This window comes from Staurois parvus, unplaced genomic scaffold, assembly GCF_062004578.1.
Source record: "Staurois parvus isolate SC_StPar_1 unplaced genomic scaffold, SC_StPar_1.0 ptg000362l, whole genome shotgun sequence".
In the NCBI taxonomy this organism is placed as follows: domain Eukaryota; kingdom Metazoa; phylum Chordata; class Amphibia; order Anura; family Ranidae; genus Staurois; species Staurois parvus.
In genome coordinates this window covers 9,517,748-9,661,926 of record NW_028318158.1, presented here as the reverse complement: position 1 = coordinate 9,661,926, position 144,179 = coordinate 9,517,748, and the positions used below count along the sequence as shown (strand labels likewise).

General features: G+C 42.6%; 2 protein-coding genes, 1 non-coding gene and 1 pseudogene across 5 annotated transcripts in view; 2 read left to right on the top strand and 2 right to left on the bottom strand.

Annotated features, from left to right (window-relative positions):
- Window positions 1–39,368: 39,368 nt before the first annotated feature.
- PARP1 (poly(ADP-ribose) polymerase 1) lies at window positions 39,369–117,457 on the top strand. Its single transcript, XM_089685098.1, has 23 exons — window positions 39,369–39,664; window positions 60,139–60,301; window positions 63,040–63,158; window positions 66,212–66,426; window positions 75,630–75,726; window positions 77,172–77,288; window positions 79,894–80,070; window positions 80,152–80,290; window positions 85,678–85,818; window positions 86,589–86,822; window positions 88,145–88,213; window positions 96,234–96,366; window positions 97,657–97,852; window positions 101,214–101,342; window positions 103,521–103,604; window positions 103,685–103,807; window positions 103,943–104,071; window positions 104,329–104,427; window positions 105,114–105,266; window positions 106,393–106,520; window positions 110,910–110,971; window positions 112,623–112,737; window positions 115,188–117,457. The coding sequence occupies exons 1-23, from the start codon at window positions 39,545–39,547 to the stop codon at window positions 115,270–115,272; spliced, it is 3,027 nt and encodes a 1,008-aa protein (XP_089541224.1). The 5' UTR covers window positions 39,369–39,544; the 3' UTR covers window positions 115,273–117,457.
- LOC149456428 (adenosine receptor A1 pseudogene) lies at window positions 66,546–68,330 on the bottom strand (annotated as a pseudogene).
- Window positions 117,458–119,721: 2,264 nt separating the features above from the next.
- LOC149456426 (U6 spliceosomal RNA) lies at window positions 119,722–119,826 on the bottom strand. The gene has a single exon (XR_016313894.1). It is a non-coding gene; the product is annotated as a U6 spliceosomal RNA (small nuclear RNA).
- Window positions 119,827–137,197: 17,371 nt separating this feature from the next.
- The window catches only part of LIN9 (lin-9 DREAM MuvB core complex component), a 68,516-nt gene continuing 61,534 nt past the window's right edge, over window positions 137,198–144,179 (top strand). For 2 of the 3 annotated variants that reach the window (XM_089685097.1, XM_089685096.1), the window contains exon 1: window positions 137,198–137,390. In XM_089685097.1, coding sequence (XP_089541223.1) covers window positions 137,303–137,390 — 88 coding nt within the window. In that variant the 5' untranslated portion in view covers window positions 137,198–137,302. The remainder of the gene's footprint in view (window positions 137,391–144,179) is intronic. The other variant, XM_089685095.1, reaches the window with a different exon arrangement.

Here is a 144,179-nt window from a genome sequence, read left to right as displayed (position 1 = left end):
TTTAAGATCTATAGAGCCTTTTGTATAAGTGGCTCAATCATAAGTAGCTGACAAATTTTTACATTTTAATTTCAGGAGTTCACTTTATGAAGACGATTGCTTTAATTCACTTCCATTGGGGAAGGGAGGCTTTTTTTTGACAAGTTCATCTTTTTTTTAGGTTTTTCTGTTTTAGATTTTTACACACAGAGCCTCTCTGCAATGATTTTATCCTCTTTATTATACCACCATCTACAGGAAAAACTAGCACATAACTTTCTAAAAATGTAAGAAAAAACAACGCATACTGGCATGCATATGCTTGCATAATCATTAAATCAGCAGGAAATAGCAATTATGATTGATTTAAAATAAAGTATAATTTGTAACCAAATAGGATTCCTCAGTACATCTTTGCAAACAGTTACTATAACATGAAATGTGCAGGAACACAAAGCAACCAGAAATGATCTCCTAGTTAACATGAACAAGACCAAATTTTGTTTCTATTCACTTTGGGGCCATCCGCCCGTAATGTACTGCAGACGGGCAGCAGGACCCATCGCTGTTTGCTTCCTGGTTTGGAGCGCACATGCGTGTGCCCCCCCCCGCTGTCATTCACTGTAGGAGATGCATGTCAACAGGTCTCAGCAGTGATTTTGGGACTCCTACAGCGCTTAGAGAAGCAGAGCTGTGCCTGTATTTGTAAATACAGGCACTGGATCTCGCTAGATCTTCTCTCCCTGGAACCATTTTGTTACAGGGAGAGAAGATAGTGACACCACATGTGAGTAAAAGCAGCACGCTGCACCCACACACCTAAGCTAGAGACATTTTAACCTTTTGATCACTGTCATTACTAGTATAGTGTTTGTACGGATCAATATATTGATCACGAACAAAACTATACCAGTGCCCCCTTAGTATTATGTCCCCAAAAACGCAGTGTTAGCAGAATCAGCCCCGCTCACTGACAGTACTTACATTTAGCCCCAACGCTTCCCCTCACCCCACCCCTAACAAGAAGTGCAGTGTCAGTGTAATTTCTGATCACTGTCACCTGTGATACATTGCACACAAAGCCACAGAATTAGGCCTGATCTCTGCTAGCATTAGCAAGTGAATTTTATTGGTAGCGGTTCAAGCAGTCCCTAACAGCCAGGTGCTCTTTTTCTTGTGAGTAACACTAGATACCTGTAAATTTAGAGCTCAAAATGTCCCAAAAAAGGTACACTAGTGAAGAGGCCTACAGGATTCTGAGCATGTCAGATGTGAGCAAAGGGGAAGCCTCTCTGACAGAATCCGCCTCAGAATATGAACCTGTAGAAAGCAGTGACACCTTGACAGGTAGCTCAGATGATGGAGAAGAGGTCCTTGTTAAGATCAGGCATATCCGACCCCAAGAAGCTGAAGTGCTAGGAATGCATGACAGGTCTCATATGCAGCAGAGCGCCAGTACTAGTGCCGCACTACCTTTTGGTGAACTGCTGTTAAGACATCTGTACAATCTTGGAATTGGCTCATGTGCCACCATGCGTCCTAATAGCTGGGGCTTCCCTCAACAGCTTGTAAAAACCCAACTTAGAAAGGGGGAGAAAGCCTGCTTGAGAAATGATGCATTGCTTGCAGTGAAGTGGAATTACAAATGGGATGTTTTCATCCTGTCTTCCATTCATGCAGACACGACCAACCAAATTTTCGTCAGCTGGCGTTGTTGAGAAACCCCTCTGTGTCCACGACTATAACCTTAACATGGGAGGGGTGGACGTCAATGACCAAATGATGAATCTGTACCTAGTTTCCTGCAAAGCTCAACACTGGTACAAAAAGATGTCTAATTGTTTCAATTGGCTATATATAACGCTTTTTTTACAAAGCAACTGGACGAATTGGATCCTTCCTAAAATTTCAGGAAGAGATCATCACGGCCCTTTTGTATACAGACGGTGCTGTGACCCAATCCCTAAATCCAGATGCAGTTATCCGACTGCATGAGAGGCATTTTCCGGATGTCCTCTCTGGTACCATATCCCAAAGGTCACCCCAAAGAAGATGTCGTGTCTGTAGCAGACACGGAATAAGATGCGACGCCCGCTTTTTTTTGTCCCTCCTGTTTTGGCCAACCTTGTCTCTGCCTCAAGGACTGCTTCTACCACACACTAGTGGAGTATTAGTATAAGGCACAGAATGGCACAGTCTAGGGCACATATTCACCATTTTCACACAGGGTATCGAAAGATGTTAGATAGTCCGGAAACTATCTATCACATTTTGAGAGACCCAAAAATCAGAGGCTGTTCCTAAAAGTTTACAAAAAAAGTTTAAAAAAAAAAAAACTCCAAAAAAAGTTGTAATTTTATTGAGTTACTTCTGTTATTACCTTGTTTTATTGTTAGCCATTGTTTGCTTTGCAGGAATACCAGTCAGTTATTGTTTAATTAAGTTAACGTTCTATTGTTATTGTGTTTTATCGTTAACCGTTGTTGTTTGCTTTGCAAGAACACCCTTCAGCTGCAGCACCGATCTGTTTATTCTAACAGCAACTGGGTCTTGCTCTCAGAATTTACTTCAGTGCATGCAGTGCTGTTGGATGAGATTTTTCATCCGCAGTTAAAAAATAACATATATGTGCAAGCATTGGGGCCTGGGGTTGTCAGTGGGTGGATGGTCTTTGGCATATATTTTTTTTCATTTTTATGGCAGACATTTCTTCATCCACATTGATTGATGTGAATGAAGTAATCTCTTAGGGTCTTTTTTTCATTCAGCCCTTGGGCTGAATGAAAAAAAGAACTTTACATATTATTATGTACCTGGTGCTGGAGGCCAATGGAGAGAGGGCTTCCCTTGTGGCTAAGTTCCAGACTCCCCTGAAGATGGGACAGAAGGAGCCAGGCCCAAAGCAGCACAGGTCACCTTCAGGAGTGCCTATAGAGATTATCTAACTGAGGATGCTTGTCAGAGGTACAGCCAGGAGCACAGCTGATTCACTGGAATGGTGTCTGCAGACAGGTGGTGCCCATGAGAGATAGCAGGCCTTCAGAGTAGCAGAGGACAGCAGAGTAGTCAGTTTGGAGCCAGAGTCAGATGCCAGGTGGGGATTAGAGCAAACTAGTCAGATGGATAGCCAGGGTCATACACATAAGAGCAAGTGAAAATATCCGTTCGTCAAGTCAGGGTCATACATAGGAGAACAAGTGAGAATATGCATTAGCCAAGCAGGGGTCCTACAGAGGAGAGCAAGTGAGAATATTCATTAGCCAGGCCGAGGTCAGATCAGGAGACAGGCAGGGAAGACAGGTCCAGGAACAAGCCGAGTCAGTAACAGCAAATCACAATAGCAAGGGAACAAGGGACATAGGTACTGGGGAGCCAGAGATTAACCAGCAATTTGAGAGAGTGATGGGCTTCCTTATAAAGGCCATCTGGCGCCAAACTGGGCTAATGCATGCATAACTGTGCGCCACTGCACATGCGTGTTCCGGCTCGAATGCGTATGCCAGTATGTATTTCTGCAGCCATGTAAGGTACTGGCAGGGATGCCAGGTCTCCGTGTACTTCTGCTGTGGACAGAGTCCTGACACATGTATGCCCAACATTAGATGTGGGTAGATGCAGGGTAGTATGTTCTAATGGTGGACATACCACACACTTTTTCTGGCATATTTTTCTTCATCCACATCAATCAGGCTTGATTAAAAAAAGAACATTACATATATGCCCAACAAGGACCAGTGATGTACTGGTATTTCGCTGGACTTTGGTTATACCGGGATGATTCCTGCAGCTACAGGTATCAGCCTGGTATCGTTTTTTCATGTAAGAGCAATCCTAGTGGCTAATTATTTGCTTTTACAAGCAGCGGGAGGGGATGCCCTTCCCCCCTGATGACTTTCACGGCTTGCTCTGGCTCTCCCATCCCACTGGGGAACTTCAGGAATACAGCCGGTGGAGACTGCTGACCAACCATAGAGCTGATCAGAGACCGAAATGGCTCCAATCATCTCTATGGTCTAAGAAACCGGAAGCTCCAAGCATTTCATCACTTCGGTTTTGCCAGATATAAACAGCACCATTTTTAAAATAGGAAAGAATCCGATTACACTAATCTTGGTGTGATCAGATGCTTTAAGGGCAGAGGAGAGATCTGCAGTCTAATAGACCCCAGATTTCTCAGAAAAGAATACCTGTCACTGCCTATTGCTTTCGTAGGGGATATTTACATTCCCTTTGGTAACAAAAAAAGTGATAAAAAAAGGTAAAAAAACAATGTAAAATTAAAAGAAGGCAAATAAATAATTAAAAAAAAATTAAAGCACCCTGTCCCCCCGCGCAAAGGCATACACAAGCATTGGCCCCGTGTCAATATGTAGCGATTGCATCATGCAGGTGAGGTATCGCTGCAAACATCAGATCGAGGGTAGTAATTCTAGCACTAGACTTCTGTAAATCTAAAGTGGTAGTATGTAAAGGCTTTTAAAGAGTTGTTTATGGAAATTAAAAATGTATGTAGTTTGTCGCCGATGTACGGGGCGTGCGCAGTTTTAAAGCATGTCTGCCAACCACAAAGCGGGGCTTTAAAGCAGGGCTGTCACCCATACAGTAAGATTTCCAAGTATGGATATTTTATATATAGTTACTTTGTTCCAGCTTGGACCAAGGACTTTGGAACCTGGAAACCACTGAGGTAGACTGATCTCCACTAAGTTCCGGGTCCTGTGCTGAGCGGCCCACCTGATGCTTTGACTATGGGGGTAGGTTTATTCTTAATTAGATTTTGACTGAACTTTCACTTTATACAAAACTAAAAAGGTTTTGCCTTTAGTTATACTTTAGAGTAGAGATGGATTAGAATACCTGTCAATTTTCTATTACCACCTGTGCTCCCGTTAGGGAGATTCACCCTCTCTATTTGTCCTGTTTACCACTATTATCAAAGATGTAGGTAAAAGAAAATTCCAAATTTTGGGTTGATGTCAGACCAGGAATATAGGGCAAATCTTCCAATGAGGACCCTAGTTCTGGTGACACACAATTATTCCCTCCCTTGGGGGGTATTTCCTCTCACTTCCTGTTTTGGCTGTGGGACAGGAAATGAAGGACCCCCCCCAATGGGACACAGATTAGAAAAATAAAACTGACAGGGGTTATAACCGTCCCTTATACTCTATCCAAAGTAAAAAAAAATTAGTCACACTTTAACCCCCAGCGCACTGGAAGATTATGGCGGCAGGAGTGGTTGGGGCATGGACGGAGAAGGATTTCTACTTACAGGTGGGGAATGGGCACAAAGGAGACATCCTACTGACTGTAAGTTATATTCTTTATGCTGATTTTTTTTTTTGTGTTTTGTTTTTGTTTTTTTAAGCTACATTTCAACTTCAAAGTAGAACTAAAGGCAAACTTTTTACCGTTTTTTAAAGTGTTACTAAACCCACAACAGTAAAATCAGTCTGTATATGCAGTAAAGCATTCTTGTTATATTCACTGTGGAACCTAAGGGGTTAATCGTCTGCATTGTGTAAAAAGGCAGTTTGATCCTGTTTTCTCTGCCCCTCCTCTTGTTCAAATGTCCACAGCTTATCTACTGATAAGACAGACTGAACCCGTAGTCACATGCACATGCTCAGTTTAGTGTGTATTGCTAGAGAGTTTTCTTTTTTTTCTTGGGAGAGTGCATGTGATCAGCACAGGGCCAATCAGCACTGCCCAGACAGAGGGTCAGGGGTTTTACATCCTCCTAGAGCAGAAAGAAAACTCCTCCTACAAGCTTTAACCAGTGCTCTGCTGAAGTCCCAAGACTGCTCTAACTGCTGAAGAGAAAAGGTATTTAGCAGTTTATATTTACTAAAAATATTTGCACGTGTACTGTGGGAGACCAGATATAGTGAATGCAGGGTCCTGGGTTTAGGAACACATTACATTTTCCTAAATTTCTGTTGGGAAATTTACCTTCACTTCCTATCCTATAGCAAAAAAAAAAAGGAAGTAAGAATAAATCCTTCTAAAGTGAAGGAATCCATGGTTGTCGGCAGGGTCACCTGAATTAATGTCTCCAATTGAACATTCCCCTTCTTCCTGTTCTGGGGACAATCCAAAATTTGGTATTTCCTTTTATTGTCACTATTGGTGATGAATGTAAACAGGACACGTAAGGTAAACCTAACTAATGGAGATAGATACAACAATATAATATGTGATAGGTATTGTAATCCCTCTTTGCTGTATCCAAAGCTAAAAAAAAGTTTTGCCTTTTGTTATATTTGAATTCACTTTGTATGAAAATGTTTTTGTTTTCTTTTTCAAAAAATGTTGCAAAATAATCTTGAAACCTGTCATTGCTGATTTCTCCTTATGTAAATGCTAGTCATCTGGCAGTTAAGCTGATTGCTCGCTGACTAGGATCAGCCTCCACATATCTGTCTTGACATTTATCGCCAGATAGTTGATTTCAACAACACTTTTCCTATAAGATTATATGTGCATTTATTGAATTTTTTGTATGTTATTTACTTGTAAAAGTTTTTTTTAGGTTGATATCCTATAGCCTCAAGACTGCTGCTGGGTTCCGCCATCTTGCATATGATGTCATTAGTCTCAGAAGACTCAGCTGTCACACTGTAGCTGTCCCTTGACATCTCCTCCGCCTTCTATATAAAACGTGAGGGCAGGAGCAAACAGGATGGGGAGATGGGTCAGCACAGACAGTGATTAGACACTCCCAGAAGAGGAGAGGGCTATGAGGTGCAAGGGGGGAGGAGCCTGGGCTAGTTAATTAGACTGCCTGGAGTAGTCAAACTTTTCACCAAGTTTAGAGTCTAGTGAATAAAAAATAATTTATGAAAAGGAAAACACTGCAAGTAAACAAAGGCTTAAAATATCAGAATTTTCTGTGCTTTTACCTGCATTTTTAAGTTGGTGACAGGGTCTCTTTAAATATAGTTTACACTATAAACTATAAGACATACTGTATAGTTTATATATGATTATTGTAAACCAAAATCAGTTTTCAGTTACTTTACAAAGTTTGAGTTGGCAGTGGAGATAAACCATTGGACAAGGTCCTCCTATTGATAAAAAAGGCTAGCAATGTCCTGGGATGATCTAATCCCCTGTAGGATGTTTACCTGTTGTATTGTGTGGGATATTAGTAATATTATGTTTCTCTGTTATGCTATGTAAGATCGTAATAATTGCTTGGTTTTTTTTTAGGTGTATACAGCATGCTTCTGATAGAAGAAAAGTATAAGCCGGTTGCTGAAATCTTGTTCTCCTCAGGGACCTGTCCAAGATGTGTCCTTCACTTATGCTGTGTTGGCTTCCCACTTCTTAGGGCCTTCCATACAAGGTCTCCCTCTTTTACCAATCACAAATGAGAAATAGAAGTGAACACACAATAGTGGATGCTTTAAAAAATAAATAAGACAATGTAAAATATTAGTATGTTGTAAATGCGGAGAAAGCTGGGTTAGGGGCAGGAGCGGACTGACCATTTGGAAACTCGGGCACTGCCCAAGGGCCCGGGGTCAGTAGGGGGCCCCATGAGATGCCCCTGGTACCTTTTTCATAGGCTTTTTTGAGTTTGGGCAAGGATACAGGGGCCCCATGATCCCCTATTGCCCGGGGGCCCCATGAATTGTCAGTCTGCCCCTGGTTAGGGGACTAAGTGGGAGAGGCTCCATGCTTGAACCTCATTATGGGCTCTGGTGGACATTCTTGCCAAACACAGCCTCTTGTATTTCAACAGGGTGCTGCTCAGACACATGCATTTCAAAGCAATATGCATCATTTGACAAGAACAGGCTGTATTTGATTTGCATTAATTTACATAAATAATACACAGTGCTTAAAAATAACGTAATCTCATAAACCTTCAAATCCAGTGAACAATAAAACCAATAATCAATAAAAAAAATCATAAACAATTTCTGTGTTCAATAAAAAACAAATTTTATTGACCTTTACACCTCAGTCACATCGATCCTAACTTTGAAATTGTGCAACTTCACTGTAAATCACACGATTTCTAAGTCGGGATGTCATTGCGATATGAGGTGCGCTTTGCAAGACATCTGACACAGATGTCTATGTAAATTGCACCAAAAGTAGTGCATGCACTACTTTAGAAATCGGTGCGGCTCTGATCAAGTTAGAACCGCACCGATATGACCGCTGGAATTGCAGACAACCGGACAATAGTCGCATGGCATGCAAATCTCATGCCAAGTCACACCCAGTGCAACCGGGGTCTTAGATTACAAAAGGTCTTACAGTGGTTTTCCCCATTTAGGGCAATGTAAATCTTCAGCCACTCTGTCCTCCTCAGAAATGCCCAATCACCCATTCTCCATATTAATACAAAAAGAGAAAAAAAGAGAATCTCCATCGTGTAAACAATGTATCTATAATAAAAGTGGATAAAAACAAAGTATGGTTCTGTACCAGCTAATGTGCCCAGTCCTCCTCTTTTCCTGGTCTCTCTGAGAGCGAGGAGCATACCTGACACACATGCTGATGTCACTGACTCCTCTCAGTGCATGTAATCACTTCTTACTTCTGCAGATTAAAGTGATTGTAAATCCTCAGTTTATAAAACAACCCATTTACTTTAAAATAGTACTGAAAGGCAAAACATTTGTGTATAGATATAAAAATCATTATATACACCTTTTTTTTTTTTTTCCTCTCTTAATCATAAGTGATTACATACCCTTTGTTCTCAGCTCAGCTGGGGAGGAGAAAGAGCAATACACTGATCTTCCCAGTGAAAGGCTGTTTGGGGGGAGGGGGGTTTCAGGACATGTTTGATCAGTGGAGAGCAGGCTGAGTTCCCAGCACAGCTAGAGAACGGATCATGCTGTGCTCTCATGCCTAGTGTGGTCAGTTTTAGTAGGAAAGCAGAGGGACTGGCAGGAACACCAGGGTTTTCACATAAAGGAAGCAATACAAAGAGAATGGGATACTTTTTGAAACAAGTACATGGTACAGCAGGCACATATCAGGAATGTGAAATGTTCTGGTTACATATTTTTTCATTTGCATAGCTTTATCTGCAATCCAAATACACCTCAAAATGCAATGCAAAACAGGTCAAGCACAGCCTTCGAACTGCAGTATTCTTTTGAATAAATAGGAATTTGTGGACCTGCTTTTGACATGTATTTCAAACTCATGTCAACTATATATTTATAAACCCTAAATATGAAATACACAGAAATAGCCTTATGATCAAACGTTTCTGATGCAGAGCCAGGTATGCTTCCTGTCATCTTGGCCAGCCATTCTGTGCTGTTCCTCTCCTGCACCATTCAATTGGCTAGATTTATAATCCCTGAGGGCCAGCTCACATCATAGAAATGTGGTTCAGATGCATTCTGAATGCATTTTCACGTGTGCTTTTTTGACCTATTCTGGCGTGTTTTTGATGCTTTTTTGATGCGTTCTGTGCGGTTTTTTTATGCGTTCCTATTCATTTTCCCCCTTTCTTTTTCTTCAATTTAAATAGGAACAAGTGCATTTTTGGTGCGTTCCAGTGCGTTTATGATATTGACAACCATATAACCTACTTTCTGTGCATTTTGTATTTCAGTACACTGAAATGCATGTAGTGTGAACTGGCCCTGAAAAAAAATCAGATGTCATGACAAGAGACATGCAGAGGCTGGAGGTGGAGAGGCTGAAAGATGTTTTGCCCAGGCTGTGCCAGTTCGCTTAGAACTGATTTTTATAAAAGCAGAGCAGATGGTCTCCCTTCTTTGCTAGCTAAGACCCAGAGTAGATGAACTGTAATGGCACAGTTCACTATTCTACCAAAAAACACCTATTGTATACGGACCGCAACTATGAGGACCTGGTAGGCAAGTAACCTGGAACCTTTTATCATATACTGTAGAACGTTACACTCGGCCCAAAATGTGTAGGTAAATGTGCCGCCCGTGGCAGTCTTATATTCAGGGCTGCTGTTAGACACCACGGGGCCCCATACAGCCAACCTGACAGGGCCCCCTTAAAAAAAATCCCCTGTATGGCTCTCTCTGCAAGAGCTGAAAACAGTGGGAGGGAGAGAGGAATCCAGCTTTCAGATGCTGCAGAGAAAGCCATACAGAGCATCGGTTCCAGTAATTGCCCTCCTTGCCCACATCCGATTCACCTAGGGCCCCCCTGCTGGCCTGGGCCCCATACAGGAGGACTGTCAATACCCCCTTATCCATGGCCCTGCTTATGTTGCATGGAATTGAAAGGACACTGCATCATATATTGTTTATCATATATTGGTTAGTTCTTGCAGCATCTACTATGCACACATACATGACATTGGGGAGGAGTACAAATAAAGTACCAAACAGGGGAAACTGCATGAAGTAGTAGAATGGATAGAGTAAGAGAGGGTTATAACCCCATAATGCCTGTCAGTTTTTGTTGTTTTTTTTTGTTTTTTTGCTATCTATGTTTCTTTGGGGAGATTTTCCTTCACTTTCTGTCACATAACCAAAACAGGAAGTGATAGGAAATTCCTCCAAAGTGAGAGAATCCAGGGGCATCACCAGAACTAGTGTCCCCATTGGGGGATTTCCCCTTTATTTGTGTTCTGGTGACAACACAAAATGTAGGATTTTCTTTCACTTTTATTCTAGATGACAGTAACCATATAAGAAAGGGTGGATCTCCTTTACAGGGGCAAAGACAGCAATAAAAATCTGACAGGGGTTCTAATCCCTCTCCGCTCTCTCCAAAACTAACAAAAAAACGTATTGCCTATAGTCATACTTTATTATTGGTGAAAGGTTATAAAAATTAGATTTCAGAATAAAAAACTGTTTTTATGACAATGAAAGATCTTTACTACCTAATGAAATAAGCCTCATGAGGGACACAACCAATGTTTTGGGGTGAATAACTTTTTATTTCTATTGTCCTTACATGAGCACTGAACCTTTCAGATGCTGAACAGTGATGGCACAAATTGGAAAGGATGATCTAATTGTTATTGCGGTCCTTTCAGGCACTTGTATGGAGTAAGTAAAGTCAATGCACTTATTAAACCCAATAAAAGAGGTCAATTTGCTGTGTTGCAGGATCAGATGGAAGAGCTGCGGAAGTTCTTGACTCCCTGCGTAGGAAGCAGAGCTGACCGTGACAATACTCCTCCAAATAAGAAGTCTACATTCAAATAATATAATATGAGTGAAAAAATGCTGCACTGCATATACAAAAATACAAAATTCTTATAGAAAAACTAAAAACCAAAAACATAGACCAGTGAAATATACAGAAAAACAAAAAAGTAGAGATGTGACTCAAATGAATAATATAAAATAATTGAATAATTAAACAAAGTCCAATAAATTAAATGTTCTTCTGTGAATCCTCCTTAAGATAACGACCACCGTGTGCAGCTGTCACAGAACTCCAGTGCAAAACATTCTCTACCATAAATCTGCTCGCCTCCAGCAGTGTGACCTCACATTTTACAATGTTTTGGTCTAACTGCATTTTGGTCCCAAATATATGGACACTGTAGATCAACTTGCTGAATAATGGCTCCCAGGATGCCCCCTCCAGATAACCGCCTTAATGTTAGCCGTATTCCTTATTATTTATTTATGGTACTATGGTATATAGCGCCGTCAATTTACGCAGCGCTTTAAATATATATTGTACATTCACATTAGTCCCTAACCCTCAAGGGGTGTACAATCTAAGGTCCCTAACTCACATTCATACATACACATACTAGGGCCAATTTAGACAGGAGCCAATTAACCTACCAGCATGTCTTTGGAGGGTGGGAGGAAACGAGTACCCGGAGGAAACCCACGCAGGCACAGGGAGATGCAAACTCCAGGCAGGTGGCGCCGTGGTTGGGATTCAAACCAATGACCCTAGTACTGCCAGGCGGAAGTGCTAACCATTTAGCCACTGTGCTGCCCATAATCATAAACAAAAGCTCAACATAGTGCTTTATCCTTTAAAAACTTTTATTGCATAATAAAGATAAGTAACGCACTTACATTCAGTAGGAGCATGTTTTTTATATTATTTGTTTGAGTCACATCGCTTTTTTTTTCTATATATTTCACTGGTCTGCGTGTTTGGTTTTTACTTTTTCTATAGGAATTTTGTATTTTTGTATATGTAGCGCAGCATTTTTTCACTCATATTATTTTATTATTTAGCCCACCAAGACATGGGTTGCGTGCACCAGTGGCTACAGCATTTGCATTTCACTTATCAAACGTAGTTATTTATTTATATTTTTGTATTCACCATAGTAAGCGCTTGAGTTTTTATTTATAATTTTCATATCACAAGAAGTCTACCTTAAATAACTCGGACTGGTGTTATGCTGACGAAGTGCAGAGAGTAGATGCTTCTGGGGCTCCAGAAACCTGTAATATGTGTTTGGGGATTTTGCAACACCTCTGCGATGCTGAAGGTATTTTACATGGATGGTGGCAGTTAAAGAGATTGATACTTAGGTTTTATTACACAAATTCCACTTTCATTACCAACTGCAGAACTTTGCTTGTAGAATTGTTGGGTATTTATGAAACCGAAAAGTACTTACGAGTTAATATTTAGTTTTGTGCTAATAAAGGTTGCTGTAAACTTTTGAGTCATAGTGTGGCACATCTGTATATCTGTGGAGATCGCAGGTCTCTCATCCATTTATATAATCTTTATTGTCCTTATGGCATGATGACCATAGCATTATCAACAATAATATGACCAGCACTGCTTAATATTCACCATTAGGTGCCTAGTCTTACATCCCTGAAATCAGCCCCCCTCTCTTCCTACACAAATGTCACCATGGCCTTGCCATTTACTGAGTATGCTCTCTCACTTCCCCTGATGCATCACTTGGGGCCTGGGAGCCCTATTGCCAGACCAAATTACCAAAGCATAATCACATAGGGGGTAGATGGTGCCACTAAATCGATGCAAAACCCAAAAGGTATTGTCATAGGATATTTTGTGGAATGCAGCAGTGCAAGTTGGGGATTTTTAGTTACTAAAAGTATAAGATCAAACACCTTAAAGAGGAGCTCCAGTCCCAAGAATATATATTTTTTTTAAAGCAGATCCACGATTTCCTTTACATTAGCATTAACAATTGGATAGAGTAATTAGTAAAAGCATTGTAATTACTTTAAAATAAGTCCCACAGCCACCAGGATCTCGGAAGCAGGCAGGCGCCATGATGGCTGTGGGCATCTGAAGCCTGCAGGTCTTTACTTCCTGGAATTGGTACTGCTGGCTATCCCAGCATGCACCACTCGATCTCGCGCCTGCACAGTACTGATACATGACCGTAACTAAACCACAGAAAGTTAGCCCATCAAGAGTGACCACATCAGATTAAAAGTCGATTGCCCAGACAAAAGATAGTTACCAAAGTGCCCAAATTAACTAGACAGAGTGCGATGTACACATACTCTGCAATTCCAGCTTTAGAGAAACGCGCAGTCCGCAGAACACAGCATCCACGTCTTCCACACACAGGACTCCGGTAAAATGGCGGCAAACTCCACCCACTCTTGTCATTTCCAGTTTTGAAGTACCGCGATACTAGGAACCCAAAGGACTCCTGGTATACAGGACACGACATCCCAGGAGACCTTGCGATTCACCTTACAACGTCATCTGCTACGCGGCCGGGACTGGAACTACAGTCCTGAAAAGGATTTTAAAGGTATTTATAATACAAAAAAAAAATATATATATATATACAAATTGTGATTAGCCTGTCAGGTACAATGTACAGAGATGCACTTTAAAAAATGGGTGGAACTCCACTTTAAGTTGCCTATATATAGCTCTCACCATATTGTACTAGACTTATAATTGACTTCTAGGTCTTGCTTACACCAGAACCACTGCTATACACTTTGCTGTATTTAAAAAAAACTGTACAATGCTTGGACAGCAGTAAATATATGTTTTTAAAAAGGATGTTGATTTGCAATTTGCAATTAAAGTCAACTGAAATGAAAATGCAATTAGTCTAAAATGCATGCCAACATGTAAAGATCATCATGCATTTTGTAAAGGTTTACTAATGTATTGGAGATTACCGTTATTTGATGTGGTGGCTGCATCAGTTTTTGTTTTTCAGGCTAAAGAGAGAAAAGACCTGTTGATTTTACCTGAAAAGCAGTATCCTTGTCAGTTCTGTGACCTGAATTACTAATCTCCCCAACCCCAGTGGGATAAACAAAGGCAGAGATCTTTGAAGCCAACCTGGGTAGTAGACATGGCGTCCTCCATAGATACAGTGGAGGAGTGAGCCTGTCCACCCAGGGACAGGAAGTGTGCTACTGGCAGAATCACCAGGTGAAAATAATGGGAAAAAAACAAAGAAGCCATCACATCCAAGGAATGGTGATCTTCAATATATTGACTTTTTGAGTTTAGATATGCTTTAATTGTTGTATGCAGTTTATTGTAGTAGCTCTCTGCTGGCTGTATCAAAGGCTAACTTACATTGCATTATACACCATATTCAGAAGAAGAGCACAATTTTGCAGCTCTCTTTCCTCACAATACATGTCAACTTTCACTATAGCACAACTAGAAGATATCCAGTGTTGCATGTTTTCATTGTGTTGCCTTCTTCAAAATAATGACAGTTGATTTCTTTTTTTTTTTTATTTCATAAAGTCCAGTTTGCGGGATATGAGTTTAAAGACTTAATTTTCTCAGTGTCTTTGCCAGCACAGCTCTTGAGGAGAGAGGTAAAGTATATTTTGGTCTCTCGTTCTATCTTCCGTTAGGCAGTGCTTTAGGTGTCACGCACACTGGATGTTTGCCCAGCTCTCCTGAAAGCTTCTCTCTTGGCAGGAGGAAAGCAGCGACAAAAACTCGCCCGCAGGCGTCAAGCGTCAAGCTCCTTGGTGTTAATTCATTTCCTTAATCAGAATAATAATTTAAGTTTAGACATGTTTATAGGCATTTAGGTGAATCAAGCATTTTTGCTACCACAATACTACTTCTGCTGAACGTGCTGGCAGTGTCTTTTTTCTGCCTCTAAACACCCCTGCCGCTAAACACCAGTGAACGCCTATAAACTATTTGAAGGTCGATTAGAGGCAGAAAATTTTAAAAAAAAAATCAAATGGTGCTAAATGTGGCATTTTTAATGCCCAGTGTTCATGAGGCCTTACGCTTCCATGACCAAATTTTAGCCATAATGAGCTTGGCTTATGAGCCTGAGAATAAGAAAGTGAAGGCGTCACTAGTATTCTGGATGCTTAGGACAGAAAATGTATTTTTATATGATACATGTATAATATTCAGTAGACTTCATGTATGAACAGTCTAACTACAGAACATTCTATATTTCCTTCTTGCCAACCAATTGGCTTCAATCATTTTTTTTTCTATGGGTCAATTAAAAAAATGTAGTGTAGGGTTCACATATGTGCGGTGTGATATTCAGGTCCATTTCAGTGTGAATCTCCAAAGTAGTTGTGATTTAGATGCGGTTCTGATGTGAATTGTGAAGTCTTGGTTCCCAATTTTGTGTATGATTCTAATCTGATGGTTGTTTAAGGAACGGGCTGGCAATGTTTGTAAAATAATAAGCATGTCTATACTTACCTTCTGTGTGCAGTGGTTTTGCACAGAGCAGTCTGGATCCTCCTCTTCTCTGGTTCCCTGCAGGCTCTCCTGGCTCTTCCTGTCTGTCAGGTGCCCCACAGCAAGTAGCTTGCTGTGAAGCTGTGGCTTGGCCCTGCCCCTTCTCTCTCTCCTCATTGGCTGACTGGCTGTGATTTACAGCAGCAGGAGCCAATGGCTCCTGTTTGCTGTCTCAGCCAGTGAGGAGGCAGAGACTTGGGGCAGCCAAGGCTGTCATTCACATTGCTGGACTGAGATGAGGCTCAGATAAGTATTGAGGGGGCTGGGGGCACTGCTGCACACAGAAGTTTTTTTTACCTTCTTGCATAAAATGCATACAAAACGCAACACATTCTGCCCTTGATTTTTCTTCTCAGACTACATATAGGAATCTATTTGTCTTGGAGACAGACAAGTTTCTTGGAGCAAAACAATGGGACACCAAAAAATTGGCATTTAACCAGAGGAACCTCCCATACAACACACATTCAGCCAACAACCTGTTGTAGATGATAGAACTATTCCTTGACTTGGAGCTTTGCCACGAGGGCCAAAATATTTATGCTGGCAACTACACCAGACCTATGGCTGGCAACTCCTTCTTGCACTACCGCAGCTGCCATCACCCCAGATGGAAGGACAATATTCCCAAGAGTCAATTCCATCTCCTCAGACACAACTGTACTCAGGATGTAGATTATGTCACACAGGGCCAGCTTCTAAAACAAACATTTTTTTAAAAAAAGGTACCCGGGCCCATTGGTAGAGAAGGCCAACATCCTCTACCTAATGGGAACGACTAAAGCTAACATTCTTGATAAGGCAGTACCAGGTACACAAACATTAAGGTTCACTACTCAATTCCACTCTCGGTTTAAGATTTCATACAGACGAGCTAGAAACATAAAAAGTCAAATAGGGCCCAGCCGTCTCAAAAAAACTACCTTAACTAAAAACAGTACTCAACTTACCTTTCTTAACATAAAAGGCATGTACCGATGCAATAAAACCAGATGCCTCACATGCAAACATGTTCAGCATGGATGAAATACTTTTTTGACAAAGGGTAAAATCTATAACATTCCAGAATTTTTCACATGCTCATCTGAATTCGTCATATATGGTTTGTCCTGCCCATGCAACCTCCTCTACGTTGGGTGCACCATCCAAACCTTGAAGAAGAGATTCGGAGGACATTGACGCCTTGTAGAGGAGGACAAGTACAAATATAGCGTCCCCAGAAACTTAGCCAAATTTCACGGCAAATCTTCAGAACAGCTTAAGATTTGGGTCATCGAGACCATTCCACCCCACCTTCCTATGATCGAGGGATTCAGATGTCTCTGAGCTAGGAAGACATTTTGGAGCTATACATTAGATACCTTAGCTCTTGGATGCCTTAACGAAAAATTGGAGTTTCACTGTCTTATAACATCACTACATTATATCCTGGTTGCACACATCCCCCCATATAACACCATGTACCATATGTATTCCTACGTACATCTCCACGTACCCTTTATTGATTAAATGTATTTTCTCATTTCTTAAAATTTTGGATCATACATTACCTTCGACTACAGTACCATATACTTAACATAAGCTGGTCTCAATACTCGTAGGTTATTATTACTAGAGCCTGTATTCAGTCATCATTAGCTATTATTTATTTATAATTTATTATTTTTATTATTATTTGTTTCCATCACATATCTCCATCACTATTGTTACTATGTATATATGCTCATGATGTCGTTTACACACCATCTATATATGCTCATGATGTCATTTATGACACACCATCTATACATGTACCTACTGTATGTATTACCCTTATAATAATACTACTTTTATTTATTTGTTTTAGACAGGACCCTTATGGTCTTCTTTTATTTATGAAAAACAAACACCAGTTTGTAAATAGATTGTTTTTATAACCATTTTATAGCCTTTTAAAGAGTTTGTTTAGTTTTATTTATCTGCAAATGTTAGGCTCACCCAGAGTATATATTGCAGCATTAGGGTGACCTCCGGTGGTTTTATTTCAACATCGTGGCATGTACCTATCACAGCCCATATACCGGTAAACCTTTTCCAAGATGGTTCCCCCACGGCCTAATGAAGGAGCACGCATGCTCCAAACGCGTGTCACGTCCACCGTTATGTACCTGATGTGCTGACGTTACGCCCAACACCTGCAGAGCCTCTGGACCATCCAGGAAGTGCTGGAAGCCACCATCACCACCAAGGATTCTTCTACCAGTGGGACTCTTAGCGTGCAGTGGCCATTACCAACGGTACTAGCAGCGGACAGCGGCTTTTTCTCTGATGAGCACTTGCTTTACTCCTTATCTTCTGAGCACGCATTTTGATGCTTGTCTCAATAAATCCATTGTTGCTACACTCAGTTCGGTGCTGCTTCTCTCCTTGCTTGCAGAGCCTCTTCTAACTCTATACAGCAGCAGCTTCTGGATCACAGCCTTGGAATACCCATTTAGAGACTCCTACTATCCTATATTATTGTGGACTATCTTTTCTCTGTTGAGCTCCAGATTCCTTTCCAGTGTACATAGTTATGATTGCATGTGTTAAAGCGGTAGTAAACACCACTTACTTGTACCTACAGCTTATAATAAAGCTTACCTGTATGTACAAGGTATATATCCTTAACGTGCACCATTTAGGACATAGTCACTACTTCTGCAGCCAGGGACGTGCACAATATTATTTCTGATCACTGTATTAGTGCTGTCATTCCCATCCTCACTTCCTACCATTGACCTGGGATGAGCATGCAGCCAGCAAAGCATGAATCTTTGCCTACCTTGTATACTTGTTTCAGGTCAGAGATTCACTAGATATAAAAAAATAGAAAGAACAGGAACCTTTACAAAATAATCATCGATGACAGCTCACATATTTCCATTGCTATAGGCAGCGATTGCCTACTCTGATTAACATTTTAACTCTCTGACTGTCTTGATTTCCACAGTTTAGAATATGTACTTTTGCTTTTTACTTTATGCCAGGTGAGAAAGTCAACCAGCATTTTCAGAATGAGGTCAGCAATAACAATCTGAATCATATTCTGTTCAGTTTCCCTTTAATAGAACTGACACCTCCATGCTTTGAGGTCACCGTTAAGTCCAGATGCGTTCTGTATCAGGAAGGGGGTAAATCTTCCAAAGGGCAAGTGGTTAAAAAGCCTCCACTGGATCCCACAAGTCTCAATAACCTAAGACCCATGTCCTTGCCCACATTTGTCTCCAAATGTCTAGAACCTAGTCTACAACCATCTGAGTGATTACCTCATTAATAACAACCTTCTTTACCCCTTAGCTCTGGTTCACACTAGCGCTCTTCAGGCTGGGTATAGTTGGGGTCTTTTTTTTTGATCAGCCAGCGGGCTGATTGAAAAAAAAAACAGATTCCCCCATCCACACAATCAAGGTGGATGGAGAAATCCTCCCCGCTGTACCATTGTATTCTGACAGTAGGGACTCCTACGCTAATCAACAATGCAGACACTGGGCAAATGCAAATTTTACAAAATTCCCACTCCCAGCAGGAATCGCCATAGATCAATCGAAATTCAGAAATTTTGATCCATCTATGACTAACTTTACGATCTGAAAGTTTTCTGTTCACAGCACTCCATACTGCCTCTTTCAAAGCTGGCTATATACTAGTAGAATTTCATTCAAACGTTTTAATTGCAAGAACGTTTATTCAATCGTCTAATCAGTAGAGTCAAATCGACAATTGTTGTTGGCTATATTGATGAGAAAATTTGAAGGAGCGAGATTGAAATTTTTCCCAAACGAACAAATATCTAACAGTGTATGTGTTTTTTGCCCCGAAAATAACATTTGTTCCAAAATTGAATGCTAAAAGCAAACAAAATTTTAAAGTGTGAAGGAGATTAATTAATCAAATTCATAATTCGGCACTTACATTGATGGCAAGCTTGCAAAATATTTGGTTTTTATGATTAATCATAATTCATATTAAAATGTTTGAATGGTCACCTTAAGCCAATGATATTATTTAATTCTTCAGTAAAATAAGCTGAGATATAAGTTATAGCTGAGACAGAAAAATATGAGTTAGTTTATCTGAGACAGCTGAACCAGCTGAGGCTGAGTATTCTATATTAAGGCATAGCTGGTTAGAACACTCTGGTAGTAAATGTCAAGGATATTAGTAGTGACTCATTATTACATAATGAATTTTAATAGTATCTGTGTGTATTTAGTATGATTTATAAGTTGCTAATATTGATACATATATAGATTAGTGATTATACATTGATATGTTGTAAAGATTTGTTCTTAAGTTATATTATCATTTAAATATGATAGTTGAGGTTACATCATCAATATATGTACCTGTCCATCAAAAACATCATGTGTGTGGCGTCCCCTCCCTTCTATGAAATTGCTCTGCTAAGCAGTACTGACTTCCATACAAGGTCTTTAGAATCACAAGCTATGACGTGTACTTGCCTCATAAAAGACCATGAGACAACGGACACAAGGACATTCATACACAATCACACACACACACGTCTGAGAATATTCTGAGAATCTGGAACAGGTGCTACAAGACAAGAAGAGTCACTTCCGTCTACTTCCGGCTTCTTCCCAAAGACTCGAGAAGGACAAGGAGAACATTGAAGGTGCACATGGCCAGACATCCATGACAATAATGGTGACTTATCTTTAAACTTATCTTCTGCTTGATATTTCTGGTTTTATCTACATGGAACTGTTCATGATACGCTTTATCACATTTTATTTTTTATTTCAATGGCTCTTTCATTCATAATCACCTCAAGACACTAAAAGAAGTATTATATGTGTCTAGAATCCAACATTTTGGTGAGTCAGCCTCCGCCACAGTTTTTCTCCGGTTTTCCATTCCTTGATAAGGGGGAGAAATCACAGTTTTTTGGTCAAGTCTAAAAAAACACGGTGAAAAGAACCTAGCAGAAAAGGCGATTAACCAGAGGTGGACAAGAGGTCCAGTGACTGAGCCGGGTCAAACGAGAAAATCTTCTGATTACGGTGAGTAACAATTATGGAATTTATTGATGAGTTAGTTAGTGAAAGCAAGCTAGAGTTCAAAGATGTTCCTTTATATCCTGATGATGGTCGCTTATGGCAGTACATGTACAATGAATGTTTACAGGCCTATCTAAACATTCCTTCAGTGTCACCTACAACTCTATTCTCCTCTTCCTCCCTCCACAGGGGTCCCCCAAGGCTCTGCCCCCAGACCCTTTCTATTCTCTATCTACACCTCCTACCTTGGTCCGTTAACCTTGTGAATCACTAATTACTAACTGATATATCGATATGGATGTTATATCACTTCCTAAAAATCAATCTTTGAAAATTTCATAGAAGGAAATGTAGTAAAACTTTTCAAAGCTTAAAGTGGAACTCAATTTGACCTTTCAGCAATGTTACATCTTTGCCGACCACCAGCATCTTCTCCCTAGACTACTTCCAGATGTTGGGCTTTTGGTCTCTTGATTGGTCGGCAGAGGATGATGTGATCCTGCGCATGTGTATAGGAGTCAGTCATTCTGGCACAGCCACAGTGTATCGGGGAATGCATGCTGAGCTGAACATGCTCCGCTTGTAAGCAGGTTGGGATTGGTCCAAGCTAGGTTGGGAAGGGGTTAAAGTGTCTCACCCTGGTTTGTGGGCTTTTTGGGTTTCAGCCAGCCCACCTGGGTTATAAATTGGGTGAAAGTTGAGACCCAGGGACTTTTACCTGGTTGCTGCTGATTCCCGCTGAGATCAAGGAGAGGGACTGCTGTGTCCTGTAGCCCATCGCTGCCTTAGAGAACACCAGGGTACCACCAAGAATGGATTGTTCCAACATGGATTCTCACCTCTACAAGGTATGCCTGGGCTGAAAAACATGTTAGTTTAGGGACAGAGACATTGCTCATATTAGACTGTAACATTGGCTTGTTTACAATTTACCTTTTCATGGAGCCGGTCCGGTGTCACCCCATATAGGTTACATGCTGACGATCTCCGCAGGTTGGATGGGATCTGCAGATTGAGAATAATGGATCGGAGTCCGATCCATTATCCTCCCCAATCCGCAGATCCGATCCAGCTTGCGGGGATCATCAGCATGCAACCTATATGGGGTGACACCGGACCCGCTCTACGAAAAGTTAAGTTGAAAAGCAAGCCAATGATCCCCGCAGGATGGATTGGATCTGCGGATTGAGCATAATGGATCAGACTCTGATCCATTATGCTTAATCCGCAGATCTGATCCATCCAGCGGGGATCGTCGGCTTGCTTTACTACTTACCTTTTCATGGAGTGGGTCCGGTGTCACCCCGTGCAGTAGGTGTCACCCGGTGCAACGTGCACCCCCCGCACCTGCCTAGGGACGCCACTGGGGAGACTGCCTTAATATTAGACTGTTCACATGACCACATTTCCCACCTGGTCCTGGATGAGTGTGCCCTTGGGCAAAAGTACCCCTAGTGCATAAGCACAATAGACCCTGCCTGCAACTTCATTGTACATTCAATAGAAGACTATGAACAGGCACATACAGGTGAAACTCGAAAAATTAGAATATCGTGCAAAAGTTCATTTATTTCAGTAATGCAGCTTAAAAGGTGAAACTAATATATGAGATAGACTCATTACATGCAAAGCAAGATAGTTCAAGCCGTGATTTGTCATAATTGTGATGATTATGGCTTATAGCTCATGAAAACCCCAAATCCACAATCTCAGAAAATTAGAATATTACATGCAATCAATAAAACAAGGATTGTACATAGAACAATATCGGACCTCTGAAAAGTATAACCATGCATATGTACTCAGTACCTGGTTTGGACCCCTTTTGCAGCAATTACTGCCTCAATGCGGTGTGGCATGGAAGCTCTCAGCCTGTGGCACTGCTGAGGTGTTATGGAAGACCAGGATGCTTCAATAGCGGCCTTCAGCTCTTCTTCATTTTTCGGTCTCATGTCTCTCACCTTTCTCTTGGCAATGCCAGGCGAGTTTTTGGTGCTTTTGGCAGTGTGGGCAGGTGCCAAGTCCTGCTGGAAAATGAAGTCAGCATCCCCATAAAGCTTGTCTGCAGAAGGAAGCATGAAGTGCTCCAAAATCTCCTGGTATACGGCTGCATTTACCCTGGACTTAATGAAGCACAGTGGACCAACACCAGCAGATGACATGGCTCCCCAAATCAACACAGACTATAGAAACTTCACACTGGACTTCAAGCATCTTGCAGTTTGTGCCTCTCCATTCTTCCTCCATACTCTGAGCCCTTGGTTTCCAAATGAGATGCAAAAGTTGCTCTCATCAGAAAAGAGGACTTTGGACCACTGAGCAACAGACCAGGTCTGTTTTTCTGTAGCCCAGGTAAGACGCTTCTGACGTTGTTTGTTGTTCAGGAGCGGCTTGACAAGAGGAATACGACATTTGAAGCCCATGTCCAGGATCCGTCTGTGTGTGGTGGCTCTTGATGCACTGACTCCAGCCTCAGTCCACTCCTTGTGAAAGTCCCCAACACTTTTAAATGGCCTTTTCCTGACAATCCTCTCCAGGCTGCGGTCATCCCTGCTGATTGTGCACCTTTTTCCTCTACACTTTTCCCTTCCACATAACTTTTTATTAATGTGCTTTGATACAGCACTTTGGGAACATCCAACTTCTTTTGCAATTACCTTTTGAGGCTTTCCCTCCTTATGGAGGGTGTCAATGATGGTTTTCTGCACAACTGTCAGGTCAGCAGTCTTTCCCATGATTGTGATTCCTACTGAACCAAACTGAGAGACCATTTAAAGGCTTAGGAACCCTTTGCAGGTGTTATGGCTTAATTAGCTGGTTAGAGTGGGACACTTTGAGCCGAGAATATTGCACCTTTTCACAATATTCTAATTTTCTGAGATTGTGGATTTGGGGTTTTCATGAGCTGTAAGCCATAATCATCACAATTATGACAAATCATGGCTTGAACTATCTTGCTTTGCATGTAATGAGTCTATCTCATATATTAGTTTCACCTTTTAAGCTGCATTACTGAAATAAATTAACTTTTGCACAATATTCTAATTTTTTGAGTTTCACCTGTAAGTGTGTCTTATTGCAGAAGAGACAAAGCATGTTTCTTCTGCAATAAAAAGCTGCCTACTTTTTTTTTTACAAAAGTCAAGGTTACCTGTCACTTTAAATAGTGTGGGCCAAACTCTTTCCATTTTGAAGTGATTCAGCGCTGTATCATGCTGTAGTAGCATCAGCAGTTTGGTGACTTCTTGTCTGCAGGTGACTTCTCCTCAATGGGACACAAATTGCAAAAAAAAAAACTGGCTGGGGTTATAACCCTCCCTGACTCTATCCAAAATGGAAAAAAAAGTTTTGCCTATAGTTCTGCTTTAAAAGACAAATATGGCCAAAACTTTTTCAGCATCACAGAGCTGTTCCAAGCTCTGGAAGGATCCTGACAATACCTTCAGGATCTACCCAGATGTGTGATTGGCAGCTGTCTCAGCCTCTCAGCGTGCCACTGAGAGAGTGAGCCAGCTGCTCCCACCCCCTCCAGTCACCGCTCCCTGCTCAGAATGTGCCATAAACTGAGTGATCACCAGTCATGTGATTGTTCAGTTCTTGGGCTTAGAGTTAGCAGGGGACAGCTGCAGCATCACAGCAATGCTGCAATATAGAGTTGAGTATGTATCCAGGGCAGACTCAACATTCAGGCATTCTGGCATTGCCCAAGGGCCAGGGGTCAGTAGGGGGCCCCATGAGAGGCTTCATAGTTGTCATACAGGGGCAGCATATTTAGGTCTGTCTGAATAATTTGTAATTTGAAACCCAAACACATTAATCAGAAAGGAATGTGACTCTGAGTGGGACCTGGCAGGATGGGAACGGATGAGGAAGCGGGAGAAACGTGTATCCAGGGAGCAGGGGACTGCCAATGACAGTGTGGGGAACGGAGGAGGAGACAGCGGCAGCCTCATATCTGGGAAGTAGCTCACCTTTTACCTCATGTAGTGGCACAGCGAGTTGTGGTCCCAGGCAGTAGTAGTGCCTCACTACACGCTGATGATGGTGGAGCCAGAGGACAGCAGGAAGGTGAGAGGAGTCCATAATATTATTGGTACACTGACTCCTTTACTACGACTGATGATCAGGGAACCCTGCACCCTGATAATAGGAATTTACAGCTTACAGTATAAAATTGTGTGTGTAATTTTGGGGGGATCATGTAGTATGTTGGGGTAGGGGAGCCCCCCTCTCTCACCCTCACTCCACTCCCTCTCTCTCACCCCTCTCTCCCACTCACCCCCCTCTCTCTCTCACCCCCCACTCCCTCTCTCTCCTCTCCCCCCTCTCTCTAACCACCCTCACTCTATGGCACCCCCCTCATCTCTCTCACCCCCTCTCTCTCTAACCACCCTCCCTCTATCTCACCCCCTCTCTCACCTCCCTCTATCTCACCCCCTCTCTCACCTTCCTTCTCTCTCTCACCCACACCTCCTCTCTCTATTTTTCTTTCTCACACTCCTCTCTCTCACTACCCTCTTTCATTCCTTCTCTCTTATCCCCCTTCCCTATCTCTCCCCCTCTACCACCCACTCTCTCTCACCCCCACTCTCTCTCACCCCCACTCTCTCTTACCCCCACTCTCCCAGCCCCCATCTCTTTCACTCCCCCTTTCTCTCACCCCTCCTTATCTCTCCCCCCACCTCTTTCCCCCATCTCTCACCTACTTTTCCATCTCCCTCATCTTTCTCTCTTTCCTATCTCTCCCCTTTCACCTTTCTGTCTCTATCCCTCCAGCCCCTATTCCCCTTTTAGTTTCTAACAGGAGATTCAGTCATATTTCAGGTTCTCAGTAAACAAAATGTGCTCTGTCAGTAGAATTTCCATGTTTTGTCAGTAAAAAAAAAAAGGTTGTGGGGGGTTTGCAACCCTGTCAGGAAGGAGCAGAGTGGGAGCTGATCAGCAGCACAAGACAATTAACCTCTCAATCATTGGGCATCTTTACTGTACTATGTAAGCAGCAGGTGCTACTTAGAGCCCCTGAAAACCACATCCCCAAACTTTGCTGCGGCACGCTGTGCACGCTACATTTCTTTCTTTGCTATTAGGACCCATATTATGGTCTTGCACATAGGCCCATTGCTTTCATAAAACACCCCTGCTTGCATCATAAAGATAGCTGCCATGTAGCAGCCATCTTTAAACCTGAATGTGCCCAGCAGCTTCTAGGGAAAGAAACCGGGAATATTCAGGCTTTGCTGCAGTAGATATATAAAGGGCCTTTCTATGCAGCTGAGCTGCAATATGTAGATGAGGCGTTGTGTGGGTCTGGTTTGACTGTGTGTCTCCTATTGCCCAGGGCCCCATGAGCTGTCAGTCCAACCCTGGTATGTATGTGTGGTTTTTTATAACCCCATACGTCACCTTTAAGAAAGTAAGAACTTATGCAGACAAATCAGCCAAAGCAATGTTTATTACTTCAATTATTTAAAGCATGTTTCAGCACAGCATTTTAGCAGTTCTGATTCCATTACATAAAAACTCACTGAAGCAAAATGCTGCATTTCATCTGTAACTCTTACTGACGTAACAGAAAAAGAAAAAAAAAACTCCATGCTAGCTGCTATGTATCTTTTTACTTGAAATGTATACTGACACACCTGCAGAACACCTTGCAGCTTTGCTTAGTGAATCTTGTGATCAGCCTCATTGCATAGCCAGGCAGGTGACACCACTGTTCACCATTTCAGCTTCTTGTGTCAACAGTCTACTCATTGGAGAAAAAAATTAGCCATATGATTCTCGTATATGCTCCAACCAGTAGGCAGGAAACATAGTCAGTTGCAAAGTTTAAAAGTGGTGCCACCTGCAACAGCCATGAAGAGTTAAAAGAGAAGTTTGTTTGTTTTTTTTCCCTCAGATTATTCTTACCTAGGTGAATGCTGCACCTGTCCCCCGGTCACACTGGATGCGAACTGGCATGCAATTTGCATGCCATGCGACTTGCAAATTGCATGTCAAGTCACACCCTATTGTCCGCAATTAGAGTGGTCTAAAGTAGTACATGCACTACTTTTGGTGTGATTTGCATAGACATCTGTGTCAGATGTCTATGCAAATCGCACCTGAAATCGGTATGTCACCCGACTTTGAAACCATGCAACTTCACTGTAAGCCACACAATTTCAAAGTCCGGTTTGATGTTACCAGGGTGCTAAGGTGGGAATACATGATTAGAAAATCGACCGATCAGTCATCCAACAACCAAGAGGTGTTCGTTCCTTGGTTGAAATTGTGGCCCACATTAACCAAGCTAAAAAAATTGTTCGTCGGGCAATACGTAGTGTTGACGTCCTCCGTACAAGTGGAAGTGATGCAGTGTGCGTCTGACCTTGTAGCCACGCCCTTCCGGCCAGAATGAGCGATATACATAACAATTAACAGCAATGAGTATAATATAGTTTATACTCCCTTAATTACTTACCCTTGCTTTCTCTTATCCGAAAAGATTTGTCTTCATGGGGTGCTTCAGCTCTGCCCTGGTTCGGCCGCATCAACACCCTCAAGATGGATACCTTACCTAAGTTATTATATGTTTTTCAAACTGTACCGATTGCTGTCCCTAAGAGTTTCTTCCTTTCTCTACGTTCCCGTTCGATTAGATTTATTTGGCACCAAGGGTTCTCAAGGTTAAAATATAGGTTACTTACCTACCCAAAACTCGGAGGTGGAGTGAGTTTACCAGACTTTGAGCTATATTATAAAACCACAATACTAGCCTGGATGCTTAATTGGTTTCCCAGACCCTTCTGTAATGCCTCTTGTATGATTGAACAAGATTTGTCCCAGGTTGATCTTCGGGCTTTACCATGGGGTTATAGCCAGGACCATCTGCGTTTTCCCTGCCTGTAACCATTGACTGTGGCTGTACTGCAATTGTGGTATCAATGGGGCATCATTGCTCTCTTATATTCTGATCCCTCTCCCTTATCACTCCTATTTGACAACCCCGCTCTTCCTCAGGGGTTAGGCTGTTCTACCATTGGACCCTTTACGTGCCCCTCCTGGCCCGTAGCTCGAGACTTTATTTGCCCCCAATCGTGTCTTCCACTCCATTGGGATGGGCCTAAGGATTGATTGGCCACTTTACATTTATCCTCATTTTGCGAACACTTATACTCTTCCTCCTACGCTCATCGTCCACTCTCTGAGTTTGAACGGCTGTGCTCCCTCTCTGAACCACCAAGACATGTCCTAGCCTCCTTCTATAAAGTGCTACGCAACGTTCTTCATTCCAAACTCCCTCCCTACACCAAGGCGTGGGCTTGAGACCTAGGTAAAGACATATCGGCTGAAGACTGGTCCACGTCATTCCACTTCACCCACAAATCGTCTATTTCTTCTTATTCACAAGAAAAGAACGTTAAGCTCCTTTCTCGATGGTACAGGGACCCCCTCTCCCTACACAAAATATTTCCTTCTACAACTAATCTCTGCTGGCGCTGTACTAAAGCTGTTGGTACAGAGCTCCATATTTGGTTGGATTGTGACCTAATACAACCCTTCTGGCGACAGGCCTTTGCTGTATGTGAAAAAATACAAAAAAGAAAAAGTGCCAAAAAACGGGTGTATACACCCATTGATATGCCCAACTCACCACTAATAGGGTGTGGATTCTTAAACCAAATGACATATATATAGAAATTCGCAGCTGACAAGGGCAGACCTGTCACAAAAGCGGTATATAACGAATCCCATGCAGAGTAATAATTCACTATTATAGTGGATGCAATTATTTTTATTAAGATCACATGGATCATGAAAAGGTAGACATTTATATCATGGTGAACACATTATCAATCATGAAAGTAAAATCAGAAAAATAAAAACAAAAAAACGTTCTGCGTTTTCATTTAGCTGCATGTATGGCAAAAAGAGCCAGATTAGAATTGGCAAAGACTGCTTCTGTATTCATTATGGAAAGTCCAAATATGGAATCCAGATATGTATATATCTTCAGTATTCTTAATCTGTATCTTCTATTTTTAGAGGTATCAAAGTAATTTCTTCCAATTCATCAAAGTGTGGTGATGGAAGCATGAGTGGCAGAAATCCTGAAGAATAAATGTACAATGAATACAAAGATCCTTGAATAATTGCTAAATGCCTGTCATGAACTTGCAGTATCAAGATAAATCCTATTTGTAAATTGTATGGCCACTGATGGAGGAATAAAACATGATAAAATTATGTATTACCTTCTTAGAAAATCATCATCATCACTTGGATTGATTAAAGTAGAGTCACAGTGTGTGGCCAATTTCAATTGGCCGATATTTCTTATATAAGGTATTTTCAGTGGATAGCAGTAATAATGGTTCTAAAACAAATAAACAAATGTTATGGCATCAAATTCACACGAAAATCATGGGCACTTCCAAATGTATTTATTTATTTCAGGTACTTATATAGCGCCATCAATTTTACACAGCGCTTTACACATATATATTGTACATTCACATCAGTCCCTAACCCTCAAGGGGCATGCAATCTAAGGTCCCTAACTCACATCCATACATACACATACTAGGGCCAATTTAGACAGGATCCAATTAACCTACCAGCATGTCTTTGGACTGTGGGAGGAAACTGGAGTACCCAAAGGAAACCCACGCAGGCACAGGGAGAACATGCAAACTCCAGGCAGGTGGTGCCGTGGCTGGGATTCAAACCAACAACTCTAGTACTGCCAGGTGGAAGTGCTAACCATTTAGCCACTGTGCTGCCCCCAAATAAAGGGAATAATTACCCTAGTAGAGGCTGATGAGATATATATCTGTGTAAATCCTCTGTGGAGATAAGAGATATGTATCCTCCTTTATACCAAAAAAGTTTTGAACTATAGTAGAGATATCTTGATTATGCACTAAGGCACTAAACATTCAAGTAACTTGCCTATAAAGGGCTCCAAAAATTCCTCTTTTATGTAAGAGCAAGGCAGTTCCTTTAAAGGGTTCATAGGACTGGTCGTCCCGTTTTGCATATAATAATGCTTGTGAGATAAAAAATCTGCATTCACCTGGAAAAGGCCCAAACATTTCTCTATATATAAGAGTGCTGGAATTCCCAATTGAGGCTCAGAACATATAAGTCCCGTGTCACTTAAATAGCGAGGTATAACTTGGCTCTATTCAAGGGGCCGCGGGTGTCAATCACCGGGTCCCGGCTGGTCATTACCCGCCGGCAAACACTGACACAGAGCACAGCTGCATTGTTTACAATGCAGATCTGCTCCCTGTCAGTTACCAACACACTGTTCCTGAGAGGAGTTTAGCTCTTGAAATCAGTGTGTTCCTGTGAAGTACACCCCCCCCGCCCACTAGTAAAACACTCCCCTCGCACAGTTAACCCTTTGATTGCCTAAAAATGTTAACCCCTTCCTCCCTAGTGCCATTAGTACAGTGTCAGTGGCCCCAAGTCAGTTCCCCCCCAGTGTCAAAATGTCCGCCGCAGTCCCGCCATAAGTCACTGATCACTGTCATAAGTCGCTGATCACTGTCATAAGTCGCTGATCACCGCCATAAGTTGCTGACCGCCACCATTATTAATATAAAAAAAATCCCGGTATCTTTCCCGCCAAGTGTAGACGCTATAAATTTCACGTAAACCAATTAATTTACACGTATTGGGATTTTTTTTTAGCAAAGACATTTTGGCCGAAATTTATGACGAAATTTGATTTTTAAATTTTTTTACTGGACATGTTTTATAGCTAAAAGTCCAAAATATTGTTTTTTTTCTCAAAATTTACATTTTTTTTTTATAACGCAAAAAATAAACACCGCACAAATGATCAAATACCACCAAAAGAAAGCTCAATTAGTGGGAAAAAAGACGTAAATTTAATTTGGGTGCAGTGTTGCATGACCGTGCATTTGTCAGTTAAAGTAACGCAGTGACGTAACACAAACCGCCTCTGTAACCGCTTCCTGACCGCCCTATAGCAGAAATACTGCTACAGGGTGGCACAAGTGTGCAAAATCACATATTTATATATATATATATATATATATATATATATATATATATATATATATATACACACATGATTTGCGCTTCCGTGGTTTTCACGCCCCTCCCAGATAGCGTCAGATTGCCCTTCAGTACACCAGTCATCACATTTAACCCCTTGACTACCAGGAAGATGCTCATACACAATAAACCTCCATTGCTAGTATAGTGTCTGAATGGATCAATATCTTTGATCAGATCAGCACTATACCAGAGTTCACATTAGTATAGTGTCCCCAAAAACGCAGTGTTAGCGGGATCAGCCCCGGCACCTGGCAAGCCATGCATTTAGCCCATACGCTTACCTTCTCCCCCCAGCAAGTGCAGTGTCAGCAGGTCACTGTGACTTGATACATTGCACAGAAAACCGCAGTGTTGGCAGAATCAGGCCTGATCTCTGTTAGCACTTGCCGGTAAATTTTGAGGACTCTCATATGCAGCAGAGTGCCAGTACTAGTGCCGCGCTACCTTTTGGTGAACTGGCAAGCACCAGCGGTCTAGTACATTTTGGTCTTTCACATATGTCTTAGATTGTAAGCTCCCAGGATCAGGGCCCTCCTAACCCTCTTGTATTGAACTGTATTGTTGCTGTAATGTCTCCTGTTATATTGTAGTGCTGAGCAAACTGTTGGCGCCATATAAATCCTGTATAATCGTAATAATAATAATACCAGCACTGCAGTATCACTTGGTGACGTGGCGAGTCCCATAAGTTCAGTACAAGCCGGTGCGGTGGCGAGCACAAGTATTGTCCCACAGCCACCAAGAATTCGCACACAGGCCCATAGAGCTCCTAGTATCCTTCCGGATGACGGCCCACAAATTCTGCAGCACCCGTACTTCCCCCATTCACTGGACAACCCGGAATTCAGGTGGAAATAGCAAATTTAACTACTTGATTTTTGGAGCTGTTTTTCACGGAATATCTGTATGCGTTGATTGTGGATCAAAGCAATTTATATGCACAACAATTTATCGCCGCCAACCCAAATTCAACCCTTGCCAGACCAGTAGCATGGAAACTCATTAAAGTTTCCGAATTTACATTTTTTCGGGCCTAACCCTCAACATGGGCATTACTAAAAAAAATGAATTGCCGTTGTATTGGTCCACAGACTCGATTCATCATATACCCGTGTTTTCTGCTGACATGGCCAGGCATAGATATGAGAGTATAATGTTTTATGCATTTCAATGACAATACACTCTGTCATCCTCGGGGTGACCCTGAATTTGACCGGCTACACAAAATTCAGCTCCTCGCAAATCACCTTAACCAAAAATTTGCAGATGTCTATACTCCCCAGCAAAAAATCTGCGTTGATGAGTCCCTGATTAATTTTTCTTGCCGCCTTGCATTCAAACTATTTCTCCCCAGCAAGTGTGCCAGATATGAGGTCAAGATGTAGAAGACCTGTGAGAGGACAACAGGCTATACTTATAAGTTTCGGATTTATGAGGGAAAAGATAGTCATGTGGAGCCCCCCCCCGGATACCCAGACTACATGGAGAGTAGTGGCAAGATAGTTTGGGACTTGGTGTCATCCTTTTTCCATATGGGGTACCACTTATATGTTTGTTCAATCTTGGAACTGGTGCATGTGGCACAGTGTGACCTAATGTGTGCTCACCATTAGAAGTGGGTGGATGCAGGGCGGTATATTCTAATGGAGGGCATACCACACGCTTTTTCTGGCAGAGATTTCTTCTCTTTTATTCAAACAGTCCACAGGCTGCATACAAAAAAAAAGAACATAGCATATATACCCAACAAGGACCAGCGATGTACTGGTACATCACTGGACTTTGATTGGTTATACCAGGATGATGCCTACAGCTGCAGGCATCATCCTGGTATCATTTTTTTCAGCTGGCGATCGGCTTTCATGTAAAAGCAATCCTAGTGGCTAATTAGCTGCAGGATTGCTTTTACAAGCAGCGGGAGATGATGCCCCCCTCCCCCGCTGCCTTCCACGGCCTTCTCGGGCAGTCCCGTACCATCGGGGGAACCTGAAAACGCAGCCGGTGTTTCTGCCAGCTGACCATAGAGCTGATTGGAGACCAGAGTGGTGCAAACCATCTCTATAGTCTAAGAATTCGGAAGCTACGAGCATTTTATCACTTTAGTTTTGCAGGATATAAACGGCGCCATTTGTAAATTGGGAAAGCATCTGATCACAACGATTTTGGTTTGATTAGATAATGTAAGGGCAGCGGAGATATCTAGAGCCTGATAGATCCCAGATTTCTCAAAGAAGAATATATGACAATGCCCATTGAAGTTATAGGGGATATGTGCATTCCCTGTGATAGCATTAAAAGTGATAAAAAAAATGAAAAGTACAGTGTAAAAATAAGTAAAAAAATCAAAATAAATGGAAAAAAAAAACTCGGCCCTCCCATGCATGCACACCTGTGTGCACAAGCGTTGACCCTGGACCGGTATGTAAACAGCGGTTGCGCCATACATGTGAGGTATCGCCGTGAACATCAGATCAAAGGCAGTAATTCTAACACTAGACCTCCTCTGTAAATCTAAAATGGTAGCTTTTAAAGGCTTTTAAAGCGTTGCCTATGGATATTAAAAATGTATGCTGTTTGTCCGCATTGCACGGAGCATGCGCAGTTTTAAAGCATGTCATGTTTGGTATCTATTTACTCGGCATACCATCATCTTTTATATTTTACCAAATAATTGGCCAATATATTGTGTTTTTGTGCATTAAAAGTTTTTTTTTTTTAATTTGCTTTTGAAAAATCGCTGCACGAGTACTATGTGCCCTAAAAAATTGTAGTACCCACTAATTCACTAGGGTGTCTGCTTTAAAACAATATATAATGTTTGGGGTTTAAATTAATTTCCTAACAAAAAATACTTATTTTTTTCATGTGAACAAAAAGTGTCAGAAAAGGCTTGATCTTCAGGTGGTTAGAAGAGTGAATGATGTGTGGCATAAACTTCTAATTCTGGGCATAAAATGCCCCCACCCCCCAAAACGACCCCTTTTTGGAAAGTAGACACCCCAAACTATTTGCTGAGAGGCATGTTGAATGAATAGAAGAATTTATTTTTTACCACAAGTTTTTGGAAACTGACAATTTTATTTTTTACACAAAATTGTCATTTAAATGATTTACTGCTCACACATGCCATGGTTATATGTGGAATTACTCTCCAAAATACATTCTGCTACTTCTCCTGAGTACGGGGGTACCACATGTGAGAGACGTTTTGGCAGTCTAGCCAAGTACAGGACCCCAAAATCCAAAAAGCACCTTCACCTTTTAAAGGGCTTTATTTCCTCATTACACTTCCAGACTACCTATCACAGATTCGGAGGCCCTGAAATGCCAGGATAGCACCTAACCCCCACAAATGACCCCTTTTTGGGCAGTAGACTCCCCAAGGAATTTGATAAGAAGCATGGCAAGTATTATGCAGATTTAATTTGATGCCACAAGTTTTTGGAAAATGAAGAAAAAAAATCAAAAAAATATTTTTTCTATTTTTTTCTATTTCAAAACTTTGTGAGAAAAAATGAGATCTACAAAATACTCACCATGCCTCTTTTTAAATTCCTTGGGGTGTCTACTTTCCAGAAAGGGGTCATTTGGGGGGGGGGTTGGTGCTATCCTGGCATGTCAGGGCCTTCAAAACTGTGATAGGTACTGAGGAAGTGAAATGAAGTGGCGCACCATCATGCTTTTAAAGTGGTCATTGGATTTCAGGCTCCTGTATGTGGCTAGGCTTCCAGAAAGTCTCACAAATGTGGTATCCCCATACTCGGTAGAAGTAGCAGAATGTGTTTTGGGGTGTAATTCCACATATACCCATGGCTTGTGCGAGAAATAAATAATTTAAATGACAACTTTGTGTAAAAAAAAAAAATGTTTTTGTCATTTTCCAGAAACTTGTGGAAAAAAATAAATCTTCCATGGACTCAATATGCCTCTCAGCAGATAACTGATGGTGTCTACTTGACAAAACGGGGTCATTTGAGGGTGTTTGAACTATCCTGGCATTTTAGCACCTCAAGAAATGTGATGAGCAGTCAGAAAGTAAAAGCTGTGCAAATTCTATTATCTATACCACAGTTTGTAGACACTATACCTTTCACACAAAGCAATAAATATACACTTACTGGGATTTTTGTAACCAAAAACATGTAGCAGAATACATTTTGGCCTACATTTATGATGAAATTTTTGTTTTTTTGGATATTTTTTATGACTGAAATGAGAAAATATAGCGCCAAAAATAAAAAGTGCACAGGTGATCAAATACCACCAAAATAAAGCTCTATTTATGTGAAAAAAGGACATACATTTCATTTATGTACCATATTGCATGACTGCGCAATTGTCCGTTAAACTAGCACAGCGCTGAATAGCAAAAAAATGGCGTAAATTGCAGTATCTATACCATAGTTTGTAGATGCTATAACTTTCACACAAAACAATCACTATATACTTATTGGGATTTTTTTTTTACCAAAAACATGTAGCAGAATACATTTTGGCCTAAATTTAAAACTGACTTTGAGTTTACTATATATTTTTTATAGCTGAAAATAAAAAATATTGTTTTTCTTCAAAAACCCAAATGACCCCTTTTTGGAAAGTAGTCAACCCCAGGAATTTAAAAAGAGGCATGGTGAATATTTTGCAGATCTCATGTTTTCTCACAAGGTTTTGAAATATACAAAAAGAAAAGAAAAAATGTTTTTGTTTTTTTTCTTGATTTTCCAAAAGCTTGTGGCAACAAATGAGATCTGAAAAATACTCACCATATTTCTTATCAAATTCCTTGGAGTGTCTACTTTCCAAAAAGTGGTCATTTGGGGGGGTTTGGTTCTATCCTGGCATTTCAGAGCATCCGAAACTGTGATAGATAGTCAGGAAGTGTAATGAGGAAATAAAGCCCTTTAAAAGCCTGAAGGTTATTATTGGATTTTGGGGTCCTGTACTTGGCTAGACTGCCAAAACGTCTCTCAAATGTGGTACCCCCATACATGGGAGAAGTAGCAGAATGTATTTTGGGGAGTAATTCCACATATACCCATGGCATGTGTGAGCAATAAATAATTTAAATGACAATTTTGTGTAAAACAAAAAAATTATTTATTGTAATTTTCCAAAAACTTCTGGTAAAAAAATTAATTCTTCTATTGACTCAATATGCCTCTCAGCAAATAGTTTGAGGTGTCTACTTTCCAAAAAGTGGTCATTTTGGGGAGTGGGGGCATTTTATGCCCAGCATTAGAAGTTTATGCCACACATCACTCACTCTTCTAACTACCTGAAGACCAAGCCTTTTCTGACATTTTTTTGTTCACATGAAAAAAATCTGTATTTTTTGCTAGGAAATTACTTTGAACCCCCAAACATTATATATTTTTTAAAGCAGACACCCTAGTGAATAAAATGGTGGGTACTACAATTTTGTATGTCACATAGTACTCATGCAGCGATTTTTCGAACACAAATTTAAACAAAAATAAACTTTTTTTTACTTTTAATGCACAAAAACACAATATATTGGCCAATTATTTTGCTAAATATATAAGATGATGGTATGCCGGGTAAATAGATACCAAACATGAAATGATTTAAAACTGCGCATGCCCCATGCAATGTCGACAAACTGCATACATTTTTAATATCCATAGGCAACGCTTTAAATGCCTTTACAAGATACCATTTTAGATTTACAGAGGAGGTCTAGTGCTAGAATTACTGCCCTTGATCTGACGTTTGCGAAGATACCTCAAATGCATGGTGCACTGGTGGCACAGGGTCAACACTTGCGCACACAGATGTAGGGGGCAAGGGTGCTTTTTTTTTTAAGTTATTTTTATTTTTTTTATTTTTACACTGTCCCTTTGCATTTTTTAATCACTTTTAATGCTATCACAGGGAATGCAAATATCCCCTAGAACTTCAATGGGCATTGTCATATTCTTTTTTGAGAAATCTGGGGTCTATCAGACTCTGGATATCTCCTCTGCCCTTACATTATCTAATCTCACCAAGATCAGTCTGATCAGATACTTTCCCAATTTACAAATGGCGCTGTTAATATCCTGCAAAACTGAAATGATGAAATGCTCGTAGCTTCTGATTTCTTAGACAATAGAGATGGTTGGCACCATTCCGGTCTCCAATCAGCTCTATGGTCAGCTGGCAGAATCACCGGCTGCCTTCTCAGATTCCCCCGATGGCACGGGTCTGCCCGAGAAGGCTGTGGAAGGCAGCGGTGGAGTCATCTTTTTCCGCTGCTTGCTTTTGTACTAAAGCTGAAAAAAATGATACCAGGATGATGGCTGCAGCTGTAGGCATCATCCTGGTATAGCCATTCAAAGTCCAGTGATGTACCAGTACGTCGCTGGTCCTTGTTGGGTGTATATGCTATGTTCTTTTTTTTTTTTTTTTATGCAGCCTGTGGGAGAGTGTTGATGCATACCTCCCAACTTTCTGAGATGGGAACGAGAGACGCTTTTTACGCTCTATGCCCACTGGGCGCTTCAATAACGCTGGTAACATTAGCTGTGTAACGTCATATAAAAAACTTGAGTTTTTTGGCCTTATTGTATTAGTGTTTTTTCGCGTTTGCATTTTTTTAGAGATTCCTTTTTTAATTAAAAAAAAAGGCCAAAAACACTGGATTGCTGCGATTTACCGCGTTTTTCAGCATTAGAGTGTTTTTACAGCTAATAAACTCCTCTAGAAACTCACTAGTCCTGGGTTCTTTTTCCAGCCAAAAAATGTTGATTACAGTCTGTGTGTGTATGGACACACAGGATAACATGCTGGGGGGTTTACTGGCTGTAGAAAAAACATCAAAAGCAAAAAACAGCCGCTGTAAAAACGTCCCGTGTGCATGAGGACTTAGCACAAGTATGCAGGCATTGGACACACCCCCTGCCATGCCCCCTTAAAGGAGAATTATACAATGATCGGTTAAACCCAAAAAGCGGTTCTCTTAGGGATCGTTCACACAACTTTATTTCTAACTTTTGCCAAACTACCCTAAAGCGTTTGACAGGCGTTTGGGAATCGTTTTTAACGCTCTTCAAATGCTCCCCAAACGCCCTATGTGCGGTTTTGAGGCATCTGATGGGCAATTGCCAAGCTTTAAAACTGCACCACAAACGCCTATAATGAAGTTAAATGGTATTAACGCTCCACAACCACGTCGCAAATGCCTGTCAGGCGTTTGAGGAGCAGCACCATAGACTTGAATGAGAGGCTTCAACCCTTCCTGATTGGACATGAGGCGCCAGTTTTGCCGCGACGCAACGCTTCAGTGTGAACAGCACTGCGTGCTGCCATGTGCAGAATTTTCATAGGCGTTTGTGAAGCATTAAAAATGCGTCCCAAACGCCTGACGCCTGTTGACAAAGCTAGTGTGAATGCAGCCTTATGCAGGCTATAGACGGGGAGAAAACCGGCCGTTTTTTTAACAAAAAAATGAAAAATCGGTCGTTCAATAGGCCAACGTTACCACCAACAGTAAAAAAAATCGGCCGATTTTCTTCCCGTCTACGGCCGGCATTTAATTACTTCTGTCCCTGCAGAGAGCCCCACTATTATATTTGACATTAAAAAGTATTGCGGTTGCAACATTGTATCTATTTGTATCCATTTCGGATACAGGGGTTTTTTTTTTTTGGATACAAATAGATACATTGTTGCAACTGCAATACTTTTTAATGTCAAATATAATAGCGGACTGGAATTCTTCTTCTTTCTCTTCTTCTTTCTCTTCTTCTTATTTTTTTTCTTCTTGTTCTTGCAGTCACGGCTCATGCGCAGATTTTTTATCGGTAAAAAGATCGGCCGATTTGCCCACCATTGCCACAAAAATTGGCCAATTTTTTCCCAACTTTACCGATCAAAAAAATCTAACAAAATCCAGAAAAATGGCCGACCAATTAACCCATTAATGGTGCGAAAATCAGCCGATTTTTTTTTTGGCTGAAAAATCGGCCGATTTTCGACCCATCTATGGCCTGCATTACACTACTATTCCTTTATATGGGCTTTTGGAAGTTACAGCTGCAGACATGTAGACATTGGATGAACGGTTTAGCACTTTTTGATAGGTAAATGGTGCATTTTATGTGCAACTCTATGGATCAGACCAGAATGAGGGACTTTGTTCCATCTGAGGGACAGTCCCTGAAATCAGGGACACTTGGGAGCAGGGGTGGACTGACCATTTGGAAACTCGGGCACTGCCCGAGGGCCCGGGGTCAGTAGGGGGCCCCATGAGATGCCCCTGGTACCTTTTTCATAGACTTTTTTGAGTTTAGGCAAGGTCACAGGGGCCCCATGATCCCCTATTGCGCGGGGGCCCCATGAGTTGTCAGTCCGCTCCTGCTTGGGATGTATGTTGATGGCAGTATTAGCAGATTGAATGACAGGGTAAAGGCGCGGGGAGAAGCAGCAGTGGGGCCACCACACCGATGGACCGGTAATCTGCAATATTAGTCGTTTTTGGGTTTAGCTGCGTGAAAGGTGTACTAACTTTATTGTCTAGCCCCTCCCCCATAACAAACCCCCGACAACATCCTCTCCCCCCATGTGCCCGCTCTCCCTCTAGGCAGCCCACACCACGTGAGCACAGCTAGCCCACTCCGCCCATCTATCTCCCTGGGACAGGCCAGTGTAGTAGATCACCGAGCAGCCTCGCCGTGTGTCCTGAGGGGGCTGGTCGCTCGACCGGCGGCTAATGCGGCCTGCTTTGTTGTGTGGCGGGCTCCTGGCTGCACGCTGCTGACTCGCCGTGTGTTGTGTGAGGGAGACGCAGACCGACATCCGCCTCAGACATGGCCGAGTCCGCCGATAAGCTCTACCGGGCCGAGTATGCCAAGAGTGGCCGAGCCGGCTGCAAGAAATGCGGCGACAACATCGCCAAGCAGTCACTGCGGCTGGCCATCATGGTGCAGGTAGGTGTGGGGGGCCCTGCAGGGGCCCATCACATAGACACCTTTTCTGTCACATGGGGCTGCCACTTGTAGTCCTAGAATAGCCTTTGGTTAAAGCGAACCTGTCTGCACCCCAAAACAAACCTGGACCCACCCCAACCTATCTACCTGCCTTGGCACAATCCCACCATGTGACTGCTGTGAGTCTGGTGACTGGACGTTCAGGCATTCTGCCCTGGAAGAGTGTCATGTGTTGCCCCATTATCCCCCCACCCTGAGGCCCCCGGTTACTGACCCTGGTGGGCTGCACTGCTAGTGCTCATTTTATGAAATCTCAATTCCAAAGTAAAAATCCATCCATTTCACTAAATCCCTGGTGATGCCATAAAGATCCTTGTTCAGGCACTTCCTGTTATAGGGTGACAACGCTTTGTCCCTACTTCCCATTTGTGCCCCTGGGTTGTCACCCTGTCACACAGGCTTTTGATGGAGTCAGTGATTTTATCACGTTATGCATGCACCATCCACTGTTGTCACCAGCAGGAAGCATGTCCTGAGGGAACAAAAAAAACATGCAGCCATTGCTGGTGTGTATGGAGACATACAGCGATCAGCCTGATCTTTGACCACCCATCTAATAGTGGGAAGGGTCCCCTTTTGCTGCCAAAACAGCCCTGACCTTTCCAGGCTCGGAAGCCACTAGACCTCTGAAGGTTCGTTCACACCAAATGCACTGCGATGTATGTCTAAACACATTTCCCACACGTGGAAACCAAAAAAATGATGTTCCCTGTGAATGCAGCTCACACCAGTGTGTTGTGTTGGAAAAAAAAAGTGGCATGCTCTTCTATTTTTTTTGCAACACAACGCATTCAAACGTGGGCAGCACAGTGGCTAAATGGTTAGCACTTCTGCCTGGCAGTACTAGGGTTGGTCCGAATCCCAGCCACGGCACCTCCTGCCTGGAGTTTGCATGTTCTCCCTGTGCGGGTTTCCTCCGGGTACTCCGGTTTCCTCCCACACTCTAAAGACATGCTGGTAGGTTAATTGGCTCCTGTCTAAATTGGCCCTAGTATATGAATGTGAGTTAGGGACCTTAGATTGTACTCCCCTTGAGGGTCAGGGACTGATGGAATGTACAATATATATGTAAAGCGCTGCGTAAATTTACGGTGCTATATAAGTACCTGAAATAAATATTAAACGTGCACAAACTCAGCACACTGCAAGGACAAAAGAGCCATGCATGTAACACGCACACCAAAATGTTACACAAACTGCACCACAACACACATGCATTAACACGTGTTGTGGAGTAATGAGCCCTGAAGGTATGCTGTGGTATAGGGCACCAAGCCATCGCTGGCAGATCCTTTAACCGCCTCCCGCCCGCCATATAAAGACATGAGGACTGGCGGTGGTTCTTTCGGTCTGGGAGGACGTCACATGATGTCCTCCCACTCTAACAGTGCGCGGCGATCGGTGGTACGCTGTGTCCCTGGGACACCAGCGCATCACCAGTCATTCAGAGAGAGCTGATGACTTTGTCTCCGTCGTGTGATCAGCTGTGTGCAATCACAGCTGATTGCATGTAAATAAGGAAATGCCAGTTATCGACATTCCTCTCGAGCTGTCACGCTGATGAGAGCCAGTAATCGACATTCCTCAGAGGGGACATGTACACTGGTCATCTGGGCATTGATAATCAGTGTAGCCGCATCAGTCCCACATATCAATGCAACATATCAGTGCCCATCTGAGCTGCCTTTCAGTTCCAACTATCAATGCCATATGAGTTCTGCCTATCAGTGCCCAACAGTGCAGTCTTGTTAGCGCACATCAGTGAAGGAGAAAAATTACTTATTTACAAAATTTTATAAGAGAAACTAAGAAAAAACTTTTTTCCCCCAGAATTTTCAGTTATTTTTGGTTTGTTTAGAAAAAAATAAAAAACCCAGAGGTGATTAAATACCACCAAAAGAAAGCTCTGTTTGAAAAAAAATTATAAAAATGTCATACAGTGCAGTGTTGCATGACAACGCAATTGTCATTCAAAGTATGACAGTGCTGAAAGCTGAAAATTGGCCTGGGCAGGAAGGGGTTGAATGACTACGCAATTGTCATTCAAAGTATGACAGCCCTGAAAGCTGAAAATTGGCCTGGGCAGGAAGGGGGTGAAAGTGCCCGATAGGCAAGTGGTTAAAGTGTTAGTAAAGTCACTTTGTATATTTTTACCTACAGGAAAGTCTATAATAAAGCTTACCCTGCTGAGTGCCCCCAATAGCAAGCCTCTTGGTATGGGGGCACTTGAGCAGGCTCACATCCAATCCACGCTTCTGGGAATGGAGTGCTTCCCCGTAAACCAGGGGTCCTTAAACTTTTTAAACAGGGCCAGTTCACTGTCCCTCAGACCGTTGGAGGGACTATAGTTTAAAAAAAAAAAAAAAAACTATGAACAAATGCGGACAGTACAGGAGATGACCAGAGACTGCAGACATACAACGGCGGCAGGAATACTGGTGTCAGTGGGGGGGGAGGAATAGTGCCCCATCGTTGGTGTCAGTGGGGGGGGAGGAATAGTGCCCCATCGTTGGTGTCAGTGGGGGGGGGGAGGAATAGCGCCCCATCGTTGGTGTCAGTGGGGGGGGGAGGAATAGCGCCCCATCGTTGGTGTCAGTGGGGGGGGAGGAATAGTGCCCCATCGTTGGTGTCAGTGGGGGGGAGGAATAGGGCCCCATCGTTGGTGTCAGTGGGGGGGAGGAATAGTGCCCCATCGTTGGTGTCAGTGGGGGGGAGGAATAGTGCCCCATCGTTGGTGTCAGTGGGGGGGAGGAATAGTGCCCCATCGTTGGCGTCAGTGACACCAATGATGGGGCACTATTCCTCCCACTGACACCAATGACACTTAACTTGCTGACCGCTGCTCCAGCATGGTGCTGCTGCAGCCAGCATACCTGGTTGCAGCAGCACCATCAGCACGACACACCTGTCAGCTGTCCTTCTTCACTCCGGCCTCTCCCTAACTCGATGTTCGCGGGGCAGCTCGGCTCTGCCTCCTCACAGGTGATTGGCCTCCTGTGTGCCTTTCCTGAGCTACAGTTCTGGCGCCCAATCACCGGTGAGGAGGCGGAGCCGAGTGGCAGGAGTGAGGGAGTGAATGAAGGAGCAGCGCTTCCTGTACTGGATCGTCGTGGGACTGGGACCGGAGCCAGGTAAGGTGTAGCAGCCCCCTGCCCACCCCTGTACTTAGTGTCCCTTCCTCGTGGAAAATACGCCCCTGCTGGCGGGCCGGATAAATGGCCTCGGCGGGCCGCATGTGGCCCTTGGGCTATAGTTTGAGGACCCCTGCCCTAAACTCTGCTGCTCCTAAACATGGACACAATGGGGGTTATTTACTTAAACTTGAGAGTGCAAAGTGTGATGCAGCTCTGCATAGAAGTCAAGCAGCTTCCAGGGTTAATTGTGCTTGAGGTGATTGTAGCCTTATTAGTGCTCTTGCGAAAGAAACAATTGAGTACTGACGTGATACTTTTTTTATTTGCACTAACATACAATTTTGAGGACAACCTTAGGGGTATGTCCCCTTCTTCAAGGTCCAGGCAGTACTACTTCACAAAGTTTTAGCAGAATATTAAAAGAGATGTTGAAAGGGGGAGAAAAAAACAAACACACACAAATGTACACAGCAATGGTTATAAAACTAGGATTAGACTAGAGATAAGACACAGCAAAAGCAAAGACTGGGGGGGGGGGGGGACAACACTCACAGAGGGGGTTGTAAAACTGTTGGATAATGAGTGAGGAATCCCATGTCCAAATTAAGGCCGTTATCTCTTGTGTCAAATAGAAATATTCTTAGTTCAAAAGTTTTCCTTTCCTGAATAGTTTTAAAATTTCCTTTAAGAACTAAAATATTGAGGACTTCCATTGTGTGATCTGGTTGTGGGAAATGGTGTCCCACAGGTGTGCAGAAGTCATCTTCTTTATGTTCCTTTATGGTATGTCTGTGCAAATTCATCCTTGTTTGCAACTTCTGTCCTGTTTTGAAAACATAAGATCCTTTGCTACACTTTCTGCACTGGATAAGGTACACAACATTACTGGAGGTGCAGCTGTATGATCCAGAGATATTGAAGATCCCTTTTGAGTGTCTGACACTTTTTGATGGATTGATTTGGTTGCAGTTTGCAGCGTTTTTTTATTGCAGGGTTTGCTTCCATTATTTGTGACCTCATCAGAAGGAAGTTTCCTACTGATTAGTTTATTTCTGAGGTTGGGGGGTTGTCTGAAGGCCAGTATTGGGGGTTGCTGGAATATTTCTTTCAGAGTTCCATCCTCTTTTATGATGGGTTGTAACTCTTTGATTATTTTTCTTATTCCTTCTAGTGCTGTGTTGTATGTGGTTACTAGAGGTACACGGTTGTTAGTTTTTTTTCTCTTTGTACTGAAGTAGATTTTCTCTTCGGGTTCTCAAGGCTTTAGTAATGTTGTGTACCTTTATCCAGTGCAGAAAATGTAGCAAAGGATCTTATATTGGTGAAACAGGACAGAAGTTGCAAACAAGGATGAATTTGCACAGACAATACCATCAAGGAACATAAAGAAGATGACTTCTGCACACCTGTGGGACACCATTTCCCACAACCAGATCACACTATGGACGACCTCAATATTTTAGTTCTTAAAGGAAATTTCAAAACTGTTCAGGAAAGGAAAACTTTTGAACTAAGAATATTTCTATTTGACACAAGAGATAACGGCCTTAATTTGGACATGGGATTCCTCACTCATTATCCAACAGTTTTACAACCCCCTCTGTGAGTGTTGTCCGCACCCCCCCTCTAGTCTAATCCTAGTTTTATAACCATTGCTGTGTACATTTGTGTGTTTTGTTTGTTTTTTTCTTTTTCCCCCTTTCAACATCTTTTAACATTCTGCTAAAACTTTGTGAAGTAGTACTGCCTGGACCTTGAAGAAGGGGACATACCCCGAAAGTTTGTCCTCAAAATTGTATGTTAGTGTAAATAAAAAAAGTATCATGTCAGTACTCAATTGTTTCAGGGTTAATTGTCAAAGCCTAATTGAACAAGCTGAAGTTAGAATTTAATTGGCTACCATGAACAGCTGTATCAGATTCTGAGCGCTCTAGTTTAAGTAAATCTGACTCCTAGGCTTGTATTTATTGAGTTGAGTTCAGGGGTTTTTGCAAAAAATGCCAAAAGTGCCTAAACCCATATTTAGGAGCAGCAGTGTGCATGAGGCCTTATCTTTATTGTGTAAATTACTAGTCCCATCAAGCCACCATGTAATGGAGAGGAACAAAAACAGACCTATTTGAAGTACAATCTGTGTGACAACCATGGCTCCCCTTCATTGGGACAGTGGAGTGATGAGTGTAGATGTGAACGGGCTGAAATTGTGTTACTGGAAGGATCACCAGGTGAGCACATAAGGGGGGAAAAAAGCCTGAAAAAAGAAAACTAATGCATCCACCAGATCTTGGCTCTGGTAAGCTGCCATATAATTTTGTTTTTGGGTTTACATACACCTAATTTTCAAAAATTCTGTGTATCAAATAGTTTACTTTTTAACAAAATACTGATTTAATCTTTTTTCCATCTCAGTACTGTTGATTTCCTGCAGCTTCTTTGTATCCACTTCATGTCTGCATACACTCCCTGCACATCAGCATTGTCTTGAACCGGCTTCCTGATGGTTGTAATGGTAGAGCAAGTCTGCACAATGTATGTCAGGCACAGCTGCCTGTAGTTTCCACCTGGATGCATGGTACAGGATGACAACTCAGGAGAACCACTTAGATACAGTTGTCACCCAATAATAGGAAGTGCCTGAACATGGCAGAATCAGATCACCAGATTATTTAAAAGTAAGCTGCGGGTTCCCCCATAGCTTGAAAACAACTTTTTGAATTACATAATGGGTAATTTTACATAATGTGAATAAAAATATTCTCTGTACGTTTACTGATTTTTGTTTTTTTGCATTGGGATAATAAACTGTTTATATTCTGATTTCATTAAAAAAAAAGTTCCTCTTAGTGAACGATAGGCAAAGTAACAGATTTAATTTATAACAGAATTTCTCTCCATGCTTTCAGTAGATTAGCACATCCACACTGAACAGTGTGGATGGAAGAATCTCCACAGATATTGGCTTCAAGCAATCACACCACTCACCACTGCTTGAGTACCTGAACAGTGACTGCATGTATTTGAATGTGCTCACAATTCTGCTGACAGTTTTTGCTCTTTTCCAGTTCCTTCAGATTTGTTTTCTGTTGCAGTTTCCCTGCCAACGGGACCACCCACCATTTTGAATTTTGGCCGATTCACCAGAAATGAGCTGAAATCAAACCTGTATGGTCAGCTTTAGGCTGTTATCTCTTTGCCCAAGGCGTTTAATAAGGAATGGACTGGAGTGCACTTTAGGCTGGCTCACTGGCAGCCGCATTTGTGTGGGCACTGCAGGCCACTTGTTTTGAATGAGCTTCTGTATAAGTGGTTAGCACTTCCATCTGGCAGTACTAGGGTCTTTGGTTTGAATCCCAACCACTACGCCACCTGCCTGGAGTTTTCATGTTCTCCCTGTGTCTGCCTGGGTTTCCTCCGGGTTCTCCGGTTTCCTCCCACACTCTAAAGACATTGCTGGGAGGTTAATTGGATCCTGTCTAAATTGGCCCTTGTATATGAATGTGCGTTAGGGACCTTAGATTATACGCCCCTTGAGGGTTAGGGACTGATGTGAATGTACAATATATATGTAAATTGACAGCGCTATACAAGTACCTATAATAATCTACTGAAAACGCAAGGCAAAGGTCCCTGTACCTTTTTCAAAATCACAGCTGCGGGGAAACTGCACTACAATTTCCAGTTTGTGTGGGGGTCATTAAGATTCAATGTGGGTTTGCTGCTGGAAAGTGTACGATCGCACACAGTCTATAGTGTGAACCTAGCCTAAGAGCAGAAGGCACATCCTACCTTTTTCCTATTTTGAGTAAAGTACAGGTTCAAGTGATATTAAATGTTAAAATTTAAAAAAAACGACAAACCTGTCATACTTGCCTGCTGTGTGCAGTGGATTTGCACAGAGCACATCTGATCTCTTTTCCTCTAAGCCAGCGGTTCTCAACCTGGGGGTCGCGACCCCTTTGGGGGTCGAACGACCATTTCCCAGGGGTCGCCTAAGACCATCGGAAAACACATATTTCCGATGGTCTTAGGAACCGAGACACCGCTGCAGTCTCCGGCGATGTGTGGGCGGGATGATACGCTGCTGTCACCCGGCCACACCTCCAAGATCGCTCAGCAGCTCCGCCTCCTCGCCGCTGATTGGCCACCGGAACTGTAGCTCAGGAGAGGCACACAGGCGGCCAATCACCGGCGAGGAGGTGGAGCTTGGAGAGGAGGAGCCAAGCGGCAGCGCGCGGACATCAAAGAAGACCGAGGGAGCGAGTGAAGAGGAGAGCGGCCAGAGAAGGAAGACAGCTGACAGGTAAGTGAGAGAGCGAGCCCAGGCTGGAGCAGGGGTCAGCAAGGTAAGTATCATTGGTGTCAGTGGGAGGAATAGTGCCCCATCATTTGTGTCACTAATACCAACGATGGGGCACTATTCCTCCCCCCACTGACACCAACGATGGGGCACTACTCCTCCCCCCACTGACACCAACGATGGGGCACTACTCCTCCCCCCACTGACACCAACGATGGGGCACTATTCCTCCCCCCACTGACACCAACGATGGGGCACTATTCCTCCCCCCACTGACACCAACGATGGGGCACTATTCCTCCCCCCACTGACACCAACGATGGGGCACTATTCCTCCCCCCACTGACACCAACGATGGGGCACTATTCCTCCCCCCACTGACACCAACGATGGGGCACTATTCCTCCCCCCACTGACACCAACGATGGGGCACTATTCCTCCCCCCACTGACACCAACGATGGGGCACTATTCCTCCCCCCACTGACACCAACGATGGGGCACTATTCCTCCCCCCACTGACACCAACGATGGGGCACTATTCCTCCCCCCACTGACACCAACGATGGGGCACTATTCCTCCCCCCACTGACACCAACGATGGGGCACTATTCCTCCCCCCACTGACACCAACGATGGGGCACTATTCCTCCCCCCACTGACACCAACGATGGGGCACTATTCCTCCCCCCACTGACACCAACGATGGGGCACTATTCCTCCCCCCACTGACACCAACGATGTGGCACTATTCCTCCCCCCACTGACACCAACGATGTGGCACTATTCCTCCCCCCACTGACACCAACGATGGGGCAGTATTCCTCCCCCCACTGACACCAACGATGGGGCAGTATTCCTCCCCCCACTGACACCAACGATGGGGCAGTATTCCTCCCCCCACTGACACCAACGATGGGGCAGTATTCCTCCCCCCACTGACACCAACGATGGGGCAGTATTCCTCCCCCCACTGACACCAACGATGGGGCAGTATTCCTCCCCCCACTGACACCAACGATGGGGCAGTATTCCTCCCCCCACTGACACCAACGATGGGGCAGTATTCCTCCCCCCACTGACACCAACGATGGGGCAGTATTCCTCCCCCCACTGACGCCAACGATGGGGCAGTATTCCTCCCCCCACTGACGCCAACGATGGGGCAGTATTCCTCCCCCCACTGACGCCAACGATGGGGCAGTATTCCTCCCCCCACTGACGCCAACGATGGGGCAGTATTCCTCCCCCCACTGACGCCAACGATGGGGCAGTATTCCTCCCCCCACTGACGCCAACGATGGGGCAGTATTCCTCCCCCCACTGACGCCAACGATGGGGCAGTATTCCTCCCCCCACTGACGCCAACGATGGGGCAGTATTCCTCCCCCCACTGACGCCAACGATGGGGCAGTATTCCTCCCCCCACTGACGCCAACGATGGGGCAGTATTCCTCCCCCCACTGACGCCAACGATGGGGCAGTATTCCTCCCCCCACTGACGCCAACGATGGGGCAGTATTCCTCCCCCCACTGACGCCAACGATGGGGCAGTATTCCTCCCCCCACTGACGCCAACGATGGGGCAGTATTCCTCCCCCCACTGACGCCAACGATGGGGCAGTATTCCTCCCCCCACTGACGCCAACGATGGGGCAGTATTCCTCCCCCCACTGACGCCAACGATGGGGCAGTATTCCTCCCCCCACTGACGCCAACGATGGGGCAGTATTCCTCCCCCCACTGACGCCAACGATGGGGCAGTATTCCTCCCCCCACTGACGCCAACGATGGGGCACTACTCCCCCCACTGACGCCAACGATGGGGCACTACTCCCCCCACTGACGCCAACGATGGGGCACTACTCCCCCCACTGACACCAACGATGGGGCACTACTCCCCCCACTGACACCAACGATGGGGCACTACTCCCCCCACTGACACCAACGATGGGGCACTACTCCCCCCACTGACACCAACGATGGGGCACTACTCCCCCCACTGACACCAACGATGGGGCACTACTCCCCCCACTGACACCAACGATGGGGCACTACTCCCCCCACTGACACCAACGATGGGGCACTACTCCCCCCACTGACACCAACGATGGGGCACTACTCCCCCCACTGACACCAACGATGGGGCACTACTCCCCCCACTGACACCAACGATGGGGCACTACTCCCCCCACTGACACCAACGATGGGGCACTACTCCCCCCACTGACACCAACGATGGGGCACTACTCCCCCCACTGACACCAACGATGGGGCACTACTCCCCCCACTGACACCAACGATGGGGCACTACTCCCCCCACTGACACCAACGATGGGGCACTACTCCCCCCACTGACACCAACGATGGGGCACTACTCCCCCCACTGACACCAACGATGGGGCACTACTCCCCCCACTGACACCAACGATGGGGCACTACTCCCCCCACTGACACCAACGATGGGGCACTACTCCCCCCACTGACACCAACGATGGGGCACTACTCCCCCCACTGACACCAACGATGGGGCACTACTCCCCCCACTGACACCAACGATGGGGCACTACTCCCCCCACTGACACCAACGATGGGGCACTACTCCCCCCACTGACACCAACGATGGGGCACTACTCCCCCCACTGACACCAACGATGGGGCACTACTCCCCCCACTGACACCAACGATGGGGCACTACTCCCCCCACTGACACCAACGATGGGGCACTACTCCCCCCACTGACACCAACGATGGGGCACTACTCCCCCCACTGACACCAACGATGGGGCACTACTCCCCCCACTGACACCAACGATGGGGCACTACTCCCCCCACTGACACCAACGATGGGGCACTACTCCCCCCACTGACACCAACGATGGGGCACTACTCCCCCCACTGACACCAACGATGGGGCACTACTCCCCCCACTGACACCAACGATGGGGCACTACTCCCCCCACTGACACCAACGATGGGGCACTACTCCCCCCACTGACACCAACGATGGGGCACTACTCCCCCCACTGACACCAACGATGGGGCACTACTCCTTCCACTGACACCAATGACGGGGCACTACTCCTTCCACTGACACCAATGACATGGCACTACTCCTCCCACTGCAAAATTACAGTTATGAAGTAGCAACGAAAATAATTTTATGGTTGGGGGTCACCACAACATGAGGAACTGTATTAAGGGGTCGCGGCATTAGAAAGGTTGAGAACCACTGCTCTAAGCGCTCCTGGTTCTTCCTCTTCCCCATGCTACCCCCAAGCCCCGCTCTGTGTGTCCATAAGACATACAGAACAGGGCTCACCCCCATTCCCTCCTCACTGGCTGTGATTGACAGCAGCAAGAGCCAGTGGCTTCCGATGCTGTCTCTCAGCCAGTGAGAAGGCAGAGACCCGGGAGATCAGCTGCTCCAGTGCACTTAGCTGGATTGTGATTTAACTTGGATACAGTTGTGGCCAAAATTATTCAACCCCCACTGAAATTGAGTGTTTTGGCCAGTTTGACATTGCTTTTGATCATTCAGTCATCTTGCTTACATTTACATTAAAGAGGCACTTGTAGGTCAGACAAATATAACATAACAGTTATAATGAAATAACCACAAATGTCTTTTCTGTGCTCACAGCATTATCAGTTTTATTCAACCCCCAAGTGACATTCAATCTTAGTACTTAGTACAGCATCCTTTTACAGTTATAACAGCTTTTAAACGTGAAGCATAGCTTGACACAAGTGTCTTGCAGCGATCTACGGGTATCTTCGCCCATTCTTCATGGGCAAAGGCCTCCAGTTCAGTCACATTCTTAGGCTTGCGCACTGCAACTGCTTTCTTTAAGTCCCACCAGAGGTTCTCAATCGGATTTAAGTCTGGTGACTGCGATGGCCACTCCAAAATGTTCCAGCCTTTCCTCTGCAACCATGCTCTAGTGGACTTGGAGGTATGCTTGGGATCATTGTCCTGTTGAAAGGTCCAACGTCTCCCAAGCCTCAGGTGTGTGACGGACTGCATCACGTTTCCATCCAATATCTCCTGGTACTGAAGAGAATTCATGGTACCTTGCACACGCTGAAGCTTCCCTGTACCTGCAGAAGCAAAACAGCCCCAAAGCATGATTGACCCTCCACCATGCTTCACAGTAGGCAAGGTGTTCTTTTCATCATAGGCCTTGTTCTTCCTCCTCCAAACATAGCGTTGATCCATGGGCCCAAACAGTTCTAATTTTGTTTCATCAGTCCACAGAACACTATCCCACAACTTTTGTGGTTTGTCCACATGGCTTTTGGCATACTGCAGTCGACTCTTCTTATTCTTTGGAGACAGCAAGGGGGTACGCCTGGGAGTTCTGGCACGGAGGCCTTCATTACGCAGTGTGCGTCTTATTGTCTGGGCTGAAACTTCTGTACCCACATCTGACAAATCTTTTCTCAGTTCCTCAGCAGTCACACGGGGACTTCTCTCCACTCTACGCTTCAGGTAGCGCACAGCAGTCGAAGTCAGCATCTTCTTTCTGCCACGACCAGGTAGCGTTTCAACAGTGCCCTTTGCCTTGAATTTGCGAATGATGCTTCCTAAGGTGTCTCTTGGTATGTTTAACATCTTTGCAATCTTCTTATAGCCATTGCCCTTCCTGTGAAGAGAAATCACCTCTTCTCTTGTCTTCCTGGACCATTCTCTTGCCTTCACCATGTTTGTAACCACACCAGTAAATGTCTAGAAGGAGCTGAGTATCACAGTCATTTTAAAGCTGCCTAATTGGTGCTTATTATGCTTGATTGCTGCTCGGTGACATCCACAGGTGTTTTCAATACCTGATGGAAAGCACCTGTATGAACCTCTGTTCTTCAGAGTGGTAGTCTTTAAGGGGTTGAATAATTGTGGCAATGAAGAAACCACATAAGAACCATTTACTACTGTATTACATAAACAATTGATGTCATTTTAGTTGCATTTGGGTAGTTACAACGTCCTTGTAGGATTTGATTCTGAATACAATTCCAAATGTACACTATAGTCCCTAAACCCCTTTACAGCATTGGGGGTTGAATAATTTTGGCCACAACTGTAAGTATGAAAGCATGAAGGTAAAAAAAACCTCCAGCCTTTAGAACCACTTTCAATGAATAGTTTCCTGACATTAGAAATTTATGGTCACTGCAAATACTTCTGTCTGCCAACTGCTAGCATGTCTGCGTAATTGTTTGGATATCTGAAAATTCGCCATAGATATCAGATGAAAGTCTTTTTATATTTAGATTGTGGGTAACCCAGATCGCTGCCAAATAACATCTGCAACAGTCCATTAGGGTCAGACATAAGGTTGGAATTCATCTGGTAGTCCACTGTTCCAGCTAACAGGAGTGGTGCTGAAGGCAAAACATACATTATTATTATACAGTATTTATAAAGCGCCAATAGTTCGCTCAGCGCTAGATACAAATGCTTCTTCATGTTTCTTTTCTGCCTTTTGCTTTTTAGTAATTGGTTTTGTATGTATTGCTGCTTATATGGTTATTTGATTTCCATAGTTGTCAAAGCTCCGTAGCACAGGTTGAGTGTGACATTGGATTCCTAGTTCATGTTGATCTCGGTGAACTGCTTCCTATCTCTGGTTGCTTGTCTATGGACAGCTCAACTGTACTAGCAAGGCTGGAAGTCTTTGATCTGTATTCATGCATCCCTTATTGTGGATCCTTGTGAGGCTTGTTTTGATACACAGCTGCCCTTAGTATATTTGTGCTGTAATTGTGTGTGTGCACAATGATTTGACTTTTATTTTGTATCCTGAAATTGGTAGTACTAGCCCTCCTTTTTGTCCATTAGTGCGCATATAGTCTGTGCAGTGTGGATTATCACTGTGTTTTGTTGCATGTACTTGCTAAACCTTTGTTACATCTCTGATAAGATAAGCAGCACTGAACCTGCACAGGATGGCAGTGTGATTGTGATTTTGCTTACTCTAAATTTAACCCAGAATTATAATTAAATTATTTTCATCTGTGCAAGGCTAAGGTGCTGTGAAGCAGTAGGATGCTTGGATGGTTCTACTACAAGATTGTCTCTCTATTGCTTCAAGTGGTAAATCCAAACATAAACTTATTTCATTGCAGTTTACCAATTCTTAGATGTGATGGTTGCATCAGTTTTCTTTTATTTTCACCTAGTGATCCAGCCAGTAAGTCTGTGTTTTAACAGAACAAGCCAAGCTCTCCTGCAGATGTAGCAGTTAGGCCTCATCCACACAGGGCATTAAACATGTGGCTGTTAGAGGCATTTTTTTCTGCCTCTAATCACCCCACAATGTTAGCCTATGTATCCTTGCACACAGGCATTTACAGGTACAAAAACAATCACTTGCACATTCAGAAGATGAGTGTTTTGGAGGAAAAAACACCTGACATGCCTAAACGCTAGGCATGGTTAGTGCTTGAGCATTCATTCTTTTCAATGGTCAGAATAAAATTCAATATTTTGGCCAATAGAATGAACTCCCCAATGCTTGACGCTCCTAAACATGTTTACTAAACGCCCGCTTTAGGCACTTTTTTAGGCTGTGTTTTCCTCCCCTGCAGCAAAGGGAAGGAACAGTAAATTTCGGATTTCAAATTCCCAAACTGCTGCACTAGCTGTGTGGGTATTAACAGCTAATCACCCATGGGATAAGTATAGCAGGGGGATGGGATGGGTGTAGGGTGTTCCTTTTTAATTTTTTGTGAAAAGGTGAACTTACACTTTTAGAACAGCAAAGCAATACCAGAAAGTCTTAGTACCCTCTTCATTTTTGAAAACGTTGTTCATGCTGCAATAAAAGTTTGTTTTACTGATGTGCGCTACAATGCTTCCACTCAGCTTATCGCACAGCAATGTCCATTGTACACAGGAAGTAGACCATCTTGTGCAGAGGAATGTGATTCAGGGCCGGTTCACATGCGATTCTGTGTAGTGCAATTTCAGCCCATTCATTTTGACCACACCAAAACTAGTGCATTCACTACTTTTTAAAATCACTACAATCGGATTGCATTGGTACAAAAGTACCATGCAATCAGGTGCGGGTACGACCTGCACTTGGGAGTGTTATTTACTATTGACATCCGCTGCAAAGCGCAAATAGAGTGCATTTTGTATTCAGTGTTAGTCAGCCCTCCAGGATTCAAATTGGCAGAGCAGATCTTAAAATAATGACGTGAATAATGTTCATTGTTTCATTTGTAATCCGGTGGTCAGAATTGTGCTGACATACCCTCCTGCAGTCTCCTCCCCCAGCTTTTTAAAGAAGGGCATAAACTCACTTTATTTTTTTTTTTTCTTGTTCAACCAGAGGGTTGAATGAAAATAACTGACAGATCCCTGCATCCACTTAAGCAATGGTCCACCCTTCCCTGTTGCACTGTTGTATTCTAGGAAGGGGACCCCTTCCTCCTCCTTTACAAATAAAGTCAGAATACACAGATCAGCCTTGCTGCTATTTGCTGCACGCTATGATCAAATGCTGGGTTTTCCAACATTTCTATTTGGCAGAAGCTGGTCATTAGAACAGAGAAGAGTACACATGGACTGAAAGTTGGCTGCTTCCTGCTAAGCCCCTTATGCAAATGAGAACAAAGGTCATGTGATCGCTTATAAAATGAAAGCGTATACACAAACTTTTTGCCTTGTGTTTCTATTGTGAACTGAATGGGTTGGATTGTTTCACAAGGTAAGTGTTCACATATACTTTTACATTTTCTAACATGCTGCCTGCATAGTTCGGTTATTTCAGAGGCAGCAAGGTAATATAAATGGGGATCTTGCTATTATCTCCAGCGTCCTAATCTTATCCTGCAGGCATTTCTAGGTCAGTAGGGTGCAATGTGCATCTTCATTAACTAAGTCCCCTTTCATTGTAAAGAAACCTCCCCCGACTTAAGGTGGCCACTGATGGATAGAATTTTTAACAAACATTCCTGGGAAAAGTCTTTGGAAAATTTGTATGAAAAGTCTTAAAACATTTGTTTGTCGTTGAAAAGAGTTTATTTGCTGTTAACATTTGATTTTGGAATGAATGGACTTTACTAAACCAAAACTGCATACACTATTTGAAATTGCCTTGAGAAACGTTTTCCATACTGCACCTTCAAATTTCCCCATCACTGCAGTCAAAAACCAACATCAATTCAATCCATTAATAATTAGAAAACCGAACAGACGTTCTTAGAACTTTTTTTTTTTTTTTTCCTTCAAAAGAATTATATTTTAAAGTTTCATATATATCAATGGATAAATTAAAGGCAGGTCTCACTCTCCTGGTGGGAGCCAACTCCTTTAAAGGCACAGGAACACACTGGATGCCCAGCAGGAGCACAATGGCAACTGAAGGCGTCCAATGTGTCTCCGTGTCTTTAATCTATTAACTGCTATATGTGTTCCAACTTGGAGATTCTCAAATATTGTTAGGACCGCAGTATGCAGAGGAGCCTTGACATAGGCACTGCAGCTATCCTATATATTTGCAAATGTGTGCAACTAAACCTTCTGTTTTTAACGTGAATTGTTAGTCAAATCAGTTTTTTTGCTGGTAAGAGTGCTGAAAAACTAGTTTGTTGTGCACTGCCCTTCTATGTGCACCTTGCTGCAAAGGCTAGTTATAAATTGGGGTAGTTCCAATCGTTTTGTACAGCTTGTTCACTGGATAAGCTTTACAAACCTGACTAATAAATACAGGAGGGGGCGGGTACAAGACCAGTCACCCTGCTCAAGGAGAAGGGAAATTCCCATACAGAGGTAAAGTGCAGGATCATTTTCATGCTGGACTACTGCACAGATCTGAAAGAAATGCATGAAGAACCCCAAGGGGTTTATTTATAAAACATTCGTTTGAAGCTTACAAGCATTTGTGAAGGCTGCGCAAAGTTTTCATGTATTTTCTGTAATAAATTAATTCCTTTCATCTCCAGCTCTTTCTAGTGGCCAACTTGTATATTTTCTCATTGAGATATTTCAGAAAACTAGTTGGGGCTGACGATCATAGAAATTATTAAACTATTACAGAACATAGAGGGAATTTTTTGCAGCCTGCACTAATGCTTGTGACATTCATGCAATTAATATTTTACAACTAGACTTCAAAGAAGAATATACATGTCTCTTATATTTTATACGCCAATCTTTTTATTGAAAAGAACAAATTATTATTATTCAGTATTTATATAGCGCTAAAAGGTTTGCTCAGTGCTGTACATTATAGTGGGGGACAGAACATGAGACAATACAGAAACAAAACACGAGGGGGTCAAGGGCCCTGCTCTTTTGAGCTTACAATCCAGGTGGGAGGGGATTGTGGTACAGGAGGAAGTGGCTGTGGGGGACGGAGTGGAGGAGATCGGCTGTTAGGTGAGGGCGGGGTAGGCTTCCCTGAAGAGATGGGTTTTCAGGGTGCGCCTAAAGGTGAGGAGAGTAGGTGACAGTCTGGTGGATTGGGGTAGGGAGTTACAGAGGATGGGGGAAGTCCTGGAGGAGTCATGCAGTCGGGTGTGGGAGGTGGAGACCAGGGAGCTAGAAAGTAGGAGGTCTTGTGAGGAGCAAAGAGTCCGGGTTGGGTGGTATTTGGGTATCAGGTCGGTGAGGTAGTTTGGGGCAGCGTTATGAATGGCCCAATCTACTTATCCCTCATGACAATCTACTTGTCCCGATTTTAAAAATAATAAACAATTTTAACTGAAGCTTTTAGGAATTTGTGTGGCTTTTAAAAACAAAAGGGGCTTTATGGTGACTTGAACTTTAAACATTTTTTAACATTGCCCTGCTTATCTCCTCACCTCAATGCCTGTCTCCAGCACCGCACCCGGGAACTAGCAGGGAGGGGAGAGACCTTGGACTGCATTGAAAGGGGAGTGTCAGTGTCACGACTCTCAACGCTCAGCAGAAGCGCATCTGCTGAGCAAGTAATGAGGTACCGGCCCCAATGAGAAAAATAAATCCTTCAGGCTACCCTTCATGGGTGTAATGCAGGACTCCTGCAGGCTGTCATTGTAATCTGTCCGAACCTCATACGGGCAGGCAGTTTCACATTGACGGGAAGAATCAATGAACTACCATGGTGCTGTTCCGTTCAGAACTACAAACCGAAAGCCTCAAAGGATGTCGGTACTTGTAGTAGATTTTCGGAAAGTGACAGCAGGCGCAAGGAACTTCTCACTGTACTGCTGTCACACAGAGGGCTTGGATATCTGAGCTGCTGCAGGAGCAGGAACATGTGTTCCACCCTAAATATGGGTGGAACATGTAACCTGTTCCCAAAGGTGAACTTATCCTTTATTCCTTTTGCTGTGTTTCTTTTGCACTTGTTTAAAAAAATCATGTTAGGCCTGAAGATTACATAAACCCCAGAAAACCTATTTTCTGAAAGCAGATACCATAGAGAATAAAATAGTGGTAGTTCCAATTTTTTGTCACACAATATTACCACAAAGGTCTAAGAAATGTAAAATTTCAGTAAAAAACACACTTAAGTTAATTTTAGGGCACACAAAGGAAATAAATTACCCAATTTTTTGATGAAATATAAAATAAGGATGCACCGAGTAGATACCCAATATAACAAACCTTACATTTGCATGCGCTTGTGAAATGACAAGCTTTAGTACCCTATATTTTCTATAGGCGACTCTTTTAAAGCCCCCTCTAGGTCATCAGTTCAGCTTTATGGAGGAGGTCTAATGCTATAATTATTGCTGTCATTCTGGCATGCGTTGTGATATGCAACGTGCATCGCATATGGTTTTATGCATAGGTGCCCTGACGTGTGCGTTTGTGCATATAGGGGGGGCTCAAATTTTTTAGGGGGACAGTTGTGTTTGAGTGTATCTTTGTGTCATTTTTTACAATTTAAAAAGACTTTTTTTTTGCATGTATCCCCTGTGTTCCATTGAATGTAATGCAGTGCACATCACACACTGCATTACATTCTTTCCCGGATTTGATGGCCGGGAAAGCTGCCAACCGTGTTTGGGATAAAAGCATTTTGGCTTCTCCTAAACAGCCATGTAATCTAATGTTATACACTGTGGGGGTTATTTTTATACAACTGGAGAATGCAAAATCTGGTGCAGTTCTTCATAGAAACCAATCGGCTTCCAGGTTTTATTGTCAAAGCTTAATTGAACAAGCTGGAGTTAGAATCTGCTGCAGCTGTGCATGGTAGCCAATCAACTTCTGATTGCTGCAGTTTTAGTAAATCTACCCCTATGTCTTTATGACAGCTGAATGGTTATATCTGCTATTGCTTTATATCTCTGCCAGGGTATAAATGTTTTAATTTTTGTTTTTTTTGGCAACTACGGCTTTGAAGAATTCCGGTTCCCATAATAGGGAACCTAACAAAGTCACATTATTCCTAAATCATAAACAGTTTTTAGAAAAACACAAGCTATTATCACCCTGTAAATCATTCAGGAGCAAATATCAACTATGCAAAGAAAGATGCATCTGTTATGTTGCCCTGAACTGTGGAAGCTGTGCCCCAAAAAAGCAAGCAAGCTAAAGTCTAGTTGCCAGTATTCCCTTGGGTTCTCTACAATGTATCTTTTCTCAGTTAGGCTACGTTCACACTTGCCTTGTTAGCAAGTGGCAGACAGGCGTTTGGGAAACGGTAAAAACGCTTCCCAAACACCTGGGAAAATTCTGCACATTGCAGCACATGGTGCTGTTCAAACGGGAGCGTTAGTGTCGCAGCAAAACGGACGCCTCTGGTCGAGTTAGGAGGAAGCCTCCTATTAAACTTTGCGGTGCGATTGCGGGACGTTTGTGGAGCGTTAATGCCATTCAAACTTCGTTATAGGCATTTGTGGGGCGTTTTTAACACTGGGCAAACGGCTAGCAACCGCCGCTAAACCGCGTATGCGGCTTTTGCGGAGCGTTAAAAACGCTCTAAACGCCGAACCAATGCTTGTCAAACGCTATAGGGGCGTTTGGCAAGAGTTGGAAAAACAGTCAAGTGTGAACGAACCCTAAAGGACTTAAAGGGCTTACCATGGCTTATTCTGTACTGTCTCTCTATTGGAGACAGCCATCTAGGTAGAGGGGCAGAGCTTTACTTTTCATTTCAGAGCTGCCTCCTTGATGACAAGTGACCTGATGACTGATGAAAAAATAATTAAGCAGAGGCAGGGGAGAATCGAAAAGCTTACATCTCCAGATGGATGAAGCAGACGCAAGTCCTCGGGTTCTGCTTCCAGTATAGCTTCCTCACCAGCAAGGAGAACACTGGGCAGCATGATATTGACATCACTAAATCTCATCTGCTGTAACAAGCAGGTAGAGGTGATGGTCCCTTAGATCTCACACTGCAGATTTACAATTAGGAGGCTGGCTGTTTTTTGTAATTAAGACAAAAGGTAGATTTTTCAGAGTACTGCCTAAGCAGCCCATAGATAAGTCCGTTTTTCATTCTACCAGCTTTTTGAATGGGAAGAAAACTGACCCTTTGAGGTGAATGGGAGAATCATCCCTGCTGAGCTATTGTGTTCTGACAGCAGGGAGTCTTCTCTGTCAACAGAATACACTTATCAGTGTTGCAGTCTAGAGTCTGCATCACTCATCCAGCAGGGAAAATCTGACAGGGCAGTTTTACAGAAGTCCATTAGTTGAAAGATTTCTGTATAACCACAGTGCCCATACATGGATTGAAATTTGTCTGCTCCCTGCTGAATTGGCTGAATTTTGATCCATGTATGGCTGGCTTTAGGCACAATTCACATTTCTAGAAGTTCATATCTTCTCTTTTGAGTTCAAGAGCAGGCTTCCCTTTCATACTTTGATGTTTTGACAGCTTTTGCCACTGTGGAGTAAGTGTTTTTTTTTTTTTTTTTTTTGTAGCTTTGATTACTTCCACTTGGTCAGGGTCTCTACCCAGCCAGATAAGTAACGTATAAATGTGTTTAATTGGAACCACTTGTAGTTATTGAAAATTACTTTATTTTCTTTCCTAGTCTCCAATATATGATGGGAAAGTACCACACTGGCACCATTATTCCTGTTTCTGGAAGCGTGCACGGGTCTTATCTCATGGAGATATTGATGGCTTCACAGAGCTTCGATGGGAGGATCAGGAAAAGATTAAGAAGGCAATCGAAACAGGTGGTGCCTCAGCAGGTAGGTGCTTGGTTTGACTAAAACTTGTTTTCTTTGGGGCATTAGCAGGCCTCTGTTGAATTAGCTCTGCCCTCTGTTGGATAGACCTGAAGTAAAGACTTGCACCTGCCCATGAACAGGAAGTAGAAGTTTCAGTTTAGTCTCCTTGGAGGTTGGTTGGGTTCTCCAGTAAAGTGAACATACACTGACTAAATAATCGTACAATTACCTTGTTTTAATATTTTTAAGGGGTGATTTTGTATTTTTTCAAATAATAAAACCACCTTGAATAAATGCAAACCGGGTAAGATTAAGAGTAAATGTACACCTGAACATGTAAATTCATTATACTGTTTCATATTCTATGCCGTCTGCATACTGTTTCAGATGGACCGAAGAATATCTTGCAGGCTACACTTGTGCAATCTGTTATAAATGTGCTGAAGTTGAAAATGGAAGGAAACAAATCTCTGCATATGTAAAATGTTTAAGTAAAATTGCTGTCAGGAAGGGTATTTATGACAGAAAAGACCCTATTGGTCTCTTCTGTTATAAGTTTCCGCCTGCCTGACAGCTGTCATGTACGCTGAACTACGCAGGCCACATACCCTCCTGAACCATACAGGCCATAAAAGGCCATAAAGGCATGGATGAGTGAGTTTGGGGTGGGGGAACATAACTGGCCTGCACAGAGTCCTGACCTCAACCTAATAGAACACCTTTGGGATGAATTAGAGCAGAGACTGCGAGCCAGGCCTTCTCGTCCAACATCAGTGCCTGACCTCACAAATGCGCTTCTGGAAGAATGGTCAACCATTCCCATAGACACACTCCTAAGCCTTATGGACAGCCTTCCCAGAAAAGTTGAAGCTGTTATAGCTGTAAAGGGCGGGGCCAACTCCATACTGAACCCCGTGGACGAAGACTGGGATGCCATTACAGTTCATGTGTCTGTAAAGCAGGCGTCCCAATACTTTTGGAAATATAGTGTGTGTGTGTGTACATTGCTCAAAACAAATTCAAGGAACACTTTGAAAACACATCAGATCTCAGTGGGGAAAAATATCATGCTGGATATCTATACTGATATGGATGGGGTAATGTGTTAGGAACATAAGGATGCCCCATCGTTTGATGGAAATTAAAATGGTCAACCCACAGAGGACTGAATTCAAAGACATCCGAAAATCAAAGTGAACAAATTATGCAGCAGGCCTGTCCATTTTGCTGAAATTTCATTGCAGCAAATCAAAATGGAGCTCAGTAGTTTGTATGGCCACCACGTGCTTGTATGCATGCCTGACAATGTCAGGGCATGCTCCTAATGGAACGACAGATGGTGTCCTGGGGAATTTCCTCCCAGATCTGGACCAGGGCATAAATGAGCTCCAGGACAGTCTGAGGTGCAACCTGGTGGCGTCAGATGAACCGAAACATGATATCCCAGAGGTGTTCTATTGGATTTAGGTCAGGTGAGCATGGGGGGCTATTCAATGGTATCAATTCCTTCATCCTTCAGGAATTTCCTGCATACTCTCACGACATAAGGCCAGGCATTGTCGTGCACCAGGAGGAACCCTGTGGGTTCCTCCACTGCACCAGTGTAGGGTCTGACAATGGGTCCAATGATTTCATCCCAATACCTAATGACAGTCAGGGTGCCATTGTCTAGCCTGTAGAGATCTGTGCGTCCCTCCAAGGATATGCCTCCCCAGACCATCACTGACCCACCACCAAAAATGGTCATGCTGAACGATGTTGCAGGCAGCATAACATTCTCCACAGTTTCTCCAGACCCTTTCACATTTGTCACGTGCTCAGGGGGAACCTGCTCTCATCTGTGAAAAGCACAGGGCATCAGTGACAGACCTGCCAATTCTGGTGTTCAATGGCAAATGCTAAATGAGCTCTATGGTGCACGGCAGTGAGCACAGGGCCCACTACAGGACGTCGGGCCCTCAGGCCACCCTCATGAGGTATGTTTCCGATTGTTTGGTCAGAGACATTCACACCAGTGCCCTGCTGGAGGTCATTTTGTAGGGCTCAGGCAGAGTTCATCCTGTTCCTCCTTGCACAAAGGAACAGATACCGGTCCTGCTGATGGGTTAAGGACCTTCTACGGCCCTGTTCAGCTCTCCTCGAGTAACTGCCTGTCTCCTGGAATCTCCTCCATGTTCTTGAGACTGTGCTGGGAGACACAGCAAACCTTCTGGCAGTGGCACGCATTGATGTGCCATCCTGGAGGAGTTGGACTGCCTGTGCAACCTCTGTAGGGTCCAGGTATCGCCTCATGCTACCAGTAGTGACACTGACCCTAGCCAAATGCAAAAGTAGAGAAAAATCGTCAAAACATGAGTAAGGGAAACAAATTGTCAGTGGCCTCCACCTGTAAAACCATTCCTGTTTTGGGGGTCATCTCATTGTTTCCCAACTAGTGCACCTGTTGTTAATTTCATTAAGGGTTAAGAAAAACAACCTGCCCGGAGCCTGGAACTACATGTCCCGGGAGTCGGGTGATATAAATTCATCAACTCTTTGCTGTGGTACCTAGTCCATTTGCATTGCACTGTGCTCTTTGGGGACTATGTATTCCATGATTCTCTTGTGTGTTCCACTGATTGGTCCTCTGATTCTAACTCTGCTTCCAGAAGAGGGGAGCAGAATCGGGAGTGAGTGGGGAATTTTACCAGGATTATAGAAATACTTCTGTTGCGAAATAGTCGACAAGCTGATATTGATAATTTTGTTTATATCTACAGGGGCTGGCGGAGGGGACGCCAAAGGAGGCAAAGCAGATATGACACTGAATGATTTTGCTACTGAATATGCAAAGTCCAACAGAAGCACCTGCAAAGGCTGTGAGCAGAAAATTGAGAAGGTAAAGTGAATATAATCAAGTATAGCTATCAGCGCAGTGCCTGGGACTGGTAAAAGCTGAGAGATGAAACCAAAAACAAGTGGGGAATTTTATTGCAAAATTGGGGATGAAAGAAATCAGGTAGCAAATGTGCAATGTCCTTTTGTCTTTTCCGGTCAGTGGAACATGTCGACGGTGCTTATGCTTATCAGATGACGTTTTCCCGGAAACTATATATGCCATCATAACCTTTAATACTGTACATCACGACACAGCAAAAGAAATTTACAACTTTAGTCAGAAGCACCTGTTAAGCGGGCACCAACAATTTGCCCTATTTGAAGCTGCATAAGCTGTGACATGACCTGTATTACTAACCGTGCACACAGTGAATGATGCAAGAGAGGCTTCCCACCTGTTAGCTAGGTGTCTCATCACACAGCGGAAGCAAAAGAATGTTACATCTCTGCAGCTATCAATGAGAAACATGTCACTTTTACACCTTCATATCATGTAGTGTTTCCTTTTTTTTTTTTTTTTTTTTTAATCTAATTCCTGTATGTGCTACAGGATGTTGCATCACATCATAAATTAATGGCTTATATTGCTGGAAGAAGGTTTAGGTTAATATCTCTGCAGCATTTCAGGTTGATTGCAGTCTTTTGTATTTTATATAAAGATGACACAAATGAACATATATATGTGCCCAACTGTTCTTAGCTCATCTTATGTCTTTAGGCAGTTGAAGCCTGATTGTTTTGAGGACTTCACCACACTGACACCTTGTCACTTCTACAGTCAATGAAATGCAGCTTTTACTTACCACCTTGCCCCCTCTTGTCGAAACACTGCTCAGTCTTGTTAGCGGAGGAACCATCTCACAGGTTCGTGCAGCAAGATAGCAACACCATAGGAAAAGATGAGTTTAAGCAATTTTTGTGCTGGCAAGTTTTTGCCAGTGTGATGTGGCCTTTAGATTGTTGATATTTCAGTTGCCAAAGACATAAGGTAGGTAAATTTTATTAAGCTATAACAATGACTCTGAACAGTGTAGTCAGATGGTTGAAAATCACAATTGTTATGGCATATAGCACATGCATTATTGCTTGTTTTTAGATTTTTTATGTAGACTTCTATAGATGCATATGCATTAAAGTGGAATGTTTCCACTTGTATGGTGGCTGGGCAGGCTCTTTCCTTAATGTGCAAGTATGCATCCACATACCTAAACATTATGGCACACTTTCCTGCTAGTGTGCTCTTGTCTACCAATACAGTGCCCAAGGCCCTCCTTCATGGCTGCTGACCTCTTATGACAGCCTTCCAGGTCTGCCACTGAGCATCCATAGAGGATGCAACTCATGTGCGCCTGAGTTGCATCTTTCACATTGGCTTCATTGTAAGATGTTAGGGTTATACAGTGTATACAGAAAGTATTCACAGCACTTAACTTTTGCCACAATTTGTTATCTTACAGCCTTATTCCAAAATGGATTAAATTCATTTTTTTCCTCAACACTCTACAAACAATACCCCATAATGACAACGTGAAAGAAGTTCGTTTTGAAATCTTTGCAATTTATTAAAAATAAAAAACAAAAAAAAAAAACACGTACATAAGTATCCACACCCTTTACTCAGTACTTTGTTGAAGCACCAATTACAGCCTCAAGTCATTTTGAGTATGATGCTACAAGCTTGACACACGTATTTTTGGGCAATTTCTCCCATTCTTCTTTGCAGTACCTCTAAAGCTCCATTAGGTTGGAAGGGGAGCATCGGTGCACAGCCATTTTCAGATCTCTCCAGAGATGTTTAATTGGGTTCAAGTCTGGGCTCTGGCTGGGCCAGTCCAGGACATTCAGAGTTGGCCCGTAGCCACTCCTTTGTTATGTGGGCTGTGTGCTTAGGGTCGTTGTCCTGTTGAAAGATGAACCGTCGCCCCAGTCTAAGGTCCAGAGTGCTCTGGAACAGGTTTTCATCAAGGATGTCTCTGTACATTGCTGCATTTATCTTTTCTTCAGTCCTGACTAATCTCCCAGTTCCTGCTGCTGAAAAACATCCCTGCAGCATGATAATGCCACCACAATGTTTCACTGTATTGGCCATGTGGTGAGTGGTACCTGGTTTCCTCCAGACATGGGGCTGTTATTTGCCTTTTACTGAGGAGTGACTTCCGTCTGGCCACTCTACCATACAGGCCTGATTGGTGGAGTGCTGCTGCAGAGATGGTTATTCTTCTGGAAGGTTCTCCTCTCTCCACAGAGAAACGCTGGAGCTCTTTCAGAGTGACCATTGGGTGCTTGGTTACCTCCCTAGCTAAGGCCCTTCTCCCTCGATCACTCATTTTGGCTGGGGTGCCCACTCTAGGAAGATTCCTGGTGGTTCCAAACTTCTTCCATTTATGGATGATGGAGGCCACTGTGCTCATTTGGACCTTCAATGCTGCAGAAATTTTTCTGTACCCTTCCCCAGATCTGTGCCTTGATATAATCCGGTCTCGGAGGTCTATGGACAGTTCCTTGGACTTCATGGCTCGGTTTGTGTTTTTGATATGCAATGTTAATAGACAGGTTTATGCCTTTCCTAATCCTGTCCAGTCAACTGAATTTCCCACAGGTGGACTCCAATTAAGTTGTGGAAACATCTCAAGGATGATCAGTGGGAACAGGATGCACCAGAGCTCAATTTTGAGTGTCATGGCAAAGGCTGTGAATACTTATGTACATGTGTTTTTTGTTTTTTATTTTTAGTAAATTGCAAAGATTTCAAAACAAACTTTTTTCATGTTGTCATTATGGGGTATTGTTTGGATTAAATTCATTTTTTTCCTCAATATTCTACATTTTGGAATAAGGCTGTGACATAACAAAATGTGGCAAAAGTTAGGCGCTCAGAATACTTTCTGGACGCACTGTACACTGTGCATGCATCACAGGGGATGTACACTAAATAAAATGTGTGATACAACAGGAAGAAGTTTTCTAACAGACTTTGTATATCTATCCCCCACAAAAAAAAAAACTTACTAATTTTAATTCAGTTTTACATTTGTATGTGTTTCTTCTGTGCAGGGTCAGATCAGATTATCGAAGAAAAGCTTGGATGTAGAGCGACCTCAGCTTGGCATGATTGATCGCTGGTACCACCCAGACTGCTTTGTAAGCCGCCGGGAAGAACTTGGCTTCCTACCAATGTATAGCGCTAGCCAGATGAAGGGTTTTAGCATTCTGAATGCTGAAGACAAGGAGGCCCTAAAAGCCAAACTGCCTGCAGTGAAGAATGAGGGGTAAGTCTGTGCTGAATAACATTAAAATGTACTTTAATCAAAACATGGACATAGAAAATCTTATCCTTATAACTGAAATTTCACAGAATGATTGCTTACTCTCTAATAACAGTGCTGAGTCTTTTCTTTGTATTTATGATTTAAGTGCCTCTAATCATACCTAGTGTTCCTAGCCTTCCTACATACTTCCTGTTATATGGTGACCACACCAATTCAGTGTATCACTACTATGCAGGGCTGTTGCCAGGCAAGCACATCCAGCCTGCATCTTGTCATATTCCCACCCACCTAAGCCAGTTTCTCTTTCCAAAATGCCCAATGATGGTTTGGGGAGCAGTATCATGGGAAAGCCTCTCTCCAGCAACCTTTAGGTTCATATTAATGTGTCCTAGTGGGGGTGCACAAACTTAGAAATAGCCATAGAGTGGAAATTAGATGTTCAGGAACTAAAAAGGTCAAAAAAGGCTTTTCACATTATTCAATAATAAAATTAAAAATCGCCATCTACTTTTACTAACCATATACTTATAAAAGCTGTGTGTGTGTCTTTATTTTTTTTATTTTTTTCCCTTGATTTTCAGCCACATATAACTTAGAGATTTATTCATGTCTCTATTCATTAATACATCATTACATTTTTATTTTTAATGCAAGCTGCGTAAGTAACTCAAATTGACCTCTTACTGAACTGCAGCAGGGAAAATCAGGCCTCCTGCCCTGCCAGACATAGCCATGCTGTGCAGCAGACTTGTGTAAATCTCAGAAATAAAAATCATTTGGCAGGTGTAACAAATTCTTCTGTGTATTTAACCATTTGCTTGGAGCTTAGCTTTATGTATACTGTCAATCTCCCTTCCTGGTTCTCTTTGATAGAGGGAGGGGACATATGTCTGTTTGTGGTTTTCTGCTGCTGATGGCAAGAATGCTTCTTGTTGTAAAACATTTGTCTTGTTTGTAAACTAATGTAGATGAGATACAGAGGTTTGATCTGTCCACTTGGTTGGGGCAACTGATGTGCCCCCACACAGAAAGATGTTCTTAAATGTATTCCTGAAGGATTTCAGCTTGTAGACATACATAATGGGGTTGAGGGCAGAGTTTGCATGAGTGAGTATGATTCCGATCTCCAGGATCACTGGAGGAATATAACAATTTGGGCAGAGTAGACTCACCCCGTTCATGATGTGCAGCGGAGCCCAGCATAACATGAAAAAGAAAATGATTGTAAATAGAGAAGTAGCCGTTTTTAACTCCTTCATCCCTGCCCCATTCTTACCCGCAGTGCCGTAGTGGGATCCTGCCACTGTCCCGTGTAACTGCCTCTTGACGGCAGAGTAGATCTTGGTGTAGATGATCATCATGATGATGACAGGCAGATAAAAGTAGACAATGGAAAAAAAGTACACCAGATACGTCATGTCAATCACGTGTGTGAAGATACAGTAACCATGCTGGGGTGGTGGTTTATGCCAACCCATAAGTGGCATCAGCCCACTAAGAAATGCCACGATCCAACCTGTGATGATCAAAATGAGGGTGTTTGTGGACGTCATGATGCTTTTATATCGTAGAGGGTTCAGAATGGCGATGTACCGGTCCACAGAGATGGCCATAAGGCTGAAGGTAGAGCTCATAGTAAGCATGATGAGGATGGAGAGCATCAGTAGACATACTTCCAGATTATGTCGGGGGATGCCTATGCTAGTGAGAATAGCACAGGGGATGGCGAAGGCTCCGACACACACGTCTGCCACAGACAGTGACACCAGGAAGTAGTTAGTCACTGTCCACAGCCTCCGATCATGAATGACTGCGACACACACCAGAATATTTCCTAATGCTGCAGTGACTGCAATAGTAATCTCCCCTGCTGTGTAGGGTTGGTCCATGGAAAATATTATAGAGTCAGTAGAGGACTGCAGACTGTTGTTCATTTTCTGTAATGTATTCGGTTCAGTTGCAGGTAAAAAAAAACTAAAAAAAGGGAGAGCAAGTTGAGGAAAGCTATACGTGTATATAAACATCACATTTTTCTGACTAGGACCCCCAAAACATATACATTCTTTTCACATATGACTTGTTTACTTAAGTAGGAAAAAAATGCCCCACAGCTCCATTTTAATCCTTGTTATCTTTTAGGCCCAAACTAGGTGGATAATAATTATAAATTTAAGTACTGATCATCATTGATGAGCTATCAATCACTCATGCATGAAACAACTGGTTTAAGCTTGAAGCTCATTGAAGTTTAGCTACTTCCCTTTCGACCAATGTATGCATATGGCTGGATGGGAGCTTTGCCATTATGGGTGGAAGTACCAGCACATCACTTGTGAGCCTCGTGAACACCCTTTGGAGCACACAGTAGCGTGATGGTTGGCCATGTACCATGTGATCACTGTGACCAGTCACAGCGAATACAATAGTAATAGTAAACACAGGCTTTCTGTCATAGAGCCGATGTTTACTATGATCGCTGTTATTTGTCACAATGATTACATGGTACACGGCCAATTAAACTGGCCCTGTTACGATGTGATTTCTGTGACCAATCACAATGGTAAACATGGACCACACTAATGAAAGCCCAACAGTGTTAGAAATGATTGCTTATACAGTCATCATTTCTGTTCCAGTCTGTGTCACCAGACCAGTGTATGCCAGCAGCAGTGTTCCTTCTCGCCACCACAGCAGTTGCATTATCACCAGACCAGCTTAAGTCAATAGTGGTGTCCTTGATTTCTGCCACATTAGTCCCCAGTTTTACCAGACCAGCCTAAGCCAGCGACAGTGTTCCTGATCGTTGCTACACAAGCCCCAGTGTAATCCGACCAGTTCAGCGAGCATCAGTGTTCCTAATCACTGCCACCAGTGGAGCATTGCCTCTGCCTGCAGTTTGTACTAACCCTAGCCTGTATATTGATCACGTTGCCGCTTTGACCAATCCTTTGCCTGTTTGCTGACCACATCTCTGCCTGCCACCTGAACTGACCAATCTGCATGTCTTACCAACAACGTTCCTGCGAGACACCAGTCTCATCCATCTCCTGTGGACAGCTGCACTCTTGGAAGCACAGGTTCTCTTTTTGTTTTTCTTTTCTTTAGCCTCATGTACTTCCTGGACAGTGAACATGGCACTCCTGGGGCAGTAATGTATCAGTAGGCTAGGCTTGCTTGGCTTATAGGATCAGGGATGGCTATAGGTGACACTACAGTAAGCTGTGTTCCCTGACTCCTTGGTTGGAGGCAACCTTTATAATGCATTGATTTTGGAACAATTGGCTGATTTGTGTGACACACCAGATACAATGTACAGTACATAATCAGTCCAAACGGTGAAAGTCTCATATGTGGTATTGCCATATGTGGGAGGAGTTGTAATTCTAAGTATGCCCATGTTGTGTGTGTAAAAATATATTTTATAAATTGACAATTATTTTCATTTTCTTTCTGCATTTTGCAAAAACTTGTGGCAAAAAATGAAGCCTTCAAAAGACTCATCATGCCTCTTAGAAATACCTTTTGGGTTAACTATGTGTAATTCTTAGTATGCCTACGATGTGTTAGAAATATCTAGTTCATTGACAACGTTGTGTGTTAACCTCCCGAGTGTACTTCGGGGTAAAGTTTCAGCACCACAAGCGGTAACCCCGAGCTACACTCGGAAATACCTTGCAGCGCTGCTCCGGGATCTCTTCTTCACTTGCCTTGTCCTGCGCTCCCGCGATGTCCCTCCTGCAGTGTCCCCGGCAATGTCCTCCGGCTGATGCCGGCATCTGTCTTCTGGGTTCCGTTCCCTGCGACGTCAGGACGTACGGGGGATGGAATCGGCAGGAAATTTAAAAATGTGATTAAGTGAAATTCACTAAATACACTAAAATCACATAGTATAACATTACTGTATCAAACCATTTCACATACATGTTGTCCCGAGTGCTTTGTCCTGTGCCCTGCCTGCATTTTTACCGTTCTTTCTGCCTGGAAACTGAGAAATGTCCATGGCGTCCAAAATGCGTCCCTTTAGGTCAAAATCTGTTTTAGACCAGCTAGAGAACAGCGATCGTAAATTAGAACCACTTGCAGAATTGAGTGATAATGATTCGTGGGGAAATTTGGCAACAGACACTGAAAATGTTTTTGCGACTTTGCTCAGTGATGTGCGAACTTGGCGCTGTATTTAAAATTTCAGTGTTTTTATTTTGATTATATTATTGAGTTAAATTTATTATATTAATTTTTATGATTATTAAATTATAATTTATGATTTCATGTTTCAAATTTTAACATACCCGGGATGTTTACTAGACTGTTGTTTGGACAGATTTCAGTGCGTTTTTCCTAAAAATTACAGGCCTACAATAAAAAATACATATTTCCATGCAAAAAATGTAATGCTTTGAGCACAGAAATACTGACATAATCAGATCACTAGGGAGGTTACAAAAGACGTGCTATGCCTTTCAGAAAATACCTTGGGGTGTTTGCTTTCCTAAACGTGGTCATTTTGTGAGTTTCTCCTCTCCTGGCACTTCAGGGTCTCAAAACATATGAAAGGTAGTCAGGAAATTCGTTTACTAATTTTATGTTCCCAAAGGTACTGCTTGATTTTAGGCCCCTCTATGCATCTAGGCTGTAAAAAATTCTACTACACATGGTTATCTCCATGCTCGAGAGACACAGTAGAATACGTTTTGGGGTGTAATTATAATTAAGCCTATGCTCTGTGTGTGTGAGAAATAACTTATTAATATGACAACTTTGTGGGGGGAATAAAACTAATTTCTTTTCTAAAAAATGTACTACTTAAAAAAAAAAAAAAAAAAAAAAAAAAAAAAAAACAAACTTGCTGTGCCTCTTAGGCCCCTTTCACACACATCCATTCAGTCACATTATTTTATTTATTTATTTTTTTCAAAGAAAAAAACGAATTCAGTTTTACATTAGTTTCTCCATCTGTCTTCAGTTCAGTTTATATCCATTCCGTTTAGTTTACATTAGTCTACATCCATTTTTGCATCCCTTTTTTCTTAACTGTTGCAGAGACTAATCAGAGGTGACAAAAGTATAAACAAAAAATTTCTCTTGCCTAAAAAGGGACATAAACAAAACAGATGGGATGAAAAAGCAAGACTTTTGGACTATTTTCCTTTTATTTAGCAAATAAATATAAACCCCTTGTGTGATTTAAACACCACCAAAAGAAAAAAAAAAAAAAAAAGAAAAAAGGTATAAAATTAATTTGCGTGTTGTCATGCAGTGTGAAAGTGTTGAAATCTGAAAAATGGCCTAGACTGGATGAGTGAAACAGTCTGGGCTTGAAGTGGTTAAAGAACAATTATAATTTTTTTTTTTTTTGCTTTTATACATTATTCGGTCCTTATCCCATCTTTCTAGCTGCTCTGTAGCACTAACTTGCAAGGTCACAGGGAGCCGTGCCTTAGCCAACACTGCAGCTAGCAAGGAGATAGCGAATGTCTGTCATATTTCCAGCACTTGCCCATGACACACTGGTGAGACGAATGCAGAGGGACAGGAAGCTGTCACACGTCACCTCCCTCTGCATTTCGCTTGCTGGTTCCTTGGGCAGGTGCTGGAAGCTGGAGACAGCTGCTCACTGTTAAATCGGTTGTCACCTTGCTAGTTGTGATGTTGAGTGGCCATGTGGTGGGGGGAGCCCTGGGTGATATTGTCAACAATGCAGCTAGTGTTACAGGGCAATGTGCTTTCTTCCATCAGGAACTGAACAATGTAAAAAAGTGATAATTTTTCTTTAAACCACACTAGCAAGAGATTAGTATCCCAGTTTTTTTTTTTTTGTTTTTTTTTTCCAATCCTGAACAGTTGATTGGAGAGCTGTAGGTCTGGCTCAGCAGCAGTTGTGTCCGACCACTAGAGGACTGCTGCACTCACACAGAAGAGAGAGATCGCTGCAGCTTATTGTGGGAAAAGAATTCTACAGCTGGGGTGTAATTTACAATTAAAACAAATATTGCTTGCCCATTCTCAGCAAACGACTTCCTATTGGGGGCACTGGTCAAGGGGAAGGAGCCAGGAGTGTCAGCAGGGGACCTGAGAAGAGGATCAGTCTGCTCTGTGCAAAACCGTTGCACAGCACAGGTAAGTATGACATGTTTGTTGTGCTTGCAATCGGAAGCAGTGTTGTCAGTCCAGCCAAGTTATTCTCTGCTGGTCTACAGAACACCTTCAACTCAAGGAGATGAGTGGAGCTGTATTGATGTAGTCCAGCAGTGGTGAACTGTGCTGGGCTGATAATTATTTTTATTATTCTAGTGAAGCAGAGTTATTGTTGGCTCACTACATTTCCTAAATTAGGAAAATAGATTTCTGGCAGGTCAGTGAATTTTTTTTTTTTTTCTTTGGGATAAACCTTAGGGAAATATGCATGTATTGTTGAGATGTACTATAATGTATACACACTGAAAATACTCAATGGCTGCTCTTTTTTTTATTCTTATTACTTCTCCAAAAATTAATATGCATGTGGGATTTTGGGACAAGAGAATGTTTGTTTGTTTTTATTTGGGTTGTCCTACTGCCCCGAGTGCTTAAAACTGTCTGCATTTATCTCGGCTAAACCTTTTCTCCAGAAGAAAAAAAAAGTTACTGCAATTGCTTTAAATGTGCTTGCTATCCTTTAATGTGTAACTAAAGGCAAAACTTTTTTTTTTTTTTTTCTGTTTTGGATAGGGTGGAGAGGGATTAGAATCCCTGCCTGTTTGTATTGCTGTTTGTGCTCCCCTCTATTTTTTTTTTTGTTTACTATTACCATGTGAAAGTAAAAGAAAATCCAAAATTTTGAGTTGTCCCCAGAAAGGTAATAAAGGGGAAATCTTCGAATGGCAAACTCTTTGCAATGGGACCAAGATGGTGAAAACAAATATGACAGGGGTTCCAACCCTCCCTTTCTCTATGCAAATTGAAAAGGGAAGTTTTGCCCAGAGTTCTACTTTAACTCTATTGCTTACTTAAAGCAATTTGTAAAGTGTTTTTTTTTTTTTTTTTTAAATCTAAAAAAAAAAAGTGGTATTGCACAGAACAGCCAAGAACCTCTTCTGGGGTTTCCTGATGGCATTCTAGACTCTTCTGCATGTGCCACTATAGCAATAAGTTTACTATGGTGGAGTGGAGCATGTGCAGGCTTGCTCTTGAGCTGGGTGTATCCATAGAGAGACACACAGCGCTGCCTGGCCCCGCTCCCTTCCCACAGAATTTGAATGACAGCAGCAAATACAAGGGGGGACACAATTACTGGGACATTTTTTACCTTAACGCAGGGAATGCATTAAGGTAAAAAAAAAAAAATCTTGCCTTACAAACCACTTTCAGGTCCTCTTAAATCTATATATGCATGTGAGATTGCGCTGTCTTTATAGGGTGCCAATGTTTCTGTTGAATTTCACTGCTAAGTTAAAGTGGAAAAACAAAGGATCTACTGGCTAGATCCACAGGTACTTAAACTTTTTTAAAATGGGACTCAGGAAAGAAACAAACAGCTGTGTAAACCAATGACTGGTATGCTAGATGACCCCCTATATTTTATTTTATTTTTTTTTTTGCCCATAGTTATGCATTAAAGACCTCTAAGATTCTGTAGGTGAAATGTGAGGGTGCACTTTGACTATCCTCCTGTGTGGAAGCTTTGCCTTTATTGAGAATTAACTAGAATGATATTTGATCTGCTTGTAAAGTCACGTGCTGGCAACAGTAATGGAAATATGATAATATAAACACAAGCTATTCTGCCTCTATAGCTTATAAAACATGCAGAAATAATTCAGCTGAAAATCTAAATACACTATCCAAGACTTACTGTTAGTTCATGTTTTGCTGCTGGAGACAATTTCAGGCTTGGGATTGGTTGCAAGGTTCTGCTGTGCAGTTAATGGAGATTGTGGACTCTGCCTCTCCAGGTTGGTCAGTGCTGCCCCCCTCTATTTATGAGTGTTTATTTTCTCAGCTTTATGACAGGCCAGCTGCTTCACATCATCACTTCAGTAAGGTGTTGATAGTAGATTTTATTAATGACTGTATTAATTAGCCTTTGAGGCACTAATACCTTGTAATGTTCCACCCTGGAGAGTAGTTAATATCCATTTTGAGAGATAACAAGCCTCACAGCTTGCCAAGCAGATGTACTAATTGGGGATATAGTGCAGATGGGATCATATTTCACATTACAAGTTAGGGCCCTGTGATTGTCTACCAATTTTCCAGCATTAAAGTGATATTAAAGGTGTGGAGGTTTTTTGTTTTATTTTTTTTTTGTTTATAACAAACACGTTATACTTACCTGCTCTGTGATGTTTTTGCACAGAGCAGCCTTGATCCTCTTAAGTCCTCTGGCCGGTGCTCTTGGCTCCTCCCCTCCTGACCAGTGCCCCTAGTAGCAAGCTGCCTGTCATGGGGGCATTGGTGCGTGCTTGCCTCCTGAGCCCTGCTCTATGCATCCATAAAACACATGCCACACTGCAACCCCCCACTGGCTGTGATTGACAGCAGTGGGAGAAAACACACAGAAGGTTTTCTTTACCTCATGCATAAAATGCATGAAGGTAAAAAACCTACAGCCTTTACAACCACTTTAATGCTGGACTCCAAGTATCTAAATACACAGATGAAATACATATAACTGCTGCAAAGGATTTGTCCATCTAGTGCTGAGATTTAAACAGGTCTGCTACATAGCCAGTTACCTGACTTTCACTAATGAAATTAAGGTTTACTTTCCAGGTTTTTCCCACCTACAACTGTGAATGGACAGTGAAAGAAGGAGCTGCACACATTGATTTTGTTATATGCTACATTACAGTCAGCATGCTGTTTGCACTACAGCACAGCTGATTGGCTCTTTATGGTGCTTCCCCCTTTCCCTGGTTAATTAGCATGTATGTGCCAGTCCCTATAGGGTAAATAGAACAGTCGCCTTTTGTGATGAACATTCCCAGCTCTTCGTTCCACTATAGCCACCAGCGTGAACACTGCACCACTGTGAAGATAAATTGAAGGATCATCAGATCCTTTGACCCCTAACTATAGAGTGCCAATATACGCCTTATTAAAACACTTCCATCCAGACTCCTGTATTTCAAGCCAGACCACATATATCATCAAAGCCTCTTCAGAATGGGTATTTTCAAAAAAGAAGATGCATTTCTTTCTTTTTTTTTTTTTTTCTTTGGTAGGAAGAGAAAAGGGGATGAGCTGGACGGATCTGCTGTGTCCAAAAAGAAACTAAAAAAAGAAAAGGAAAAGGAATCTAAACTTGAAAAGCTGCTAAAGGTAAGATATAAATTATGGATCAAACTTAAATTGGTGGTTGTTGTAGGCTAAAGGTAATTTCTTTCTCGTTGAGAGATGCAGGAAATGTTTCATCTTCTGGTTTATACTGCCGCCTACTAGAAGATTGGACGCTGGCAAATAAAAACTGTATGGTAACCCAGGATAACCCCTCCTACTGACATCTTGTCTGTTTTTTTTTTTTTTTTTTATTCCCTAATGTCCTAGGATGTCTTTTGTTAAGTGGGGAAAACTATTTTGCTAGCTTTTTTTTTCTTACTCTTGAAGATTTTTTTCATCTTCAATCAAGACTCTCTACATCACTGCTAGAGCTTGCCTCTTCTATTGCAGGTCAGGTCAGTCCGAGCACAGGGCACTACCTTAAGTACACATGTCGCTGGGCCTCTTTAACAATTCCCCATTTCTTACTGGTTTCTACCATTAGAGGGGTTAATGCAGTGGATCTGAGCGCTGATGTCATTTGCTGGGTGGAGTGTCACTTGTGCTCTTTATTCTTCCCTACCATCCAGTGTCAAGGAAACATCTCCTTGCTGCTGCCCAGATCTCTCCTCTACCCTTGAAATTATCAAATAAAAAAATAAACATTAATTTGATACTTTCCCAAAAAGAAAATGGCCTTGTTTACATTCTACTAGTAAGCAGCTGCAACAGCTGGATCGGATCTTAGGCTTCCCGGTGAGATGGGTAGGCCTGGAAAACAAACTGCACCAGAGAGAGGTGGGGGGGGGGGTGTTGTCTCTCAGCTTGCTTTTTGCTAAAAGGGAGTCTGCTGCAAAGAATTTTAATACCGGGGTAATGGCTGACAGCTGCACCCATGGCCCTGGTAAATCACTTCAAAACCACAACATATATATACGTATTGTGGTCTTGATGTGCTCTTAAATTGTCAGCTATATTGTGCTCACATTGAGCAAAATTTCCAACTTTTCTCAGCAGCAGTTGTGCAAAGCAGTTTGAAACGCACAATAATTTTTATCCTCCTTTAAAGTGGTAGCAAACTCAATTTTTGTTTACTTTTACCCACAGGTAAGCTTTTAATAAAGCTTACCTGTAGGTAAAAAATACCACCTAAATCTGCACCGTTTAGGAGATGTTTTAGTGAGTGGCAGCCAGTAACATCACCTGCGCATGCGCTCTGAAGGAATGGCATACCCGTGCTGTTCATTCAGAGCTGTGTGCCGCACCTTTAGCTCCCACACATGCACAGGAGTGACATCATTGCGGTATTGGCCATTCAAGTGGCCGGAGCCCGGGAACTCGGAATGAAAACCGGGCGAAGATGGAAGCCTCTGCAGTGGTGACAGCGCATCGCTGGAGGGCTTCATTCTCAGGTAAGTCTTTCATAATGTGCTAGACAGCTACTTTATATGTTTTTAATTATGGCAATTAAGCCCTCATTTCCTCATTTCCCTTTTACCTTGACACAGGAACAAACAGAGCTTGTCTGGAGTATAAAAGATGAACTGAAGAAAGTTTGCAGCACCAACGATTTGAAAGAGCTTCTTATAGCCAACAAACAGCAGGTGCCATCTGGAGAAACCAATGTAAGTACTGGATAACTATTTTGAATTTATAGTGCATTTCTACATTTGCAGCCACTTTGGGACAATGCCTTTTTTGTATTTGTAAAGCCCTGTACACACAATGAGAATGTTGGATGAATGATTGTCCATTTTTTGTTTTGTTTTTTGCGCATGCTAGTCTCATATCAAAAGTGAAGAGGTTACTAAAGTTACGAAAATTCTTGTATGACCAAAAGAAAATTCGGAAATGATCTAATGTATTTGTATTGTATTTACTGTTTAAATGAAAATCGTACAATCTGGTATTGTACAAAAAAAATAATTTTGTGCTTCTCCCTTCAAATAATTTCAAACTATCATACAATCACTTTGAAAACGGTATATTTCGGACGATTTTCTGATCATGTGTACTAGGCTTTACCTGTACCCATTCACAAACCATTGCTGCTTGACTAATTCTTGCTGAAAAATCTTAGCATTCTTTTGTTTCATTGTAAAGTTAAGGATGGGGCTGTGGACAGTTATATTAACCATAATTATCCCTGTCTCTTCTGGCAGATCTTATCAGTTGTAAACCAGATTAGAACACTGGCTTTCCTAGCTAAAGTTGGCAATACATGGATCCAAATTTTGTCTGGTTCAGCAGGGACTGCTATAGCCTTCCCACCGTTACAATAAAAAGGCTCAGCAGGGAGGATTCCCCCATCCACCTCGAGTGCATGGAAGGGGGAATCGAGTCAGGTGTGATTGTCTAGGCCGGGTGCCGGCAACCCGCGGCTCCGGAGCCGCATGCGGCTCTTTTTCACCTTTCCTGCGGCTCCGGAGCACACTGCCCACCAGGTGACAGGCAATAGGGTCGGCAAGCCGCGGCTCTTTTAATGCAGATCTTCTGTGTGCCGGGCGCCCGCTGGCAAACATTGGCTGTCAGGATGTAGGCGGGGCAGCCCGGATGTAGGCGGGGCAGCGTGACGAACTCCTCTCCTCTCACAGTCCGCCCTGAAGACCAGAACGGCGCGGGAACCCAGCGAGAGGAACGCGCGGAGCAAAGGTAAGTGAATTCACACAATATGGGGAATGAATTACTATGGGGGATGAATTACTATGGGGGATGAATTACTATGGGGGATGAATTACTATAGGGGGGATGAATTACTATAGGGGGGATGAATTACTATGGGGGATGAATTACTATGGGGGATGAATTACTATATGGGAGATGAATTACTATGGGGGATGAATTACTATATGGGGGATGAATTACTATGGGGGATGAATTACTATAGGGGGGATGAATTACTATAGGGGGGATGAATTACTATAGGGGGGATGAATTACTATAGGGGGGATGAATTACTATATGGGGGATGAATTACTATAGGGGGGATGAATTACTATATGGGGGATGAATTACTATGGGGGATGAATTACTATAGGGGGGATGAATTACTATAGGGGGGATGAATTACTATAGGGGGGATGAATTACTATAGGGGGGATGAATTACTCTATGGGGGATGAATTACTCTATGGGGGATGAATTACTCTATGGGGGATGAATTACTCTATGGGGGGATGAATTACTATAGGGGGGGATGAATTACTATAAGGGGGATGAATTACTATATGAGGGATGAATTACTATATGGGGGATGAATTACTATATGGGGGATGAATTACTATATGGGGGATGAATTACTATATGGGGGATGAATTACTATATGGGGGATGAATTACTATATGGGGGATGAATTACTATATGGGGGATGTATTTTCAGTTTTAAAAATGTTTCTCTCAAAATAAATTTCAATCGTGGTTTTGGCGAGATTTGGCTCAGTCGAAAAAAAAGGTTGCCCACCACTGACCTAAGGCTATGATTGTGATTATGACGATACACTGTGGCCCTGATTAACCCTTTGCTTACTGGGCCCTTAAACCCCCTTCATGACCAGAGAGTTTTTTGCAATATATGCAGTGTCGGATTTGTTTTAAATGTTGCAATGGTTTTGCGGCTCCCAGTCTTTTTTTCCCTCTCGGAAACGGGTCCAAGTGGCTCTTTATGTCTTAAAGGTTGCAGACCCCTGGTCTAGGCAATCGTAGCAGAAGTGGGTGTGGGTACTTGTCAAATTCGGGTACCCCCACTATTTGATTATCTAGGATGTCTGTTATCAGAAAATATATAATGTTGGGGTTTTAAATCTTCAGGCCTAAAATAGATTGTAAGCTTTATCGAGCAGGGCTCTCTGTTTCCTCTTGTATCAAATTGTATTGTAACTCTGTCTACCTTCATTTTGTAAAGCGCTGCGCAAACTGTTGCCGCTATATAGATCCTGTATAATAATAAAATGATTTTTAAATTGTCTGCAAAAAATTGCCCTGACAGTAAAACCATTGAATGCTGGAAGACTGAGGACATCTAGTGGCAGAAAGGAATTTACTCATCCAAGGGGACCTTTTACACCTAGGGGTGTTTTACAAACTTCTATAGTTGTGTATTGCTATTCATATGAAAGGGAAATGTTGCAAAACACCCATGAGCATAATCTAAGGTTTTAATAACTGCTTTATAGTTTCTAAAGTTTTGAATTTTGTTCTCAAAGACTAACTTTCCTATTTTCTTTGCTGTAGATCCTGGACAGAGTATCTGATGGCATGGCTTTTGGTGCTCTTCTTCCTTGCGAGGAATGTCAGGGACAGTTTGTGTTCAAAACTGACGCTTATTACTGTACAGGGGACATCAGTGCCTGGACCAAATGTGTTGCTAAAACACAAATCCCCAATAGAAAGGATTGGGTTATTCCAAAGGTAAGAGGGGAGAAATTGACTCCTTATTTAGCTATAATTTTATAGATATCTTATTTTGGTTTTCACTTTGTGTTAATCCAGGAGTTCCATGAAGTTCCATATTTGAAAAAGTTCAAGTTTAAGAGGCAGGACAGAGCCTTCCCTCCCTCTGTAGCTCCAACAGCTGTCGCCGCTCCAGTTTCTGCTAAGCCGGTAGTTAAAGCAGAAGCAGTTCCCGAAGGTAAAGCATTGAGTTCTCCTGGGGCTTTTTTTTTATTTGCAAGATTCCCGTCCCTTCATCTACAGCTCTGTTCTTCTCCACCTTTTGGATGTTTCTGCCCATCTTCTTGGCCTTCCACTCTCTATAATTTGTCTCTTAGAACAGGAATAGCGGAGAACTTTTTCAGCATGGATGTTTGTTCCAGTGTCAGCTAAATGTTACCTTTATTTCAATTTCCTATCAATTCTGTTTGTGACTACAGGGCAGAAATCAAAGGGAAAGCTCTCTATACTTCTAGGTGCAGTAACACCTAGCAACCATTCCCAAATAACTGCTGAACTAGCACAGAATTCTGACTGCTTGCTATAGGTGCACTTAAAGCATTACAGTATCTCACAGAAGTGAGTACACCCCGCACATTTTTGTATATATTTTATTCTATCTTTTCATGTGACAACACTGAAGAAATTACACTTTGCTACAATGTAAAGTAGTGAGTGTACAGCTTGTATAACAGTGTAAATTTGCTGTCCCCTCAAAATAACTCAACACACAGCCATTAATGTCTAAACCGCTGGCAATAAAAGTGAGTACACCACTAAGGGAAAATGTCCAAATTGGGCCCAGTTAGCCATTTTCCCTCCTTGGTGTCATGTGACTCGTTAGTGTTACAAAGTCTCAGGTGTGAATGGGGAGCAGGTGTGTTAAATGTTGGTGTTATCACTCTCAATCTCTCATACTGGTCACTGGAAGTCCAACATGGCACCTCATGGCAAAGAACTCTCTGAAGATCTGAAAAAAAGAATTGTTGATCTACATAAAGATGGCCTAGGCTATAAGAAGATTACCAAGACCCTGAAACTGAGCTGCAGCACGGTGGCCTAGACCATACAGCGGTTTAACAGGACAGGTTCCACTCAGAACAGGCCTCGCCATGGTTGGTCAAAGAAGTTGAATGCACATGCTCAGCATCATATCCAGAGGTTGTCTTTGGGAAATAGATGTATGAGTGCTGCCAGCATTGCTGCAGAGGTTGAAGGGGGGGTCAGCCTGTCAATGCTCAGACCATACGACGCAAACTGCATCAAATTGGCCTAAAGATGATGCACAAGAAAGCCTGCAAGCAGTTTGCTGAAGACAAGCAGACTAAGGACATGGATTACTGGAACCAGTCCTTAAGACCAAAATAAACGTATTTGGTTCAGATGGGGTCAAGCGTGTGGTGGCAACCAGGTGAAGAGTACAAAGACAAGTGTGTCTTGCCTACAGACAAGCATGGTGGTGGGAGTGTCATGGTTTGGGGCTGCATGAGTGCTGCCAGCACTGGGGAGTTACAGTTCATTGAGGGAACCATGAATGCCAACATGTACTGTGACATACTGAAGCAGAGCATGATCCCCTCCCTTCGGAGACTGGGCTGCAGGGCAGTATTCCAACATGATAACAACCCCAAACACACCTCCAAGACGATTACTGCCTTGCTAAAGAAGCTGAGGGTAAAGGTGATGGACTGGACAAGCATGTCTCCAGACCTAAGCCCTATTGAGCATCTGTGGGGCATCCTCAAATGGAAGGTGGAGGGAGTACAAGGTCTCGAACATCCACCAGCTGCGTGATGTCATCATGGAGGAGTGGAAGAGGACTCCAGTGGCAACCTGTGAAGCTCTGGTGAACTCCATGTCCAAGAGGGTTAAGGCAGTGCTGGAAAACAATGGTGACCACACAAAATATCGACACTTTGGGCCCAATTTGGACATTTTCACTTAGGGGTGTACTCAATTTTGTTGCCAACGGTTTACACATTAATGGCTGTGTGTTGAGTTATTTTGAGGGGACAGCACATTTACACTGTTATACAAGCTGTACGCTCACTACTTTACATTGTAGCAAAGTGTCATTTCTTCAGTGTTGTCACATAAAAAGATAGAATAAAATATTTACAAAAATGTGAGGGGTGTACTCACGTCTGTGAGATACTGTACATCCACAATCGTGCAATGCACACCTACATATGTGTGTAATCCAACCAATAGCCCATGCAGATCACAATAAAACCTTTTCAGTAATCACATCCCATTGATGACATCAGGTTTTGGAAATCAACAGCAAAGGCTTTCCGGTCAGAGGAGATCTGATTGGCTAATCTTTATCATGAATACAGTCCGTAGGTTTGATTTACCAATCACATGCCTCATAGGTGGTATTTGGTTTGCCTTACATATTTTTTTATTGTACTAATTGTTCAGCACTGTGATAGGTTGTGCTAAACATTACATTAGACTTTTCCATGCACACTGTGTGCACAATTATTAGGCAGTTGTATTTTTGAGGATTAATTTCAATATTGAACAATGACAGTGCTCTAGGTCAATCCAAAATGTTAATAAACCTCAAACCTGAATATTTAATATAAGTGAGGTTCTGGCTTTCTTAGAAGAATATCTGTGTGCATAATTATTGGGGGAACTATTAATGTGCAGAAATATTATGCAACTAAATGAAAAGCGAAAATTGTCCCATCTCACTTTATTTTCATCTGTTAAAGTGAGAATAATTTCTGACATTTCCAAAAACAAAGCAAAAAAACTTCAGTGACCAATATAGCCTCCCTTATTTTTAATAACAGAGATAAGCCTTCCATTCATGGAGTCTGGCAGACAGCAATCACAGCCTCCCAGACACGGTGCAGAGAGATGTACTGCTTTCCTTCACCGTTAAGAAGGGTCCACAAGTTCTCAATAGGATTTAGGTCAGATGAGGAAGGGGGCCATATCATTATGCTTTCATCTTTAAGGCCTTTACTGGCTAGCTATGCAGAGGAGTACTTTGATGCATGCAATGGAGCATTGTCCTGCATAAATATCATGATCTTCTTGAAAGATGCAAACTCTTTCCTGTACCACTGCTTGAAGAAAGCATCTTCTAAAAACTGGCTATAGGTTTGGGATTTTATTTGGGTGTCCATTTTCAACCCGAAAAGGCCCAACTAGCTCATCTTTAATAATACCAGCCCAGACCAGTACCCAACCTCCAGCTTGCCAGCATCTGAGTCAAAGTGGAGGTCTGTGCCCGTTACTGATCCAGCCACGGGCCCATCTATCTGGTCCATCAAGAAGTCACTCTCATCTTATCAGTCCACAAAGCCTTTGAAAGATCTGTCTTCAGATATTTCTTGGCCCAGTCTTGATGTTTCAACTTATGTGTCTTGTTCAGTGTTGGTCGGGTTTCAGCCTTCCTTACCTTGGCAATGTCTCTGAGCACTGAGCACCTTGTACTTCTGGGCACTCCAGGTAGGTTGTAGTTCTGGAATATGACAACACTGTAAGATAATGGGTTTCTGGTAGCTTCCCGTTTTAATTCTTCTCAAGTCTTTTGGCAATTTTGTGTCTTTTTTTTTTTTCTTTTTTTTTTCCCTCTAACACGTTTCCTGCGATCCTGTTCACTGTTTACAGCAAAATGTTTGGTTCTATACTCACGCCCTAATATCTTACCAATTTCAAGAGTGCTGCATCCCTCTGAAAGACTTTACAATGTTTGACTTTTCAGAGTCAGTTAAATCTCTTTTGTGGCCCATTTTGCTTGAGGAAAAGAAGCTGCCTAATAATTATGCACACCTTGATATAGGGTGTTGATCTCCTTAAGCCACACCCTCCCTCATTGCACAAATACGCGTTTTCTGATATGCTTAAATCCAATAAGCATTCAAGTTTATACAGCTTGGAGTTGGACAATATGCATAAAAATTATGATTTGGTCAAATACTCACTTGCCTAATAATTCACACAGTGTATATACACACTTTTTAAACTTCGACTTCAATTTCAAATAATTGAGTGTAAATCCCTTACTGTTTAGGAATGTATTCTGCTTAGTTGTACAATATGAAAATGAAACCTTTTTGCTACCAACGTATGTCATAGGTTGGCAGCAGCGGGGTATTACTCTCATGTGGAATGAAATGAAAACGAGAAGCGCACCAACCTTGCGCATTACCTCAGTAACCAAAATTTATTAATTGTAAAAAATATACTCACAAACAGCGAATAAAATCAGGCATGTAAGTCCTCACAGGGACTTGAAGCTAACATGAGTCCCATCAGGGGAGTAGGTGTTCAGTACAGCTGACGCGTTTCGAAGGGGGTCCCTTCTTCCTCAGAGCTAACTGAACTGTGAGTGCTCTCTCCTATATATACTCCTGGACTGAACCTAGGCCCTCCCCACTGGGTTGGGCAGTCTCAGGTTAGTAGGAGGGGCCAAGATATCGTCAACAGACAATCACTATTTGTAATGCCATCAGAGAGAAATGATATAGACAAACGTAAAATATAAGATATAAAATATAATATATATATAAATTATAAGATAAATGTAAACTATATCTTGGCCCCTCCTACTAACCTGAGACTGCCCAACCCAGTGAGGAGGGCCTAGGTTCAGTCCAGGAGTACATATAGGAGAGAGCACTCACAGTTCAGTTAGCTCTGAGGAAGAAGGGACCCCCTTCGAAACGCATCAGCTGTACTGAACACCTACTCCCCTGATGGGACTCATGTTAGCTTCAAGTCCCTGTGAGGACTTACATGCCTGATTTTATTCGCTGTTTGTGAGTATATTTTTTACAATTAATACATTTTGGTTACTGAGGTAATGCGCAAGGTTGGTGCGCTTCTCATTTTCATTTCATTCTGCAGTGTTGATTGAGCTTCCCCAGCCTTGTTTTGGAGCCGCACAGCCCTTTATGCATTGGTGGACGATCCCTCCAGGCCTGGTTCCATCTGTTCGCCACCTGTCTGAGCCCTAGAGCGCAGGAGAATTCGTTTTTGTATTACTCACATGTATATGCATGTAAATATAAGTTGACTGTCAGGTGGAAGCAAGCAAGCGGGTTGTGCAGCTGCTGGATTGCTTCCATGGACCCCAGTAATGTAGTCACCACTTCTCTCCTATTGGTCCCCTATATTATAGAAATAGAGGACAAAAGCGTTTAAAAAAAAAAAAAAGAATTAGTCGCACCATAGCACTTAAACACCCCCTCCCCAAACATTTTGAGCCTGCCCCAGTGTACAAGCGCACACAAATGTAAACATGCATCTGGGGTGCCTACATGCACAAGCGTTGGTTACACAACACGTTCCATATCACCATGCACACTGAAGTGAGTAAAAATGATTTATCAAATGTGTGCAAAAAGCTCTCAAACATGGATCTGGTAGCTCATAGTTTTCTGAATCAAAGGTCTTGCAAGAAACCATTCAGATAATAGATTCCATTATCTATGCATCACTGGAGAGCATGGCTGCTGGAATCTGATTGCTGATGACCGTAATGGGGAGTTTTCCCTTTCCGTGTTCATATAAAAACTCTCTTTTCTCATGTTTTTGCTAATTGTGAAATTACCTTCCTATTAGGCAAGCCACTGACAAATATGTCCGTTATGATTCTTGGCAAACTGTCCAAAAACAAAGATGATGTGAAGACGATCATTGAAGAACTAGGTGGAAAAACAACTGGATCTGCCAACAAAGCCACAGTGTGCGTCAGCACCCAAAGTAAGAGTCTCCATGTCTTGCATGTTCTTTATGGTTTGTTCTGTATGGTCTATGGTCTGTATTCTGCAAATTGTGTTTGGAAAATGCAAGTTGCTAGTTTCTAATGTTCCAGGTCACAAATGCTCTTTTGGCCGACTGGGAACAAAGTCCCACAGACAACACAAAATCTTGTGAATGGCATTCCCTCAAAATTGGAAGCTTATAGTTGCAAGGAAGCAGGGCAGCTTCTTGGGTTTTAGAATGTGATGTTCAGGTGTCCACTCACTTTTGGCCATATAGTGTAAAAAATACAAAGTTGGCTGCAAGCTTTTCTTAATTTATTAAAAGTTTCATGCTTGACTATTGGAATATCATAAACTGTATCTGTTTTATTTGTTGGGTAATGGCATACCTATGGGGTTTAAGTCCTATCAATAGAAGTTTGGGTTTGGTTTTCTTCCTCTTGAAGAGTTATTCTGCTGTGCTAGAGAGAGCCTTTTCAGCTTTGTGTAGATTTTTTTAAGCGGTAGACCCCTGGACATTTTGATCTACCTATAGTTAGTTTCTCTTTTTAGGTTTTTATTATTTCTTCTTGTTTTCTTTTTATATTAAATTTTACCACAGGTATATTAGTTGGAAAAGACCCAGCTTTTCCTTCACACTGGCAATTTTGCGCAAAGTGCCATTGTTTTGGTCACATGGCATTGGGCTTATAAAATGTGGTCAGTTTAGATGCAAATAGCAGAGATGTTCTTTGATATTGACCATACATTTACTTTGCACATTCACAGAGGAGGTGGAGAAGATGAGTAAGAAAATGGAAGAAGTGAAAGCAGCCAACATTCGGGTGTTGAGTGAGGACTTCCTGAATGAACTGAAGTCTGGAAAGAGCTTCCAGGACCTGCTTGCCCAGCATGGCATCTCTACTTGGGGTGCAGAAATAAAACAGGAGGCAGTACAGGAGCCCCAGGCAAAATCAAAATCAGGACTTGGGAAAAGTACTGGCAAAGTAAAAGAGGACCAGGGTAAGTGCCTTGTGCCTGGGTATGGCAGTTTTTGTTTTTTTGGTTTTTTTTTTACACAAACCAAATATATGACTTAACTTTAATACTGTACTGTTTGCATATCACATAGTACAAAGAGGGGGGTGGGGGACTGTCTCGCACTCAGCTCCTTCAATGTCCTGTGACATGCAGGAACTGATCATGGACCAAGCTGTTTAGCTTAACTGCAGTGTAATCTTCAGAAATATCCTAGATCTCTGGGCTGTTTTGGCAGGTATACAAGCAAAGAAAGACGTTGGACTGCAGTCCATGGACTTTATGAGATCCTCATACTTTTACTTTAAAAAAAAAAAAAATCCAATCTTCTTTTTTTTCTGCACATATTAAAATTTAATTAAAATGCAACTCAAAGTGGCATCTTGCACCCTTATGCTGATTAGGGTGGTGGTCACACACAATATATAGAAAAACTGTTTGTTTCCTAATCACATAAGTATAATTGTTGTCTGGTTAGTATACATAGCAAAGGGTGGTACCATCCATACAGACAGAGCGCAACATGTTTCGTGTTGTTTTACTTCTTCGGGAGCAGAAGATGAACAGATTTTATGGCTACCTAGAGAATAAAACACAAAGCAGCTTCGATAGTACATAATAAGATATAATTTGAAAATAGAGGTGTGTATATATTCAGAGGAGAACATAATAATGTCACTTCACTTACCTGCAAAGCCAGCAGAAGGAGTTAATTGATAATACGCCACAAGGATCAGCCCAGGACCTCACCAACTGCAATCGTACATTCAAAATACAGAGGATAGGAAGACAACAAAAATCCAGTCTAGAAAAGACAAAATAATTAATAGCTCAAAACCCAACATCAACCACAGGGATATATGAGCAGCCTTAAGCAGCAACATACCTGTCCTAATTAGGTAAAAATGCTCCTCATAATAAGTACCATTAAAGGTGTTCCCAGAACTCAAGACATAGATTACGAAATGCCCAAGACTGGAAATAAACAAAGGGGGGGGGGGGGGGGTCTTTTTTCAATTGAATAAGGATAAACTGACATCCATTAAAAGACCCCAGTAATCAACCTTTCTCATCACCAAAGTAGATTTCTTACCATTCATCTAGTAGTGATCCATGATAATCCCACAAGATAGATATTAAATTACAGGACAGACCGCCACAGAAATCTAGAACTACAACAAAACACACAAAACAATGAAGGAATAACGTTTTTGGCAGGTAGTGGTGCCTAGATCATAGGACAGCAATTCCTTCACAAGTCTATCCACCCACAAGCCAACTTTTTTTTGTTTTTTTTTTTGTTTCAGGGAGCAGCAAGTCTGAGAAAAAGATGAAGTTAACTGTTAAAGGTGGAGCAGCTGTTGATCCAGACTCAGGTGAGTAACCTAGAAAAAAGTTAAAATTCAAATTTTCAGACCCACAATGCCCAATAATATGGCAAAAACAGATGTTTAAAATTATTTTTATTTAGCTTTGTGTTTCATTAGTATTTCATGAGCTTGGAGATTTGGCCCTCCTAGATTGCTGTCCTGAACCTCTTGCAGACCACCCATAGAAATTTTACTGTGGGTGGATGGCATGTATAGGCATAATAACGTACCTGTAGGTCGGGAGCTACACATGCACACTAGCGCGCCTCCCTCCCGCGAACGCTGTGAGTTGCCGAAGTATCGTGATGGATTTCCATTCATGAACAGCTTGCATACGGTTGTGATCTGTGATTGGCCCACAGCAATCACATGGTACCTCGCTACTTGTACCATGTGATTTGTAGTAGCCAATCACAGACCGCAACCATAAGCAAAGCTATTCATGAACGTTAACCCATTTATGACTGCTAAAGTTAGTGAAAGTGTTTTTTAAAAAAAAGTTGAAAGAATTGAATACATTTTTTTTTTTTTTTTTCTTCACACGGTCACCAGTTAGTGTCCCTGATCACTGCTACATCAATCATATGATGACACTGTACTGCACTGGTGACAGTATGTAATCAGAATTGATCAAATATACACTATATTGCCAAAAGTATTGGGACACCCCTCCAAATCATTGGATTCAGATGTTCCAATCACCTCCATGGCCACAAGTGTATAAAATCAAGCACCTAGGCATGCAGACTGCTTCTACAAACATTTGTGAAAGAATGGGTCGCTCTCAGGAGCTCAGTGAATTCAAGCGTGGTACCGTGATAGGTTACCACCTCTGCAATAAGTCCATCCGTGAAATTTCCTTGTTACTAAATATTCCACGGTCAACTGTTTTATTATAACAAAGTGGAAGCAACTGGGAACAGTAACTCGGCCACAAAGTGGTAGGCCACGTAAAATGACAGAGGGGGGTGCTGACATGCTGAAGTGCGCAGAAGTCACCAACTGTCTGCAGAGTCAATCGCTAAAGACCTCCAAATTTCATGTGGCCTTCAGATTAGCACAACAGTGCGTAGAGAGCTTCATGGAATGGGTTTCCATGGCCGAGCAGCTGCATCCAAGCCTTACGTCACCAAGTGCAATGCAAAGCAATGCGTCGGATGCAGTGGTGTAATGTACGCCGCCACTGGACTCTAGAGCAGTGGAGATGTGTTCTCTGGAGTGACAAATCACGCTTCTCTGTCTGGCAATCCAATGAACGTGTCTGGGTTTGGCGGTTACCAGGAGAACGGTACTTACCTGACTGCACTGTACCAAGTGTAAATTTGGTGGAGGGGGGATTATGGTGTGGGGTTTTTTTCTTCAGGTGGTTGGGCTTGGCCCCTTAGTTCCAGTGAAGGGAAATCTTAAGGTGTCGGCATACCAAGACATTTTGGACAATTTCATGCTCCCATCTTTGTGGGAACAGTTTGGGGATGGCCCCTTCCTGTTCCAACATGATTGAGCACTGGTGCACAAAGCAAGGTTCATAAAGACATGGATGAGCGAGTTTGGGGTGGAGGAAATTGACTGGCCTGCACAGTGTTGACCTGAACCCGATAGAACACCTTTGGGATGATTTACAGCGGAGGCTGCAAGCCAGGCCTTCTCGTCTGACATCAGTGCCTGACCTCACAAATGCGCTTCTGGAAGAATGGACAAACATTCCCATAGACACTCCTAAACCTTGTGGACGGCCTTCCTAGAAGAGTTGAAGCTGTTATAACTGCAAAGGGACAACTCAATATTGAACCCTACGGACTAAGACTGGGATGCCATTAAAGTTCATGTGCGTGCGAAGGCAGGCACCCCAAAACTTTTGGCAATATAGTGTGTATACCCTAGTTTGTAGACTCTAACTTTCACACAGTCCAAATAATATACACATATTTTGGGTTATTTTTACCAAAGAAATGTAGCAGAATACATTGGCCAAAATTTCTGAAAAAAGATTATTTGCAAAGTTTTATAAGCATAAAAAATCGTGGCTATTTTTCCCCAAAATTTTCAGTATTTTTTCGTTTAGCAAATAACCCAGTGGTGAATAAATACCACCAAAAGAGAGCTATTTGTGTTAAAAATTATATAAATTTAATTTGAGTATAGTGTTGCATGACCACGCAATTGCCAGTAAAATTAGCACAGTGCTAATAAAATGCCCTGGCCATGAAGGGGGTAAAACCTTCTGGAGGTCAAGTGGTTAAAATGACCCTGGTTTGGCCTAAAAGGTACCCAAGCAAACAGTACCACTGAAGTCCAGGCACATTTTAATGTCTTCAGGTGCTTGATTTTATTTTCTTCTGTGTTCTTGTGGGACCCCCTTGGATCTGAATCCCTTGCTGTGTGCAAGACCCAGTCCCAGTTATGCCCCACCCCCTTCTGACACTTAGCCCTGCTACCCCAGTATTTCAGCTATCAAATGGCAGAGCCTTTCTTGGCTTTAAAGGGTCTTCCATTTGACATGACATACAGAATGAAGCTATGTGCTGGAGTAGATCATCTTGTGAGCTTGAATAGAAATTTAAGGCTGTATAAAGATAGTGCCCAGTATTCAAGTGGGCTTTACTAGGGCAGGCCGTTTTGAAGAGTAAAGCAGGAACTGCATGTTATATAGATAATTTATTTTCCTCATGTTTAAAGTAATTTGCTTAGTGTTTTGATTTGTGCTTGTTTTTTGAAACCTAAAGGTAGTCCCGCAGTACCGTATTAACACCTTGAGAGGCTCCCTGCTTCCCTTGGCGTGTGCTAGTTAGTCATAGTTGATATACCTCATAGGTCACACCTCTCACTTTTAAGCTCTTGGGTGATATTTTAATTATAGCACCAAAACACAGAGGGACATGCAATGCAAGTGTGAAAACCAAACCAGTCATCTCAGAGATTAAGCTGTTGATTATATCCACAGTGACCATTATAATGTCACATCTGTGGGAATACTATTCATTTTGCAAAACAATCAGATTTAAATCAGCAGTGATTTTAGGTAGTCTGCATACTTCTGCTGACATCCATGTTGTGTTCCTCACTTTGCTTTTTTACCAGTTACAGTTTAAGCTCTAATGTAACATTATTACGGTAGATCAGAGCCTGCAGGCAGTATTGTGGATAAGCAATTTGCACTCTAGCCTTGCAGCTCTGAGTTCAATTATACTTGATAGTATACTGTAGTAGTATAATAGTTTGTGAACTCTATAACTTTCCTACAAACAAAAAAATACATCCTAATTTGGGTTATTTTCACCAAAGACATGTAGCAGAATACATCTCGGCCTAAATTTTATGAAGAACAATTATTTGCGAACTTTTATAACAGAACTAAAGAAAACCGTGTTTTTGTTTTTTTTTTTTTTTTTCTGTCTTTTTTTTGTTAATTTAGCAAAACATAAAAACCCCAGCGGTGATTAAATACCACCAAAAGAAAGCTCTAGTTGTGTGAATAAAATGATAAAATGTTTGTTTGGGTACAATGTTGTATGACCGCGCAATTGTCATTGAAATTGTGAGAGCGCTGAAACCTGAAAATGGCCGGGGCAGGAAGGGGGTAAAAGTGCCCGGCGTGGAAATGGTTCATCATTACGAGAAAATCAAAAAGAGCCGCCTAGCGGAGGATGGTTTCGATCCAACAACCTCTGGGCCAGCTCTGGGAAAGCTTCCCTGGCACTCAAGGTGAGGATGCCAAAGTGCGCCCCTCCCCCATGCTCCTTCATTCAGGAAAACAAAAAGGGAACCAGGGAACAAATACCATAAGCGCTCGCTTACACCCTGAGCCCCCGGTCACATCAAAACCAATTTGAAAATTGGGTGACCTGCTGACACCAACGTCTATGCAAATCGCACCAAAAGCACTGCTGCGTGCACTACTTTAGAGGTCGGCGCGGCTTCGACAAAGTCGGAACCACACCGGTACGACCGCTGTAATAGCGGACAATAGGGTGCGACTTGGCATACAATTTTGCAAGTCGCATGCCAAGTTGCACCTGACGTGACCGGGGTGTAAGGGGCATGCCAGCGTGTGCGTTCTCATAGCGCACCTATAGGACAGACCACTCGTTTCAATAGGCTTCCCTAGGTGTATGGATTGTGCAGGAAGCATTTTTTAAAACCACAGAAATGCATAAATAAATCAAAGTGAGTTGAAAATAATATAGCAAAAAAACAAAACCAATGTACCTCGGACACGGCCGATGACAGATCTGAGTACCGGCCCCGTTGCTGGTACCATGTGACCTGCTGTGACCAATCACAGCAGGTCACATGACGGTTGTACACCATGGATGGCTTCATTCATGCCATCCATTGTCTACTAGTGTCTAGCTGTGAATCGTCACAGCGAATCACATGCACGTGTCATGTGATTAGCCGTGGCCAAATCACAGCTAAGCACAAAAAAAAAAAACCCTGAATGAATCGGTCATTCAGGTAAATGCTTGCTTATAGCAAAGTAAGTCTTTGCTATAAGCAAATTGTGTAAATAAAAAAAAAAAAACAAATACTGATCACTTCTCCAAAGTAGTAAATGTATGGTAACATTATACTACTTTGGCCATAGTGAAATATGAAAAAAAAAATCTTTAAGAAAAAGAAAAAAATGTAATAAAAATGAACAATAATAAAAAAATATTTAAAACTTTTTTTATATATATATTTTTTTCCATACTGTCACCAGTCAGTGTCCCTGATCACCGCCATGCCAGTTATATGATGACGCTGTACTGCACTGGTGACAGTATGTAAAAGCAAAATAGTGCTTACACACTGAGCCCCTCCACACCTTGTAAAAGTGCCCGGCATGGAAAAATTACGAGAAAATCAAAAAGAGCCGCCTAGCGGAGGATAGTTTCCATCCAACGACCTCTGGGCCAGCTCTGGGAAAGCTCCCCTGGCACTCAAGGTGAGGGTGCCAAAGTGCGCCCCTCCCCCGAGCTCCTTCATTCGGGAAAACAAAAAGGGAACCAGGGAACAAATACCATAAGCGCTCGCTTACACCCTGAGCCCCCGGTCACATCAAAACCAATTTGAAAATTGGGTGACCTGCTGACACCAACGTCTATGCAAATCGCACCAAAAGCACTGCTGCGTGCACTACTTTAGAGGTCGGCGCGGCTTCGACAAAGTCAGAACCGCATCGATACGACCGCTGTTATAGCGGACAATAGGGTGCGACTTGGCATACAATTTTGCAAGTTGCACCTGACGTGACCGGGGTGTAAGGGGCATGCCAGCGTGTGCGTTCTCATAGCGCACCTATAGGACAGACCACTCATTTCAATAGGCTTCCCTAGGTGTATGGATCGTGCAGGCACCATTTTTTAAAACCACAGAAATGCATAAATAAATCAAAGTGAGTTGAAAATAATATAGCAAAAAAACAAAACCAATGTACCTCGGACACGGCCGATGACAGATCTGAGTACCGGCCCCGTTGCTGGTACCATGTGACCTGCTGTGACCAATCACAGCAGGTCACATGACGGTTGTACACCATGGATGGCTTCATTCATGCCATCCATTGTCTACTAGTGTCTAGCTGTGAATCGTCACAGCGAATCACATGCACGTGTCATGTGATTAGCCTTGGCCAAATCACAGCTAAGCACAAAAAAAAAACCCTGAATGAATCTGTCATTCAGGTAAATGCTTGCTTATAGCAAAGTAAGTCTTTGCTATAAGCAAATTGTGTAAATAAAATACTGATCACTTCCCCAAAGTAGTAAATGTATGGTAACATTATACTACTTTGGCCATAGTGAAATATGAAAAAAAAAATCTTTAAGAAAAAGAAAAAAATGTAATAAAAAATGAACAATAATAAAAAAAATATTTAAAACTTTATATATATATATATATATATATATATATATATATATATATATATATATATATTTTTTTTTTTTTTTTTTTTTTTTTTCCATACTGTCACCAGTCAGTGTCCCTGATCACCGCCATGCCAGTTATATGATGACGCTGTACTGCACTGGTGACAGTATGTAAAAACAAAATAGTGCTTACACACTGAGCCCCTCCACACCTTGGACTCTACTCTTGTCTATATGCTGTTTTTTTTTTGTTTCCAAAAAAATGTTTATTGTGAAATACAGATTGACATAATAAGCTAAGATAAACATGAAATGTGAGAAAGACAATTAGCAACACACACATCCAGTCAAGAGTGCATGAAAACAAGTACAATTACAAAAACAAAGCAGTGTGGGGTAACTAAACCACGACACGGTAGTGCCTGAAATACATTAGAACGCTTATAATGAAACTCGTTAGGCCATGAGGCCCCAGACCTCCTCTGGTAACGTCACAAAGTGTGGATCTGCAGCAGGGAGAAGAACACAAACAACGTCTAAGCCAGAGTCAGTGCTATAAGTTGAAAGTGGTGGAGGCGTCTGAGCGCGGGTGTGAGAATGTGTGATCAAGTATACTGCTAGTATGAAAGGGGAGGTGATTCTGTCATCATAGCTAATTGTCCTTTGGGTAGTTGACCAATGCATGCAGAGGTTAGTCAGAAATGAAGAAAAGAAGCCTTAGAGCGGAGAAAAACAAAAAAAAAGAGGGGGGGAGAGTAAGAGAGAGAAGAACAAAACAAAAGAAAAACAAAACGGGGGGGGGGGGGGGAAGGAGCAGCACAGGGGGTGGGCAAATGAGAATCCATATGGTGATACATTCGCAAAACCTACAAAATTCCAGCCTGTCATCAGAATCGGTCGGTTGGGGGAGGAGGACAAACAGGGGTAATCTGCCCTCATAGAGTCAAGCAAGAGAGAGTAGCGCCCTCAGGGGGTCCAATTGAATTCAGACCGACTGGTCCATAAGAGATCGGTAAACAGGAGTAGTCAGAAAATGTGTCCAACAGGCCCATACGTGAGAAAATGTCGTGGGGGTATCGTGTGCAGTTGCAATCAACTCCTCCATATCCGCTATTTTTCCCACTCGGGTGAGCCAATCACGTATAGAGGGAGGACGGGTGGAGCCCCACAGAACAGGAATACAAAGTCTGGCCGCATTGACCATATGCATGGCCAGGGATTTGAAGTATTGTCCCCTGGGAAGGGGAGAGTGGTGAAGGAGAAATTGAGCTGGGGAAAGAACTAAGGGCAAGGTAGTTACGGACACCACAAGCCGATGAACCTCTCGCCAAAACGGTTGAAGAGCCGGACAGGACCACCAGATGTGGAGAAACGAACCAGCAGAAGTTCCGCATCTCCAACAGCTGTTGGGAAAGGAAGGATTGAAACGATGAATCCTCAAAGGGGTGTGATACCATCTAGAGGCTATTTTGTAGCTGTTTTCCTGGGTCGAGACATTAAGGGAGCATTTATGAGAGTGCTGAAAGATTAAATCCCAGTCGGAGTCTGATAGGTTAGTGTCTAAATCTCTATTCCAGGCCCGACAAGAGGGAAGAGAGTTGTATGTCCTGTTTTCCAGTAAGAGGGGGTAGATCTCTGAAATCAAATGTTTACATGGTTCTGCTTTAGCGCAAATAGACTCGAACAGGGTAAGAGGGCGGGACCAGTTCTGAATGGGTTTATGTGATAGCAGGTAGTGTCTAATTTGGAGGTATGCCCAAAAGGGGAATTCGCGGATATCCAGACTCGTAAGTAATTCTTGAAGTGTTTTCAACTTGCCGTTGTGGATGAAGTGTTTCGCCAAGACCTGTTTATATGGCCAGTGTTTAGATAAAAAAATCTTGGTGCATCCTGGGAGGGAAATCAGGGTTAAGGCGGATAGATGTTAAGGGGTTGTATATGCTGTTTTATATGTTGTGCTTTGGTTAGTGTGGCTTTCCTGAGTGTTTTGATTTCCTGTTCAAAACATGGTAGTCTAACCCTAGTCTGAATTTCCTGCTGAAGAAAACAGAGCATAGAGTAGCACTCTTTACCACAACTGTACTAGACTTGAAATGGAACAATTTTTATGCCATGGAAATTTTAATAACTTGATACAAATATGTAAATATGGATGTATATCTGATTGCTTTTAGGACTTGAGAATTCATGTCATGTGTTGGAGAAAAGTAGCAAGATCTTCAGTGCCACTCTGGGCCTGGTGGATATATCCCGAGGGACAAACTCTTATTATAAACTGCAGTTGATAGAACATGACAGAGATGCCAGGTCTGTATCTAATAATGAATTCATATTGGTTACAATGGATAATTGCTATTGGAAGAGAGGTTAATGAGGAGATTAGAGTGATTTTTTTTTTTTTTTTTTATACTTGTGTTTGGAATATAGATGATTTATAAGTAGGTGAAGTCTAGATGTGAAAATTCAGAGACAGGTTGTAGTAGAAGGAGCTCCTGCCATCACCTAAATGGAATAAGAAAAAGGAAAAAAACTGCATGGAAAAGTCTTTTAATTCCCTCTGGCTGCCCATGCCACATATCTCAATTGTATTGAAAAGAGACCATTGCTTTGAAGAATCTTATGTGAGTGCCACATATCTGGTCCCCCTCTTAAAGCCCTGGTTTAATCTGCCTGCGCCTACATCCCTACAAAACAGCAGTAATGAGGGCTGGCAAATCAACCCAAAGCATGTGGGGGACAAGATAAAAAAAAAAAAATCCAATTTTTTTTTTTTTTTTTAGGAGGGAAGAATCTTGCAAAGAGTGGCTAATAGTAGGTTGTCAATTCTGTAATATAGTAATAATGGCGGGGGGGACGAGGGTTGTTGTTCGGATACCAAATAAGCTGGGCTCCAGAGCCGTTTTTTCTGCTAAGGATTTGTATTTTTCATTCTGTTTGCACTGTTTTGAGTGACAGCCTAGTCAGAATGGTGACCTGGTTTTTGTTCTGATACAGTTATGCATTTCATCTTGGTTGCCTCCCCATCCCCAGTCTGGGATTTTACAGGAAAGTAGTAGTAGCAGAATGATGAGGCCATTAATATCCTCTTTCCTGGTGCCAGCATGTTCGTTTTCCATGCTTGTGCATGCTGCACATCTAATTGACTCGTGTTGCCCCTTCCTTTCCCAGTCTAAAGCTGGCCAGTTTTTTTTCTTTTTTTTTCATGAAACTGAGTAGTTTTTTCATTATTTGCTTTCTGAAAGCGGGATCCAGTGACAAGTTTTTAGACTTGTCTGTTAGAAAGAAGTTGATCTAGTCTTCAACTTCGATGAACAGGGACGGTCGCGCATTGATCTAAATTCGCCTGATCCATGCTGAACTGGCCAAATTTTGTCTGTTGTCAGCCTTAGTTCTCCTGTACATAGAGGATAAGATTCTAAGTCAGGTGCACAAGTCACATTCAGAAATACATTTCATTTGTTTTCTCTAACGTATGTAAACATATTAACCTGTTGCATCTCTGCTTTATAGTACAAAGCACGTAATGTCTTTTATATATGTACTTTTTATTTCTTTCATAGATGTATGGATTAACCCTGTATTATGTTAATTTCGCAGGTACTGGGTCTTCCGGTCCTGGGGCCGCGTCGGAACAGTTATAGGCAGTAACAAACTAGAAGAAATGTCTTCTAAAGAGGAAGCCGTTGACCATTTCCTTAGTCTGTATCAAGAGAAAACTGGAAATGCCTGGCACTCTACCAACTTCACCAAACACCCCAATAAGTTCTATCCACTGGAGATAGACTATGGCCAAGTAAGTGTTTGAAGTTGCATAACAGTAGACGTGATTAATTACTTGATCAAAGCAACACACCAGCAAGTCTAAAGACCTAGATGTGAAGATTTATGAATCAAGGGGCAGCAGCACGGTCTTATGTCCAAACCACTTCACTATTTATAAAGCTTACAGCTTTAAAGTGGTTGTACATGCTCAAGGGTTCCTACCTTCATACAATAAAAATCCTTCTCCATGCAGCTCCCCCCTAATACTCACCTAAGCCCCTTCTTGATCCTGCAATGTGCACCGGAGTCTCGCTGAGACAAAATCAGAAGCCATTGGCTTCTACTGTCAATCACAGCCAGTGAGCTAATGAGAAGAGAGAGGGGGCGGGCCGTGCCACAACTCTGTGTGAATGGATACACGGAGTAGCAGGTACCTCCATAGAAAGCTGATTGCCGTCTTTAGGCCCCTTTCACAGGAGCGGACCGATGGAGTCTGTTTTTCAGGTGGACCCGATTGGTCCCGATTGGTGTCAGCGGACACGCACCGCCATCTGATCCTGTACGCCAAAAACAGACTGATGGGGATCTGTTCCCCATCCGTCCAGCAGATCGGATTGGATGACAATCGGGTGGAAACAGGCAGGTGGTCCGTTTCCATCCAACTGTCCCATTGAAATCAGCGGGCAGTGTCTGTGTGCGAACAAAGACCTGTCATCCGCCTGCTCAGCGAGTATCAGCGGAGAGATCTTCCGATGAACAGGCAGATCACCCTCACGGATCCGCCCTGTCTGAAAGGGGCCTTAGAATCAATTAACAATGCAGAATAGAGTAGTGTAAACATTGCAATGTCCAGAATATTTAAGTATCTGAAAGGGATGAACCGAAATATCAGCCAAAAACCGTGTTATCGGCATTCTGCCGATAGGAAAAAAGGTGCCAATAATGGCCTCCGCAAATGCGCAGTTTTACAGTAATTTTAATGCGTTTTGCCATGATTTTACCAGGTTTGCTTTTTTCATAGGTCATGTAATTTTAAAAAAAAAAAGCATGTGTGCATTTTTTATGGGTTTTTAATGCTTTTCAGGCCTGGCTCACACCAATGCATTTTGCGTTTTTGCACACACATTTTTTACATGTTTGATGTTTTGCGTTTACTGAATTTTTTTTTTTGGCTAACTTGTTGCTGGGCAAATTAAAAACACATAAAAAACGCAACACGTGCATTTATACGGTTTTAATGCACTTCAGTCCTGGTTCACACCAATGCAGATTGTTTTGTGCGTTTTTTGCATGCAGATTTTTTAACACTTTTTTGGTGCGTTTTTGTTTCCTCCCAACTTGTTGCTGTGCAGATTCAAAATGCATCAAAAAGGCAACGTGTTTTACATGCTTTTTTTTTTTAATGTGTTCTAAATGCATTTCACACCAGTGCACTTTGCGGGTTGCCCATTTCGCAGTGCTTTTTCAGTGCATTTTGCATTTTTGCACACACACTTTTGAATGAGTTTTTTTTGGCCACTTTGTTGCTGGGCAGATTAAACATGCAAAACCTGTATTTTGATCCATTTTGAATGCATTTCCGGCCTGCAGTTTGCGTTTTGTCCATATTTGCACATACATTTTTGCCGTGTTTTTTAAGCATTTTGCTAATGAAAGCAAAAAATGGGGCAAACCCGAATGACATGCGTTTTCTGCAGCATTTCCTTTGAAGTCTATTGAACCAAAAATGCAACATTTTGCGTTTTAAAAAGTCCAAAAACACAGCAGCTCAAAAAATTATAGATGTGAACCAGGACTCAATGGGAAGGTCCCTTGTTTTTTTTTTTTTTTTCCTTCTCACCAATAATGCAGCAAGGAGGATTTATAACACCGCAAGGGAAGAACAACAGACCAGTGTGAAGACGCACATTGAACTTAAAGGGATACATGTTTCTTGAGCTTTTCTTGTGCCTTTTTTTAATGCAAAAGCGCTGTAAGAACTACTCGGTGTGGAAGCAGCCTATTGGTCAAAAAGATGCTGAAAACAAATTCATATTCATGATATTAATTAAAAAGTCGAATATGATACAATTCTATATTAAAAAAAAAATTACTTTTTTAAATCTGTCTGTTTTTGTTTTCAGCCAGATGCATCCTGAATTTTCGATTTCTGTCCAAGAATTTTCATTTCGGTGCACCACTAGTATCTGATCTGCTCCTTAAATAGAGTCTTCGCTGCTTAGTTGCCAAGATTCTTTTCCCTTCTTTAAATGAGGGGTGCTTTACCTAGAAAGATGTCCTTGTATTACTAATTATTTGGGGCGTAGCATACTTTATTAGTAAGTGGAAACCACCTTTCAGCAGTCTATTGACTTTGTTTATAAAACTGTATATTTCATGAATTTTCATTTAGAGAGAGACCGCCCTCTATAGTACATTGCTGCAGAAATATTTTCTATAGATAGTCAGATCTGCTGCATGTTTGACTAATTAAACAATACGCTAACAATTGTTTAACCCCCTTCTACCCAAAATCTGCATAAACGTGCTCCTTAGTACAGTGTCTGTACTGGAGATACTTTATTAAATGTCATCCTTTAAACAGCTATCATAGCTGCCAAACCTAGCTGTCGCTGTCAGTCTTCACTTATGATTGGGAACTGTTCAGAATGGTTCAAATCATGTGATCATGATGACGTCGCAATTATAAGTAAGCTGGCAGAGGCCATTGTAATCTATAGGTGGCACTGTTTTAGGCCTCATGCACACGGCGTTTTAAACACACTCCTCCTCTTGGCTGCAGCATTTTTGTCAGAAAAAAATGCCTGATGCTTGTAAAGGTGTCAATCGTGTTTACAAGCTTTTAGGCACGTTTACAGGCGTCATGCGCTTGGGCGTTAATTTCATTGGCCAGAATAATAATGTATTCTGGCCATTGGAATGAATGAACGCTCAAGTGCTATAAACGCACCTAGCGTTAACACGCATTTAGACGCATCAAGCATTTTTTCTGCCAAAACACTGCTGCTCCTGGACGCACTGGCAGTGGGGTTTTGCTACAGCTCTTAAAAGCCCCTGTCATTAAAAGCTTCTAAAAGTCTGTGCGCATGGACACCTAGGATAATATGAAGGGGTGTTTGGAATATTTACATACACAAACACACCCTTAAATCAATTAAATGTAAAGATATTTAAGCAAGATAATTATCGTATAGTAAAGTTAACTGACTCATACTGAGGAGGCTAACTTTTGGTCTGGACATGTAGACTCCAGTGACCTATGGGCATGAAAACATCAAACCAATAGTCTGAAAACTATCCATAATACAGTACGTAGTAAGATCACGAACACGAAATTGAGTTGATTTGTGTTGTTAATCGGCAGTTTCTTCATCCCTTTTTTTGTCTGTCAGGAGGAGGATGTGGTGAAAAAGCTATCGGCTGGAGCTGGAACAAAGTCCAAACTTGCAAAACCGGTGCAAGAACTCATAAAGATGATATTTGATGTGGAGAGCATGAAGAAAGCTATGGTGGAGTTTGAGGTAGGTTCTGTTTATCCATAAGGTGTAGTTTGTTTGCGTGAAAGAAAAAAAAATGCCATCAGTTTAGCATTGCAAGGATTTTTGCAGATCCTTTTTCAGTTCACTAAGTATTGGTATAGGTGTTAATTGTTACCCTAATGACAGCAACTTATTTGCTGAATATATCCGGATCTTAACTTCTCAATCCCCAGTAGCATATTACAGTAGCTTAGTGCTGATAAATTTGTGTACTGAATTAGTATAGCTAACCACTTGTCCACTAGCATGCTTTATAAACTGTTAGAGCTAGCAAAGGTTTTTAGGTACCTGCCAGCTGTTGTAGCAGCCAGGACTGTGTTTACTACTGTCAAGTTGGCTTTCTATTGGAAGAGATTCACTTCCACTTCCCAGCAGGTGGCCGGAGCAGAAGCTAATCAAGCATGATTTGTGCTAGATCTGCTTCAGTGGGGCCTATACGTAACAAAGGTCTTTTAGACCCCTGATGTCTCATTAACCACTAGCCTACTGGGCACTTTTACTCCCTTCCTGCCCAGGCCAATTTTCAGCTTTCAGCACTGTTGCACTTTGAATGACAATTGCGCAGTCATGCAACACTGTACCCATGTGAAATTTTTTTTTTTTTTTCACACAAATAGAACTTTCTTTTTGTGGTATTTATTCGCCACTGGGGTTTTTATTTTTTGCACTATAAACAAAAAAGAGCAAAAAGTTTGAAGAAAAAAGTTTTTCTTTTGTAAACTTTGCAAACAGGTAATTTTTCTTACTCATTGATGTGCGTTGATGAGGCAGCACTGATGGGCGCCGATAGGCTGCACTGTTAAGGTGGCACTGGTGGGCATTGATGAGGAGGCACTGATGATGCTGCACTGATATGCAGCAATGATGGGCACTGATGGGCGGCACTGACAATCAGTGTCCTGATTATCAGTGCAGATCTGCTCTGTTACATTTGCAGGTTATCAGCAGTACTTATGCTGTGACAGCAAAAAGTGCTGCCGATAACCAGCAACTGTATTTACATGACGCCCTCCAAGAACTGACCAACCGCACTGTAGCCGTCTTTCGGCTATAGCACTATTGTAAAGTAGTTAAAGAGAACCTGTCATCTCTACTATGCTGTCACGTTGGGAAGGGAGGGTGGGGCTCAGTATGGGTCGACTATCCAACCCCCTGTATGACAGCAAATAAAGTTAATAAAATAAGAGATAATGGGAAAAAATGTTGAAGTGGAAGCAGGAAATCTAGGGTTGTCATTTGTTGTTTAACTCTATACTGTTAACTTGTAAAGGCTTTCATCACGTCACCTATGGACAATTTTCAGTATCAAAGTTTCACTATCATGAGTGTGTGCAATTTTAAGGCTTGAGATGATTAGTACTGAAATACTTGAGACAATCTCACATTAATGTTTTACCAAAAAACTTGGTTTACATTTTGTATGCACTAAAATTAAATGGAGTTTGATAAATGTATACTCTAAATCGTGGGTCATCAACCCTTTGATTGCGGCCGACCGCAGGGAGCCGACAGGTCAATCGTGACAGTGGTTCTGCCTCCCCCCAGCCTCTGCCACTCTCATGTTACAGACAGAGCAGGAGGCAGCATAGTGCTGGATGGAGGGCGGGATTGGGGTGGAAGCTGCTCATTGGTTGCTAGGCTGTCCTAACAACCAATCACCAGCTTGGCAGCCCCTGCTCCCGCCTTCCACCCAGCACTGTGTTGTCTTCTGATCTACGCTCTGCTATACACATGCTGACAGGTAGGCAGTGCTACCTGTGTGTCTGATATGAAGGGGACATGACACACTGGGGGGGTTTAGTAGACACTGTGGGACTCTGGGAGGGGGGGGACATAGGAGACTCTGTGGGAGGTTTAGCAGGCACTGTGTGAGGGGGGACACAGGAGACTCTGGGGGGGGTCTTAGGCGATACTGTGGCAGGGGGCGCTCCTCAAGTAGCTTGTTGGCTCCTGAACACAATGTATTATTTGTGCCTGCCAAATGACAACCCCACTACAGAAGCTTGGAAAAAAGAAGGGGGTTTCTGGAGGCATTTGTACACCTTTTTAAAATTCGGACCTGGGAATGTGTGTTTTAGTACAAATTAAAAACAACATCCAGGAACTAAAATGTCTCTTAGCTTTTGATATACTGTAATGTGTTACTATTTTGATTTGTAGATTGATCTGCAGAAGATGCCTTTGGGCAAGCTTAGCAAACGACAGATTCAAAGTGCATACTCTATCCTGAATGAGGTGCAGCAGGTGAGTCGCAATGTTGAATGTTTACCTGACATGATCTGAATTTATAAGCCGCAGTTTTAACAATTTCTGTTGTGTTCTAGGCTGTATCTGACAGTGCTCCTGAAGCTCGTTTGCTGGATTTGTCCAATCGTTTCTATACATTAATACCTCATGATTTTGGAATGAAGAAGCCCCCTCTCCTGGATAATGTGGAATACATCCAGGTCTGTGAACAGATTGAGTAGCCTTATTGATGATTGATCATAATCTGTAACAAAGTTATATCCATACCCTTGGTTAAGATATTATTTCTGGAATGCTGAGTTTACATTAGGTAAACATCTTTTTCTGGGTTTCAGGCAAAGGTGCAGATGCTGGATAATCTGCTAGATATAGAAGTTGCTTACAGTCTTCTGAGGGGTGGCACAGATGACTCGGAGAAGGATCCTATTGATGTGAAGTATGAGAAAATTAAGACTGATATTAAGGTAAGGAAACCTGACTAGTCCAGAACATTGACTATTATTGAAAGAATCTTTAACATATTTTACAATTAAACAGAATTTTAAATACATGTGGCAGCATACACTGCTTGATGTGAAATGTTCTTCCATCCACCTCAACTGTGTGGAGAAAACAGTTCAGGTTTTTTTCATTCAGATAGTGGGCTGAATGAAAATAAAAATGCTGAACCATGTATGGCCAGCTTTTAGATTTGATTTTCAGTTTTTATCTTTTATTACAGGTTGTAGATAAGGACTCTGAAGAAGCCAAGATAATCACTCAGTATGTTAAGAACACACATGCTGAGACACACAACGCCTATGAACTTGAGATCCATGATGTAAGTGGTTTTAAAGTAGCACTAGAGCCTCAGAAGTTTTTTAACTGAGTAAGCACAAAGACAATACACGTTTGCTTAAAAAAAAAAGTCCAGGAATGCAACTTCATTCATTTACAAACACTGTTTCTGGCTTCTCCTTTTCCACTTCCTAGACATCAGGGAGAGTAAGCCATACTGCCATAGAATCTGATCCTCCGCCTCGAGACTGCATGTCCCCACAATTCATATATTCATTGTGTACACTTGCCTTGTGCCAATCACTTTCAATCACCCTTAGAGGAAGAGCAGGGGCAAATGTTTTTGCATCTAATTTTCTCAGGCTTCCTGTGTATGTTGGCATAGGCAGTGTCATCACATCAGCCTGTAATCCGCTTCTAGGATTGTGCACAAAAGAGTGATTATGACCGGGTTCCATTAGGCCCTTCAAAGCCAAGGAGCCACCCTGAAACTGGAAAGCAGAGTCAGCAAGCAGTGAACCAGTATATATTTATGGACAGGCAAAGTTTCAACTGAGAAGAAGTGGAATATAGCCGCTAACCGTGTTTAAAACATTTTTTTTTGTTTTGTTTAGGGTTGCAATTAAATATTTAACAGTTTGACAGTAATGCTTGCTTACCATTTTTCTCTTCTGGCAGTGACACGTATTAGAGGGGCAACGTGTAAACCTTCTTTAAAACTTTTAACAGATTTTCAAGATTGAAAGAGAAGGGGAGAGACAGAGGTATAAGCCATTCAAGCAGTTACACAACCGTCAGCTGCTCTGGCACGGATCACGAACCACAAACTTTGCTGGAATTTTGTCTCAAGGTCTGCGTATTGCTCCTCCTGAAGCACCTGTTGTGAGTATACCCCTCGTACCTTCTTTGTGCGTTGTAAGGGATGGGAAATGGATAATATAGTGTTGGGCACAAAATGCTGCAAAGCTTCTATCCAGTAAACCCAGGATAGACCAGAGGTAAAGGAAACTACTGAGACTTCTGTCTTGCTATTACACTTTCCCTTTGATTTCTGTTCTTTTAAATTACCATCACGGAAATATGTATGCCTCTAAGGGTTTCTATCTTTTCTTCGACTTTCCCTATCTACATACTTTTCAGGTCAGTGATTCATATTGTTAAAGCCAAAGAAATGGTCAGAAATTAGTATTTGAGGAAGCCAGCGATAGTAACCTACATCATTATTTTATGTATAGTGATAAATTATTTTTCATGTATTAAATCCAAAACTCTACTCTGATACAAAAGACACATGTTTTTACAGCCCTGTGTTCAATAAAACATCACTAAATACAAGCAGTGTAAAGTACATTGTAATCCCCCTAACAACAGAGCTCAGACTGGGAGAGGGAGAAGCCTTCATGATCCTGTTTCTCCTTCATGATCCAGTCACAGGCTGAGGGAGGGACAAGAACTGTTATTGAACTGCAGCAGAGATAAAGTGTTCTCCTACTCTGCCAGACAGGGTGGTTGTGAAGTAGAGCTTTGTAAATGTCAAATCTGGGTGGACATGCACCAGGGAAACCTACTCAATATTAAGTGGGTGGTCATAATGTTATGGCTGATTGGTATAGGCAGCTTAAATTGTAAGCAAGTCTTTACTTCTGGTAAAAGGTAAAGCTGGAACCTTGCCTCTTGGTCCTTCTGTCGGCCCTTATGAGATTAGTGGCCTCAGTGACTGATGGAGACTTTCAGGAGGGATGGGGCAAGAACTTTTTTTTTTTTTTCCCAAGGAAGGGATTAGTTCCAGGGTTTAGATACACAATCGGCAACCCATCTCTGGATCTACTCTTTATTTTCACATGTGGATTTTATATTTGCCCTGCCAGTTAAAGAAATGCAAATTTGTGAGTAGGTTGTACTTTTGATCCAAACAGCTCTAGAGTCCAAAGACAGAGTTCCTTAACTGCTAGGATCGTTTTCAGTCATTAGTTGAGTATTGATTTCCACATTTCTTATTCTGTTGTAGACTGGTTACATGTTCGGTAAAGGTATTTATTTTGCCGACATGGTTTCTAAAAGTGCAAACTACTGTCAAACAACGCCAAGTAACCCGACAGGTTTGATCCTACTGGGAGAAGTCGCTCTTGGAAACATGTAAGTAAACATCAATTGCTTTCCCTTGTCTATGAATATGTATGTAAATAAGCTGATTAAAACTTACAAAATTGAAGGTTTTTGCTATTAGTACGGTATCTTTCACTTTGGTATAGCTGTTGTTTTATTGGTTGTGAACATTACTACCTTTGCAGTGAGAGACATCCTGCATTTTGTAGCCCCACAGATATTTTTTTCACCCCAAATTTTAAAATCCCTGTTTTCTAATTTTTTTTCAGTAATTTTCAGGTATATTTTACATTTATTTTTGATACAGCACTTAAAGCAGAGCTAAACTTGCCTTTCCTTTAGTGGTCCTGCACATGCACAGGAGTGCAGTCTTCCCCGCACACAGGCACTGTGCCGCAATGTAAATTGAGCTGTGTTTGCAGAGCACATTGTAGACTGCAAACAGGTAGGTTTTCTTTTATTGCAGAAGAGCCATGGCATGTCCCTTCTGCAATAAAAAGCCTGTCTGGTTGCAGTTTTTGGCAGCGGGACCTTAGTCCGCTATAAAGAGTCCCTGTCAAGTGTACAAGTATAAAAGTAGAACAGGTAGTAAATTCACTCTTCTAGAAGCACATGTGTCCTACCTGCCATCTGTGGTTGCAGCCTCTCTAGACCCTTTTTAGCATTTAACAACCATTCACTGATCCTAACATCAATACAGAACTTACCAGTGATATAAGCGTTGCAGGATCAAACTGCCACAAGGCAAGGGATAGGGGCATCCAATTCTCCCAGAATTATTGAACGCTGAAAAAGACTGATGCAGAAAGGAAGTAAGACAAACAGACCACTGGAGAGGTGAGATCACTTCCTCTTCTAATGCAGGCTATTTGCGGTTTCATATCTTAGGGGCTTGTTCACACTTGCCCACACACTAAACCGGAGCAGTTTAGTGGCCAGGCTGCAGTCAATTCGGGCCACGCAGGGCCGTTCAGAGAGGTACGATATTATCATAGCATATTATTGCACAGCTCTGGAATACAGAGAAACGCCACATGCTGGTGTGAATTTTGCAATAATGTTTATTCGTGAGGAAAAACACAAGTGACTGCACATAGTGTGAATGGATCCTTAGAGACACAACCAGGGTTATAGCGCAATTTTCATATATCCATTACATTCAAAGGGCCAAGTGTTGTCTACAAAGGATAGCACGGTAGTGTTCCAAAACTTGGTTTCTTTAATGTATTTTAACATATAAAAACATTGACGACAAGCAGAAAAAGGGCAAGCGTAAGGATTTGAACAAATTTGACAAGGGCCAGATTGGGCCAAACTAGGTCACTGCAACTTTAGAACTGCAGCTCTTGAGGAATGTGCCTGGCCTCCAGTGGTCAGGACCTACTAAAAGTGGTCCAAGGAAGAGTCTTGTAGTAGTCTGTGTAGACTATGATTATATTTACTGGGTGCGTAAGCTGTCACTGTACGCATTGTCACTCAGGAGTTTTAATGGGGCAAACTGTTCCATCCAATAGATGTATCCAGGTCTTTGGGGGTTTATGTAATGATGTGATCATGATTGTGTTGTATGGGTTAAATTCTGTACATTTCTATCTTTCTTGGGGGCGGGGGGGGGTGGAGTCCTGGGCTATCACTTCGCTTGACCATGTGTATCCTACTGTGGGTTGCACCTCACCAGGTATATCTGTTCGCCTTCTGGTGACCCTAGCTGTGCATGTTGGGTGGGGCAATGTTTGTTTAGTTACCGGTTTTAACCACTTCCCAACTGCCGTATAGCAGATATACTGATACAGGGTGGCACTGGTGCGCAAAATCATGCGTATATATACGTGATTTTGCTTTTCCAGGTAGGGGGCGGCTGTCACTCACCGGGTCCCAGCCGGGGATTGCTCCCAGTCACTTGGGGATTACTCGCAGTCGTCCGTTGATTGCCGAGCATCTCCGACGGGAAGGAGAACTGTTTGTAAACAAAACAGTTCTCACTGTCAGCTTGTGCACACTGCTTTGAATGGTTGTGCACAGCACAGCCATCCAAAGCAGTGTGATTACAGTGAAGCACATGGATGCAGCTTATAGTGCAACAGCACACAGTTAACCCTTTGATCGCCCCTCATTTTAACCCCTCCGTTCTCACTGCACTGCCATTAGTACAGTGTCAGTGCTTTTTTTTTTTTTTCCCTTTGCATTGATCATTTTATTAGTGTCACTGGGGAAGTCGGTGACACCGTCAGTTCCCCACAGTGTCAGAATGCCCGCCTCAGTCCCACTAGAAGTCGCTGATTGCCACCATTACTAGTAAAAATAAGATAAAAAATGTCAGTATTTATACCACCATTTGTATATAACTTTCATGTAAACCAATTAATTTACATGTATTGGGGTTTTTTTTTTTTTTTCTAGCAAAAACATGTAGCAGAATACATTTTGGCCTAAATTTGACTAAATTCGTTTTAAATTTTTATTTTACTGAACATGTTTAATAGCAAAAAGTCAGAAATTTCTTTTTTTTTTTCTGTCAATTGCCATTTTTTTTATTTTTTATAGCGGAAAGAATAAAAACCGCACAGGCAATCAAATACCACCAAAAGAAAGTTCAATTTGTGGGGGAAAAAGGATTTAAATTTCATTTGGGTGCAGCGTTGCATGACTGCGCAATTGTCAGTTAAATTAACGCAGCGCCGTAATCCAAAAATGGCCTGGTCAGGAAGGGGGGTAAATCCTCAGGAGGGCAAGTGGTTAAGGCATTGATTTCACTGTTTTGTAATGCCGCCATTGGCAGGGTTTTTTTTTGTATTGTTTTATAACTGTTAAAATATAACAGAATTTTACAAAAAAAAAAGTGGTCCAAGGAAGGAAAACCGTTGAACCGGTGATAGGGTGCTAAGCCTCATTAGTGCACGTGGGGAGCGAAAGCTGGCCCGTGTAGTCCGATCCAATAGATGAGCTAAAGTAGCTCAAATTGCTGAAAAAAATGCTGGTTTCGATAGGTGTCAGAACACACAGTGCTTCGCAGTACTGGTGCACCGAAATGAAAATTCTGGTACCGAAAATACAAAATGCACTTAATCGAAACTGAAATTTGCAGTTTATAAAAATGAATATATTTTTTTTTGGAAAGAATATACTTTTATTTAAAAAAACAAAACATCTATACCCCTATTTTTTTGTGAAATATGAAAGAGGATGTTACGGCGCGTAGATACATACCCAACATGTCATGCTTTAAAATTGCGCACGCTCGTGGAATGGTGTGACACTGCGGTATTTAAAAATCTCCATAGGTGATGCTTTAAAAATTTCTACAGGTTAGCAGTGTAAAGTTACAGGAGGTTGTCTAGTGCTAGAATTATTGCTCTTGCTCTGACGTTCGTGGAAATACCACACGTGTATGGTTTGAACATAGTTTACATATGTGGGCATGGCCTACATATGCGTTCACCACTATATGCGAGCACGGGGGCATGTTAAACTTTTGCACTGTCCCTTTAAAAAAAAAAAATGTAATCACTTTTATTATCACAAGAAATGCATGCATCCCTTGTGTTAGAAATAATTACTGACAGGTTCTCTTTATGGAGAGCTATGGGGTCAATAAGACCCCACATCTCTCCTCTGCAATGTAAAGCATTGATCTAGTGCTTTTAAAAAAAAAACCGGCTGGAATGGGAAGTGACATTGCTCCGGTCCTCCAAGGGCATAGAGATGAGTGGCGGCCATCTTTCCTTCACTCATCTCTGTGCCCAGCGCCGGGATCGATGGTTTCTCAGGTAGGCTGAGAACTAACGAGGGACGGCAAGATGCGGGGTTTTTCGGCACCTGTATCGGTGCTTTTTTTTTTTTTCCATTTCGGCCAACAGCCGAAAGGGGTGTTTTTCGGCCAAACCGTTTCGACCACTGAAATTTCTGTGCATCCCTACTTAGCAGTTTGTTGGATATGGGGCTGCGTAGTCGTAGACTGGTCAAGGTGCCCATGCTGACCTGTGTCCACAGCCAGAAGTGCCTACAATGGGCACATGAGCATCAGAACTGGAGCAGGAGCAATGGAAGAAGGTGGCCTGGTCTAATGAATCATATTTTCTTTTACATCATGTGTGGGAGTGTGTGCATCCCTTACAAGGAGGCACCAGGATGCACTATGGGAATTAGGCAAGCTGGTGGAGGCTGATACTGACTGCTTGATGTAATATAGCACAGCAAACCTTCAGTGGTCTAGTGGAGTCCATGCCTCGATAGGCCAGGGCTGTTTTGGTGGCAAAAGGGGACCTAATCAATAAATATTAAGTGGTTTGCCATGTTATGGTGGCTGGTTATAATGTTATGCCTTGTGTGTGTGTGTGTATTAATATAATATTTTTTATTTTATGTTTGTGTATATAAAATATATGCTATATCTTCACCTATACATCATTTTTATTTCAGGTATGAGTTGAAAGCTGCTTCTCACGTAACAAAATTACCTAAGGGTAAACATAGCGTGAAAGGTACGTTTATATATTTAGGACTAAAGCAGTCTAGACCTTTGGAGCAGGTATATAGAACAGTGACATTCACCTAACATTTACTGCAGGTGAATCAAACACTTTCCAAGCTGCCACAAAAGCGTTTTGTTTCAAATACTTGTTAGATTAAAAAAATAGTGTGCATTTATTCTCTTCACATTAAAGAGAAGAAAAAAAACATCGTAAGCAGAACTCCCCTGCAATAGAGGAGATGGTATACACACCCCTCTGGCAGCCTAACTTCTCTCTGATCCAGCACTGCAGCCTCTGTCAGTGTCTTCTGGACGTATTGGATTTTTGTGTTCCCCAACAGTCTCTGTGATGTCTCCTTTAACCCCTGCATCACTGCTGGGTCCCATAGTAATGTAGTGGTCAGAGAAAGCAATCACAGTATGCGGCATTTGACATAGGCATCCAACACATCCAGAAGCTTTGAAGAGACTGATGGAGGCTCTGGGGTGTGGAATGGTAGGGGAAACTGTCATGCAGAGAGATAAATTTACAACCTCTTCTATTGCAGGGGGGTGCCAGTTTGATTTTACTTAGAGACCTGACAGGGTTAAGAACAGCACAGAGATGTGTAATATCATCAAACCTGTGAAATTACTGCTGAGAACTGTTAGTGCCTGTTCACAGCATCATGTTTTGTGTGCTATAAGGCAGCATCACAATATCCTAAAAGTTTATGAAAAACTAGTTACTGTTGTAATCATGAAGCTTTTCACATTAGCACTTTGCATTTTTTAACAATCTTGCTTGCTGCATCCTTTGTGTTTTTGTAAAAATGTGTTACATTAGTCAATGGCAACACATGAAAATACACTAAAAACATGTTTTCTGAATCCTACATCAGAGGACACAGGGAACCTAATATTCTTGACAACTTGGATTATGCTGCCACCTTCAGATGAATGGACACTGGCCAAAACAAAATAGGGGGGGTGGGATCTGAAATCCCTCTTTGAGGTAGGGAAGGCACCCTGCAACTGCTCCCCAAAGGGTCAGACTAGTTTTGAATCCCTTCCCTTATTTAGTATTTCCACTGTTTCAGGGGTAGAATCCTTTCACCGCCTATGAGGTTCTTATTGGCTTGGAACTCCTGGGAAGAAAATGTGCTTTTTTTTTTTAAGGAATTCCTTAGGAAGAGGTGGAAGCTGTGAAAGCTGAACTCCAAGCAGAAATGGCATGATATATGTATACAGGTGTTTCCATGCCTTTAAATAACTTGTTGGTGTTAGTGTCCAGTGTCTATTCATGTGAAGGTGACAGCATTAATCTAAATAGTCATGACTGTATGAGTATAAAGTTTCCCAGTGTCCTGTGATGTACTCCAAGAAAAGGATTTTACAGGTAAACCAAAAAGTCGAATTTAATTAATGCATTTTTCAAGCCACGTGTCCTTATTTAAAAAAACAGAGACAACCCAGGAAATGGTAAAGAAATGAAAAGGAAGAAGACACATGTAATACACACAGAAAATGTATCCTACATTCCGTTGCATGTTAGCACGACTAATTATAGGCTTTGAGAGAAATCAGGTGAACGTTTTCTAATGCGATGGTGTGAACAGGGCCATAAATTGTACTGGAATAAAACTTTAGCTAATGTGTTTGCTTTTTCTTCTGTTATGTAGGCTTGGGCAGAACTGCACCTGATCCTTCTGCTACTGTACAGCTTGATGGAGTTGACGTTCCTCTGGGGAAAGGGATGTCTACCAACATTAGTGACACCAGTCTACTGTACAATGAGTATCCTTTCTCACTGCTGGTACATGGTTTATTGCACCAATTGTGTGCATGTTGACAAATCTACATGTATGGGACGTTAAGTGATGATCTGCTTGCTATGTATTTAATTTATAATAAGCAAACTTTTAAAGCTAAAGTTTAGTGAAAAAAGTTTTTGCTCCTATTGCTACAGTCAGGTCGCTTACCTGTAGTGAAGTATGTACCTTATCTGTCAGGCAGTTGGATCCTGTAGAAATACTCTGTGCAGTGATGACAGGTCCTCTTCCTGCTGCTGGACTTCAATCATTTCCAAAGAAGTGAATTAGCTCTGAGTTGTCTTTGAGCTGCAGTGAAAAGAATACAACAGCGGCCCACCTCCTTCTTTCTTCATTGAGAAAAACTTGTGCATTGATTACATTGCATGTAGCTTGTAGTGAATGAAGAAGAGCCCGATGAATGAGTAGATTATCTCCCCCATTCACAAATTGCATTACATGCAGTGTAATCTATGCACTTGCTTTTCACAATGGAGGAAGGAGGGGCAGGCTGTTGTCCCAAGATTCTCTTCCCTACAGCTCATAGAAGACTCAGTGCTATTAAAGCAACCTATAGATGAGTCTTTTGTTTTTTTAATCAGCAGCTTGAACTAAAAAAAATGACCTAATTCTCCGATCCACACATTTTAAAGTGGACAGGGGAAACTTCTCCACTGAGCTATTGTATTCTGACAGCAGAGATAGTTCCTCATCATCAGAATACACTGATCAGCATTGTAGGCCATAGCCTGCAGCGCTGATCGAGGGAGGATGTTTCAACGCGCACACTTTTTTTTTTTTTTTTTTTCTTTTCTGTTTGTAATTTCCATGCACACTTCTGGGCTTCCTTTGCACCCTGCAGAAGTGCTAGACAGTCTACAGAGCTGCTAAGAGAGGAGCTGCTTTCTGCATTAACATACTGTGAGTATAAAAAGAAATTGCGACACCCACAGCAAAATGAGGAAGGCTGTAAATGGACCCAGCTGCAGTCAAGAAACCACCTCAGGGGATCATTGTATATTTGCTTAATGTCCAAGATTATAGGAGAAGTATGACCAAAGCATTTTTCACAGGAGTGCACTTATTTCTGGACTCTTGTGATCCAGATTCAGTTGATGGCGAGATAAAGCCCACTCTCAACTAACGTTACAGAGCTGGTCTGGGCTCTGCAGGGATCCTGACAATAATGTCGGGATCCACCACACATACCTGACAGGCATCTGACTTAGCCTCTCAGCACACCAAGGAGAGCTTTGGCCAGCTGCTCCTGGCACTTCAGTGAGCACTGTGCTCACAAGTGAGTGTCACTGCTGTCTGCTCAGAACCGACAGAGAACTGAGCAATCAGTGGTCATGTGATCACTCAGATCTTGTTCTTGGAGCAAGCTGCAGCATCACGACCAATGCTAAATATTCTGCACTTCTTTCAATCCTGGCACTTCCTTAAAAATAGTTCAAGGTTCTCCAGTAAGGGTAAAATCCACTCGCTGTATAAGGTTTTAGATACAGCAATAACAAAGACTAAACTTAATTTAGGATTACTTGGTCACTGTATGAAATTCTTGTACTGCGAGCACACTGATGTGGTGACATAAGTGTCTAGAACAGCCTGGGCTCAAAGAAAATGAACTGAATGGCACTGGCTGTCATTAAGTCTGTTAAAGGGCAAGTGGTGGTGGAGCAGGGCCTCTGAGGGAGACAGCTCTGGAGATAAGCACTACATGTCTTATTTTTAAAAGGAGTGAATAATCATTCCTACCCACAACCCTTTAGATTGAAAACATGTAAAATCCCTGTGACGGACCGCCTGGGTGCTTCCATCTGCGTCCTCACCGCTGGAACACAGGAACAATGTATTCTAGCTGGGCATTGCACCCAAGAACTAGACTACACTAGCTTAGGCCCAACTGGAATTCTTTACTGTCAATTCACACAGAATTTATACCACACAGGTTCAGGTAAGAGCTTGATCACCTGATCCTAAACACTGCAAACTGTAAACAGTAATATCAGTACAACTAATTAACAGCAGCTAACCATAACCTCATTAAACAGTGATCTAATTACCAGTAAGCTAATCAACAGCCAGACACCCATTCAGGAAGCTCATCAGAGACAGTCTGGCAACCCTGAATACACAAAGTACATTACACATGCTGTCTTTCAGGTGTTTGGCTTTCCTTGTGTAATCTGTCCACTAGAAAAGTTGTCCTAAAACAAAACTCAATATTCCTGCAGTCTGAAAAAGTGGAATTAATTTATCTTCATAGATTTCTTGAGGGAGATTGTTGAGGTTTCAGCTGGACATATTAAAGCCTGCATGAGATGTCAGTGACTGAGTTTGCAATATACAGTACTTTAATAATTGCTAGCATGATATGGGTTGAGGAGGAGTTTTGCTACCAGAACGCATTTGTACCTTAACTTGCCTTTTCAGATATATTGTGTATGACATTGCCCAGGTGAACCTGAAGTACCTCCTGAAGCTACAGTTCAATTACAAAGGCGGACTCATGTGGTGATTGCTTTGCCTTGTGTACAACAGTTCATATTCTAGATCCTCGATAGGCAATCCGTAGACCTTCAGTATCTGTGGAACCACAAGTCCCATCATTCTGTGCTATTCAAAGGGTATATTAGGTCAGCTGCTGAGCTGTCAAGGTCTGCTGGGACATATATATCAACAGCAGCTGAAGATGTACCAGCTGCTCACCACCTCTGTAGATATGAAAACCATAGAACTGACAAAACCTTTTCCTGACACACAGTATAAAGACTGCTTAATCCCTCCACTCACCACAGGGAGGCAGTACTAATATGCACTATGGCTAACCTTGCCTTCCTTCCTTTATTGGCAGCAAACAGCTGTACAAGAATGCAAAATGTTGTATGCTACTGACATTGAGTTTCCTCAAATTAACTGGCAGCCAGGCCCATTTCAAGCTACAGCAAACTGTATGCTAAATACTTCCAATGTTTGCAGAATCCTGATTCTTTACTATGTGCGCCAGTCAAAAATACTCCGAAAGATAAAAGTACGGCATGTTTTGGCTTTCCTAATAGTGTTTTCTGGGACAGTTATATTGCCCCCATTTAGTTATATTAGAAATCCAGGCAAACCGCATACACTTTTAAAATACATATATCTCTGATTGAGTCTGCTCAGCCAGTTTTGTTGTTTGCCTTCACCTGCCATTCAGCCAGGAAGGAGACCGCAAATTAAAAATGTGAGAATTGCAAATCAACATGCAGGCTGGACGTAGAGAGGTGATTCTGGAAAACGCAAAGCTGAAGAAGGAGACATGGGTATCACTTGACTGGCAGTACAGAGATATCAAAATCACAAGACTGGTTGAACAGAAGTAATATATCCTGAACGAAGTTTTGTACAGGATGTATTCAAACTTTGTACATTAGCTAGCAGTAGCTAGTCACTATTAACTGGATTCGTTCTGTAGTGTTGAAAGTGTTTTGTAGCTTCTCCAAGCCACTTCAGTTCTAATGAGTGTCAGTAAGTGACCCAAGCATTTATATCCACACAAGTAGCACACTGACACTTTAATCTAATCACCATGAAATGTGTAGATGTTGATTTTCCAAAAACAAGATGGGAGGTGTAGAAATTGTGGAACCAACCTGTTCTAGATACCTAGTCTCATTCTCATTGTTAAGAACTCTGAATGTGTGTTAATTCCTCAGTTTATGTAGCTAAATGTGTTTAAAGTGGTATTAAACCCAAAACCAAAAATGTAATATATTGCAGCTTACCAGTGTTGATAGTTGTGAGACCAGCATTAATTATGAAATATGCAATTTCCCCATCAACTAATCATCAGATGTGGTGGCTGTATTAGCTTCCTTTAGGCTCCCACCCCTTTCTGTTTTTTTCCTGGCGATATTGCCAGTAACACATCTTCTCTATTAGAGTGCTTCCACTCTGGATGAAGGAGCACAGGGCCATCTTTGGACAGCAGTAGCATTGTCCGTCATGGAGGACGGTAGTGTTAGGTGCACGGATTTAGATTCACTAACAAATTGAAGCCAAACTTCAACAATTTATAAGCAGTTACCCCAATAGAAAAAAAAAACTGTTGGTGTAAGGATTTTACATAAATTAATAAATGCTGATCATTGTAAGCCCCCCTGTCAGTGGTAAATGGTTTGTCTCAACCCTCCAACTGCTACATCTGCAGAACAGCTTGTTCTGTTGAATAAAGAGATCACAAGGTAGAAATGAAACCTTAAAAAGATAAACAAGACACCTATTACATCTAAGAATTGGTAAACTGCAATATAATATTTGCTTTTGGGATTAAGACAACTTTAATTGTGACATTGTGGGTGTAGACCGGTAAAAACAGTAACTTTCACACATCCCATCCTTTACATGGACAATCAACATTTACACGTTCCACGGTGATTGGATTAAAGAATGTAAACCCTCACCTTGTAAAAAATATGTTCAGTTTAAAATAGAAATTAATGACATTTTCTCTTTTGGCTTGGATAAGCTGCAAAATGTCTGTTACAGAACAAGTCTAGATGAATGTGACCAACTACTACTAGCCATACTGACTGAGTACTTTCACAGATGTTTTGTATGTAGTTGTTTGCTGGGAGTTTCAATTTAAAATTGTTTGCCTTTTTCAGATGCAATCTTTTGTTTATTTTCAGATAAAAAAAAATAAAACAAATTTATCTGTTAAACTTTTGTATATATCGATCCTTTTTTTCTTTTTTTTTTATTCAGCACGTATCAAAAATAAAGGTGCTGAAAAAGCTGCTGGCACATACTTTCCAAGTGGTTCTAAACACTGGTACCCACAGATGCATGGCACACTATGTTCAAAGATCACCCGACCTTATGGGATTGATTTACTGAAACTGGAGAGTGCAAAATCTGGTTCTGAACAGAAACCAATCGGCTTCCTTTTTTTTTCTTTCTTAAATTTAACCAATTCAATACCGGGCAATTTTACACCTTCCTGCCCAGGCCATTTTTCAGGTTTCGGCGCTCTCACACTTTGAATGACAATTGCGCGGTCATACAACATTGTACCCAAACTAAAATTTTATCATTTTATTCACACAACTAGAGCTTTCTTTTGGTGGTAATTAATCATCGCTTGGGTTTTTGTTTTTTGCTAAATTAACAAAAAAAGACCGAAAATTTAAAAACAAAACACGGTTTTCTTTGTTTCTGTTATAAAAGTTCGCAAATCCGTAATGGTTCTTCATAAATTTAGGCCGAGATGTATTCTACATGTCTTTGGTGAAAATAACCCAAACTAGGATGTATTTTTTAGTTTGTAGGAAAGTTATAGAGTTCACAAACTCTGGTATAGGTCTGAATATTGATCAATCCTGAAGTAGTGACAGCCAATCTAATTTCTTGAGGCCCAAGAATGTCAGAACAGTACAGATATTCCCCAAATGACCCCTTTTTGTAAAGTAGACAGTACGACGGATTTCATAAGAGGCATGGCGAGTTTTTTGAAGTTGTATTTTTTTTGTCCGAATTTTTCAGAAAATGAAAAAAATGATTGTCACAATTTTTTTTTTTTTTTTTTACATACTGTCACCAGTGCAGTACAGCGTCATCCTATAACTGGCATAGCGGTGATCAGGGACACTGACTGGTGACAGTATGGAAAAAAAAAAATATATATATCATTTTTTTTACTTTTTTTTTTATTATTATTCATTTTTTATTACATTTTTTTTCTTTTTCTTCAAGATTTTCTTTTCATATTTCCCTAGGACCAAAGTAGTACAATGTTACCACAGTAACATTGTACTACTTTGGGGAAGTGATCAGTATTTGTTTTTCTTTTCTTACACAATTTGCTTTTAGCAAAGACTTCCTTTGCTATAAGCAAGCATTTACCTGAATGACATCGATTCATTCAGGGGTTTGTTTTTTTTTTTTTGTTTTTTTTTTTTTGTGCTCAGCTGTGATCTGGCCACGGCTCATCACATGACATGTGCATGTGATCGCTGTGACGATTCACAGCTAGACACTAGTAGACAATGGATGGCATGCATGAAGCCATCCATGGTGTACAACTGTCATGTGACCTGCTGTGATTGGTCACAGCAGGTCACATGGTACCAGCAACGGGGCCGGTACTCAGATCTGTCATCGGCCGTGTCCGAGGTACATTGGTTTTGTTTTTTTGCTATATTATTTTCAACTCACTTTGATTGATTTATGTATCTCTGTGGTTTTAAAATCGATCTATTCACCTAGGGAAGCCTATTGAAACGAGTGGTCTGTCCTATAGGTGCGCTATGAGAACGCACACGCTGGCATGCCCCTTACACCCCGGTCACGTCAGGTGCAACTTGGCCTGCGACTTGCAAAACTGTAGGCCAAGTCGCACCCTATTGTCCGCTATTAGAGCGGTCGTATGGGTGCGGTTCCGGCTTTGTCGGAGCCGCGCCGACTTCTAAAGTAGTGCACGCAGCAGAGCTTTTGGTGCGATTTGCATAGGCATTGGTGTCAGCGGGTCACCCGATTTTGAAATTGGTTTTGATGTGAGCGGGGGCTCAGGGTGTAAGAGAGCACTTACGGCATTTGCTGCCTTTTTGTTTTCCCGAATGAAGGGGCTCGGGGGAGGGGCGCACTTTGGCATCCTCATCTTGAGTGCCGGGGGAGCTTTCCCAGAGCTGGCCGTATAGAAAGGCATTGGGAAAGAAAGGGGAGCCAATAGAAGGAGTGAGAGAATGGAGCGCCCCCATAGACTAACGGGGCAGTGGGATGCCCATAGGCGTGCTGCTCTTCTTCAGAGAAGGTTGGTGGGAGAAGCCGCTAGGGCATGTGCAGCTTTCAGTTGCGCTCTAACCGTAAGCTGCAGCTTGTAATTTTTATTTTTTAAAATAGTTGATGCTAAGAGTAAAAAAAAAAAAAAGAAACAAATAAAGAAAGGAATGAATCCAAAGCATTGAATTGAAGGAAGGTTGTTTGACGAAAAAATTTGGTACCGCTTCATGTGCTAGCATGTCAACCTTACGCAGGGGCTGGCTAATTTTCTCGGTATCGTTCCACGATTGTAATCCTACCCACCTGCCGGTTGCTGGGAGTTTCACTTTAAAATTGTTTGCCTTTTTCAGATGCAATCTTTTGTTTATTTTCAGATAAAAAAAAATAAAACAAATTTATCTGTTAAACTTTTGTATATATCAATCCTTTTTTTCTTTTTTTTTTATTCAGCACGTATCAAAAATAAAGGTGCTGAAAAAGCTGCTGGCACATACTTTCCAAGTGGTTCTAAACACTGGTACCCACAGATGCATGGCACATTATGTTCAAAGATCACCCGACCTTATGGGTTTGATTTACTGAAACTGGAGAGTGCAAAATCTGGTTCTGAACAGAAACCAATCGGCTTCCTTTTTTTTTTTTTTCTTTTCAAATTTAACCAATTCAATACCGGGCAATTTTACACCTTCCTGCCCAGGCCATTTTTCAGGTTTCAGCGCTCTCACACTTTGAATGACAATTGCGCGGTCATACAACATTGTACCCAAACTAAAATTTTATCATTTTATTCACACAACTAGAGCTTTCTTTTGGTGGTAATTAATCATCGCTTGGGTTTTTATTTTTTGCTAAATTAACAAAAAAAAGACCAAAAAATGACCCCTTTTTGCAAAGTAGACAGTCCGACGTACTTCATAAGAGGCATGGCGAGTTTTTTTAAGTTGTGTTTTTTTTGTCAAAATTTTTTGGAAAATGAAAAAAAAATATATTTTTTTTTACATACTGTCACCAGTGCAGTACAGCATCATCATATAACTGGCATGGCAGTGATCAGGGACACTGACCGGTGACAGTGTGAAAAAAAAAAAAAATATATATATATATATATATATTTATTTTTTTTTATTATTTTAAATTTTTTATTACTTTTTTTTTTTTCATATTTCACTATGTCCAAAGTAATACAATCTTACCATAGTAACATTGTACTACTTTGGGGAAGTGATCAGTATTTTTTTTTTACACAATTTGCTTATAGCAAAGAATTATTTTGCTATAAGCAAGCATTTAGCTGAATGACATTGATTCATTCAGGGTTTTTTTTTTTTTTTTGTGCTTAGCTCTGATTTGGCCACAGCGAATCACATGACGTGCATGTGATTAGCTTTGACCATTCACAGCTAGACACTAGTATACAATGGATGGCATGAATGAAACCATCCATTGTCTACAACTGTCATGTGACCTGCTGTGACTGGTCACATGGTACCGGCAACAGGGGCCAGTACTCAGATCTGTCATCGGCCGTGTCCGAGGTACACAGCCGGTGACAGATCACGCCGCTGTGCGGCTCTGCAAGCGCGCGAACTGCGCATGTGCGGGAGGATGCCATATGGCGGCCTCCCGGAAAGCTAGTACATTTTTCAGGACGCTATACGGCTATTGGCTGGGCGTCAAATGGTTAATTAAGGTAAAGTTAGAAGCTGATTGGTTAGCTTGCACAGCTACACCAGATTTTGCACTCTCCACTTTTAGTAAATCTATCCCTATGATACAAGACATAACTTTGTAGTAAGTTTGTCTTATTGCTTCTGTTTAGCATTGCTTTGCGACAAAATTCAGCAGTGGGGTGGAGGGGGTTAGGGGGTGCCTTCGGGTCTTCTATTATGAATGCCTTGCCTGCTACATTCAATGTATATTTGAGTACCATTCTAAACAAATGGCACTTCAGTGCACCACATAAAGGGACACGCATTGCTTACATTTTTTTTTTTTTTTTTTAAATACATCTTTATTAGAACGCTTTCCAGTCATCACAAAATATAGCTTAGTGTCATTTACAGATATAAAACAAAACACATGGTTTTAAGGTTTCAGATTCAACCTTAAAGCAAAGTTCCGCTTTAAGGACTGGCCCCCCTGCTTCCCATTAAGGATTGGCACCTTGGGGGAGTGGGTACCCAAAATTGACAGGTACCCGCTCCCACTTCCGCTGCGATCGCCTAGGCCGGGTGTCGGCAACCCGCGGCTCCAGAGCCGCATGCGGCTCTTTTTCACCTTGGCTGCGGCTCCGGAGCACACTGCCCACCAGGTGACAGGCAATAGGGCAGCAATGGGCAAACTACGGCCCGGCGGACCTTTTAATCCGGCCCGCGGAGCTAGGCTCCCGCTAGGCTCCTCTCACAGTCCGTCCTGAAGACCGGTGTAGCATGAAAATCTGTCTCCTATGAGGATCTGTCCCCCTCGACGTATCTGCGCATGTGCCGGAGATCGCCGATCGGCTGCTAATGCCTGAAACTGGCACATGCGCAGATACGTCGAGGGGGACAGATCCTCATAGGAGACAGATTTTCATGCTACACCGGAACGGCGCGGGAACACGGCGAGAGGAACGCGCAGTGCAAAGGTAAGTGAATTGACACAGGGGGGACTTGGGGACTTAATATGGGGGATGAATTACTATATGGGGGATGAATTACTATATGGGGGATGTATTTTCAGTTTTAAAAATGTGGCTCTCAAAATAAATTTCAATCGTGGTTTTGGCGAGATTTGGCTCAGTTGAAAAAAAAGGTTGCCCACCACTGGCCTAGGCGATTGGAAACTGAAATTGTCCTCCTCCCCTCCCTCCTGGTAGTCTTCTGAGACAGGTGACGGGCCCCAGAAGACTACAGCACCATTCACAAAGCACAACACTGCGTGGGCATTGGGCACCCGACTGAAGCCGCAATCTGTCACAGCCAGGTCCCCACACTGAGGATGCTGGCACCGAGAACAGAGGGCGGCCAGTGAAACTGGCTGCGTGGTGGACACCACAGGACCGAGGGACAGGTAATTGGCTGTTTTTTTAAAAGTCAGCAGCTACAGATTTTGTAGCTGCTGACTTTTTTTTTTCTCATTCTTATTTTCACTGGAACACTGGAGCTTTAGAGGTCTTGTCTCATATGTATTCGGATGTGATGGGCAATAACACATACCATGCATAGTATAGGTTACAACTGCTTATTTGGAGAAGTAATTTAATCACAGTATATTCAGTAGTGTGCAAAAGTTTTAGGAAGGTGTGATGAAATGCTGCAGAGTAAGAATGCTTAAAAAATATATATATATATATATATATATATATTATATAAATATACATTTTTACCAAGAAGGCAAAATGTTTTTATTGAATTAAAATGGGAGATTACATTATAATGCATTGAGGCGTACAAAAATTTTACATTTTGAAATTACAACCAAACGAAAAACAAGTAACCCCTTGGTGACAATATACATACAGTGCTGATTGTAGCACAGCAGTGGAAACCCACAAAAAAGATTAATTTGCTGGCGACAAAGACTAATCAGCACATCCCCATAACTAAAATCTATGCCTACCCTGGCCCAATGAAGATGCATTGTGCAGGAGAAATACAGACATCTGTATGGATGATGACAAAAAGCAACCCAATATGTAAAGCTAAACCTTCACTATTTAAGTACAGATTGCAGCCAACAATCCCACAATTTCTTTAAAGGGAGAGTATTATTAATGTCGGCCATCCTCAAAAATGGAAGATGCGTCTGCATCCAGTGGCAGGCTACCAATTTACTGCCACTAAATGTTTCATGTAAAACCGTAGTCAAGTATTTGTCAGCATCTGGATCAGGGAAAATTCCCAATAAACAGGATTTAGGATCCAGAGACACGGGATCCCATGAGATCATGTATGAACTACATTACCTGGATTCAAAACCTACTTACCCGCGGGCAGTGCCAGAGCAGATGTGCAAATGTGCCCAGGGATATATGACATTTAGGGCAATACAAATTTCTGTCACTTCTAAATCATGCAAGGTGAGCTGCTGATAAAGATGTATGTATGATATAGAGTTGGGTAAGGCGATCAGATCTATTAGGTGAGACCTTCTTGCAGGAGTCTAGTACTGCCTCCTATTCCTCATCCTCAATGACCCCATGTCAGTCTCCCATTTGGGTTTAAAAGGATAGGCCAAATCAGAGGCCACTGGGGTGAGGAGAAATTCATATAGAATGGAAATCAATTTTTGGGGTTCTTCCCTATACACCACATCCAGTATAGATAATCAGGAAAGGGCTGGGAAATTGTCAGTAAATTGAATTGTTAAAGCATGCCGTACCTGGAGGTACCATGAAAATGCGAAGCATGTACCTTAGGGTTGGATAGGTCCAAGACACGTTTATACTAAAAGGCCATCCCTTTATTAGCGGATTGTATAGCAGGTCCCCAAACTCCCCTGATAATATTACAGAATGGGTGTGCCCTTGTTGGAATTTCAGGGTCAGAGACTAGAGTAGTAAATCTTTTTCTGTCAGTTTTATCAATGTGAAAGAGATGGGAAAGGTGGGGCTGCTGAATAATATAATCCAAGGTCCGGTAAGGCTGTACCTCCCAGGGAGGTTGGATTCTAAGTATATGCATTGCCAACTTGTGGCGACCGCCACCCCAGATAAAGGATTTCAGAATCGTATCCATAGTGTTGAAGTATCTGGGATATAAACTGGGGAATGCGATAGTACATAGAGGATTCTGAGCAACAGAACCATCTTTAATAATCCAATTCTACCCATAACTCCTAATAGCAGTCTAGCCCAAATTTGGGATTTGGCCTTAAGAACAGAAAATAGGGGCTCCACATTCAGGGCAATGTAATCGGCAGGTGACCTAGACACCTGTATTACTAGATATTTGATCATATTAACCTGCTGTAGTGGCAAGGAGGCCTGATCAACTGAGGGGGAGGCTACAAGGAGAATTTGATATTTGTTCCAGTTCATTTTTAAACCGGAAATATTTCCAAATTGTTCTATAAGATCTAGGGTCTGCAAAAATATATATTTTATATGTATATTTTTATTGTTTTTATCAATTTACAAAATGCAAACTGAGCATACAGAAAAAAATCTAAAACAAATATTTGGTGTAATGACTCTTTGGCTTCAAACCATCATCAAATGTTAAATTTGTACACTTGCACAAAGTCAGGGATTTTGTGGGATTAGTTGGATATGATCAATTATACCAAGCAGGTGCTAAAGATCATCAATTTCATATGTAGGTTGAAACACAAACAGTTTTAAGAAGGCTTAAAACTGGGTGAGGCACAGCCAAACTCAGCTACTAAGGTGAGGTTGTAGAAGACAGTTTCAGATGACAGGTCATAAACCATGGTAAGACTGAGCACTGCAAAAAGACAAGGCAGTTATGCTGCATCAGCAAAGTCACTTCCAGGCAAAGTTTCCAAAGCAGACTTGGGGTTTCAAGATGTGCTGTTCAAGCTCTTTTGAAGAAGCACAAAGCAATGGGTAACATTGAGGATCGTAGAATCAGTGGTAGATCAAGGAAACAATGCAGCAGATGAGACACATCATGCTTGTACTTCCCTGCAACATCGGAAGATGTCCAGTAGTGCCATCGGCACAGAACTGGTAGAAAGCATTGGGACCCAGGTACACCCATCTATTGTCCAGAGAAGTCTGGCTAGAAATGGTCGTCTTGGAATAATTGCAGGCAAAAAGCCATAGTTCTGATGTAGAAACAAGGCTAAGCAACTCAAATATGCAAGAAAATGGCACTCTGGACTGATGATTCAAAATTTGAAATATTTGGCTGTAGCAGGAAGCAGTTTAGTTGCTGAAGGGCTGGAGAGAGGTACAGTAATGAGTGTCTGCAGGTAACAGTGAAGCATGATGGAGGTTCCTTACAAATATGGGACTGCATTTCTGCAAATTGATTTGGAGATTTGGTCAGCATCAATTGTGTCCTCAAAGCTGAGAAATACAGCCAGATACTTATCCATCATGCCATACCATCAGGGAGGCGTGTGATTGGCCCCAAATTTATTTTGCTGCATGACAACAACCCCAAACATACAGCCAATGTCATTAAGAACTGTCCAGCGTAAAGAATGGAAGTGATGGTTTTGCCCCACCCAGAGCTCTGATCTCCACATTACTGACTTCGTCTGAGATTACACGAAGAGACCAAAGGATCTGAGACAGCCTACATCCACAGAAGATCCGTGATTGGTTCTCCAAGATGTTTAGAATGACCTACCTGCTAAGTTCCTTCAAAAACTGTGCAAGTGTACCTAGAAGAATTGATGCTGTTTTGAAGGCAAAGGGTGGTCACACCAAATATTTATTTGATTTGGATTTCTCTTCTGTTCATTTTACTTTCCATTTTGTTAATTGATAAAAATAAACTATTAACACTTCTATTTCTGAAAGCATTCATAATTTACAGCATTTTTTCACACCTGCCTAAAACCTTTGCACAGTAGTTTATACACTGCTCAAAAAAAATAAAGGAACACTTTTTAATCAGAGTATAGCATCAAGTCCATTCAACGCCTGAGATATTGATCTGGTTAGTTAAGTAGCAGATGCGGTTGTTAATCAGTTTCAGCTGCTTTGGTGCACTAGATGGTAGATGGGCAACAATGAGTTGACCACCAAAACAACAATGATCTTACAGGTGGAGGCCACTTACTTTTTTTTTCCCTACTCCATCTTTTCTGTTTTCCCCTAGTTTTTGGTTTTGGCTAGGGTCAGGGTCACTACTGGTAGCATGAGGCAATACCTGGACCCTACGGAGTTTGCACAGGCAATCCAACTCCTCCAGGATGGCACATCAATACATGCCATTTGCAGAAGGTGTGCTGTGTCTCCCAGCACAGTCTCAAGAGCATGGAGGAGATTCCAGGAGACAGGCAGTTACTCTAGGAGAGATGGATAGGGCCGTAGAAGGTCCTTCACCCATCAGCAGGACTGGTATCTGCTCCTTTGTGCAAGGAGGAACAGGATGAGTACTGCCAGAGCCCTACAAATTTATCTCCAGCAAGCCACTGGTGTGAATATCTCTGACCAAACAGACTTCATGAGGGTTGTCTGAGGTCCAATAGTGGGCCCTGTGCTCACTGCCCAGTACCATAGAGCTCAATTGGCATTTGCCATTGAACACTGGAATTGGCAGGTCCGCCACTGGCACCCTGTGCTTTTCACATATGAGAGCAGGTTCATCCTGAGCACGTGTGATAGACGTGAAAGGTCTGGAGAACCCGTGGAGAACATTATGCTGCCTGTAACATCGTTCAGCATGCCCATTTTGATGGTGGGTCAGTGATGGTCTGGGGAGGCATATCCTTGGAGGGATGCACAGACCTCTACAGGCTGGACAATGGCACCCTGACTGCCATTAGGTATCGGGATGAAATCCTTGGACCCATTGTCTGACCCTACACTGGTGCAGTGGGTGGTCCTGGTGCATGACAATGCCCACCCTTATGTGGCGAGAGTATGCAGGCAGTTCCTGGAGGATGGAGAAATTGCTACCATTGAATGGCCCCCGCGCTCTCCTGACTTAAATCCAATAGAGCACCTATGGGATATCATTTTTCAGTCCATCCAACGCCGCCTGGTTGCACCTCAGACTGTCTAGGACCTCAGTGATGCCCTGGTCCAGATCTGGGAGGAAATACCCCAGGACACCGTCTGTCGTCTTATTAGGAGCATGCCCTGACATTGTCAGGCATGCATACAAGCACGCGGGGGCCCATGCAAACTACTGGGTACCATTTTGAGTTGCTGCAATGAAATTTCAGCAAAATGGACTAGCCTGCTGCATCATTTTTTCACTTTGATTTTTTGGGTGTCTTTGAATTCAGTCCTCTGTAGGTAGGTAATTTTTATTTCCATGGGGCATCCTTACATTCCTAACACATTACCTAGTCCATATCAGTATAGATTTCCAGCATGATATTTTTCCCCATTGAGCAGTGTATTATGTATATAAAGATTCAACAATATACTCCTGGTAACATGCCTTGGAGATAAATGTCCTGTAGATATGAGCAAATGCCAACAACAGGGTGGACAAGCAAACATTGTCTTCACACTATGTGTAGAAAGGTAAGGGGAAGGGTTGGGAATGGTAAAGAATTTGGATAGAGCTTGACAGTTAGCCTGGGTCAGTTTCTGAATTGGAATCTCAGTATATGTTCTAAAGAGAGGCTTCTAGGCGGACTCCAGATTCTCCCAACCTTTCAATGGTAGTGAGAGTGTTATTTAGTCTTGCTGTGAGAGCGTCCATAAGTTTAACCTCTCAAATGCAGGAGTATAAATTGGGCATGGTCGGTCTGAGTGGTCACCTAATGTGAAGCAATTAGACTATTGCTTAAAGAGTAACTCCACATTTGTGTAGAAAAAAAATCCCATCTGGGTGATCTACACTGCAAAGATATTAACAAATTTTGTTGCAGATTCCTACTTGTTTCTACTCTGAAGGAAAAAAAAATATCTTTGTGTAAGTTGATGTTCAAAGTGAATATGAATGAAAGGGTTTTCTTTTTAATTATTAATCAGCACTTGCAAAGTTCTGGTGAGGGAAATGCAGGGTCTGAATTCCTTTAGAAGGGATATCTGACCAAAATGGTATTTTTGTTGCAGGGGATGGCTACAACCTGACTTGTATCTTAGTGCAGACTTCTGAGAAAATCAGTGAGCCAATCACAGAAGGAGGAAATCATATTTCTGAGGGCATTCTGTACACCAGCTGTGTTCAGAACATCTCCAGGTTACCATATTGTACTGATTTTTTTTTTTATTACAGAGCTGCAAATTGAAAAAAGAGAATTTTGGTAACGGTTCAGTGCAGCTAGACTATTCCAAGCATCAGGCATACTGTACACATCCAGCCACTCTGTATAATTATGGTATCACTTGGATTTAAACTTACAGGAGAACATAACTTTTCATTTGATCCCAGTGGATAATCCAGGACAGTGAATCTGCTAAAGTGCTTATGTATTAAAGGGCCACTGCGTGGTCCACATCTGTCCGTAATTTTTGTGTACAGAACAAAGTGATTTGCTCAGCTGCAAAAACCTTTTTGTTGGCTTTTGTGCATTGGAGACTAATTTTGCTCTGCATTTTCACATGAGTGATTTAAAAAAACTTGAAAGCAGAACCCTGGAATAAGCTAATACTGTCTAGATGCAAGAGACATTCCTACTTGAGTTTTGGTGCATTTTGTATTTCCACTACACCAGTGCATTTGTCCAATACAAAACCTTGTCTCTGTGCAGGAGCTTCCTGTAATAAAGACTGGTCTCTGCTGCTCTCCCTATGTGAAGAGTGATTGGTCGTATATCTGCCCCTCCCTTAATTTTCTGCAGCCAGCCTACATTGGGTGGAACTGCTGGGTCCTTCCCACATCTCTGCTCTCTGCACAGGCTATGTGCAGCACAATGATGATGTCACCTCTTTTATAAGCTAATAAATGTGTTTACAAAGTAATTTGGTGTTCACGAAGCAGACTTTATATCCTTTGTAGCTATCAAGAAATACATTTGCATTCAATTTTTTCCTGGAGCAGTGGGTAAGTTATGGGGTTTTCTTATATAGATCGGTGGCCCATGTGTTAATGCTGCACTAAATATGGCCACACATGCTTAGTTTATGAGCTTAGCTTAGCATCACTTTGGTTCCCTCACACATGCCATGAATGAATGAATCTCCTGCTGAGAGCTCTTGTATTCTGATAGACAGGACCCATGGCTGACAGAAAACCCAATCAGTGACTGCATTTGTTTGGCTAAAGTCACTGTTCAGCTGATATTTGCCCAGCTTTGGCAATCGAGGTTACATGCAGGAGCACAACCCAGAGATGCAAATGATCATGATCCCATGATGGAAAGCACCTTAACAGGGACCTTCATGGCAGGATTACCAGGTATTTTAATAATTGCATTAAAAATAACTATTGGAATTACAATAACTTGTTAGATATGACATTTTAGTGGTTGGGTTTGTGTATATTGTAAGGTACAGTATACATGTTTTACTTTTTCAACATTTTGGATTGGGGAGGACTATGTAGGGATGGTGTGGACATTTCTTAATTACACATTTCAGCACACAGGCTCCATAGTCAAAGGCAGTGAATTATGCACCCACCTTCAGGTGATTGGACACTGGGAAAGAAAACTTTGGACAACCCATATAACTCCTCTCACTCCCAGCAAATCCCCAGATTCTTGCTAGTATCCTTAGGTGAAGGACAATTTCTCTCTTCTAAGAGCTGGTTTCTGGCCTTTTGTTTCCATATTCTACCTGAAAAGGATCTGTCTTCCATCCTGGCTGCCCCTAGGCCACTGTGGCATCCTTCTGTAGCCTCTGTTTTGGTAGACCCCAGGCATGGAGGATGTTGAGCCAGCCTGTAATGTTTCTGTGGGCACCCTTGGTACAGCAGTACTGATATACAGGTCAAGTGCCATGGTTCACCCTTCTGGTGGAGCTCTGTCCCTGAAGATCCCCTCCATGAAGAATGGGAGTATGCCCCGCTGCAGCATGGCGTTAAGAGATCTGGAGTCATGGAGTGGTTCCCACTACAACAACCTCCCTTCCGGAGTAGTTCCTGGGCCCTGGTGTTGTTCACAGAGGAGTGGGCAGCATGAATCCCTAAGTCAGGATCAGTGAAGCATTCCTTTAAACTTGTGTCACAGCCATGGAGTGCCATGCAACAGTTTCTGCAACCCTGCAATATTTTTCTCCATTTTCTAGTATTTTCTTTTACCTACAACAACTATGGCATATGGAAAGGCTTGGGTTGGCTGATGGCTGTGCTGTATGCTATGCCCTACTCCTAGAGCTGGCTTCCTGTTCTCTTCCTCAGCTACAGGTGCCATTTTGAGCACATGCCTTCAGGCAAGCTGTACAGGACATCTTGTCTAGTCTATGACTGACCTACTGGCTTCAAACGTGGGGCAAAGGACAGCTGCACCCCTAAGGAAATCCCCTCACTAAAATGACGCATGTCCTGCACAACAGAAATGAGATTAGGGGCTGGACAGCACATAGTCTGTGAAAGGCAATGATCGAGGAACTCAGGGTTCCCCTGGTACCCCTACCTTGGACACCAGTCTCCACTCTTCAAATCACCTCAGGTATCCCCTATTCCTCCTTTTACTTGAGAGAGCCCAGATCTGGGTATATCTTCCCTAGGAACAGGTACTGACCCTCTGCTCTCGTGTTCTGACTATTATCTCCAAAAAGCTCCCAATCAGTCTGGTTTTGCACAAAACTTCTGGGCCTGATGGTAGCCACCTTAAAGGTGGTAAGGCTCGATTAGTTACACTCCAGTTCCTGCAGATGTGGTTTTTACTGCATAGGTCAGACTACCCAAGTCTCTAGATTTTACCATGACCTTGTCTTCTGAGGCCAGGTTATTTATGATCTGGTGGCTGACCAGCTCCATGCTAGAATCGAAAAAAGTAATTTCTTCAGAAACCTGATGGTTCTCATGACAGATGAGAGCCTTTTGGACTGGGAAGACGTCAGAGATGGTTCAGGAGACTTGGTTGTCAAGAAAGCCCAGACTTCCCATCAACATTCTAGAGCTAAGGACCATTCACCTATTGCTTCAGCTACAGATTTTTGATTGAAAAGATACTTTTATTGCAGAAGCATCAAAAACAACATGTTACGTGTAATCGGGGTACATCTCACCCTGTACTGCGACGCAGCGCACCACATTGCAATACAGTTCCAAGCATACGATAAATACATTCAGAAATAAATACATTCGCTCAGCGGTATGATGCCTGACGTGATGTGCGCGGAGGATGAATCCCCCGGACCACCACGTCCTGCATGACGCCGCTTACCCCAAAAACTGTAGCATCCTAATACAATATACATTTCCTAGTCACTATGTCATGCAGAAAAACGATAAACTGAAAATCACGATTCACAATAGGCATCGGGTGTGCGGGGGGGGGGGGAAGGGGAGGAAAGGGGGAAACACAGGCCCGAAGCTTTATTGAAAAGACAAAGACACGCAAGGGGGAGTAGGGGGAAGGGGGAAATCTTCAGACGTCCTCTTCCTCCTTAAAGTCCATCAAGGAATAGTCTCTGAGCAGACTGAGGATCAGTCTGCGGCAGTCCTCAATGGACATCCTCTCCCGCTGGTGGATGAGGCGCTTTCTGGCGCACCATAAAGCGTCCTTAAAACAGCACAGCACCCGCCAGGCGCCGTCAATGTCCTCCAGAGAAAAGGTTCCACAGAACAGTCCATTCAACACCCCGAAGTGAGTGATGGCTGTCTGTGGCACAAAGTCCTTGAGTTCAGGTTCCAGGGCCCCCAACAGGGCCTGAGCAAATGAGCACTCCCAGAAAACGTGGTAAGACGTTTCCTCATGGATGATGCAGAAGGGGCAGTGTCTGTATCTGCTCAGGTTCCTGGCATGCATAAATGTCCTGAGAGGCAACCCCCCTTGGATTGCCATCCATGCCAGGTCTTTGTGCCTGTTGGTAAGAATGTTGGAAGAAACATTCCTCCAGACCACCTTGCAGGTGTCTGAAGGCAGGCCTGGAACCGACTCCAAAATGTCGCTGGCTCGGATGAGCTTGTAGATAGTCTTTGGCTTCCACAAGTCAGGCTTGACTCCCTGCAGCCCTTGCTCCCTGATGAACTTGAAGGTGTCCAAGTAGTACCAAGGAGTGTCCCAGTTGTAGGGGATGGAACTATCCCAAGTGTCCCACCCCAGGGACCTCCAGAGAGGCAACAGGAAGAAGCGAGACATTGCGTTCCCGCCAGAGTCCATAGTCCGTCTTGGCAAAGTTCTGCGGATGCAGTTGCAAGCAAAGAACACCCTCAGCTGGGTGGCGATGTCGGGCACGCCCTTACCGCCCTTGAGGGGTTCCTTGAACATGACTGCCCGCTTCACTCTGTCCATCTTGGAGCCCCAGATGAAGTGAAACACCGCCCTGGTGATGGCCTTGCAGGTGTTGACCCGAGGGGGCCAGGCCTGGGCGAGGTACTGCAACACAGGGAGAATCTCGCTGCGGAGTACCAGTGTCTTCCCTTCGATGGTGAGGTCTCTGAGGCTCCAGAGTCCAAACTTTTGGCGCATCTTGGCCAGTCTCTCCTCCCAAGACTTCAGGGCTGCGCCCTCGGCACCAAACCAAACTCCCAAAACCTTCATGAAGTCTGTCTTGATGCCAAAGGGCATGGATGCAGAAGAAGGCAGGAACCACTTTCCGAAGAGCATGACTTCCGACTTCCCGCAGTTGACCTTTGCCCCCGAAGCTTGGCCGAAGTCCTCGCAGGTCTGGACGAGCAGGTCGATGGAGCGCTGGTTGGCACAGAACACCGTCACGTCGTCCATGTAGAGCGAGCACTTCACTTCCCGTCTGTCTGGTCCCGGTGCGGTGATTCCCCCGATCTCTGGATTCCGTCTGATGCATTCGGCGAAGAGCTCTATACAGCAAACAAAAAGCAGAGGTGAGAGAGGACAGCCTTGTCTGACCCCGGAGAGGACCGGGAAGGGGTCAGTCTTCCAGCCGTTCACCTGCACGGAACTACAAATGTCATTATACATGATGTCAACATATGAACAAAACATTTCCCCGAGACCAAACCTGCGCAGGGCTCTGCACATAAACCCATGGGAGACACGGTCAAAGGCCTTTTCCTGATCAAGACTGACCAGGGCCGCGTGCACACGGCGGTCCTTGATGTATTGGACCGTGTCCCGGACAAGCGCTAGGCTGTCCGCAATCCTGCGGCCAGGAATGCCACAAGTCTGATCCGGGTTGATGATCTGTCCGATGACAGCCTTCAGCCTGTTCGCCATGACTTTGGCGAGGATCTTGTAGTCCACGTTCAGGAGAGAGATGGGACGCCAATTTTTCAAATCACATCTCTCCCCCTTACGCTTGTACAGGATCGTGATCATCCCCTCCCTCAACGAAGGAGGCATCTTGCCCTCCACCACCATCTCCTCGTACAGCTCGAGCAGGTCCGGGCCCACGAGGTCCCACAGCGCTACATAGAGCTCCGCTGGGAGACCGTCGCAGCCCGGGGTCCTGCCTTGCCTAAAGGATTTAGCGGCAGAGTGCAGTTCCTCCAACGTCAAGGGGGCGTTGGTGGCCGACAAACCTGCAGGATCAATAGCGTTAGAGATACCTGACAAGAACCTGTCGGCCGCTTCCGAGTTTGTTTCTTTGGGGGAGTAGAGGTCGGAGTAGTAGTCGCTGACCACTTCCATCACGGCCTCCTTCCCCTTCTGGAGCGTTCCAGTCTTGTCGCGCAGTTCCGACAGGGGTGTGTGTCCTGAGTGGAGTTTCCTGAAAAAGAAAGAGTTACACTTCTCACCTTTCTCGAGATGCTCCACCTTGGCACGGAAGACAAGCTACAGATGGATCGGTTGCAGGAATCACTGACGATGGTGCAGTTGGACAACGCTATAAGCTGTGGCCCAAATGAAGACATGCTTGGTTCTCACCTGGGTCAACAGTCAAGTAACGTTTTTATCGACATTCCACATTCCAAAAGTAAATAATTAGTAGATAAACTTTCTCAGTCCTCAGTGTCTTGGTCCAGCAAAATGGTCTCTCCACTTTGAAGTGTTCCAGGACCTCTGTCATCAGTGGAGCGATGCTGGCCATAGAGCTTCTGGGATCCCAGTTCAATAACAAGGTAAACACGTTCATGGCCAGGTATCCTCAGATCTTTGCAGTGGATGCACTGGTGACCTAGTGGGATCATTTTGGCTGCTCTAAGTTTTTTGGCTTTGGCATAGATTTTCCTTCTGCTGCTTCACATGATGGAGGCAATGGTCATTCTAGTGGCATGGAACTAGCCTAGAAGAACTTTTTGCAATGTCGGACACCTGGTGGACTCTCCATTGGATTTTTTGGACTGTTTGTTTTTTAGGGCTAGGAAGTAATCTTGGAAAGTCTATCATTGCATGTGAAAGGGTTACTTGTGGGGTTACATGTGTGAGGAACTGAAGTTTCATTCTAGATGGTTCTCCATGGGACGTAAAGTTGTGTTCAAAATAATAGCAGTCAGACATCACTAACCTGAACAATCACTGTTTTTGCTAGAAATGATATTTCTACATGGCAAATAATTTTACTAGCAGGTGTAGTAGAGTAATAGAAATCCAACAGACCCAACTGTCATGACATGCATGCTGCTGATTCTGTGTAATTGAATCACTAATTGAAAGGGGCATGTTCAAAATAATAGCAGTGTGGAGTTCTATTAGTGAGGTCATTCATTCTTTGAAAAACAGGTAGCAATTATTGCCCTTATTTAAGGAAGGAAGGCAGCAAATGTTGTACATGCTGGTTACAGTGCATTTCTCTCTGAAATTCTGAGGAAAATGGATCGTTCCAGACATTGTTCAGAACAGCGTACCTTGATTAAAAAGTTGATTGGAGAGGGGAAAACTTATAAAGAAGTGCAGAAAAAGATAGGCTGCTCAGCTAAAATGATTGCAAATGCTTTAAAATGGCAACCAAAACCTGAAAGTCGTGGAAGAAAGCGAAAAACTACCATTCGAATGGATAGAAGAATAGTCAAAATGGCAAGGACTCAGCCAACAATCAGCTCCAGGAAGATCAAAGAAGGTCTAAAGTTACCTGTGAGTACTGTTACAATTAGAAGATGCCTATGTGAAGCCAAGCTATCTGCAAGAAGCCCCCGCAAAGTCCCACTGTTGAAAAAAAAGAAATGTGCTGAAGAGGTTACAACTTGCCAAAGAGCACATTGACTGGCTTAAAGAGAAATGGCACAACATTTTGTGGACTGATGAAAGTAAGATTGTTCTTTTTGGGTCTAGTGTCCGGAGACAGTTTGTCAGACGACCCCCAAACACTGAATTCAAGCCACAGTACACTGCGAAGACAGTGAAGCATGGTTGCGCAAGCATCATGATATGGGGATATTTCTCATACTACGGTGTTGGGCCTATTTATCTCATACCAGGGATCATGGATCAGTTTGAATACATCAGAATACTTGAAGAGGTTATGCTGAAGAGGAAATGCCCTTGAAATGGGTGTTCCAACAAGACAACGACCCCAAACACACCAGTAAACGTGCAAAATCTTGGTTCCAGACCAACAAGATTGACGTTATGGAGTGCCCAGCCCAATCCCCAGATCTTAATCCAATAGAAAACTTGTGGGGTGACATCAAAAATGCAGTTTCTGAGGCAAAACCAAGAAATAGAGAAGAACTGTGGAATGTAGTCCAATCATCCTGGGCTGGAATACCTGATCACAGGTGCCAGAAGTTGGTTGACTCCATGCAACACAGATGTACAGCAGTTCTCAGAAACAGTGCTTATACAACTAAATATTCATTAAGTCATTCAAAGGAAAGCAAAATCTTCAAACATTTTTCAGTTTATATAGTGAATGTTTGAGTTTGTAAAGAAGAATACAAACACCGCTATATTTTGAACAGTCTAATATTCACTTTTCTTCAATTTGTTTTAGTGGAACACAAATTTGATATATTTGTCTTCTTGTTTTGATTTGGAATAGAATGTGTAGTGTTCCCAATGCATTTGTGTGTATGGAAATAAAAGCTATTAGAAGGATTTTACGCTTTATTCACTTTTTTCAACACACTATTATTTTAAACACAACTGTATCTTGTCTTTTCTCAAGGCCAAGGCACTGATCCAGACCAGCCTGGAGTACCCTCAACGGTCAAATTTCAGCCCTGTTTTTCCAGAGACCTCTGGCTGCTCACTTCCTGGTGAAATCCTTAATACGTAGAGTGGATCACCTAGTTCTCCCCATTTGTTCTCTGGTATCACTGTGGGATCTTAATCTGGTCTTGTCTTCTCTCCTGAGGCTGTCTTCTCTCCCTGGTGCCGGCATCTTTAGTATGGGCACCTCGGCTGTGACAGCTTACTGCTTCACAGCCGGGTGCACACGCGAGAAACACTGCACTTTGTGAATGGCCCCGTAGTCTTCTGGGACCTGTCATGTGTCCCAGAAGACTACGGAGAGGGAGGGGGAAAGACCACTTGTGATTTTTTTGTTTTATTTCATTGTGGACTGTGACCAGTTACCAAATCACTTAGGTGACCCTTCCTCTTCGAAATGCTAAGCCCCCCTGGATTAGATTCACATTGCCTGTCCATGTCCTGGACAGTGTTGTTAGAGTCCCTCTTCCAATCAGAGTGCAGAAAGCCGGGCAGCCCTGCTCAGATCTCCTGTAGAAGTCATCTCAGGTCACCTCCACCAGCTGCCACGTGTCACTGCTAAAAATAGCCCCACACTGGAGGTGTACTGGCAGAAAATAGCCCCAATCTCTGCCAGGTCCCCGGATGTGAGAACTCACCAATCACAGCGGATAATCAGGGATCTGGTTCATGTGTGGTAGGCACCCCTCCCCCGTGTGTCCTCTGCCCTATGTTCGGGAATCTCATGAGACAAATACTTGCTCTGTGTTTTGGACATACAACCAGCCGCTCTGACTGGCTGGAGTTGGGAGCAGCCAGCCAGCGATCTGGCCCTAGTGGAATACATGGAGCGCGCGCCCGCAGGCCTGCGCGCTTCTGTGGATTCCCCGTCTTCATTCTTAAGCTGGGCGCGCGGCCCCAGGAGCGCGCACGCAGCCTGCGCTGTGTTTGTCCTGACGTCATGTTCTCGCCCAGCAACGCGAGCGGGATCGCGAATGGCGGCGCAGAGAGGGGAGTTCAAACCCAACGGAGGCTTGTCCAGCCCGTGACTCGGCAACATGAAGAGGATGAAGAGCGCCAGGGGCCCCGCCGGCTCGGGGGCGGAAGACGAGGAGGGGCCACACTCCGACTTGGCCGATGTAGAGGGTGAGAGAGGCGGGGAGCGGCTGTCACTGCCCGGCGGCTGGACCTGTCACCGGCCGGGGGGCGACACTGCCTGACAGGAGTCGGCGGGGCCCCGGCTGAGGGAGGACCTGGGTTCAACACTGTCCTCTCTAAGGAGGTGACCTATCACCTCAACACTAGGGGGCCCCATACTGCAGAGGATAGCCAGTACCACTAGGGGCCCCGCACCCAATACTGGGGCCCCTGAATCAGTAGGATAGCCAATATCAATGGGGGCCCCACACCCAACGCTGAGGCTCCTGAATCAGGAGGATAGCCAATACCACTACAGGGCCCCCGCACTCAGCACTGGAGCCCCAATACCAATGGGGGCCCCATACCCAGCACTGGGGCCTCTAATTCAGGAGGGTAGCCAATACCAATGGGGGCCCCGCAATCAGGAGGATCGCCAATACCAATGGGGGCCCTGTATGCAAAACTGGGGCCACTGACTGAAAAAGGTGTCCAATGCTGCTAGGGGCCTCACATCCCACACTGGGGCCCCTGACAGAGCAGGATAACCAATACTACTAGAGGATCCAGTAGCCAACACTGGGACCCCTGACTGGAGAAGATAGCCAATATCACAAGGGGCCCTACGTCCAACACTGCGGCTCCTGACATTGCAGGATGGCCAATATCCAGTATTTCCAGGGGGCCATATACCCAACACTGGGGCTGACAGAAGGGGATTGCCAAAATCACTAGGGGGCCCTATACCCAACACCTCAGAAATTTGGGGCCCCTAAACCTGGCCTAAGAAGCTTTCCTGCTCTTCACTGGGACTCCTGATTGAGAAGGATATCTGTTGCATCATCAACAGTAAGGTCCCTGTTTTGAGTGAATTACTGTTAACACCAATAACCACGGCTCAGAGTGCGTAGATGTCACTCTCAACACTTCCCATCCTAAACCTAACTAAGGGGGTACCCAGCACTTCAACACTGGGACCCATGACAGGACCTTATCTGTCTCCTTATCACTAGGGTCCCTGTACCCAACACTGGGACCCATGACAGGACCTTATCTGTCTCCTCATCACTAGGGTCCCTGTACCCAACACTGGGACCCATGACAGGACCTTATCTGTCTCCTCATCACTAGGGTCCCTGTACCCAACACTGGGACCCATGACAGGACCTTATCTGTCTCCTCATCACTAGGGTCCCTGTACCCAACACTGGGACCCATGACAGGATAGTAAGTATCTGTCTCCTCATCGCTAGGGTCCCTATACCCAACACTGGGACCCATGACAGGACTGTATCTGTCTCCTCATAAGTATGATGAGACCCATTATTTCTAGCAGGGCCTTGTACACAACCCTGGGCACCCTTTACCTGACTGTACAGGGGCCTTTTTACCTAAGGAGTATAAGACCCCATTCACACTTGTCATGCAACTTTAATGTCCAAAGATGCGCAAGTCATGTTTTCCAATGATAACCATTCATATACAGTTAGGTCCATATATATTTGGACACAGGTACAATTTATTAGTTCAGGTATTTACCAAAACATTTTCAAGCTATAGTTATATAATGAATATGGGCTGAAAGTGCACACTCTGAGGTTTAATTTGAGGGTATGTACATCCAAATTGGAGGAAGGGTTTAGGAATTACAGCTCTTAAGAGTAGCCATCCCCCCCTTTTCAAGGGACCAAAAGTAATTGGACAATTGAATATAATCATAAATAAAATGTTTATTTTTATTATTTTGTTGAGAATCCTTTACTGGCACTGACTGCCTGAAGTCTGGAACCCATGGACATTACCAAAGACTGGGTTTCCTCCTTTCCGATGTTTTGCCAGGCTCTAACTGCAGCTGTCTTCAGTTGTTCTTTGTTTGTGGGTCTTTCTGCCTTTTAGTTTTGCCTTCAGCAAGTGAAATTCATGCTCAATTGGGTTGAGATCAGGTGATTGACTCGGCCATTGCAGAACATTCCACTTTTCCTTCAGAAGCTCCTGGGTTGCTTTTGCAGTGTGTTTTGGATCATTGTCCATCTGTACTGTGAAGTGCCGTCCAATCAACTGTGCTGCATTTGGCTGAATCTGGGCTGACAGTATATCTGTAAACACTGCAGAATTCATCCAGCTGCTTCTGTCTTCTGTCACATTACCAATGACCCAGTGCCACTGGAAGCCATGCATGCCCATGCCATCACACTGAATCCACCATGTTTTACAGAGGACATTGTGTGCTTTGGGTCATAAGCTGTTCCAAGCCTTCTCCACACTTTTTTCTTCCCATCATTCTGGTACAGATTCATCTTGGTTTCATCCGTCCAAAGAATGCTTTTCCAGCACTGGTCTGGCTTTTTAGATGTTTTTTTGGCAAAGTCTAATCTGGGTTTTCTATTTTTCATGGACAGCTCCTTTGAACGCATGATGTAGGTTCACAGCAATAGATTCCAAATGCAAATACCACACTTAAAATCAACTCCAGACCTTTTACCTGCTTAATTGATGAAGAAATAAAGAAAGAGTAGCCCACACCTGGCCATGAAACAGCTTTTGATTCAATTGTCCAATTACGTTTGGTCCCCTGAAAAAGGGGGGTTGGCTACTATTAAGATCTGTAATTCCTAAATCCTTCCTCCAATTTGGAGGTCCATACCCTCAAATTAAACCTGACATTGTGCACTTTCAGCCCAAATCCATTATATAACTAAAGCTTGAATATATTTTGGTAACTACCTAAAAAACTAAAATTGTGCCTGAGTCCAAATATATATGGACCAACTGTATGTGAAACTGTTGCAGCGACTTCTAAATAGTTCATGTACTACTTTGATCCAACTTTCATGCAACTTGAGGGCCATAGACTTCAATGTTCACCCTCAAAAGTTGCTTGAAAGTCATACCTAAATGTTTTATATGCAACAGTGGGTCTGACTTTGCAGAGGGACAGGTCACATCCAAGTTGCACCCATCCAAAGATGAGAAAATCTGGCGTCGTTCAAGTGTGAATGGAGCCTTACTGTTACCCCAACTCTTCAGTCCCTTTATTTTATTACCTTAATTCTTCCATAGTCTCATGGCTCTCCATCTGACACTAGACTCCCTGATCTCAAATATTTTGACAATGTAGACTTTTAATTTAGGGCCAGTTCACATTACATGCGTTTTAGCTGCTTTTGTCTGCATCCAAAACACACAGAAAGTGGGTTATATGGTTGTCAATGTCATAGTTCACATCAGTGTTTGCAGTTCCTGTTGCAGAAAAAAAAATAGAACATGTTGCATTTTTTCTGCACAGAACTGTACTGGAAAACGCATAAAAACCACACTGGAACGCACATGTCCCTAATTAAATTGAAGAAAAAGAGGGGAAAAAACAAACTGGAATGCATCAAGCGTATCAAAAATGCGCATACGGAAATGCATCTGGACTGCGTTTCTATAGTGTGAACCCGCCCATAAAGAGTATATGTTCTGTTAGCCTAAAGCCTGCAGCCCTATAATGAAATGATACATACAATACATCCTGATCATACCAAGGCACTCCGAGATCTTTCCATACACTGATCTCTACTTCTGCTGTACACCTCTTTAGGCATTCTAGAAAGAGCACCAGTGAGATTCTGTTCTCATCCAAATATCCTCAAAGCGGAACTAAAGCCATTGATTAACTGTTTCCCGAAATGGTTTCATTCAAGGCATGCCATTAATAACTGTTCCAATTGCTTGAACTGTCAAGCTTGCAAATGCATGGTGTCCTAACTGATAACGCACAGCTCCATGACAACTGCAGATCAAACCGAGGCTAAGATGACCGCTTCCCTGCTTCTGAATGTGCTTTGTGCCCCCTCATAGCAGTGAGATGCTGGAAGCCCAGAGTTTTAAAGTGCTGTGCTTTCTTTATGTGGAAAGTGATTTTAATTACCTAAAAGTGGTATTAAAGTTACACTATGATACATATATTATGGGTTGTTTTTTTTGTTTTTGTTTTTTACGAAAGCTGGTTCACTCAGAATCTGGTGCACCTGTGCATGGTAGCCAATCGGCTTCTAACCTCAGCTTTTTCAATTAAGCTTTAGCAATAAAACCTGGAAGCTGATTGGTTTCTATGCAGAAGTGCGCAGGATTCTAAGTGAACCAGTTTTGGTAAACCAGACTGTGTGCAGGCAGGCATTTTATTTCAGAAGAGACAGCAGACCTATCTCCTTGCTCACAGGTGTTCCCAGACTATAAACTGAGCTGGGCATGCTCGGCTTATAGCGGCCAGGCCAATCCTGTGTGACTGGATGACTAGCTCCTGTGCATTCGCAGGAATGACGTTATCCCATGCCAGCCAATGAAAATGGCCGAAACCCGGCACACAAGAGAAAATACAGGCAAGGGAGCGTTGAGAAGATGAGTATCCTCCATTTAGTGCCACTTTAAAGTCCCATCATTTCTTGTACGCTATTTTGGGCTGAGAGTTGAAAGGTCAGTGAGGCTGTATTGTATTGGCCTATGCAGCTGGGAGATGATGTTACATAATATTAGCACTCACATTTGAGGTGCAACACAGAAGCGATGGCAATGCAAGCATTCTGTGTAACCCAGAAAAATATGTTGTCCTGCCCCTTTGGTGATTAGGAGCAGGCTAGCTGCAGCAAAACATAGCTATAGAGGAATCAATCAACCATGAAACTAAAAACTGCAGCCACTAGAGGTGAGCCCCCATCATTATAGGGAATAAAACTAGACTAATACCTAGTTAAGGCCTGGTTCACACCTATGCGGTTTTTAGTGCTTTTTGTATTCTGCAGAAACACACTACAGTCCATTTACATTCTTTCCTATGGGACACATTCACATACACCCTGTTCCAAATTATTATGCAAATGATATTTTTCTCATTTACCTAAATAATTGATGTAAATAACAGTCAGCATAATTCTCATGTTATCAACTATTAAGAGTACAATTCAAATTTTATTGAAAAACCTCCTAATAACAGTATTTTTTTTTTTTTTAAACCTAAAAAACTTCCAATGCACTGTTCCAAATTATTGTGCACAGTAAGTTTCAAAACACTTTATAGGTTGTAAAGAACTGAAAATTGTCATTTGTTGTGTTTGCAGCATATTTACTGAAATCAAAAGCTATTTCAATGAAACTTTTAACAACATTTTAACTTTTTAAACATTTGAACCGGTCACGTTACATTGTAACATAGGACCCCTTATTTGATAGCAGCTTCACAAGTCTTGCATCCATTGAACTTGTGAGTTTTTGGACAGTTTCTGCTTGAATTTGTTTGCAAGTTGTCAGAATAGCCTCCCAGAGCTGCAGTTTGGATGTAAACTGCCTCCCACCCTCATAGATCTTTTGCTTGAGGATGCTCCAAAGGTTCTCAATAGGATTGATGTCAGGGGAGGTTGGAGGCCACACCATGACTTTCTCTCCTTTTATCCCCATAGCAGCCATAGATGCAGAGGTATTCTTTGCAGCATGAGATGGTGCATTGTCATGCATGAGGATGATTTTATTACGGAAAGCATTGTTCTTCCTTCTGTACCAGGGAAGAAAGTGGTCAGTCATAAACTCCACATACTTTGCAGAGGTCATCTTTACACCTTCAGGGACCCTAAAGGGACCGACCATCTCTGTTCCCATGATTCCGGCCCAAAACATGACTCCACCACCGCCTTGCTGACGTCGCAGCCTTGTTGGAACAGGGTGGCCATCCACTACTCCATCCATCTAGACCATCCAGGGTTGCACGGCACTCATCAGTGAACAGGACTGTTTGAAAATTAGTCTTGATGTATTCTTCTGCCCAATGCAGCCGTTTCTGCTTGTGAGCATTGGTTAGTGGTGGCTGAATAGAAGGTTTATACAGATGCAAGACTCTGGAGGACTCTACACCTTGATGTCTGTGGGACTCCAGAGGCACCAGCAGCTTCAAATATCTGTTTGCTGCTATGTAATGGTATTTTAGCAGCTGCTCTCTTGATCTGATGCATGGATCTGGCAGAAATCTTCCTCAATGTGCCTTTATTTGCACGAACCCGCCTGTGCTCAGAATCCGCCACAAATCTCTTAATAGTGCGATGATCACGCTTAAGTTTTTGTGAAATATCGAATGTTTTCATACCTTGTCCAAGGCATTGAACTATTTCACTCTTTTCGGCAGCAGAGAGATCCTTTTTCGTCCCCATATTGCTTGAAAATGGTGCTCTGCTTAATAATGTGGAACACCCTCCTTTAGTAGTTTTTCCTTAAATTGGGCTCACTGGCCAATCTAATTATCACAGGTGTCCGAGATTGTTTTCAGTGATCAAAAGAGCCCTGACACACAATGCCATCCATGAGTTAAACTGAAAAACAAAATATTTAATCTTTTTGACACTTAAATATAATTTGCATAATCATTTGGAACAGGGTGTATATGCGTTTTCAGCTGCTGCTTTTTTGGAAAGGATCAGGGAACTTTTTGTTTTTTTTTTCCTTTCTCGCAGCATAATGCTACCCAGATAGGCGTGAACCAGGCCTTAAGCAACAAAAACATTTAACAGTGTACAAGGCCTTTAATGTGCAGGTCACATGTAGTGGGAGGATGGAGATGAGGGGGCTATGGTGCAGGAGAAGGGAGGTGATGGTGTTAATGTATAGATCACATATATAGAGACAAGATAAAGATGTACAGGAGAGGAGGGGGCTGGAAGGGATAAAAATATGATCCCACAATTAATTCAAATCCCTCACTAAAAATCTGATTCTGCATTCATTCTTTTAATCATCGATAAATTCTCTTTCCTCCATATTACAGGAAGGAGA

Bases quoted from the DNA above. Each gene is read 5' to 3' on its own strand.
- PARP1 (XM_089685098.1), top strand. From the start codon at position 39,545: ATGGCCGAGTCCGCCGATAAGCTCTACCGGGCCGAGTATGCCAAGAGT. The intron at 80,291-85,677 runs GTAAAGCATTGA...CCTTCCTATTAG, and splicing joins AGCAGAAGCAGTTCCCGAAG to GCAAGCCACTGACAAATATG. The intron at 104,072-104,328 runs GTAAGGAAACCT...CTTTTATTACAG, and splicing joins AAATTAAGACTGATATTAAG to GTTGTAGATAAGGACTCTGA.